Source organism: Helianthus annuus, chromosome 2 (genome assembly GCF_002127325.2).
Source record: "Helianthus annuus cultivar XRQ/B chromosome 2, HanXRQr2.0-SUNRISE, whole genome shotgun sequence".
Lineage (NCBI taxonomy): Eukaryota > Viridiplantae > Streptophyta > Magnoliopsida > Asterales > Asteraceae > Helianthus > Helianthus annuus.
Window position 1 is genome coordinate 74,688,101 of NC_035434.2, and position 144,179 is coordinate 74,832,279.

Sequence of the window (144,179 nt, forward strand, 5' to 3'; positions counted from 1 at the left end):
ATCCAGCCTTTTTGCATATGTTTTATCTTTTGCAGCATTTGAATAATATTTGCCAGATCGAGGAATTACTAGAAGAACATCATCGTGAACTATGTCTGTCACACCCCCAAAATCCACCCGCGGAGTATCACCGCTTGGGAGCGTGACTGACCAGGATCAAGCCACCAATCATATTGAACATGCAAATAATAAGTAAGAGTAAATGTATTTCAATCAAACCAATATGAAAGGTGTTCAAAACATAAGTGCAATATCAATGTTTAGCGGAAGCATGAAAATAAACCCAACAAAGTATGAATATGTAATGTCAAAATGCTTAATCAAAGCATTCACGATCCTTGTCCACAACGACCGCGCCTCCCAGTGCAAGCTCCATGTATACCTAACGACCTGCAAGGCATGTAACAGAGAGTCAACAACTAGTTGAGCGAGTTCACAGTGGATTGTTTAGTAACAGCGTTCATTTCGTGAAACGTTTGTTTGTTTAGAAATCCATATATCGTATATAATTTCATTGCGGCCCTCCAGGCATGTTTGCGAAGATTAGTGGGGGTTTCCCATGTATTGTAGACTAGTTTTATTTATATCGTGGCCCTCCAGGCATGTGTGTGAAGTTTAGTATCAGTATCGCGGCCATTCCAGGCATGTGTGCGAAGATCAGTATCAGTATCGCGGCCATTACAGGCATGTGTGCGAAGAGTAGTGGGGGCTTCCCCATGTATCACTAGTCTAGCAGTATCTATAAGTGACCTTTCCCAACCGAGGTCAATATTTCATAATTCCCAACAACATCGTAAATACAGATAATCATCCAATCCCATTCCCTACCCCGGGAATCCCATGCCTTGGTAAGAGTGTGAACTCACCTTGGTTTGCTCGGTTTGTTATTGTGCTTCTAGTGTTAATTAATGGTTAGGTCCGTTACACACGACCTAAGTTACATTGCACATAAACTCAATGTAAGTGTTTACGTTCAAATAAGGTTTATGATTCCATGGTGTCCAAACAACTGTGTTCCGTGTGATAATTGTTTACAGATTGACATGACTTAGATTGCACATACATCCAGTAACATACAGTAACATATACAGTAACATATAGTAACATGCAAGGTGTTCTTCATATAGGGTTTTGAACTTAGCATTATAAGTAAACTCAGATCCCTAGTGTTAACATTAAGTCTAATACTGGTGTTTACAATAAACTCGGACCTTTCAAGCATTAACAAAACTCGGATCATTCAAGCATTACAAAACTCGGATCATTCAATCATTACAAAACTCGGATCATGCAAGCATCACTAAAATTCGGACCCTACAACAATCAAAAGCTCGGACCTGAACACCCCCCATAAAACTCGGACCAACATCACCTCTTAAAACTCGGACCAAATACCACTAAATGAGATTCGGACCATGTAAGCATTAATAAAAACTCAGACCATGCATCTCATATAAAATTCGGACCTTGTGCATTAATAAAACTCGGACTCTAGGAGTCCTTGTAAAATTCGGACTTTAGTTTCCTTAATCAAAAATTCAGACTATATGCACTTTAATAAAAACTCGGACTTGTGACTTCACAAAGCCCTGACACAATCTACGGACTAACAATCAATCATACGAAATATTCAAAACCTAATCACAGTTTCCAATGGAACAGTTACATTGCAAATCATGATCAAAACCCTAACTTTCATACATTGGCATGCTGTAATCTAATCAACAATCAAACATCTCTATCATATCAGGCATCTTAGTGTCAGGCAAGTGATTACACAACTAAACATAAACCATTTCACAATAATCAGAATGATCAATAAACACAGAACCATTGTTTGGAGAACTAGGGTTTGCATGAATCAAATAACCAATGATTAACAACAAATAATCATTAAACGTTTACCTTAGATTGATTCTAGATGAAGAGAGAGATCAAAAGTGATGATTGAGAGCTTGTGCTACCAAGAATGATGAAAAGATGATTGCAGGAGATGATTGTAGAGAAAGATTGAAAGTACGTATAATGATTTGTGAGAGAGGTTAGGGTTAGGGGTTATTAAGGTTTCACTAACTACTCTACTCACCCCCAAGTATCATCTTTTACATGAAACACACACACCACATATAATTTACAGTTAAGGCACAAAGTTCTCATGTAAGTCAAATAATGCATAAAGTAGTACATAGTTCCATGAAATGCTAAAGATTGTGTGACCAACTTAATTGTGTTAAGTTAAAGCATTAACCTGAAGTTACGGGTTGTCACATTATCCCCAACTTGAAAGAAATTTCATCCCGAAATTTAGCATGCGGTTACTGAGGAAGCTAGTTGAGTTGTATTGTTTACTGGTTTCCCTGGGGTGTCACATCATCCCCCCGTTGATTTGGAATTTCGTCCCGAAATTCTGTAGTAGCTTCAGCCTCAGTAGTGGTTGCATGGTTTCCGAATAACTGGGATACTTGAGTTTCATTTGGTCTTCTCGTTCCCAGGTGAACTCTGGGCCACGACGAGAGTTCCAACGAACTCGGACAAGAGGTATTCTAGTGTGCTTGAGGACCTTAACATCCCGGTCCGTGATTTCAACAGGTTCCTTGACGAAATGCAACTGTTCGTCGATAGTGAGTTCCTTCAAAGGAACTATGAGGGTCTCATCTGACAGACACTTCTTCAGATTCGACACGTGGAAAACGTTATGAACTGCACCGAGTTCTGCTGGTAGGTTTAGTCTGTAGGCTACTTTGCCTATTCTTTCAGTGATTTCGAACGGTCCAACATACCACGGATTGAGCTTACCTCATTTACCAAAACGAACCACACCCTTCCAGGGTGAGACTTTGAGTAGCACTCGATCCCCAACTTGGAACTCGAGCGGTTTTCTGCGTTTATCAGCGTAGCTTTTCTGACGGTCACGAGCTGCCGCCATGCGTTGTCGTATCTGTGCAATCCGTTCAGTAGCATCAACTACCATTTCTGGACCTGTGATCTGACTATCACCCACCTCTGCCCAACAAAGAGGTGATCGGCATTTACGTCCGTATAAAGCCTCGAATGGGGCAGCTTGTATGCTGGTGTGGTAACTGTTGTTGTACGAAAACTCCACTAACGGGAGATGTTTTTCCCAGCTGTTGCTGAAATCGATAACACATGCACGAAGCATGTCTTCTAGAGTCTGGATAGTGCGCTCCGACTGCCCATCTGTCTGAGGGTGGTAAGCTGTGCTCATGTCTAACCGAGAGCCAAAAGATTTGTGCATTGCTTGCCATAGTTCTGAAGTAAATCGTGTATCACGATCTGAGATAATAGAGGTTGGCACTCCATGCCTCGAAACAACTTCTTTCAAGTAAATGTCTGCTAATGTAGAAAACTTATCCGTTTCTTTGATGGCCAAGAAGTGTGCAGACTTTGTGAGTCGATCCACGATCAGCCAAATAGTATCGTTCCCACGCTGGGATCTAGGCAGGCCAGTAACAAAATCCATGGAAATTTCCTCCCATTTCCATTGTGGTATCTTTGGTTGCTGAAGTAGGCCTGATGGTTTCTGGTGTTCCGTCTTAACCCTTGCACAGGTCAAACACTTGCCGAGGTAAGTTGCTATGTGGGCCTTCATGCTAGGCCACCAGTACGTAGTTCTAAGATCGTGGTACATTTTATCCGAACCTGGATGTGCCGAATAGCGGGACTTATGAGCTTCATCCATTACCAGCTCGTGTAAGTTACCATAATGTGGAACCCAAATGCGTCCTGTTACATAGTAGGCGCCGTCTTCCCTTTGTTCTAACCGTTGCCTTGAGCCGCGTAGGGCTTCAGCCCTGACGTTTTCTGGTTTCAATGCTTCTACCTGAGCATCTCATATCTGTGCAGGAAGACTAGACTGAATAGTAAGCTGCAATGCTCGTACGCATCTAGGTGTCGTATCCTTTCGACTAAGAGCGTCAGCCACAACGTTGGCTTTGCCTGGATGGTACTTGATGGCACATTCGTAATCATTCAGTAATTCGACCCATCGACGTTGACACATGTTCAATTCCTTCTGGTTGAAGATATTCTCGAGACTCCTGTGACCGGTGTAGATAGTGCACTTGGTACCATACAGGTAGTGTCGCCATATCTTAAGCGCGAAAACAACAGCTCCAAGTTCTAAATCATGTGTAGTGTAGTTCCACTCGTGAACTTTAAGTTCCCGTGAAGCGTAAGCAATGACTTTATCCCTTTGCATCAAAACACAACCAAGACCCTGAATCGACGCGTCGCAGTAGACCACAAAATCGTCTGTGCCCTCTGGCAATGAGAGAATAGGTGCGCTGCATAGCCTATCCTTTAGGTGTTGAAAAGCTGTTTCTTGTGTATTACCCCAACGATAGGTAACACCTTTCTGTGTCAGTAATGTAAGCGGTTGTGCGATCTTTGAGAAGTCTTTGATGAATCGTCTGTAATAACCCGCCAAACCCAAGAATTGGCGTATTTCCGTTGGTGTACGTGGTGCAGGCCAATTCCTGATCGAGTCTACCTTGGATGGATCAACATGAATCCCATCCTTGTTTACTACATGGCCTAGAAAATGGACTTCACGAAGCCAGAAGTGGCATTTTGAAAACTTGGCGTACAGTTGTTCCTTTCGAAGAAGTTCCAAGATAAGTCGTAGATGCTGCTCATGTTCCTCCTGACTCTTGGAGTAGATCAAGATGTCGTCGATGAAAACAATCACAAACTTGTCTAAATAAGGCTTGCACACCCTGTTCATTAAATCCATGAAAACTGCAGTCGCGTTCGTTAGCCCGAATGGCATGACTAGAAACTCGTAGTGGCCGTAGCGAGTTTTGAATGCTGTTTTGGAGACGTCCTCATCCCGGACTCTCAGTTGATGGTATCCTGACCTTAGATCAATCTTCGAGTAGTAGCTCGACCCTTGCAGCTGGTCGAATAAGTCATCAATACGTGGCAGAGGATAGCGGTTCTTCACTGTCACCTTGTTTAGTTCGCGGTAATCTATGCACATCGTGAAAGTTCCATCTTTCTTCTTCACAAACAGTACTGGAGCTCCCCAGGGCGAAGAGCTAGGACGAATAAAACCCTTATCCAAGAGCTCTTGTAGTTGCTTAGACAGTTCTTCCAGTTCGGTTGGAGCTAATCGATACAGTGCGCGAGCTATTGGTGCTGCTCCAGGAGCTAATTCGATTTGAAATTTGACCTAGCGGTGCGGCGTTAGCCCAGGTAAATCTTCAGGAAATGTTGGTGCAGTCATCTGTCGTCTTCGTCTTATGTCGAGTCTCGGGTTCGAGTCTCGGGTTCGTTGCTGATCTGATCAGGCATGACATCACAAGTGACATCACATAGGTGACATCACAAGTGACATCACCCAGGTGACATCACAAGTGATGTCATGAAATATGTAAAGTATGTTGGCCGTTTGAAGTAGAGTGAGTTTATGGCTTCCGTTTGAGCATGTAACCGTTTGAAGGCCCAATCATTTTAAGGCCCAACTGTTTGAGAAAGGAGCCCGTTTGAAGATTCCTTTCGTTTGAGTAGTGGTCGTTTGAAATAAGCTTGTAACCGTTTGAGCATGTTCAAACGATAGTGTCTTGTAGTATAAATAGGTTTCATACGTTGTCATTTGTAACGAACAGGAAAAGTGATACCGAAGTGTTGCCGGTATTTCCTCTGATTGTAAACACTGTTATTTCAATATACAAGAGGATTAAAGTGTATTTCAAGCTGTTTTCACATCCGTTTCTTTGTTTCCGCCTCTGAAACGGACTAGAGCTCTTCCAACCGACTCATTCAGGTCGAAATCGGTCCTACAAGTGGTATCAGAGTTCAGGAGGAGGATTTCTTGCCATATTCAGCTTGAAAATCTATCTTCTACACCTTTTTTTCAAAACCGATCAATTTTTCACGGTTAAAATCGGTTGAAACATTCACAATGTGTGCATAATGGTGTTATAACAAACCCTTGAAGATATCAGTTCATAATTCGACGTAAAAGTGATAAAAATGGCCTGAAAACTTATGTCTGTTTGAACGAGATCTGGTGTTCCGTTTGAAAACTAGTCCCTTCTGTTTGAAAATCATGACTTCCGTTTGAAAACATGCATTTCGTTTGAAAGATCGTTTGAAATTGCCATACCGTTTGAAGCACACAGTTTGAAACCAACACACCGTTTGAATTGTACATTGAGTAGTGTGAACCTATTGAAAGTGCATCGAGTGTGTGAAATATTAAACGAGGGTGTCAGTGCATGTGATTTTATCATTTCGGTAAAAATTGTCGAACATTGAGTATTTTCTAATATTGAATCATTAATTGTGCTGCCGAAGTGCATGTTATCGAGATATTGAAGGTGCACCGATTCAATCAATTGTGTTGAATATCAAACTTGTCGGCCACATTTAATATCATATCATAAGTTCAATCGATTCCTTGTGAATATTAAGTGTTGGCAGCACACTTTAAAGACAATCGGTCCAATCAATTGTGTTGAACATGTAAACGGTTGTCGGTGTCACACCCCCAAAATCCACCTGCGGAGTATCACCGCTTGGAAGCGTGACTGACCAGGATCAAGCCACCAATCATATTGAACATGTAAATAAATAATAATAATTATCCAACAATACGATAGGTGTTTATCAAACCCACATAATTAAGTGTAGCGGAAGCATTAATGTAAAAACCCAATCATAAGTATTAATGTATGTAATGACATAAGTAATCACGATCCATATGCCCACAACGACCTGCTCCTCCCTGTGCAAGCTCCCAGAATGTACCTAAGGTCCTGCAAGGCATGCAGCAGATAATCAACAACTAGTTGAGCGAGTTCACAGAAAGTAAGTTCATAACAGTAATGCGTAAGTTCATCTAATGGGGCTTCCCAAGCCTCGTATATATATTACTAGTGGGGGATTCCCACATTTATCTTTACTAACGGGGACTTCCCATTATGGTACTTACTAGACTATTTGCAACCATGTGTTCTTCTTAAACCGAGAACAGGAATACGTACAAGGTCACGCAGGATTTACGTGAGTGCCCTTCCCCGAGGATAGTGGTACGTGTGGGGTTTACGCAGGATTTACGTAAGTGTCCTTCCGACCCGGAAGACAGTAGTGGGTATTAGGTTACGCAGGATTTACGTAAGTGTCCTCCCGACCCGGGAGACAATGGCAGATACTAGTTTACGCAGGATTTACGTAAGTGTCCTGACTATCCTGAGGACGATGGTCTATAGTCTAGTGATTGCGTAAGTACGAGTAATCATTCCATAACAAACATTCCAACCCAATTCCCAACCCAGGAATCCCATGCCTTGGCTGTGTGAACTCACCTTGGTTTGCTCGGCAGATACACAAAAGAGGGTTCTTGAACTAACAGTGATCAATCACGTCCTAACAGGGTTATCACACTAGTCAGGTTCGGTTGAAGTAGTGTATGTATACATCATAACAAACACGTATGCACGTAAACAGTCAACACATTAAATACACCACTTGTGCGATTCGGATGGTTGGGCCAAAGAGCTTGTGCGAGCCTAACCATCTTGTGCGATCTCATGACTGAGCCCAATCCATACCCGGCCCATCAAACAAACAAACAGTTTAAACATTCACGGCCCAATAATTATCATACAAATGGCATTGTGCGATCCAGTTCGTGTTGTGCGACAGTTGGGTTGTGCGATCAGGGAAATGAGCTTGTGCGTCTGAACCTTTGGGCTGTCTGGCCCAACAATCTTAACAACATCTAACATGTGTGTGGCCCAACACCTTGTGCGATCCACACCAGCTTGTGCGATCCACTCGGTGTTGTGCGATCAGGCGGTTTGGGCTTGTGCGCTTGGGTCCTGGGCTTCTAAGGCCCAACCGTTAAACGACATTCCCCTTGTTCGACTGGGTAATGCCTTGTGCGACTGGATCAGCTTGTGTGATCGGACCAGTTTGTGCGAGTGGGCTTGTGTGATTCAGCCTAGTTGTGCGATTGGTTTTACATATCCGGATAACAAGCAATCGGTTACAACTAATTTAAATGGTTTCCATACTTATCCTTTCAATCAACAGTTTCTTTATACAACAATTATCAATTAACAAAATACCCATTATTCGGTTAACCCATTATCGATCAAACAGAACAATTGCAACACCAAAACCCATGAACCCTAATCTAATCATAGTATAAACAACATCTTAACAATACATAACATTCTGACATGGATCTCGATTACCAACTACATCCGATTATGACAATACATAACAGCCGATTACATCCTTTCCATCCTAATCATGATGCAATAACATAATCAATCATAGTAACCATACATGTGAGCCGATTAACAACCACTATTAACTATTAACATAAGCAACATGTTAACAAGAATCCTTCGGGTATCAAGCAAACATCTCCGGTAACAACATACAAACAATAACATACAACCAACAACATAAATCACTAACCGGATTAGGGAAGGAGAAGAGGGTGATCCGAATAGGGGATGCTCTTGCCGTCGGGTTCCAAGCAACCGAGAGAGAAAGAGTCTAGGGTTTTTTTTGTGTGTGTTATGTTTTGTAACGAATGAGGTGAAATCCCCTCATGTGTGTATGTTTGTACGTGCAAAAGAAAAGCAATGGGCCGGCCCCTTCTTGGGCAGCCCTTGAAGTCCGAACACAAGTAAAACGGCCCAAAGGCTTAGGCTTATGCGAGTGTGAGTGTTGTGCGATCGGGTTTGATTTGTGGTTCGGGTTATTGACATATATACAATATACACAATGCACATAACACATCATTCATTCAATTATACAATCAAGTCCACATAAGTACGTAACATCGTAACATTCATTAACTCAAAGTGTCATATAGGTACGTAACGTTACATCAAGGTGAGTCTAAAGTTCGAGTTGTCACAGTCGGCCACTAATTTTAGTGCAAACAAAATTCAAATGTTGTCAGCCATATTAAGATTTGAGGTCCAATTAGAGTAAATTGCATCTTGGTCCAATCAAAGTTGTCAAATAAATGAATTTGAGGCCCAATCAATGATATTTGAATTTTTTTTCAATCATGAGAACTGGATAACAACCTTTGTGATTTTATCTTTTAGCGGCCCAATAGTTTTTGTATAACAATCATATTGGTCGGCCATTTATTATCAACTCGGAAGTGGTGCCCATTTATCAATATAAGATTTGGTCAAATCACATTCCATATCTAATCTGTTGTTGTCAAATCAACATATGTTTTGTATGTGGTCCAATCATTATAAGGTGAAACATTAAATGTTTTCGGAAAATTGATTATAATAGAATTGTAATTGTCAAAATTGTTGGTTCAGTGATTTTAGAGGTCGAATCAGATCGCATATATTTTGTCGTTTAAGGTTGCTTGAGTTGAGCATGTGATTCAAAATTCTTGGTCTAATCAACAAGTTTGTGTGATCTCAAAAAATTACTCAGTTCACATCAAAAGTTCAAGTGTAAGATCGTTCACAAGAGAGGTGGTTCAGTCCATTTGAATTCAAACTCATTCAAGGTCTTGTGGTTTAGCCAGGTCATTGAAAAAGTCGTTTGAATTTGTTCCGGGTCATAGCAGTCCGCACAGTGTGTCAATCTTCAGTCCACACAGAATATTCACCAGTTCGAATACCAGTTTGTTTCCATTAATTGATAAGTCTTTAAAATAATTGTGTTTTGTTTGTGTGTTGTCAGGTATTTCCCGAAGTATCATCTGAGTTTTGAAACATGGCTGAAGAATTTTACAATGCTTTCGCAACACCGGTTGCCCCTGTAACAGCTGCTGAAGCTTTGTATAATGAGAATGAGACTGGAACTCATCAGAAACCACCAATACTCATGTTCATTGAAGATTTTCAAGGTTGGAAGAACCAATTCGAGAACTGGGTTCAAGCTTACAGATTCGATGCATGGTGTTCACTGCTAAAAGATTATGAGAAACCAAAGAATGAACGTGGATTAGATAAGGGTTTTAATGATTTTACAGAAGCTGACAAGTTGAAATACACAAGTGAGAAAATGATGATCAGCATTCTTCAGCAAGCTGTTAAAAAAGATATTTTTGTGTTACTTCAACATAACGGAACAGCTAGATCCATCTGGGAGGCTTTGATTCAGAAATTCAGAGGGAGTGCTGATTTGATCAAAAACAAGAAGGCATTATTGAAGAAATCATTCGATATGTTTACAGCTTTCGATCATGAAACTACGAAACAAACCATTGATAGGTATTGTCATCTGGTATTGGAAATGGGTAGATTGGACATCAAGAAAGAGGACGATGAGTGGGTCGACAAACTAGCTGAGGCATTACCACAGCATAAGTGAGGAACATATTTGATGGTTGTGAAACTTGTGAGAAAGTCCGAGAGCATGAATTTGGCTCAGTTTATTTAGAAAATCAAAGAGTAGGAACTGGATATTCAAAAGACAGCTATCATGATAAATCCAAATGCAAAGCAAGATGTCAGTTTGTACTATCGAGGGAACAAGTTTGAGGCCACTCCCAGTCAAAGTCCAAAGATTAGTACTGCATTCAGTGCTGATGGTTCTGCAAGTCCAAATGCAAGTACTACAACTCAAAGTGGTGGATCTACTTCATCATTCTCAAGCTTTCATCCAAACTGCAACACACCTAGCCCTCAAAAGCAAAATTCGAATAATCTGCAGTGCAATCTTACTCTAACTATTCAGAATGGTCAGAATCTGTCTCCTGAAGTGGCTAAACAACACATGGCATCTCTTGTAACCATGTTAGAGTCGTATGAAAGTCTGATTGCCGGAAGGATTGGTTAGCCGATGCTCACAAAGGAAGATTACGACCAAATTGATGCAGAAGAGCTTGAGCTGATGGATGTGAAGTGGTGCTTAGCTAGTGCCTGCAGGAGAGCTGAAAAATTTCAACAAATTACTGGCAGAGACGAGTTTCAAGGAATGGCTACCTCTCCACTTGGTTTTGACAAGTCAAAGGTTACTTGTTTCTGATGTAAAGGAAAAGGTCACTTTAAACGGGAGTGTAAAAACCAAGAGTCAACTGGAAGTCAAGAAAAGAGCAATTATTATCAGAAATCAATCTTTCATCAAATCGATCAAAAACCTCAACAAAAGGAACCACAAACTGCTCATGGGAAATTGATTGAAGAAGCCAATAGGAAAGCTTATTATGGGATAATAGATCAAAGTGGTGAGGTTGTTGCACAGGGGTTTAGCTGGGACAAGTATATACCTAGTGGAACTAAACCTGATGTGGCACTTGTTACCAGGATTCTGGATCAACATGAGGATTGTCAGAAAAGGATTCCGATATTTCCAGATCTAAGTGATGTTGATACAGATGATGAGGAAGAGTATCTTAACAAATGTAGAAAAAGCATAGATCCTGACAGTTTTAATTTTTTCTATGCAGATAAAGTTGAGATGCTGAATCAGAAAAAGATTGCTCGATTGTAGAGAGAGCTAGAAGCAGCAAAGCTACTCGCTGATGAAAAGGCGAAGACTGAAGCTGTAGAAACAAAAGATGAAGCAACTGCTGAGATTGCAATAGAGAAGATTGTTGAAGTCGAGAAACTTGTGGAAGTTGAGAAAATAGTTGCAATTGAAAAGATTGTCGAAAAGATTGTTGAGATCGAGAGGCTTGTAGAAGTTGAAAAGACTGTCGAAGTCGAAAAGATAGTTGAAAAGGTGGTTGAAGTTATTAAGCCTTGTGAGAAATGTTCAGAATCTTGCAAAGAGTGTGTTGAGAAAGACAAAAAGATTGTCGACTTAGAAAAGATTAAGGAAGTTCTACTGTATGATGTGAAGTATGTGAAAGAGTCATACGACGTATTGAACAAGACAGTTGACAGTCTGAAAAGAACAAATGCAGAAATTGAAAAAGCAAATGACAAAATGAGTGTAACTTTGATGACAAAGCAGAGTGTTATAAATGATTACATTGAAGATTGTGCTAATTTGAAGAAGGAGTTGGAACTTGAGAGAATCGAGAGTGAAAGGATCAACCGATTACTTTTGAGTTATACTACTTGTGATTATCTGATTGATCGTGTTTATCCTACTATCGCAGGTCTTGAAGCTTTCAAGAAGAAAGGAAAAGAAGAGGATACTGGTAAGAAACCAAGTGTCAAGTACAACAGATGTCCGCCTCCTATCTTTGAGAGTTATTCCCCCAGGAAACCAAATGAGGAACGGGTAGATAAGGCTCTAAACATCAAATTAAAGTCTAAAATCACTGATGAATTACCAGACAATATTGATGTTACATTCACAGCGTCTGACACTGATCATGAGTCTGAGTTAGTAAAAAGAGTTGTTGATCAGGTGTTGGATATGGATGAAGAGTCAAAGTCGGAGTTTTAGTCAGATAGTTCGAGTTCGTCTGAGAAGAGTCCGAGTTCACTGGTTAAGAGGATTTACAATAAAGAATTTCTGTTATCAAAATCTAATTTGAATGACGAATCAATCAAAATAGCATATACATTGAATGATTCAGACAAATTATATTCTGATGAGGAATTCCCAATAAGAAGTGTTAAAGCTGAAAAGATCAAGAAGGTTTTCAAATTAACAGAAATTAATATTTCTGAAATAAAAGATTTAAATCTTTCTACAAAACCTAAACCTTACACTTCACGGATTCAACAAAGAGTAAATAAGAAAAAGGGTTATGGTTGTGGCTATAGTTTCTAAAAGAAACCAAACCATAATGGTAATCTCAAAAAGAAAGGTCTTGGTTTTATTTCACAAGAAAATTATAAAAATCAGAAAACTTATAAACCAAAAACAAAATTTGTTTCAGGTGGGAGTTCTGAAGATAAGCAGAAGAAACCTTTCTGGAAACAGTCAAATCAAGAGTTTCTTGCTGAAGTGAAGAAGAATGTGAGAAAATCTGCTCAAAGAGTTGACATAAGAGCCTGTTTCAAATGCCAAGAAGTTGGACACATAGCGTGGAATTGCCCCAAGACCAACTACCAAAAACAGGGAGTTTCTTCTAACTCTGTTTTGAGAAAAACTTGTGTTGATAAGAAAGATCAATCTGTAAAAATTGTTAAAAAGTTTGAAAATGCTACTTCTGAGGAAGGAGAAAGTTCAAAATGGTTTTACAAAAGAAGAGGTGATTTAAGTAAACAAAAATGGGTTGTTAAATCTGAGAGTAATTCTGACAATGAATCTGATTCCATAAAATCAGAGGAGTCATTGGTTGATAAAAATTCCAGTAATGAACGATGAGAATTTTCCGTCATTGTCAAAGGAAAATTTGATGAAGAAAGTTGGAAAGGTTGAGATCTCAAATCAATTCTTCGCTGATAAAGGAGAATTTGATGTTGAGAAGGCTTTCAACGGGAAAGTCAAACACATTTTTGGGAAGATGGTTGATAAGAAGGTAAAAGGTGCTAAAGAATTTTATAAATCAAAATGTTGGTGGGACAGATGTGTTCCAAAGTCACCCAAGGCTGGTGAGGCTTGGGTGGACATTATGTTTGAGTAAAATACCAGACTTGCCGGAGATCCCAAGTTGGTAATCGTGGATCAGGAATCGGCATTTTTCATGTTTAATTAGGATGATTTGAAAGTGTTTGAAATTGTTAAAATTTTACAGGATGAAGGACTATGCCGGAGCTTCCAGGTTGGTAAGCGAGGAGCAGGTATCAGCATCTTTCTTGAGGAATTTACTATGGTAATGTCAATCATGTAAACGGTAAAAAGGTTTGTTTGTGTTTGTTTACAAGTGGTTAGAAGAATTGATTGTGCATAACTTGTGCATATGGTAAATCAAGGACATTAATTTGTACTTGCATTTTCCTACTAGTGTTTGAAAGACAAGATGATGAACCACATCCCCGAACTTAGTATTGATATACTTACAAGTGGTAAAATCAACCAAACTTATTTTCCAAGAAAAATCATTTTGATTAAAACAAACTTAAGTGTTTTGAAATCTAAATGAGAAAATAGTTTGTTGATAGGGGGAGTTCTGATTGTTTATGCCAAGTGAATGACGAATTGATGCGATTTGATATTGGTTGTCATGTTTCTGTACAGTTTGTTTTCAATTTTCGTTAATGTGTTTGCATTTTAGGGGGAGTAGAAAATTTCATAAAATCCAAAAACATTAGAAAATTTGAAAAAGACAAAAACATGATAAAAACCAAAAATGAGTTTGTTGTGAAAAAAAGGAAATGATAGTACATCAGCGGACTATCACAACATGCTAAAGAATTGGAAAGTTTAAAAGTGATAAACAATCTTACTATGGATGTGTTAGTAGATTTTTGCACATTTAATAAACTGTGACGAGATATAAACCTAAATTTCAAACTTGCTTATTCTGTGGGTAACAACTTCTTGGATATATAGGTAACCCCTGAAATCTTGTTTGAAAGATCCCTTATTCTGAGATACTAGGTCTTTATGCTCAATGATATCTGGGGTATTATCCCGGGACTTCTGTTGTATGGAAGTACTGACCTAGTCCCCGGATAATACTTTCTGCAAATGCTTGAAAAAGCGCCGCCCTCAGCAAATCGATGAAACAATAAAATTGATAGTCATTGCTGTTGTAAAAAAGATCCTCTAAAGGGGACCCACCAAAAGTCGAGCCGTCATCTCTCTGCTGAACGGAAGTTCTGACCTGAGCTCTCACGGTTTCGCACCTAACCCCTTACAGATATCATCTAGGTATACTCACCTGTAAGACTGAATATTGGGATCTGGATACGGGAGTATATTCAAGTAGTGGGACACATGGATAAGTTTAAGTGCTTAAAACATTAATATAGTATCTCGGATCAGTTGAACTTTGTGTGAAAATTTAAGTAGACCAGTATACAGACAATCTAGGTAAATTGTTTAGAACTTAAAATGAAATCAAGCTTAACGGTGTTGGTGATTTGTCTCATAAGCTGATATGATCCTCTTACACAAACTCACAAAAATAATTTTTATATATATTTCTTTACTGCATTTTATTTCTCTTATGTCAAAAATCCAAAAAGATTTTCAGTGTGTTTTAGCATATATTTTTGAAAAATACAAAAAGATTTTCGACAACTGGTGTTGGAGAGCTAATTTTCAAAATTCCGAGTGCTAAACATGATGAACAAATGGTTTGGGAGAATGTGTTGTTTTGAAAATAAAAATGATAGATCTTCAAGTGGTTCATCAAAGTTTAACATTGTAACATTATTTTTGATTGTATAATTTCTGCATGTGATTCATTAGATGATGAGATTATTTTTACATGTTATTATCAGAAAATTTATTGTGAGGTAGAGGATGTGCAGGTTTCTAAGTGATAGAGAACCAGGTTCCGATACCTGAAGACTTTGTGATTTCAACATGCCAAACTGCGATCCAAGCATATCGAAAGGGGGAGTCTGAAGACATCCGAGTAGAGATTGTTCGTGAGGAGTCTGTTGATGATAATGATAAGAGAAGAGAAGAGAAGAGAAAGATTTGAGGATGCTTACACTGTGAGATATTTCAGAGCGTGTTCAGACAGATAAAGACTGAAGACATTGAAGACTCGACACTTAAGACTCGTCAACATCTGAGGGGGAGTCTGTTGGTGCAGTCATCTGTCGTCTTCGTCTTATGTCGAGTCTCGGGTTCGAGTCTTGGGTTCGTTGCTGATCTGATCAGGCATGACATCACAAGTGATGTCATGAAATATGTAAAGTATGTTGGTCGTTTGAAGTAGAGTGAGTTTATGGCTTCCGTTTGAGCATGTAACCGTTTGAAGGCCCAATCATTTTAAGGCCCAACCGTTTGAGAAAGGAGCCCGTTTGAAGATTCCTTTGGTTTGAGTAGTGGCCGTTTGAAATAAGCTTGTAACCGTTTGAGCATGTTCAAACGATGGTGTCTTGTAGTATAAATAGGTTTCATACGTTGTCATTTGTAACGAACAGGAAAAGTGATACCGAAGTGCTGTCGGTATTTCCTCTGATTGTAAACACTGTTATTTCAATATACAAGAGGATTAAAGTGTATTTCAAGCTGTTTTCACACCCGTTTCTTTGTTTCCGCCTCTGAAACGGACTAGAGCTCTTCCGACCGACTCATTCAGGTCGAAATCGGTCCTACAGGAAACACTTGAGGAAAATCGCGTACAACAGGGATATCCTCTAATCTCTTCTCTTTCGTTGACGCATCTGTAACGAGTGCTAGAATGGCAGTGTGACCCTTTCGTAAACATTTCTGAGCCTTTAGGAAAGAGATGATGCCAACCACGGCACCACTCTTGTCACCTTGAACTTCGAGAGGTTCTTTACTAGAACGGGGAATATGAACAATCTTCTCCTTGCATAAGATCTCTGCTTGCTGCTGGGATAACCAATCCATACCAATGACGATGTCAAAACTACCCAGAACTATAGGAATGAGGTCGATGGAGAAAGTCTGACCGGCTAAGACAATGTACAACCCTTGACTACGTGTGTGGCCTCTAAACTTTTACCGTTGGCTAACTCTACGACATGTTTGGTGTTTAAGGGTGTTGGTGTACGTTTTAACATTTGACTAGGTTTTAGAGACACATAACTGGTATCCGCACCCGAATCAAACAATACAGTAACATAAAAGTCGTCGAGAAGAAACTTACCCATAACTACGTTAGGATCATTCCTTGCATCACCCTGCCCCAACACTAACACACGACCCCTAGCATCATTGCCATTATTGTTTCCCCCGTTGTTGTTGCCATTGCCCTGATTGTTGTTATTGTTGTTGTTCTGGTTCTGGTTTAACTGGGAGCAATCACGTTTGAAGTGGCCTTCAGCACCACATTGATAGCATCCTCTGTTGCCTCGCTGCTGTTGCTGCTGCTGGTTTCGTGGAGCAGGTGGTTGTTGTTGCTGATTCTGGTTCGCAGGTCGTGAGCGTCTGCAATCTTTAGCCTCATGACCCATCTTGAGGCACCGCTGACAACGACCCTTGTTGCACTGGCCGTTGTGGTGCTTGTTGCAAGTATTGCACCTTGGGAGATTTCCCTGATATCCACCCTGTCTTTGATTACCCGAAGCTTGCTGACCAGGGCTCTGGTAGTTATCAGTCTTCCGCTGCTAAACCTGAGACTGAGTTGTAGCTGAACCTTTGCTGGAATCCCCATCCTATTTCCGCTTGTTATCACTGGGAGTAGCGGAAGTAGTAGCATCGGTAGCACTGATACGTTTAGGCAGCCTGTTCTGTTCCACTGCCTGATCTGTGAGGCGATGAGCAAGACGCTGAATATCCTGGATGTTAGCAAGGTTGGCCGATGTCACGTGGCTTTGAATTTCTGGTGCCAACCCCTTGAGATACAACTCAATACTTCTGATAGGAGGGTCCACCATAGTTGGACACAGAACGGCCAGCTCGTTTGACCTTTTAGTATATGCCTCAATTTCCGACCCAGTCATCTTCAAATGAAAGAACTCCACTTCTAACTTGTGGATATCGTCACGTGTGCAGTATTCCCGTTTAATCAGCTCCTTGAAATCATTCCAAGGAGTGGCGTTAGCAGCTGCCAATCCTAAAAGTTGAACTTGCGCATTCCACCAAGTCAGCGCAATTCCAGCCAGTGTGCCAGTGGCGTACTTCACCCTGCGAGCCTCAGGGCATTCACACATCTCAAACACCGACTCGAGCTTTTCAAACCAATGGAGGAGTCCCACTGCTCCCTCCGTGCCACTGAACGTGCTGGGATGACAGTCCATGAAATTTTTAAAAGTACAAACAGGTGGCTGAGCGTGTTGGCCTGTTGTGTATATAAGAACAGGACAAGGTTAAACACAAGAGTTGGTTTAGGAGGGTAGGATCTAAAGATCCCAGTGTGAGTTACGAATGCAGGGTATACCTCCTGCTTGTGCAGCTGCAAGTGCCGCAGCAACTTGTTCGTTAATGAGAGCCGTCAACTGGGCTTGTGTCAAGTTAATGCGTCCAGCCATGATCTTCATAGCAAAGGTAACATAAGTGAGAGAGTGTTCGCGAATAGTGCGATGACAGAAGAGAGTAAGCACACAAGTGTTCTCAAGCAATAACGAATAGTAGGCAATGTAATCTAAGCATACCACGAGCAAAGTTCTATGTAATTCTAGCAAGTAGGCAAAGTAAACATGAATAGTAGTACCTATGATGTTGAGCCTTGCACGTGGAGCGAAGCGTCGTTGTGGATCGTTGATCAATGTACTGGTTATAGTCTGGTTTTAATAAAAACGTTTTCCCCATATTAAGACCAAGTTCTCTATAACCAATGGCTCTGATACCAATCTGTCACACCCCCAAAATCCACCCGCGGAGTATCACCGCTTGGGAGCGTGACTGACTAGGATCAAGCCACTAATCATATTGAACATGTAAATAATAAGTAAGAGTAAATGTATTTCAATCAAACCAATATGAAAGGTGTTCAAAACATAAGTGCAATATCAGTGTTTAGCGGAAGCATGAAAATAAACCCAACAAAGTATGAATATGTAATGTCAAAATGTTTAATCAAAGCATTCACGATCCTTGTGCACAACGACCGCGCCTCCCTGTGCAAGCTCCATGTATACCTAACGACCTGCAAGGCATGTAACAGAGAGTCAACAACTAGTTGAGCGAGTTCACAGAGGATTGTTTAGTAACAACGTTCATTTCGTAAAACGTTTGTTTGTTTAGAAATCCATGTATCGTATATAATTTCATCGCGGCCCTCCAGGCATGTTTGCGAAGATTAGTGGGGGTTTCCCATGTATTGTAGACTAGTTTTATTTGTATCGCGGCCCTCCAGGCATGTGTGCGAAGTTTAGTATCAGTATCGCGACCATTCCAGGCATGTGTGAGAAGATCAGTATCAGTATCGCGACCATTACAGGCATGTGTGCGAAGAGTAGTGGGGGCTTCCCCATGTATCACTAGTCTAGCAGTATCTATAAGTGACCTTTCCCAACCGAGGTCAATATTTCATAATTCCCAACAACATCGTAAATACAGATAATCATCCAATCCCATTCCCTACCCCGGGAATCCCATGCCTTGGTAAGAGTGTGAACTCACCTTGGTTTGCTCGGTTTGTTATTGTGCTTCTAGTGTTAATTAATGGTTAGGTCCGTTACACATGACCTAAGGTACGTTGCACATAAACTCAATGTAAGTGTTTACGTTCAAATAAGGTTCACGATTCCTTGGTGTCCAAACAACTGTGTTCCGTGTGATAATTGTTTACAGATTGACATGACTTAGATTGCACATACATACAGTAACATACAGTAACATATACAGTAACATGCAAGGTGTTCTTCATACAGGGTTTTGAACTTAGCATTATAAGTAAACTCAGATCCCTAGTGTTAACATTAAGTCTAATACTGGTGTTTACAATAAACTCGGACCTTTCAAGCATTAACAAAACTCGGATCATTCAAGCATTACAAAACTCGGATCATTCAATCATTACAAAACTCGGATCATGCAAGCATCACTAAAATTCGGACCCTACAACAATCAAAAGCTCGGACCCGAACACCCCCCCATAAAACTCGGACCAACATCACCTCTTAAAACTCGGACCAAATACCACTAGATGAAATTCGGACCATGTAAGCATTAATAAAAACAAAGACCATGCATCTCATATAAAATTCGGACCTTGTGCATTAATAAAACTCGGACTCTAGGAGTCCTTGTAAAATTCGGACTTTAGTTTCCTTAATCAAAAATTCGGACTATGTGCACTTTAATAAAAACTCGGACTTGTGACTTCACAAAGCCCTGACACAATCTCCGGACTAACAATCAATCATACGAAATATTCAAAACCTAATCACAGTTTCCAATGGAACAGTTACATTGCAGATCACGATCAAAACCCTAATTTTCATACATTGGCAATGCTGTAATCTAATCAACAATCAAATATCTCTATCATATCAGGCATCTTAGTGTCAGGCAAGTGATTACACAACTAAACATAAACCATTTCACAATAATCAGAATGATCAATAAACATAGAACCATTGTTTGGAGAACTAGGGTTTGCATGAATCAAATAACCAATGATTAACAACAAATAATCATTAAACGTTTACCTTAGATTGATTCTAGATGAAGAGAGAGATCAAAAGTGATGATTGAGAGCTTGTGCCACCAAGAATGATGAAAAGATGATTGCAGGAGATGATTGTAGAGAAAGATTGAAAGTACGTATAATGATTTGTGAGAGAGGTTAGGGTTAGGGGTTATTAAGGTTTCACTAACTACTCTACTCACCCACAAGTATCATCTTTTACATAAAACACACACACCACATATAATTTACAGTTAAGGCACAAAGTTCTCATGTAAGTCAAATAATGCATAAAGTAGTACATAGTTCCATGAAATGCTAAAGATTGTGTGACCAACTTAATAGTGTTAAGTTAAAGCATTAACCTGAAGTTACGGGTTGTCACAATGTCACTCTTGGGAACAACTGGTTCACCTTCTTTGTTGACATAACATTCTTGATTCTTATCCCATCTTTTGTTTCTAACAACATTTTCATATTCTTCTTGCATCTTCTCCATTTTGCATCCAACAATAAATATTTCTCTATCAATTCTCTCTCTCAAAATCTCTTCTCGAGTTTTCTCTTTTATCTCAGCAACAAAGTCATGATGTTTGCTTTTAGCCAATGATTTACCATGAGCTGTAACAACCCGATCTTCTTCTGGAAGTATCTGACTCCAATCAAAACCTTCGTCATCATGAATTACTGCATAAGCTCTGGTCTTCTCTTTGGAAACATTTTCAATCATTTTTGGTTCTTCTTTACTGCTGTGGTAAATCGCCTTTCGATAATAGTCATCATTGAAAGGTTTTTCAGTTTCATCAACTTCAGCATTTCTACATTCTCTTTTGAAATGACCTTTTTGCTTACATCCGAAGCAAGTCACTTTAGATTTGTCAAATCCAAGCTTTGTTGACGTACCACCTAATGATTGCTTCCCAGTAATCTCCATATACCTCTGTGCTCTTCGGATGCAACTTGCTAAACACCAACGTATATCAATGAGTTCCATTTGTGCTGGATCGATCTGGTCGTAGTCTTCTTTGGTCATTTCGGAGTTTCCAATTCCGCCTGCAACTAGACCTTCATACGATTCCAGAACTGATGCAAGGAAACTCATTTGCTGTTTAGCTGCATTGATGCTCATAGCCGGAGAATTCTTCAACCTGAGCAATGTTGCACAATATCTCCTCTGATTCTACAGAACTTGCTTTTGAAGATGAATGATATCCAGAATTGTAGCTTGATGAGTTTGTTTGTGGTTCTTTCATCTTTTCAACACTGAATCCGGTCTTTGGTGATTCACCTACTTTCACCGAAGGTATGTTACCTTTGTAATAAAGACCAACATTCTGATGATGTGACGAACTGCTCATCTTGCTTTGCTTTTGCAACTCAAGATCACGGCTTTCAATTTTTTCTAACAAAGCATCAGAGAAATTGAATCATACAAAACATCATTTTTCAAAATAAACACAAACGTTTGCCACTGATCAGCTCGTGGTAACGCTTCAATTATTTTGTCAATTATTTCTTCTCTTGTTTTCACAATTTCAAACCTTTCAAGTTCAATTTTTAGGTGACAAAAACGTTCAATCATTTGCCTAACAGATTCACCTTTCAAATTATCAAATAAATCAAATTCCTTTTTTAATAACGCAATTTTATTTTTCTTGATTTGTTTACCCCCCTCAGCTTTCACCCGTAAAGCTTCCCACACAGATTTTGAAGACCCATCATGAATTAACAACGGAAAAATATCATCTCGAATCGATTGTTGAATCAAGGCGATCATTTTCTGCTCATATGAAAATCTTCGTTTGTCTTCTTCTGTAAAACTTTTAAGCGGAATTTCTTCTTCTTCCTCCTCTTCCGGCTCTTCATCAGACCCTTCCGCCTCTGGTTCGGGAGGTGCCGGGACTGGGGCTGGCTCGGGTTCAGGTGCGAAGCGGGCTTCCTCCAACTGATGGACCCTCCAATCCATCATACCTATCCTTTCGGCATGCGAGTTAAGCCTTTCATGATCCACTCGAGCGTCTCTCAGTATCAGACCTTGTACCTCATGCCCTTTTAGGGCTTCTGCCTTCAAGTCAGTAGTTCTCCTAGTAAGTTCTTGTATCTGCTTCTCTTGAGCTTCCAATCGCCCTCCTTGGGTATCAACCTTTCTTAGTAATTTCTGATTTTGCTCCATTAAGACTTGGTTTTGTTCTATTAGCATCTGGTTATAATCTCGGAGGGCCTTACTCACAGCCGACTCGGCCTGAGCGCTGAGGGAGTTAACTGGTAGTGCATGCGTAGGTCGGGAGGACGACTCCCCGCCCTGTGCGAGTCTCTTCCTATAAGCAGCACGCGTCTCCATCTGACGCGGGGGTGAGTGAGTAGCAGCGGGTGCCTTCCCTGGCGCCCGGGATTGGTCGAAAGATGCGGACGGTGTAGACATGCCTGTCGAGTTGATGACGTAACGCAAGTTAAACGAAAGAATGCACACTCACAACGTTCCAAAAGAGGGTATTAACGCAGAAAGGAAAAAAAATGACAGAAAGAGTAAGCACACAAGGTTTCAATCAATAGTTGCTACGTTCGTTTCCTCGTCCACTCATGTTTCTATATATGGAAATGAACTAATTTAGGGGTCGAAAACGAGGAAAGTGTTCAGGTTTATCACGTTAAGAACGATTAACAACCATGTTCATACACAAACAGGGAAGAACCCCTCTTACACTCGTTAAGCCTCATTGGGATTTGCATGCACCACGCGTTATTATTATGTGTGCACCCATGATAATAAGGCGGTTTGCATGCTCCTCTCAATGCTTCTTAACTTATGGTTTGAAGTTTCTCCCACCCCAACCAACAAAAAAAAATGAGCACTACCAACAAGATTAGAATTTACTAGGTGCAAGTGTTATGTTACACTATCAATGTGTCATGACGCCTACCATGTCGTATCGTGCATGCTATAAATCATAGTTACATTTACTAGGCATTTAAAGCATAAGCTAACGAGGAACGAACCTTGCAGTCTGAAGCTGAGTGTCATGGTCATCGTTTGGATCAATTCGGTTATAGTCTGGTTTTATGAAAACATTTTTAAAACCGAGTTCTCTATAACCAGTGGCTCTGATACCAAACTGTCACACCCCCAAATTACCACCTAGGGTATGTCCCTATTGGAGGTGCAACGATCCAACAAAGAGCCACCAATCATATCAAACACAAGTTATAATGTATTAAAATACCCCAATTGAAATAAATGTAACGTTTAAAAAGTTTAACCAAAACCAAAGTATTGAGCGGAAGCATAAAAGTATAAATGTATAAATGTGTCGAAACCCAATCAATATAAATGTTTATCATGACCATAACCACTCCAGCAGCATCAGACAGCAAGTTCCCAAGTTCCTTCTGTAATTACCTACAAGCATGTAAACAAGTGTGTCAGACTACGCTGGTGATTTCAAGGTTTGTGTTTGTTTACCAAGTAGTGTTACCGATCATGTTAGTAAAACAGTTTACAAGACGATATGTTATTCGTTGTTATGATGTTTGATGTTTCGATGTTGTTATTACTCGATTACCGAATGGCCAGATGATATGTGATTGCCAACCCCAATGCCTCTATCAAAGCATTGGTCATGTTTTAAGGTAATTAGTTCACGCCCGTTCTCCTCGAACGTCGTGAGGGTGCCAAACCTAATAGCGCTATCAACTAATAACCCCCGTTGCCCTACAAGCAACAACCCGGTAGATGTAGTGGTCTTACAATGATAGAAAACTGAGTACAATAACCAACATCCCATTACCCATGCATTCCCCATCGGAACGTTACCCGTTATCCCTCCCCTGGGATCCATGCTTGAGAAAAGAGCAATGAACTCACCTTTGGTTTGCTCGGTAAGATTAATTATTCGTTTAACAGAAATGATCAATCGAATCCTACGATGGTTTTTACATAACAGTTAGTTCACATACAAGCTTAGCGCATATTGTTTCACATGTATTCATAAGACAGTACATTAACATTAAACAGGTTGTGCAAGTTGTATCAGTCAATCAACAGTGTCCATGTCTCACATAGGCATTTATTAACTCATGTCATCTACGTTGTTACACGCGTAAATCACCAACACTACTCAACACATTGCAACTACTCGCATCCTGTTCATATTACCATTTCCCTAGCCAACGTGATTTAGCTTATCATGCATAACATAACCTTCTGACTACCATTGCGAGCTCACAAGAACTACATGATACTTGCAATTACATACATGCGTGTGAGTAGCCCATAGGGCCCAAGTTCAGTTTATTCACAACAATATATTAATTCTAGTTCCACACTTTGAGTTATAACAGTCAACTATGCTTCGACCCACAACAGCCCACTAGTACCTCCCAGGCTCCCGACTCGCCATGGTACGGTCCAAACAACATTGAAGTGGGCCTGTTGTTTGTCGAGCCCAAGTGCTCCTGTGAAGCCCGATTGTTTTGCTTACTATTATTACTAAACTAATGTTTATTCAATATATAGGAGAATAGTAATTATTATATCTTTTTCATGTTTTTACACTGATCAAATCATTTGATTTTTAAAAGTTATTGATCACACAAGCCCCCCCCCATTGGACCTTTGCTCGGTCCACTAAGCAATCAACACATGGGCCACTCTACTCAACTCATCAAGATGTCACATGCATATTATAAACACACTGGCCGCCAATTTCGAAACAGCACACACACACACACATGGCCGAAACTGTTAATGCCTATTCATACCCATTAGACCGTTTACTTCATGGACCACCCCATTGGGCCGCTCACTGACAAACAACAACACAAGCACATGCTAACCTGACCTAAGTGACAAACACAAGCATGATTTGACCGATTTATTTAATGACCTGCAAGTTTACTCATGATCATAACTAACACATCACATGCAAGGATTTACACTACTACATGAGACGCATTAGCAATTGTTTCTTGATCTTTATTGGACCACCCAAAATAGAGTCACACAAATCTTATATAATTCGGCCACTATACATGGGATCACATCAATAAAAAAAAACACATACATCATCATCAACTATATTATTATATCTAATACGTTTATAAAATATGCAACCAACTTTGCCGATCAAGATTATACACAATACAATTACCAATTAGCAATTATCAGTTAGCGGACACATGAAATTACTAACCAGAACTCGATTATAGAGGATGAATGCTCGCGAATAATGAGAGATCCTTCTGCCGTGTTCGAGATGTGATTTGAGAGAGATATAGGGTAGAGTTTGTTATGCTTTTAAACTAACCACAATTTGATTTAGAGTACATTACGTATGCCCATACCTATAAGGATATCACAATTGGGCCGATTACCTTTTCTAAACCAACCGATAGAATGTTGGGCTAAATAATGAAATTATATAAATATGAAGGTGTTGGGCTGATTAGCCCATCTAGATAAGCAATAAGGAAGCTGGGCCGGCCTATTCTCTTTTCTAAACAACCAATTAAAGAAGTCGGCCTACTGATATTAACAAGATGTACGGCCCATTTAATAACATCAGGCCCATTTGTGACATATTTTCTAATGTTAACAAGATGTAGGTTATCCAAATCTAACCGAGTTAGTTAAGTTTAACTGAGTTAAGAAAACGATACTAACCGTGAAGGTTCGGGTTGTCACACATAGGTAGATCTCAAATCTTGATCCTTATCATTTAATCATTTCAAGCGCTACATTATATACAAAATTATAATGACGTCGATTTTTGTTTCGATTCCATACATATCTTAGACATAATACCAACTTATCGAGATCTCTTTATTTTCAGGTACCTGAGGTTCTTCTTGAACCATCATGTCTATTACTATAACCTCGACTTGACCATCTTAATTACTTGCTCCAATTTTCGAGCAATTTTATTATTGGAATCAACTAGTCTACCACGCTTTAGGCATGCAATAGACTCATTACAAGAATATGTGGTTGTCCTCTTGGGACACAAATATAACTGGAGCATAAGCAGTTGATTATGTGACTTACTTACTCACTCTATTTAGGTCAGTGAACTTGTCTGGTAATTTCTTCTTTAATATTGGTAAATGAATTATACTTTATACTTCTAGTTCATAGTTTATAGTCTGAGGATCAAGATGACATGATAATTCATTTCACTTTTCACTTTCCAACTGCTTGTTATCTCCCCTGATTGTTGGGAACATTCATTCACTAAAGTGAAAACCAATGAGCCATAAACAAATTTCTCACTAATGGCTTTAAGTATTCAATCATAGACGATTATTTATACCCAGCATATTCTCAAACTTTTTAGAAGTCCCATCTTTGTGCGGTGTGGTGGATGAGTTTCAATATATTTCGCACAACCAAAATCTTTAATAAGACATCTTTGGTTCCTGACCAAAAACCAACTGTATGGGGAGAACTATAACTTATTGGCTTGATGTGAATTAATGGTACTTTATATAAAATTACATGTACCTAAATGAACTTTTGCTCCTCTCATGATCATTGGGTTTGTAACCAATAGTAGACGTTTAGTAATCATCTCAACAATAACACTTATTCCAATGATCGTTAATAACTTGGGAATCAAATTCACTATTATCAAATAAATATACTAATCTAGATTAATATGCTTGCTATCGCATTAGCTAAGCCACAATCACACAAGCTTCATGTTGTGGATTTGATAACCATTTAGACGATGCATCGATTTAAAACACTAAATGGTATCATGTTGGGATATGCATATCCTTTAATCGCTTCCAGAATATTTAGGTATACACACCCTCCTTATTTTGCAAATATATAATTTCCCTTGAGAGCAAACATTACATGCTAATTATTATCTTGAAGAATCTTCAAGTTCCTTCCAGTTCTTCAATATGTTTCACATCATCAATGACTCGGGATGGTCTGACCGGTCATGCCATTGAATTAAATAATCACGATCCATAAACTTCTGGTTTATGATCGTATATGTTTTAGTTGCAATCGTCTTTGTTCAATACACGATAGGAAGTATGAGAGAATAATGTAATATTATTTCAACATTCATGGTATAACATGTTTCCCATGTTTTATGTTCCTATAATCACTCCCTAAGTGTGCCACTTTTTGTTGTCGATTTCAATATTAAAATGGTTGTCAACATGAGGATTATTACAATTTCCTCAGTATCATGAAACGATCATTGTATAGTCATTGCACTATTAAGATGGTTGATCTTATTACATGATCATCATAACAATTTCCTCAATTAGCATCATCACGAACTTTACACCAATTATTATATCATCACATTCTATTCAAGGAATAGATTATACCCATACGATATTCATGGTGGCATCATTACAATTTTCTTAGTTATGTATATGATCATAACCTTTGAATTGATCATTATATCATCACATTCACAACAGGGAATGGATTAGAAGCACAGAACTTTCATGCATGTTGTTTCAAACTTTATATATATTCTTTAACAATCTTGGTACTTCAATAGCATATATGATATTTGACGATGAAAATTGTTTTGCTCAGTGGATTATGATATATATTTTTCTCGTCGGATGATATAAATCGGTTTAAAATCTTACAAGCTTCGATAAACTCATAATAAGTTTTGAGAAGTTAGACACTCCATGTGTATTTTTATATAAACCTTGACCACAATTCAATCATTTTTATAGCTTGTGATCATATACCACAACTATGGTCACTTTGATATTCCCTTCCAAACATATAACATATGGAATACACTGTATACATAAACATAGATTATACGACGCATGACTATATAACATGTCACCTAATAAATATGACTTCTAAAAAAATATACATAATTTATGTAATAGTTTATTACGATATGACCAATCACAAATATATATTACATAAAAATATATCTATCTTAAAACATAAGCAAATATATATGAACTTGGTACAAATATTATATTGATAAAGACCATAGTAAGAAACCAACTTAAAATTAAATAAACACTATCAAAATATAAGAGCACATAAGAACCAATTAAATACTACCTTGATTTACTAATTACAAACGGTTATTCATACGTTGATATTTGATAAAACTGGTTAAACATCTTAATAGTTTTGGTAATAACATGTTGTAAATAATTAACTTTGATGACACCAAAATATATGAAAATACAAAGTTGGAGATATAAAAGTTCAGATGTAACAAGACGGCCATGAGGAATAAATTTAAATACACATGTTAACCACGAAAATTCTTATTTTTTGTTTTGTTTTGGAATAAACATAATCGTATTGCGTTGATGTGAGTGTCATAGTGAATTAACTTACCAGGAACTCCAAAATGTTTTTCATAGTCTTAATCACAAAAATAGCCATGTCCATTGCCTTTTTTTTTACTTTCGGTTTCACAGCGACCGGACCAACCAACCGTTTAGTTGGTTGATTCTACACTCTCACATGACGGCCCAATGCCAGTAATGGAGTCTTGCAATCATGGCCCATTTTTCTTGATTTACGTTGAACATAGTATATTCATGAGGAATTAGAATTCCATGCATATTCAAAATCCATGTAAGATTAAAATACATGATCTATGAGTTTACATCAAAAGTCCTTCCAATAGATTCATTGGTTGCTATCTTTTATCTAAAAATCAATAATGATTTTCAGCAATATCAAAGTTCCAATAAATTCAGTATAATGAATTGTGAATGCAGCAACGAAACTGAATGTTAAAATGTTTGATTTTTTTTCTCAATAATCCAAGGTGCAATCCAGATTATACGATGATATTGGAATTTCTGACCAACTACTGTTTATCCAAGAGTAATTTCAGCAATATGCGTTGAATGTTGCTTTTAAAACCAATTGAAATTATAAAATCTGCCGTCTTAACTCAAAGTTTGATTCTTTACATCCTATAACTATAAAATCTTTTGTCTTGCAAAACCTTCTGTCCTTTTTCATATCTATTTCTCAAAATTTAAAAATAATAATTTTGATTCTGTTATTAAACACAACCTAATATCAACTAAATCCCAGTTCTTTGGGAGTAACCATCTCGAGACTTTTGACCATCGGTTTTCGTAAAAGAATTGAAACAAATCTCTAACGACACAACCCAACTACTGTATGAATTATAGTGTTGTTTATGCTTCATAGAATAATAAAAATTGAGACGATAAATTAATTAGATAATACCAACTGACCTTATGATAATGCAATCTGACTTCAAAAGTGATTCGTGCTGATAATGTGTTGTGAAACAACGACCTACTAGCAACTAACAGACAGATAAGAAAAATGATTATATGTATTGTAGAGAGAAATATGGAATATAGAATTCGTATTCATTGAGATGTTAACATGCAATACAAAGAACCTCTATATAGTGTTCTTACATTAATACAAAGGATACGAAGAGACGAGAGTTAGAATGTGGATAGTCACCATAATATAGTTTATTTATAATATTGTTATTTCACAACATCCACTAGTATTTCCAGCTTGTTTACGTTACAAAACATATGGTTTAAACTTAATTAGTTAAATAGTCGTATATAAACTAAAAAAACTAAAAAGTATGAGTCAATGACCAAGAATTAGCTTAATTACACTGGATATAAGATTAAGATATAGCAATTCTTGTAATTAGGACGAATTAGCTTACATTACCTGATCCTACTCATCACTTAGTAACAACTCAACCATAACTAGTGCTCTAGTGGTGGCCACGGGTATTTAAGTTTCACCTATAATGGGTCCGGGTGAGTTTTCCCCTCCAGGTATCAAGTTCGAGTATGGGTGATAGGGGTTTCTCATTGAGGGGTTTAAATTGGGGATCTATTGTGCGAGTGGGCTCTCTAGCGCAGACCCGTTTAAGACAAGGTATGCTAGACCTCACGACATTCGCGAATAATTTACACCTTTCGAAAAAAACTTAGTAACAGCCCATTGATGGAGTCATACGTAAGAAGAAACCACCAAATAGTAATGTATTTTGTTTTGATATAACAATTGAATTGCCAACAAATTCTTTATACGACCTATGTTATGAGTATCAGGGCCGTTTCTATATTTTTGGAAACCCTAAGTAAACTACAAAGTGCAGGCCCTTTTGCAAAATTATCCTTCTCAACATATTTAGTAACATAACCCCTTTTTTGATTCAATTTAAGTTTTTTGTTTACGTTTGTTTTTGCCTTTTTGCATAACTAGATTCATAAGTTTGAAATCGATTTGACATTCGCAAGCTATCAAATTCCCTAAGCGGCTAAGCAAATACAAGTATCAAAGTGTCATATCTCAATCATTGTGAGTATCAACAACCGTGAGTATCAAAGATCCAAAGGCAATACAAAATACAAGTAGCAGTAGTCGCACAATAAACCATGAGTGTCAGAGATTCAACATTCGTGAGTATCGAAGATTCAAAGACAAAATAAGCAGGATTCCCACAATAACCGTGAGTATCAATTAGAATTTGTAGACAGAATACAGGTATACAATAACCTTTTATACAACTTACAATCTAATATGAAAAGGAGCCGTTAAAAATTAAAACGTACATGATCTCTCATACATGGACTCAATTAATCCTAGTAAAATAAGCAAACTAAAATATATATAAAAAAACACATGCCTAAATAAAATAATGGAATAAACATGGACGAGTATAATCCACATACCACATATAAATATTCTCTAAACAATTGAAGTATCTTATTTCTGTTGGTCATAGGCCCGTGCCTAGTCTTAGAGTCCATTGTGCGGGCCTTAATGAGTATAAAACCGATTTGATAGTAATAAATTATGTTGGTAAAAATTAAGATCCAAACTGTTTAATACTAAACTCAAGTAACAAAAAAAAAATATATTACTTTAACACGTACTACAAATTACAAACTTGATAAATTTATAAAAAGTACCCATACATAGTAGCCAATATGAGGGATGAAAACATACCAACTGGCTCATTTCCATATCCTTGAACTTAAAAATCATCAAAATGGAAAGCGTTGGTGGTGGTTTGATTTGTACCTTCAGAATGAGTTGCACTCTGTGGGACGGCTGAGACAGATAAGGTGATGGCGGCCGCAGCATATAGAATTTGGTAGTGATAGAAAGAGAGAATCGATAGGGTTGTGGTGTATAGGGTTTGGGAGTAATCAGGGGCTGGCCCAATTCTTTAGCAGCCGTAGCACGGGCTACGGCTTAAGTGCGTATTCGTAGTGTATTTTTTTCCGGTTTTGTATCAAGGATACCCCTAAAATAATACAAGGATACCCCTAACCAACAACTTGTAAAATAAGGGAGCCCGATTGAAACAGTGGCAGACAATTGCCTAAATTATTAATAATATGATTGAAATTGTGGCCCAATTAGTTAGGTATTTGTTTTAATTTATTTATTTATTGTCTTTCTTTTATATTGTATGATTGCACGGTATATCTCTTTTGTTTTAGATACCCCTGATTTAATGGCTAGTTCCGCCACTGGAGTGATAGAGAGGGAAATGATGGGGAGGGAGACGGCCGAGGGTTTTGGCAGATGTTGATTAGGGTTTGTAGAGAAATTGAATGTGCAATTAAAATCGGGTATGGATCGGATAGGTGGGTTAGATTCGTGGGGGAGAAGAGTTGATGTATTAGAAAAATGCCACGTGTCTTTTTGTGGAGTCTTTTATTAAATTTAGATTTATGAACTTCTTAGCTACAGTGATTTTTGTAATTTTTTAATTTTTGTCTTTTATGATTTTTTTAATCTTTCCTTTTTCTTTTCTATTTTTTGGGTTTTTCATTTTTTTTAAGTTTCAATCAAACCTAGTGGTATACATGCAACAAAATGAACGGTCTAATACTGACCAAACAACGTCAGTATCGAAATTGATTTTCGTTTTTATTGTTTCGATTGATGTGAACACATCTCGGTATTCTTTTGGTCGTATCATGACTTTTTTTGTTTTTCTTTCGGCAAGTGTCGGTGTCTTAATGAACCGTACCAATATCTAACAAATTCCTGCTATTAACGTTATTTTTTCTGTTGCGTCTACATTTCCATTAAAAATTGGGTCGCCTCGCCGTATAGCGCGGATTTAACCCACTAATTTAATATAATAAGTAAATAAGCACGAAATAATGTTACTATATATAGAGCTGAGATTTAGAACAAACATCTTTTAACCTGCAAATGATACAACTCTCATTGACCTTAAGCTTGACATTCGATCTTGCAAGTTTATTAATGAGCCTACCTGGTCCTCAGCATAGAAAACCTGAAATAATATAGGCTCAAGCTCTATCAAAATAAACACGTTGTGGTTTCATACATAGGTGATTATAGACATAGGTGAAATATTTTGAAAATTAGTTTCCTTATGACCTAAGTAAATAAATTAAAAAAAGTTTGGTGAATGCATTCTCATTGGCTATATGATGTGGGTTCATAGTCCTTGCCAAATCACCCTAACAGCGCCGCAACACCGATTCCAGGAAGTTGTGGTGGTGGGGTGGGGTGGGGGGGGGGGTATGGGTGGCTTTGCCAGCCAAATAACGAGCGCTAAAGGTATGACATGGGGAGGTGGCATATATCCATCAACAATCAGATTTCTTTTATTTTAATTTCTTTTTTATATAGTAAAAGGATGCTTTATTACACATCGTCAGTGTTAAAGAGGGGGCGGGGGCACCATTGTTCTAAACGTCCTTGTAAAAACATGTTCCAAATTTTATGTATCTGTTTAATTACATGTTCTATTTTTTAAACTCCCATTTATTAGGGGCATCCATTCATTAAGACTGTCTGTAATGGTTAATGCCTCCTTAAGGCATTTTTCACCACATCAGCATCATAACGCTCATTTAAAAATGTGTAATGTCCAATGCCCTTTCAGTCATTACTTTCTACTTTGTTTTATCTTCATTTGTCGTTATCCTAGAAATGTCAATCCTCTTCATGCCCCCATAATGCCTAGGGGTTGGTTTTAAGGGCTCTATCAAGCCACTTCACGCTGTATAATGTCATATTATGCATGTCTTAATATCATAGACGGGATATGTTCAGGACTAGGGGTGCAAACGAGCCGAGCGGCTCGCGAGCGACTCGAGATTGGCTCGAGAAAAAACTCGAAAAGAGCCGAGCCTTATCGAGCCCGAGGCGAGCTTGAGCCTAAGACAAAGCTCGTTTGTTTATGGAGCCCGAGCTCAAGCCTCGCATGTGAAGCTCGTTAGGCTCGTCGAGCCTTAGTGTAAACGACTCAAGCTTATTTAAACTTGTTTACAAGACGATCTCGAACCTAAAAATAAGTTTATTTAGTAAACGAACCCGAACCCGAGCTTCACTTATCGAGCTCGCGAGCTTAAAAAGTCTACTATTTATATTATTTTTATTTAATATACTAATTAATAGATAATAAACGAGCCGAGCCCGAGCTTGAGAAAATACAAACGGGCCAAGCTCGAGCTTTGAAAACAAAGCTCGAATCGAGCCGAGCTCGAGCCCAAACTCTGATAAGTTAATCGAGCTCGAGCCTTGTCGAGCTCGGGCTTGGCTCGACTCGTTTAAACCCCTATTCAGGACAACCTGAAAAATAATATAAATAAAAATATAATTAAACTAAACATATATGATGCAAGGAAAGTAATTAAAGAATAAATGCTCCAACAAAATAATATAAAAATAGTATTCCTTCAACTCTCAAGTCTCCACCAGCAGAAGTAGCAGCAGAAATCTTCTGACTAAATTCAGAATCCCCTTTCTTGTTCCAAATTCATTTTCACAGATCATCCCATTCTCTCTCTGAAATCCAGTTACTACTCTCTCTGACAAAAAATGGATCATCATCTAATCCACATTGTTTTTTGACTGCAAGTTGGTGAGTTCACGCAAAAACCCTTCTTCAATTTCGCTCTTTATGTCCTCCGATCCTTCGATCATATGTGAACACTAGTTTTGATCATTCATATGTTCTAGTTTGCATAATTTGTTGTTTATTTTTTTTTTTGTTCTAAGCGATACGGATCCTTTGAATTTTTGGATTTTATGTGGACAATAGTTTGCTGCTTGTAGAACTTGCGATTGATTTTTTCGATCGGATTAAAGTTACGGGTTTGATCGATCGTGTTGATTGAACTTTTTTTTGGTTTTTGATGGATCGTACATCTGCATGTATGAATTTTGCTTGATTGAGATGAATTTGCTGTTTCTGTTGCATAGATTTTGGGTACGATCGATCTTCAATTAATCGATCTGAATTTTAAAAGCAGTTTTATGAATTATTTTCCCTAATTTTATGTTTATAAATCAAGTAATTATGAACTTGTGTGCATTAATGTTTGAATTCTGATGAATTACATTAGGAAAATCATGAATTAGTAAAATTACAGTAAAATTATCATTAATACATGTGATTAAAAGTTCTTCACTTATTGGTTTGAAATAGATTTTTTTATACAAACTAGTATCCCTAATTTTGAATCATTTTACGTTTATAAATCAAGTAATAATAACTTTGTATGTGTGTGGATTTTTTTTTTTTTTTTTTTTTTTGTATAATGATGAATCAAATTATGAAATCATGATCAGTTGTGCTTAATTACTGTAAAATTATCATTGATGCATTTTATTAAAAGTTCTTCACTTGTTGGTTTGAATTTTTTTTTTTTTTTTATACAAAGTAATGCACCATGTAATTTATATTTTGCAATGATGCATATTTGATTTTGTACTTGGATTCTGAATTTAAATCTTTTACATATGATGCATTATTTCATGTTTTATTGAAATACTCCATTTTCAAAGATCAGAACATTTTACACATTATGTAAAATTCATAGTTTGGAAAAAAATTCTAAAGACAAAAGGGTGTTCATATTATTGATGCGAATCTGCGGAATATTATCGATTCGGCTGCCACATGCATCATGGTTATGCAATAACAGACGTGGCAATGCGCTCGTCATACTAGTTTATAATATCATTATAAAGTAAAGATACACATAAATTTCATAGAGTTGATAAATAATTGCATTATGAGCACTAGGGATTTTTGGATACTTTACAAGATTATGTGTTGTGATTTTTCTCTATTCCGATAAAGGATAAACGAACCTTGATTTCTATAACTGGATTGTAATTGTAAATCTTTTACATGTATGATGTGATTTTTCATGTTTCATATAATAATCTGTTTTCAATGATCAAAACATATTATAAACTATGTGAACTTCATAGTTTCTTGAAAAGATTTGCATTCAAATTATGTTTGTGTTCATGGCTGCAAATCTGCAATATTTAAATACTGTCGATTCAACTTCCACATGCATTCAAGTTCATTCTGTAATGACGGACAAACCAATACATTTGTTATGCTAGTTGAAAAATATCACTATTGTGTAATTTTACATATCATTTGCACATAGTGAACAAATAATCGCCTTACGGGCACTATGCATTTTTGGATACTTTATTTGATCATGTCTCGTGATTTAACTATTCAATAAAGGACAACGGAAACTTGATTTCTATACTTATTGTATATCTTTTACATATATGATGCATTATTTCATATTTGATAGAACCCTCCATTTTCAATGATCAAAACAGATTATAAACTAATTTAATTAACTTCATAGTTTCTTGAAAATTATAAAGTAAGTTAATTTACTTCGTAGTTTCTTGAAAAGATTTGCATTCAAATTATGTTCATATTCAAGGCTGCAAATCTGCAGTATTCAGTTATTGTCGATTCGACTTCTACATACATCCAGTTGTATAATTACGGACGTGCCAATATATTCATTATTCTAGTTTATAAATATCACTATTAAGTAAATTTACATCTAACTTGCACATAGTACTGAACAACTAATCGCCTTACGAGCATCATGTCTCGGGATTTTTTTGGATAATGAGCAAAAGAAGCTCACCCGGAGAGTTTCCAAAGGAGGGGACAAGAGGCAGCCAAAAGAAGAAATATTAGAATCCAACACCAGGAATCTAAACACTGTGATTTTTTGGTATATATGTCAACTTAAAAGCTGGATTACATGGAATGCGCGCTGCACACCTGAATCGTTAATATTAAGTCATGGTAACATACATTAATACGTATTCGTGTGCAATATATCATGTTTAGGTTATGTTATGTCAGGTTTGATTAATGCTTATTTGATACAACTTAGTTATTTACAGGTGTATTTTTTTTATCTTGGTTGTACTTGAAATGTGTTTATACATGTTTTCTTGGAGGAGTAGCTCATAAACAAACCATAATTCCAGGAACTTTAGCTTACTTTCTGCTTGAAGATCTTTGAAGGGGGCATATTATCAGCAAAGATGACTGCTGCGAGTGACCCTCCAACATCACGTGGTGTGCACTGGTCAGTGAAATCGTGTAAGGAATCAACAAGATTGATCTTGGTCAAAAATGAGTCTGAGTTCAAGCATCAGGTATCACCCACCACCATAAACTAGCAAGACATACACTTTTTTACTTGTTTTTTATTTTTCAAACAGTTAAAACCGAAGGATATCTACATTCTTAAACGTAGATAAAATTATATTTTTTCAAATTCGGATTATGTATTAGCTTGGTAATTTATGCACTTCAAGACCGAAGTAGAAAAACCCCGTGTGATATTAGTAATATGGCAAATTTTTGAACTGTCTAATAGGTTCATTAACTAAAATGTTCAGGTTAGCGGGGATATAGATGAACCAGCCGTGGTTCCTGAAACCATGAGCCAGTCCAAGGCTAAAGGAGACCAAGCAGATCAAGTCATGTCAGCAGCTCATGTGTTGATTTCCATGTCATCACCGTATTCACCACCACTAGTTTGGTATTCATCACCACTAGTTTGGTTTGCCAACAAAGTAACCTATGTCAAACATGATTATGACTTGGAATTTCTCCTAAAAAAGGGACAGGCAGGGGGGAAGCTACATGCATCTGACTGGGCATACCGACAACAAAAAGCTCAGCGGATGCAGATGCCAGGTCAGCGTGGCAGTCGCGTGAATGCATTAAAGGGGAAATACGCATCTCTGGAAACTAAAAAAATCATTGTCAATTGGGGGAAGATAACAAAAGGTAAAAGAAGCAAAAGGGTTCGTAACAGGAATCCTATGTCTGCTTTCCTCTGAGGGAGACTTCTGTGTAAATGGAGGTAAATACATCTGCGGATAAAGTTACATGCTTATATATATACACACAATAACTTTAACTGCTTATATATATGCTGATCGATGGGCAAAATTCCTATTTGAGATGTTATCGCTACTTGCTAGATGGATGAAATATATTGTCGTGTTTCCAAATAAAGATTGTAACTCATAGTGATCAGCAGTTTCTATGAATAGTTACAATACAGTTGTTGCAATAGGTTGCATATGTGTTGTGTGTATGTAAATATATTATGTATGAAGTTGCTATGTTACAATATCTTTGTTGTCTGGTTCATGGAGGTAACCCTGAATCAGTTCAAATGAGAAATGGGACCGATGAAATAAGGTCCGGCTAAAGGTTGAAGTCATGGGGTTAGTACTAAGTAAACCAAAAGAGCTCAATAGATAAAGATGGGTGAAATCATTGGGTGAGCCGATAAAACTAAAGAAAAGGATAAAACTTGGTGAATTACAGGGGCGGACCTAGCATAGAACAACCGTTGCCCCTTGACGCTCCGGCGGTAGTTTAAAATTAGTGTAAATTTTGGAAAAAATTGACGTTTTTTCGATTTCACTGCCCCTTTGTATAGAAACGTTGCCCCTTTAGGTTTTTTCTAGATTCGCCGCTGGTGAATTATATATGTTGGAGCTAGAATTACGTTTAGGCTTATTATTAGGAGTTTGAGATAGTTTTGAAACGAAGGTTTGTTTAGTATAAATAGGGTTATATAATACATTCTATCGTACGGTTTTGATGCACGGTTTTGATGCAGGGGCATATCATCATATCTTATATTTTTATTTAAAATTTGAATTTCCTATTTTATCTTTATCATAGTTATAAATTAGGGTCTAGAGTTAATTGTTTATTCAGTTTTTGGTTTATTATTGAAGAGAAAGAACTATGTTCTTGAACCTTTGGTTCGTTTATCAGTCTTTGATTAGTCAATTGTTCTTGAGCCATTTGATCGCACGCGAAACTGCATTAGGTGGTATCAGAGCTTTGGTTTTCAAATGGCTCTACGTGAAGACAAATGTTTTTTTGTTCGAAGAGTCGCCGACCGAGGCATCGAAAAAAACATTGGTGATTCACGTGTTCGTGGAGATCGATTAAACTGTGATCGTAGATCCGCCAGCCGAGGCAACGAGATCAGAAACCGTGATCCACGTGATATTATTAAGATCAAAAGACTCCGACAACGAGTCCAAGATCTTGAAGAGATCAAACGGCTCCGACAACGAGTCCGAGATCTTATAGAGATCAGACGACTCCATCAACGAGTCCGAGATCTCGAGTTGCAACGGGAGATGGGCAAGACGGAAACCGAGTCGAGCACCGTCGTCGGGGACGAAGGTGGCGATGGAGAGGAGCATCCGTTTGGTTGTCACCCACCCCGGTTCTACGAACCGATGTATCAAGAGTTTTTATCGGAAGACAAACCTGTTTTCGATGATGATGGGATTGAACCCAATGAGAAAGAAAGTTCGTTTGTACGAGAAGTTTTAAGAGAGAAAATGGACATTAGTTGTGGTCCGTCAATGAGTACGGTGGTTATTGGTAGCGCTGAGGCAGTCGGTGGTGTGGAAACTCCATTAATGCTGGCAAAATTTGTGGAAGGAATGATTGTCGCACAAGATAAGGTAGGTTTGAAATTTGAAAACTCTATTAATTTAGAAATCTCATACGAAAGAAACAATATTTGTTCCTCAAATATGGGGTATCACGATTTTAAGGGGTATGAAAATTCCATACACTTATTGGATGGATTAGTTTGGGATTATACCACAATTGATGGAAATACTTATGATGTAATGCCACATCATGCGTTGAAGGGCTCAAATATTGGGATCATATTTGACACAAGAAACGTGGCAACCTTAAGTGAAAAGAATAATGCTGATGTGCTAAGTTCTCTTGATACACAACTTTTATTAAATATAATTACTGGTGTGGGCTTTGGAGAACAATCTGCTCTTGGGTTGCAAATCAAACCCAACTCAATCAAAACTTTTAAATTGGATTATTTTAATGGATCATATTTGAAGCTCAAGTGTAGTGATCAACATTCTAAGCCTAGTGAGGAGGCAAGGGAAAAGGAGGCTTGGAGAGCCTTCGACCCAGGTGGTACATGTCCCGAGTTGGGCGAGATGAACTGTAAAGTTAAGTTGTATAGGTGGTTCGTGATGCTAATAATAAAAAGCAATAGGGTTGATTTTCCATTTGATCCGGGCGGCTTTGGTCCGAAGGCAAAACTCGAGGACGAGTTTTTTTTGAAGACGGGGAGTATGATGCAGGGGCATATAATCATATCTTATATTTTTATTTAAAATTTGAATTTCCTATTTTATCTTTTTCATAGTTATAAATTAGGGTCTAGAGTTAATTGTTTATTCAGTTTTTGGTTTATTATTGAATAGAAAGAACTATGTTTTTGAACCTTTTGGTTCGTTTATCAGTCTTTGATTAGTCAATTGTTCTTGAGCCGTTTGATCGCACGCGAAACTGCATCAGGTTTTCATTTTTTTATACAATCAGAAAGAATTGTGGTTGGAGTTTTATTCACAAAACCGTGGTGTTCATGTGTTGTTTGATCCAAATATATCTAACAGTTCAATCGCTCTTTTGGGGATGACTTGAGGATGTTAAAAGCGATTATCTTAAATAGAGAAAATTTGGCTAGACTGATGATCAACAGACCCGAAACTAATTTCTCTAGTGGCTAAGTTCATAGTTTTCAAATGATAAATAAAACTATCAAACTTGTTTAACTGGACGGATGGCTGAACGAAGTTATTGAATGATGCTATATTAGTATTGGGCTAGATTAGTATATATGTCCTAGTATCTGATCAATCGAGTGGCATATAACACAAGTTGTAACCGGTTGGTCTCAAGCCAACATGGCGAAAAATGATAAAAAAATCCCAAAGATTAGGCCTATGATCCTTTGAATTTTCTCTTGGTTAAGTAATAAAATTTTCTATATGAAAATAGTGCTAGCTGAAAAAGTGGATGGATTAACTAGTTATATACCAGCTTACTTAAGCATTATCAAAGATATAATTATACTGTCCAGTTTTTTTATTCATTAATAAATGTTCTTCATATGTATATTAGGTATCATATAACTGCAATATTGTTTGATGGTAAGTTTTAAAAGTTAGACAAAGAGTTAAATGACTTGTTGATCTCTGTGGTTTGTAAATATTGTAGACTTGGTCCCAGTAGTTCAATAATTACACACATGATCCTCGTGGTTGTAATTTCTGCACTCGGGTGATTCTTATTAACGTGGCCTCTCTCTCTCTCTCCTCCCCCCCTCTCTCTCTCTCTCTCAAATCCACCACCACCTGCACCTTAAACCCACCACCACCTCCACATCCAGTTCCACCGTCAACCCACAACCACCACCTCCACCATCACCTTCAAACAGTCACACCCCAGCGGATGGCGGAAACATCAGAGTGAGACGAAATAGATTGCTCATTGCACACAACACTACTACAACAACAACAACAACCATACCCAGTAAATCCCACAAATAGCAAAGCTACTTATAGGGTCTGGGGAGTTTGGGATGTAGACAGACCTTGCCTCTATCACTAGGGATAGAGTGGCTGCTTCCAGAGAGACCATAGGCTCCAAAACGAAGAGCATACCCACACGCCAAGTCAAAGAATATAGAAACAAGAAGTCACCCATACCAAGAAAGTGATCAGATTGACACAATATAATGTAAATCATGCATAATAGCATACAACATCATTTGGGCATAAACACAAGAAGGTAATCACCGGAAAAGTCACTTAAAGAATAAGAAAAACCTACGTCCCTAAAATACACCTAATACCTTATTGCAATATCCTCTAGAAGTCCTTAAACTTAATCCTACACATCCACGAATCCTTATCTTGGACCATGTCCTCAGAAAGATGCAACTCTAGTAAATCATGTCTAATCTGATCATCCCATGTTAGTTTTGGTCTCCCTATGCCTCTACTCCCCTCCACAGTAAGAGTTTCCACTACTCTAACTGGTGCCGTCGTTTGCCTCCACTTCACATGACCAAACCATCTCAATCTCCCTTCCTTAATCTTATCCGATATACTAGCCACTCCTAATTTTCCCCTAAAAACCTCATTTCTTATCCGATCTAACCTCGTGTGTCCACACATCCACCTCAACATCCTCATCTCTGCTACATCCATCTTGCGCGCTTGTGTCTTCTTGATAGCCCAACATTCTGTTCCATATAGCATAGCGGGCCTAACTGCTACCTTGTAAAATTTCCCCTTTAGTTAAGTTGGGAACCTCCTATCGCACAATACCTCACTGGCTGCCCTCCATCTACACCAGCCAGCCTGTATGCGATGGGTTACATCACTATCTATGTCACCATCTCTTTGTACAAATGACACCAAATACTTAAATCTAGTTGCCCGCGGGACCAGTTAATCCTCAACAGTGATTTAGGTGTCATCGTCATCGGCTACACCACTGAAATCACAGTGTAGGTACTCAGTCTTAGATCGACTAATCCTTAGGCCCTTGCCCTCGAGAACTACTCGCCACTCCTCTACCCTTACGTTCAGGCACTGTTTAGTCTCCACAATCAACACAATATCGTCTGCAAAAAGCATGCACCACGGAACTGTCTCCTGAATCAACTTGGACAACTCGTCCAAGACAACCGCAAGAAGAAAAGGGCTCAACGCAGACCACTCGTGGAGTCCTACCTCCACAGGAAAGAAGTTTATATCTCCTACAGGCGCGCGGACACCAGTTTCCGTTATATCGTATGTATCCTTAATTATGTCTACTTCCCATGTAGTCCTCGACCCTCCAAACTATCCCAAATCAGTTGGCGTGCGACAACGTCATATGCGTTTTCTAGGTCAATAAACACCATATGTAGATCTTGCTTCTTCACTCTATATTTTTTCATCAACCTCCTTAGAATATGTATCGCTTCTGTAGTTGACCTCTGTATGGCCCTTTCGACAATTTAATAATTTTTATAATGTATATAGTGCATTCACGTGTCGATTTCAAAAACATTAATATAACAACATTTACATAAGTTCCATAACCTTCAAACCAAGTTTACAAAATTTTAGAACATTTTATTTTACTAATACATACTTAACTTGCAAAGCATTCGTTCAATATTTATAAGGTTGGACAAAACAACTCAAAAGAGTTTAGTAACAAAAGTCGTGATTTAGTTGCGGAAGCTTCAATTATGTGTGTATTCGGTTCTTTCATTTGCTTGATCGCCATCCATCTATTTAATATAGTTACATACAATCAAAACACCCAAAATGGTATCAAAACACCCAAAATGGTTAGTTTATGATAGTTACGACATGGTTGGATGAATTCATGTGGCCAAAACACACAACAGCAACTATTTCAGCGAATTTATTCTCGTCGCGAGCCGCGACTGGAGGGACTGTTTGGTGTCGTGCGACACGACAAGGGTCGCGGGCCGGGATGACGATACCGGTATGTGTCACGTGACACGAGCAAGCAGTTTCGACAGAAAGATTGTTTCAAAAACCTACACATTCCCAGCTCAACTAAACTTTACGAAAACCATCATAACTTGTCCGTTATTGATCCGAATTAGGTCTCGTGTCTTCCTACGTGATAGTAATTCGATCCTCTACAACATAGAATCAAAATCCAATATCATGATTTACAAGTTCTTAACTTTATGCAATCGTAAATCATAATTATTCACAATTTGTTTGACCCGTTCAGAACTATGAACCATAACTTGATTCATGACTTCAAAACTTCTATAAAAACAATACACATCATCATATTTATATTTACGATACATTATATGTAAGTTTATTTGTCGTTATCAAAGTGCATATCACCTATTTGAAACATTTAACGTATTTAGCAACATCCATCGCCTCAACTCGCCAAAAGTTCATTACTTTGATGATTTTGACCCATTTGGTTTCGTTAACGAAATCCATCACCTTATTACAACCAAACATGTATTATTCGAGTCCTTTCACCCGTTCAACATTTAAGTGGAATCCACCACTTTTACACTAGTACTTTATCGCAAATTTCTAGTTATTCTTGTTCGGCTAATACAAACAAAATCCTCCATTTTAGTAATAACCGAACATCATAACGATGTAAATATTATTCAAGAAACTAAACTTAAAATACTACGAGATTTTACGAAGCGTATAGTCGCGTACCTTTCAAAGCTTTCCTTTTAAGCGGTTATCCGTTCCGCCTTGCCCACTCGATGATCCACCCAAATTGCCTACAACAGTTAATTCGAATATATCGCTTAGAACTCATGTTTCAATATTAGACATACCATACTTTTAGTTAATCAATTAAGTGATTACTTCATATTTTTCAAATATTCCGATTCACTTAGACATTTTCTCGAACACCTTAAAGGCAAGATTATAATACTAACATGATTATGTTCATGCTTAAAAAGTTACCCATATGAAATCATCATTTTCATAATCATATGTCAAGTATGAATGAAACAACACCAAAATTTGCATCATAATATTCATTTAACATCAAGTATCACAAAGATTAAGTATTTATCACAAAACCCATATAACACCTATCTGATAAACATTGAAACTAATAGGTTATGACATGAATTGATCAAATTATTGTCAAAGACTTGTTCCTAGACTTGTATTCATACTAATTTAACCATAACATCGATCAATTCTCCATTAATTTGTGTTATAAGAAATCATTCACGTCAATTCAAAAAATCACCAAATATAAGAATTTAACGTACCTTGTGATCTATTAACTTGTGTGATCACAATTCTAGCTTGTAATTGATTTCAAATTCGATTCCTCCTTTGATTTTGAGAGAAATTTATGATTCTAGGCTTTTCAAGAGAAGCTCTTTTGGTTCCTATGGTTTTGATCGACTGAACACACACACGTAGGTGTGTTTTTTGTGTTTATTTCATGTTTTAAAAACATGAGTTTCAATTAAGTACATTTTAGTCCCTCTAGTTTCTAATTTTTATAAAATGGATAAAATCCTTTGATTCCCCATCTTTTATAACATCATTTTAACTAGGTTAGTTATTCCTAGTTTTAAATCTTACTATTTTATTTTCGATATATATATTTATACATGTATTCCCGCATATATAATTTAGTATTTTGAGGGGTGTTACAAGTCAACCCCCCTTAAAAAGGATTTCGTCCTCGAAATCATAATACGTACCAAATAAGGAAGGGTATAAGTGTCTCATTTCTTCTTCGGACTCCCAAGTGGTGTCTGATCCCTTCCGATATTCCCATTTGACTTTAACTTGATTGATTTCTTTGTTTCTTAAGCTTTTAACCTTTCGATCAAGAATTGTGATAGGCTTTACGACATAATTAAGTTAATCATCAACTTCAATGTCGACATAGCTTATATAAGTTGTTTCATCAGCTAAGCACTTTCGCAAATGTGAAACATGAAAAGCGCTGTGTATACTACTCAACTCTTCTGGTAGTTCAAGTCGGTATGCGACATTACCTACACGTTCCAAAATTTTGAATGGGCCAATAAATCTTGGACTCAATTTCTCACTTTTTCAGAATCGGATGACCCCTTTCCATGGAGATACTTTGAGCATAACCATATCACCAACCTGAAACTCGATTGGTCTTCGTCTTTTATCCGCGTAAGACTTTTGTCGATCTTGGGTAGCTTTTAAATGAGCCCGGATCACTTCAATCTTTTCATTGGTGATTCTGACTACGTCTTTGTGGGCTAATTCTCGTGGACCCACTTCATTCCAACGCACCAGGGTTGGGCATTTTCTGCCATAAAGCATTTCGTATGGAGCCATTCCATTACTTGAATGATAGCTGTTGTTATATGAAAACTCAACTAGTGGTAGATAGTTATCTAGCTACCGCCAGAATCGATAATACATGCTTGTAGCATATCTTCGAGCGTTCGAATAGTTCATTCGCTCTGCCCATCAGTCTGCGGGTGATATGCGGTACTAATGAACAACTTAGTACCCATCTGCTCTTGGAAATTGCGCCAAAAGTTTGAAGTGAACCTTGTATCTCTATCCGATACGATAGACACCGGCACTCCATGGCGAGATATAATTTCATTCGTATATACTTCCGACATCTTCTCAGAAGTGTATGTCTCGCGAATAGGAATAAAATGAGCATTCTTGGTCAATCTATCAACTACTACCCATATGGCATCAAATCCACGTGTTGTTCTTGGTAGTTTAGTTAACAAATCCATAGTGATGTGCTCCCATTTCCATACCGGAATGTCTAACGACTGAAGTTTACCGTAAGGCTTCTAGTGCTCTTCTTTTCTTGTAAACAAGTTAAGCATTTTTCTACATGCTTAATGGTATCTCGCTTCATTCCGGGCCAACAATAATTTTGTTTCAAATCTTGGTACATTTTGGTAGCTCCCGGATGAATAGAATAGCGGGACTTGTGAGCTTCATCAAGAAGAAGAGTTTTAACATTACACGTGTTTGGAACCCAGATTCGATCGAAACGGGTTTTCAATCCATTACTACTATCTTTCAAGTCTTTAGCTGGCCCATAATTCTTTCCTTTTTCAGTTTCTCTTCTTTTACAGCTTCAATTTGTGCCTCTTTGATTCATTCAAGTAAACGCGAGGTCACTATTAACTGCATCAACTACACCCGAATGGGTGAATATTCTTCTTTCCTACTTAGTGCATTTGCAACTATGTTGGCTTTTCCGGAATGATAATGAATTTCACAATCATAATCTTTCACCGTCTCTAACCAACGTCTTTGTCTCATATTCAACTTTTTTTTTAACAAAGAAGTACTTGAGACTTTTATGGTCATTGAAAATAGTAAATTTCACACCATATAGGTAATGCCTCAAAATCTTTAAGGCAAAGACCACTGCCGCCAATTCAAGATCATGTGTCAGATACATCTTTTCATGAATCTTTAATTCTCTTGAGGCATACGCAATCACTTTTCCTGGTTGCATAAGTACACACTCGAGACCAAGCTGGGATGCGTCAAAATAAATGACCATGTCTTCAGTCCCATCTGTTAATACAAATTTCTCATCTTTACGGGTCAACTTGGTTAATGGCGTTGCGATTTTGGAGAAATCTTGTATAAATCTCCGGTAATAACCCGCAAGACCTAGGAAACCCCTAGTCCCTGATGGATTCTTCGGAGGTTTCCAGTTAGACACAACGTATATTTTGGACAGGTCTACCGACACTCCATCAGCACTAATAACATGACCCAGAAACTGTACCTCACGTAGCCAAATGGCATATTTCGAAAACTTCGCGTAAAGTCTTACACGCTTAAGCGTTTCAAGTACTTCACACAAATGACACTCGTGATCCGTTTCACTCTTCGAATACACGAGAATATCGTCAATGAATACTATCATTGACTTATCTAACATCGGTTTACAGAAGCGATTCATGAGGTCCATGAAAGCCGCAGGTGCATTTGTTAATCCGAAAGACATTACTAAGAATTCGTAATGTCCATAACGTGTTCTGAACGCGGTTTTCAGTATGTCGTCTTCTTTTACCTTCAACTGGTGATAACCCGACCTTAAGTCGATCTTTGAAAACCAACTCGTGCCTTGCAGCTGATCGAACAAGTCGTCGATCCTAGGAAGCGAGTATCGATTCTTTACCATGAGTTAGTTTAACCCCCGGTAATCAATACACATTCACATGCTTCCGTCTTTCTTCTTTACAAATAATACCGACGCTCCCCACGGAGAAAGGCTCGACCGAATAAATCCCTTGTCGTGAAGATCTTGCAACTGCGACAATAATTCTTGTAATTCTAATAGAGCTAATCGATAAGGAGCCTTGGCTACCGTTTTCGCGCCCGGAACTAATTCGATGCCAAACTCCACCTCGCATTCAGGTGGTATCCCCGGTAGGTGTTCCGGGAAAACATCTTCAAAATCCCGTACAATTGGTACGTCTTTAATTTCTGGAGACTCTTCAGTCGAATCATGTATGTAAGCCAGATATGCCTTACATCCATGTTGGACAAGCTTATAAGCTTCAATGAACGAGCAGATTATGGGGCTGCAACTTTTCTCCCCATAGATAGTAACACGTTTTCCGCTTGGAGACATTAGTTGTATCTCCTTACGGTTGTATATTACTTTCACGTGATATCGAGCTAACCAATCCATCCCGACTACCACTTGAAACTCTCCCATTGACATGGGAATTAGATCGACGAAGTAATCTTCATCGTCAATACTCAATTTGCTGTTTCAGCACATATCACAAAAAATAAAACTTTTATTATTACCTATTTCTACTTCTAGAGGCCTAAGTAATTTCGTTAACGTGAATGTACGGTGTTAAATAAATCGATGTGAAACAAAAGATCTATTTTCACCCGTATCAAATAAAATTCGTGCTGGAATTGAATTCACAAGAAATATACCTGAAACAACATCAGGTGTCATGTGGAAAGACCTTACCCTCGCTTTCTGGGCCTCAGACTTTGTGTCAGCTGTGTCTTTGGTTCCAACCAGCTCCGGACATTCAGACTTCTTATATCCCGGTTTATAAAATTTATAACACACCGTCACCTTTCCCGGGCAATTAGCAACCACATGTCCCACTTTTCCGCAAGTAGGACATGTTTTTTTTTTTTAAATAACATTCAACCTTGTGAGTCTTTCCACATATCTTACATTGAGATATCCCCCCTTTTGCAACTCCTTTCTTAGGAGCTTCATTCGGCTTTGGTTTCTTTGCAGGGCTTGGGTTTACATCAAACATCCTCCTTTGACCCCTTTCTATCTGTTTCTTCAGCTCGATCTCTTTTTCACGTGTGGCATTTACTATTTCTGTAAGATGTCCGTATTTCGAAAGAGTCATAAACTCCCGGTTCTCCGCACTTAGCATGTTGTGGTAATAGTATATCTTTTGTTCTTTATATTGAACCAGCTCGTCACAAAACCCGAGCTTGTCAAGGAACACTCCCGTGATCTTCTCTATCAACTCACCACTATGCCTTAGCTGAATAAACTCTTCTTTAATACTGTTGATCACAGCTTTCGGGCTATGGTGTCTAAGGAACGGTGTCTTGAATACTTCCCACGTCGTAGTTTCATGGCCTCAATCCCCTGTTCCTTCTTCAGATTATCCCACCAATCCTTGGCTTGGCCTCTTAACTGACCGGTTTCGTATGCCACGAAATCAGTCTCATCACAATGGGTTCTTTCGAATACCCCTTCCATGTCGCTAATCCGTCGTTGACAAACGATCAGATCAACTTCACCATTATAGATCGGGGGTTTGCATGCCATAAATTTATTATATGGACATGCTTGCTATATACCCGTATGTCTTTCTTTCATTTCGTTCATCTTATCATCTATTACCGATAAGAGTGTGGTTTGTAGTCTATCGACAAACTGCGGTAGACTAGCTTCTAATTCCTTTCCGACTTCTTCGGAAATTGTCGCTTTCATCTCTCCAGTTATGTGAGATGCTAAATCTTCTCCGGTTGCACTGGACATTTCTTTAACTGAAAACTTCACAATAGTTAATCAATAACAATTCAGTTCATTTCCATTTCATTACATTGAAATTTATATCTGTTGGGATTGAACCCTACCAAGGAACAAATAATGTAAAGCCAAAACCGGATCACATCAGTGGACTAACAATAAAAAGCAGCCTACACTTTGCTTTCCCCTTGACAGTGGTATTCTAACAGCTGATGGATCCTAAGTACTGCTCACTACAACAACTGATGAATCAAACACTGATGAAACTCTAAAGAACTGCTGAAGACAAACACTGTTGCTCTATCTACTGCTGTTTCCTAAGTACTGCTGAAAGACACAAGCACTGCCCACTCAAAGACTGATCACCTTTGAAGAAAGCACTGAAGTTCAACATCAGTGCTCAGGCTACAACAGTGGAACGTGAAGCAGTTGTTATCTCTTGGTTTGTATTGTACTAATAATCAGATGTTGAATATCAGTAGTTTGTTTAGAACAGTGTATATAGTTGTTAGTTTGTTAGATGTCAATTTCATGGTGACGTCAGCTGAGATGCTTCAGTGGTTTGGTTTGCCTATAAATGGAGCAGTACCCTGTACTGTTAGATTTGATTGACTGAGTGGATTCTTCTTCTTCAGTCCAATCCTTTCATCTTGTGCAACCAACCTTGGGGTATTAGGCTGAGGGGGAGCTTAGTTCTGTAAACATGCTGTAATTATTTGCTTTGTATTTCAATCATTCAACATAATGAAAAGAATTTGTTTATCAAACTATTTTCCTCTTTGATTGTGTTTACAAAGTTTGTATCCATTTCCGCTACACTTTATATCATTTCATATATTCTGACTGTTCAATTTATACAAACAAACACAATCATGAGAGCCTCCGATCCTAACAATATCACACATACTTAATCATAAGTAATGTGTTATTCCTTTTCGGTTTGGTCAAGTATATAACTTGCCTCACCTTTCATACTTAGTGTATTTCCCGGGTTCGAGCGTATTTATACACTCCTCCAATACACTTTTCACATATTTTACATCATTTAAATCTATATATCTAGACTCTTTTATAAGTAACTCTTACCAGATGTCTTGATCAAGCTTTGAACCGAACACACTTTATCTTAACGAGGCTCTGATTACCAACTTATAAGGCCCTTTCGACAATTTAATAAATTTTATAATGTATATAGTGCATTCACATGCCGTTTTCAAAAACATTAATATAACGACATTTACATAAGTTCCATAACCTTAAAACCAAGTTTACAAAATTTTAGAACATTCTATTTTACTAATACATACTTAACTTGCAAAGCATTAGTTCAATATTTACAAGGTTGGACAAAACAACTCCAAAGATTTTAGTAACAAAAGTCGTGATTTAGTTGCGAAAGCTTCAATTATGTGTGTATTCGGTTCTTTCATTTGCTTGATCGCCATCTGTCTATTTAATATAGTTACATACCATCCAAACACCCAAAATTGTTAGTTTATGATAGTTAAGACTTGGTTGGATGAATTCATGTGGTCAAAACACACAACAACAACAATTTCAGCGAAGTTAATCCCGTCGCATGCAGCGACGGGAAGGGCTGTTTGGTGTCGCGCGACGCGACATGGGTCGTGGGACGCGACGACGATACCGGTATGTGTCGCGTGACGCGAGCAAGCAGTTTTGGTAGAAAGATTGTTTCAAAACCCTTCACATTCCCAGCTTAACTAAACTTTACGAAAAGCATCATAACTTGTCTGTTATTGATCCGAATTAGGTCCCGTTTCTTCCTACATGATAGGTAATTCGATCCTCTACAACATAGAATCAAAATCCAACATCATGATTTACAAGTTCTTATCTTTATGCAATCAGAAATCATAAATATTCACAATTTGTTTGACCCATTTAGAACTATGAACAATAACTTGATTCATGACTTCAAAACTTCTATAAAAAACAATATACGTCATCATATTTGCTGATTCCAGGATCCGGCGAGTTTGACGGAGCTTCGGTCCCGAAACGACGTGTTCGGTGCGTTTGTTATGACTAAGAAAGGAGTAGAAGATAGATCCGACACCGAGCAATCACTTACAATCTGGTTTCTATTGATTATTCAAATTTACAAACCACGACACCAGTTGGACAACATTTCCCCTTTGGGAACCAAAAGCTTGTCCAAATGGGAACCCCATGTCCCTATTTATAGACAACTACATATGTGTCCATCCGATCGGATTGCCATCCGGCCGGATGGTCATCCGTCCGGATGGACCTTTATATTATCAAAACCGTGTCCAACTAATCCTATTCTATACAATACTCAACACACGCTCTATCTAACTATTCGCACAGTGGCGGACGTATGAAATATGCACCAGCAATATTTATATTACGGCACATTATATGTAAGTTTATGTGTCGTTATCAAAGTGCATATCACCTATTTGAAACATTTAACGTATTTAGCGACATCCATCGCCTCAACCCGCCAAAGTTCATTACTTTGATGATTTTGACCCATTTGGTTACATTAGCGAAATCCATCGCCTTATTACAACCAAACATGTATTATTCAAGTCATTTTGATTCGTTCAACTGGGATCCACCACTTTTACACTTGTACTTTATCGCAAATTTCTAATTATTCTTGTTCGGCTAATACAAATGAAATCCTCCATTTATTAATAACCGAACATCATAACGATGTAAATATTATTCAAGCAACTAAACATAAAATACTAGACTTGTATTCATTCTAATTTAACCATAACATCAATCAATTCTCAACTAATTTCCGCTACAAGAAACCATGTCAATTCAAAACAACACCAAATATAAGAATTTAACATACCTTCTGATATATTAACTTATGTGATCACAATTCTAGATTGGAGTCGATTTCAAATTCGATTCCTCCTTTGATTTTGAGAGAAATTGATGATTCTAGGGTTTTTGTGAGAAGCTCTTTTGGTTCCTATGGTTTTGATCGAATGAACACGCACACGTAGGTGTGTTTTTTTTGTTTATCTCATGTTTTAAAAACATAAGTTTCAATTAAGTATATTTCAGTCCCTCTAGTTTCTAATTTTTATAAAATGGTTAAAATCCTTTGATTCCCCATCTGTTATAACATGATTTAACTAGGTTAGTTATTCTTAATTTTAAATCTTACTATTTTATTTTCGATATATATATTTATACATGTATTCCTGTATATATAATTTAATATTTTTAGGGGTGTTACAACCTCCCTTTCACGAATCCAAATTGGTTTACTAAAACCTGAGTTTCTCTTCTAATTTTAGTTTAGATTACCCTTTCCCAGAGCTTCATAGTGTGACTTAGCAGTTTGATTCCTTTATAGTTCCCACAACATTATGTGTCTCCTTTATTCTTGTATAAAGTCACCACGACGCTACTCCTCCACTGATCTGGCATTTTTCCAGTCTTGGAAATACGATTGAACAAAAGTGTTGACCATCTGACTCCTTCTTCCCCTAAACACTTCCACACGTCAATCGGTATGTTGTCCAAACCCACTGCCTTGCCTCTACTCATTTTCCTAAGTGCCATCCTCACCTCTTCATGTGTGGTCCTCCTGCAGTAGCAATTATTTTGTTATCGCTTTTGAGTCCTGGGATTGTTGATATCTTGTTGGTATGCCCTACCGTCGTTTAAAAGATTATGGGAGTAGGTTTTCCATCTCAACTTAATGTCATGTGCCTTGACTAAAACACGTCCATCATCTCCTTTGATAAACTTTACTACTCCTAGATCTTATCTTCTTCGCTCCCTAGCTTTGGAAATCTTAAACATATCATGCTCCCCCTCTTTCGTTTCCAAACGTTCATACATTTGTTTATAGGTTGTGTTTTTTGCCTCGGTCCCGCCTTTTTCGCTTCCCCTTTTGCCTTCTTGTATATCTCCCTTACCCTCAGCCACTCCTCCTCTTCTGTGCACCTCAAAGGTCTCTAAAACTTTGTTGCTTATCCTTTATTTTGGTATGCACGTCTTCATTCCACCACAAGGACTCCTGATGCCCACTAGTCTTTCCTGTTGTGACCCCTAGCGTCTCATTCGCTACTGTAGTGATCGTAGTCAGCATAGCCTCCCACATACGGTTTGTGTCGTCACCTAGTTGCATCGATGTTATCGAGTTCTAAAAGTGACAATAGAATTAAGATAAACTGATTTCATTTCATAGATTATTCATGCCGTGTGGCTTTTTATGGAGTCTTTTATTAGATTTAGATATATGAACTTCTTACCTATAGTGATTTTTGTTGTTTTTTAATTTTTGTCTTCTGTGAATTTTTTTTAATCTTTCCTTTTTCTTTTCTATTTTTGGTTTTTCATTTTCTTTTTTAAGTTTAAATCAAACCTGGTGTTATACATGTAACAAAATGAACCGTCTAATACTAACCAAACAATATCAGTACCGAAATTGATATTCGTTTTTATGGCTTCGATTGATGTAAACACATTTGATATTTTTTTGGTCGTATCATTACTTTTTTTTTGTTTTCCTTTCGGTAAGTGTCGGTATCTTAATGAATCGGACCAATATCAAACAAATTCCTGCTATTAACAGTATTTTACTGTTGCGTCTACATTTCCATTAAAGATTCGGTCGCCTCGCCGCAGAGCACGAATTTAACCCACTAATTTAATATAATAAGTAAATAAGCACGAAATAATGTTACTATATATGGAGCTGAGATCTAGAACAAACATCTTTTAACATTCAAATGGTACAACTCCCATTGACCATAAGCTTGACATTAGAACACAGTCGAATCTTGGAAGTTTATTAATGAGCCTACCTCAGCATAGAAAACCTGAAATGATATAGGCTCAAGCTCTATCAATATAAACAAGTTGCGGTTTCATACATAGGTGATTATTAGACATAGGTGAAATATTTTGAAAATTAGTTTCGTTATGACGTAAGTAAATAAATAAAAAAAGTTGGGTGAATGCATTCTCATTGGCTATATGATGTGGGTTCACGGTCCTTGCCACATCACCCTAACAGCGCCGCAACACCGATTCCAGGACGTTGTGGTGGTGGTGGTGGTGGGGGGGTGGTATGGGTGGGTTTGCCAGCCAAATAACGAGCGCTAAAGGTATGACATGGGGGAGGTGGCATATACCCATCACCAATCAGATTTCTTTTATATTACTTTCCTTTTTATATAGTTAAAGGATGCTTTATTACACATCGTCAATGTTAGGGGGGAGGGGCACCACTGTTGTCCTAAAACATACATAGTGCTAAGGTGCCATGATAAAGCCCCTAGATCATATAGCCTTATTCCTAGTCATACACTGAGTATTTGGTTTGATTGATTTTATCTCTAAATGTCCTTGTAAAAACATGTTCCAAGTTTTATGCACCTGTTTAAGTACATGTTCTTTTTTTAAACTCCCATTTATTTAAGGCAACCATTCATTTATACCGTCTGTAATGGTTAATGCCTCCTTAAGGTATTTTTCACCACATCAGCATCATAACGTTCATTTAAAAATGTGTAATGTCTAATGCGCTTTCAATCATTACTTTCTATTTTGTTTTCTCTTCATTTGTCGTTAACCTAGAAGTGTCAATTCTCTTTATGCCCTTATAATGCCCACGGGTTGGTTTTAACGGTGTTATCAAGACACTTCACACTTTATAATGCCCTATTATGCATGTCTTAATATCATAGACGGGATATGTTCAGGAGTAGGGGTGCAAATGAGCCGAGCGGCTCGCGAGCGACTTGAGATCGGATCGAGAAAAAACTCGAAACGAGCCGAGCCTTCTCGAACCCAAGCCAAGCCGTATCGAACCCGAGCCGAGCTTGAGCGTAAGACAAAGCTCGTTTGTTATCGAGCCAGAGCTCAAACCTCACATGTGAAGCTTGTTAGGCTCGTCGAGCCTTATCGAGCCTTAGTGTAGATGACCCAAGCTTATTTAAACTTGTTTACAAACCGACCTCGAACCTAAAAATAAGCTTATTTAGTAAAGGAGACCAAGCCCGAGTTTCACTTATCGAGCTCGCGAGCCTAAAAGTCTATTATTTATATTATTTTTATTTAATATACTAATTAATAGATAATAAACGAGCCGAGCTCTCATAAGTTAATCGAGCTCGAGCCTGGTCGAGCTCGGGCTCGACTCGACTCGTTTGCACCCTATTCTGGACAACCTAAAAAATTGTATAAATAAAAATATAATTAAACTAAACATACATGAGGCAAGAAAAGTAATTTAAAATTAATGGACATAAGAATAAATGCTCCAACAAAATAATATAAAAATGGAAAGCGTTGGTGGTGGTTTGACTTGTACCTTCATAATCAGTTGCACTCTGTGGCGGCGGCTGAGACAGATAAGGTGACGGAAACCGTGGCATATAGGATTTGGTAGTGATAGAAAGGGAGAGTCGATAAGGTTGTGGTGGATTGGGTTTGGGAGTAATCAGTGGCTGACCCAATTCTTTAGTAGTCGTAGCCTGTGCTACGGCTCAAATGCGTATTTGTGGTGTATTTTTTTTTGTTTTATATCAAGGATACCCCTAACCAACCCAAACTTGTAGAATAAGGGAGCCCGATTGAAACAGTGGCCCGAGCAATTGCCCAAAATATTAATAATATGATTGAAATTGTGGCCCAATTAATTAGGTATTTGTTTTACTTTATTTATTTATTGTCATTCTTTTATATTGTATGATTGCACGGTAAACCTCTTTTTTATTACATACCTTTGATTTAATGGCTAGTTCCACCACTGGAGTGATAGAGAGGGAAAATGGCGGGGAGGGAGATGGCCGAGGGTTTTGGCAGATGTTGATTAGGGTTTGTAGAGAAAATTGAATGTTAAATTAAAATCGGGTATGGATCGGATGGGTGGGTTAGATTCGTGGGGGAGAAGAGTTGATGTATTAGAAAAATGCCACGTGGCTTTTTGTGTAGTCTTTTATTAGATTTAGATCTATGAACTTCTTAGCTATAGTGATTTTTGTCGTTTTTTTTTAATTTTTATCCTTTGTGAATTTTTTTTAATCTTTCCTTTTTCTTTTCTATTTTTGGTTTTGTATTTTCTTTTTTAAGTTTCAATCAAACCTGGTGTTATACATGTAACAAAATAAACGGTCTAATACTGACCGAACAACGTTAGTACCGGAATTGGTATTCGTTTTTATTGTTTCGATTGATGTGAACACATCGCGGTACTTTTTTGGTCGTATCATGACTTTTTTTTTTGTTTTTCTTTCAGCATGTGTCGGTATCTTAATGAACCGGACCCATATCAAACAAATTCCTGCTATTAACGTTATTTTTTCTGTTGCGTCTACATTTCCATTAAAAACTGGGTCGCCTCGCTGCATGGCGCGGATTTAACCCACTAATTTAATATAATAAGTAAATAAGCATGAAATAATGTTACTATATATAGAGCAGAGATCTAGAACAAGCATCTTTCAACATGCAAATGGTACAGCTCCCATTGACCATAAGCTTGACATTTGAACACTGTCGATCTTGCAAGTTTATTAATGAGCGTACCTTAGCATATAAAACCTGAAATAATATAGGCTCAAGCTCTATCAAAATAAACAAGTTGCGGTTTCATACATAGGTGATTATTAGACATAGGTGAAATATTTTGAAAATTAGTTTGTTATGACCTAAGTAAATAAATAAAAAAAAGTTGGGTGAATGCATTCTCATTGGCTATATGATATGGGTTCACGGTCCTTGCTACATCACCCTAACAACGCCACAACACCGATTCCAGTACGTTGTGATGGTGGTGGTAGGGGGGGTATGGGTGGCTTTGCCAGCCAAATAACTAAAAGTTTAGGTTCTGGGAAATTCTCTGATGATAATTATTGATGAAGAGAACCCCTTTTTATAGGGAACAATACAAGCTAACCGTAATATGTAAATACGGAAAAGATACACTTAAATAATACAAAGGCTATCTCTAACAAATATACAATATTCATCTAAATAATAATAATAATATCTGCTAAGACTCCCCCGCAGTTTGAACGGGTGAAGGTCCAACGCTCAAACTGGATCTGAATGACTGAAACAACTGCTTAGAGAGCCCCTTTATGAAGATATCCGCATACTGAAGAGCAGATGGAACATGCAGTACCCGAATGTGTCTGATTCGAACCTTCTCACGACGAAATGAATGTCAATCTCGACATGTTTTGTAGGTTGATGTTGCACAGGATTATCCGAGAGATAGACAGCCGAAACATTGCCACAATATACGATGGAGGCCTTTCGTAAGGGTGTATGCAGCTCAAGCAATAAGTTGCGTAGCCAAGTGGCTTCCGCAACTGCGTTAGCAACCCCACGGTACTCAGCTTCAGCACTCGAACGTGAAACAGTAGGTTGTCGTTTCGAAGACCAAGACAATAAATTATTACCCTAAAACACACAATAGCCACTAGTAGAACGTCTCGAATCAGGACAACCCCCCCCCCCAATCAGCATCTGAGTAAGCAACTAAGTCATGACTCCTTGATTTAACAATACGAATCCCGTAATCAAGCGTACCCTGTATATACCGTATAATGCGCTTCATGAAAGCATAATGGGGTTCCCGTGGGTCATGCATGAATAAGCAAACCTGTTGGACAGCGTAGGAAATATCTGGACGAGTAAAACTCAGGTACTGTAAGGCCCCCACAAGGCTGCGATACAAAGTGGGATCTGCTACAGGGGGACCGTCAGAGGCACTGAGATTGGACGAGAGGTCCACAGGTGTGTGACAGGGTTTGCAAGCAGTCATGTTGGCACGCCCAATGATTTCCTTTGCATACTGATGCTATGATAAAAAGAGACCGGTAGGCAGTTGATCAACTTTGATGCCAAGAAAATGATGAAGACGTCCTAAGTCGGTTATAGCAAACTCTTGTGAGAGAGTGCCAATGATATCTTGAAGCAAAGTGTCTTTAGAAGCTGTTAACACAATATCGTCGACATATAGCAATAAACAAGCAATATTGGCGGGATCCCGCTGATAAACAAATAAAGAGTGGTCACATGCTTTGCTTTTAAACCCCTGCGAAGTGATAAAAGTTGAAAACCGTGTATACCATGCTCGTGGCGCCTGTTTAAGACCATACAAGGACTTTTTAAGGCGACATACAAACTCGGGATGCTGTTGATCAACGAAGCCTGGGGGCTGGTGCATGTAGACTGTTTCATTCAGATGTCCGTGTAAGAAAGCATTTTTGACATCCAGCTGATGAATCGGCCAATTCCTGGTGACTGCAAGATAAAACAATCCTGATAGTTGCTGGTTTAACAGCCGGACTAAACGTGTCCTCACAATCAATCCCGACAGTCTGAGAATTCCCGTTGACACCCAAACGGGCCTTATAGCGTTCCAAGGAACCATCAGACCGAAATTTATGTCGAAATAGCCACATGCAACGTATTACGGGGCGGTCAGTCGGTCTGGGAACGAGTTCCCAAGTATGATTATCCTGTAAAGCAGTAAATTCGGTCCTCATAGCACTCAACCAATTAAAATCATCAAAGGCCTTGGCATAGGTTTTGGGGACCGGTGAGATGGTATTGGGAGTGAGATGGATAGAAGTGGATGTGGAACGTGATTTGGAACGGGTAATCATTGGATGTTGATTAATAGGAGGTGGGTCGGATTGGTGTGAGGCTGTGGGTTGTGTGGGTGGAATATGGGCCGTGGTGGGTGGGGGAAGAGGTAGGAGGAGGCCGAGGGCGACGACTGTAAGTGATGAGATAGGGAGTGGTAGGTGAAGGCCGAGTGGTAGGTGAAGCAGGGATGAATGAGAAACCGGGAGGGGGTGAGTCATCGAGAAAATGATAAGTCGTAGGCGTTTGTGGGATGGTATAGGGAAAGGTAGTTTCGTCAAAAGTAACAGGACGGGAAATATGGACTTTACCAGTGGTAGGGTCGAAGCACCGGTATCCTCAGAAGTCCGGAGGATAACCAAGGAAAATGCAACGGATGGCTCTAGGGTAAAGCTTATGGGGTTGGGTGGCGGAAGTGTTGTGGTAGCAAGCACACCCAAAAACGCGTAAATGCTCGTAATCGGGGTGACGAAGATAGAAGGCGAAGGTCGGTGTGTAGAAATTTAATCTTTTGGTGGGTAATATGTTATGGAGGTATGCGGCGGTGTGAAGGGCTTCGACCCAAAAAATGGGGGGTAGGTTTGCGTGGATTAGGAGGGCGCGTATGATGTCGTTTAGACGACGAAGCATACGTTCGGCCCTTCCATTTTGAGAAGAGGTTTGGGGGCAAGAGAAGCGAAATAATTGTCTACGGTGGGTGGCAAAGCTTTTAAAGGCATGATTATCGAATTCACCCCCAAGGTCACTTTGAAAAGTTTTTATTTTACATTGAAATTGTGTAAGAATTAGTGTATGAAATTTAGCAAAGGTAGGAAAGGCCTCGGATTTAAATTTAAGTGGGTAGACCCAAACGAAGTGGGAGAAATTGTCAACAAGCACCATGTAATATTTGTAACCGGTTTTGCTCGTGACTGGGGAGGTCCATAAATCACAGTGTACTATGTCAAAAGGTGCAAAAGTAAAAGAATTTGATACTGAGAAGGGTAAACTTTTACTATTTGAAAGTTGACGTGAATTACAAACATTAGACAAATTATTTTTATTACACGAAAAATTGAAAGTACGACGTAATAAATCTAAAACTTGATTCCCGGGGTGGCCGAGACGCTCGTGCCAATGTAGTGTTGGAGTTGAAAGAAAGCATGCTTGCGGAGGTAGTTGAGGTGGAGTGAAAGGATAGAGGTCCCCGGTACTTTTGTTTCTTGAAAGAGTCCGTTTATTGTAGAGATCCTTCAAAGAAAAACCAAACGGGTTAAATTCAATAGACACATTATTATCACGAGTGACACGTCGTACAGAAATAAGATTTCTAATGATATGAGGGCTGTGAAGGATATCGGGTAAAATGTATGTTCGATTTGGTAAAGAGCGGAAGCCAGTGCCCGTGCTTTTAATTGGAATACAAGTACCATTACCGACCATTATTGACCTGCGTACAGGACATGAACTGGGAATAATTATTTTACCTGGATTACGTGCCGAATGGGAGCCTGCTCCGGTATCCATTATGTCATTAGTCCAGGAGTTGTTCAGGTTCATTTGCATATTGGAAAAGGCTGCACTTAGATCTGATGGGCTCAGGGCATCATACCCATATTGTTGCGGCCTAAACTGAGGGGAAGAGTACTGGCCTGGAGCAGCAAAGTGGGCTGGAGAATTAGTAGGGGCTGACTGATTAAAGGCAGAACCATTAGTGGGCCGCCAATTGTTTTGGGTTGGGTAGGGGCAGGGGGTGTAGTCCACCAGGCCCAATTGGGGTACGGTGAGTTGTATGCTGAAGGATTCCCTGCTGTCTAGAATGAGCGGCCATAGCCAGCCCCACCACCCCGGTTGTCGCGGCGACCACCGCCGCGTCTGCCACGTCCGCGACCTCTTCCCCTTGATTGGTTGCTGGTAGTAGACTCGTTGGGGTGATCAGAAGTGGTTGTGAGAGCCGGCTGTGGTGAGGAGTTGCTGCTGGAGTTCGCTGCTACCATAACAGAGGAAATGTTGCCTTTTTGTGATTCAATGCAAATGGCCTCATCTTGAAGGAGAGAAATAGCAAGATCCCAGTCGGCTTCCTTGTTATTGATAAAGGAGGAGGTGGTGTTGTACTAAGCAGGAAGACCGCGAACCACTTGTAAGACTAATTGTGCATCGGTGACGGGGTGATCGACATCTGGAAGTTGAGTGGCGAGGTTCTGCAGTTGTTGACAGTAATCATCCAGGGATGCGCAAGCTAAGAGGGACAGATTGCAGAATCGAGTTTCGAGTGCCGCTGCTCGTGTCACACCCCGACTACGTAAAACAACAAAACGTGGCGGAAACGTCGGGGAGTGTTGTAACAGAATCATTGTTTCACAACCATGGATTAAACAAATTTCATTTTATTGAATTAAATGAGTTACAATGTCTTAACAATAAAGAAACATAACAAAATTAACTAGTCTTGCATCTTTTAATGTCACTAAGGCCTCGTCCAATCCTATGTGAGCATGCATCAATATCATCATCAAATATCATCAACTATTGTACCTGAAACACATGTGAAAATACGTCAGCATAAAAATGCCGGCGAGTACATTGGTTTTATGAAAAACAGGATTCATGACTTAGGTTTAAGAAAATGTTTAACCAAAAACTTGTCATAAATCCAGTTTAAGTGTTTGCTTTTATAAAACGTTTGAAAATCGATGATAGATAGGTATAGTTAAAAAGAATGATGTAAGGTTAAGTGAATAACCAAGTAAAAAAGGAGTTTGTATAAAACAAACTGTTTTGTAAAACAATGTCTTGTGAAAAATATGTTATTTGTGTAAAAATGTATAAGTCCAAATGAATGATTTAAATAACGCTACCCCATGTAATATAATACAAGCACTTATATATAGAAAGTACCAGCGGCGTATCCACCATGCTTGTATCACATTACACACGTCTCGTTACTCAAATCACTTACCCACATAAACCATCAATGTAAATTGCCTATGTCTAAACCGTTGTTAAATGTCAATCAAGTAATGTGTAAACAAAATGTCATATATGGTAAGTGAAATATGTAATAACCAAACCATAGGTAAGAATGCACAAACAATGTACTAAGTATGCGACGGATGGACATACATAGCATGATACAAAGTATAAGATGTCTTGTAAAACGATGTACTAAGTATGCACACAATGGGCATACATAGCATGTGATGTGAAATGTACTAAGTATGATTAACATACATAGCATGTGATGTAAAATGTACTAAGTATGATGAACATACATAGCATGATATGTAAAATGTACTAAGTATGATGAACACACATAGGATGATATGTAAAATGTACTATGTAGGATGAACATACATAGCATGAAATGTTATGTAAAACGATGTACTAAGTATGCACACATTGGGCATACATAGCTAAAACATAATAAAATCATGTACTAATAGTGTACTAGTGAACATAGCAAATATATGATATAAAAGCATGAAATCATGAAAGTAACAAGTAGGCACTGTTTCACCCCAAAATGTTTGGAAAACAGTAAAAGAGGGGTCTATGTACTTACTTGAGATTGCTTAGAAGTCCTAGGATAACCGCCAAGCAAAGCTAGAAGATCACGGAATCAAACGACACCTATATAGGTATCTACATTAATAAACGGACCTATCGGAGGATCGGGTAGTACGAGGGTTTGTAAACCAAATAAGTATGGGAACTTATGTAATATGGTTTAACAAAGCCTACATACTAAAACGAAACCTATCGTAGGTGCTTTTGACCCATTACGACCCGTTTAGGTAGCTTATGCCACTTTAACGCGTCGTTTGCGTAAAACGCATTCGGAAAGCCTAACTAGTCCTATGACAAGTATTATATGCCTTATCATGTCTAATATTGTTGCTAAATCAGTTTAGATGTCAAAAATTAAGTTACATATGCTTAAAATGAATTTATGCGTAAAAAGGGCATTTTGGTAATTTACCTAAGGCATATAAACTACCTATCATACAACTACTTAAACGACGTGACCATAAGGTATAACCTCGGAAGGTTATTCCCTATACAACTATGGTCACCTAAAACGTTTGGTCGGATCCTAATGATCGACCAAATGGGTCGGGTTCGAAAGTATAAGCGATTGATTAGATCGCTTACCTTTACGACCCTAAACAAGCACAACTCTAAAAGTGACGAGCTAAACATGCTAGAACATGTTTAGTAAGGTTAGAAAATAGGTTTGGTATTAAAACAAACGGTTTTAATACCCTAGAGTAGTTTGGTTACAAAATACGCGAGAAAACGTATTTTGGCCAAAACTACGACTCGTCACTGAGCCTAGATAACGTGGTAATCAGTAGGTATAGTTACTAGGGACTATAACCATCGTGATTACGCTCACGTTATGAAGTTCAAACGAACTTCGCGTTGACCATAAACTGGTCAAAGCAGGAAGTCAAACACAGTTTGACTTAAACGCTAAAACGAACGAAAAACGCGAAAGAATACTTACAGAAGGTCCCCGCAAGGTTTGATTCCAAGTAATCTCAGGTAGGAAGTGCACAAACATAACCACTTAGAGAAAACTCAGATCAAATGTGAGGAAGATGGGCAAATGGGTTGGGTATTTATAGGAAAGGCACAACCGTTAGGATCATTTCTCGATAATCGAGCTTCAATCTTGGCCCTCCACTTGTGCCCATTGTTTTACAATACAAGGGGTGACTAAAAACCATCAAAATCAGCCCCTAGATTGATCAAAAATATGTCCAAGTTCAACGAATACAAGCTGCTGTTTTGAAAAATGGTTTTCTTTTACTGGGCATCTCAGGCGGCCCGCGTCAGCATTCAGACAAAACTCAGGCGGGCCGCCTGGCCTTGTCTGATCTGCACAACTATTCAGAAATGGCAGTTTTAGTACCTGTTGCATATTTAAGCCATTTTCAACACTTCTAAGGCCCGTAAAGCCAACTTTAAGGCCCTAAAATGATGCCTAAACATTGTGGACCTAAAAAATGCTCAAGAATATCTCGGATGTCGGTTCGTTTGGTCGTACGATTGCGTTATTCGCTTAATTACGACGGGAGTCGTAACGAACGCAAAAACGATCCAAATTAAGCGACGAATGAAATTTTATCATGCCAAACACTAAAATAAAATATTTTAATGCTTACATAATTTTTTGGAAGTCCGGAAGTATTCAGAACGTAAAATATGCGCGAAAATGCAAACTTATGCACTTTTTGATGCTTTTAGTCCCTGAATGAGCATAAAGTTTATTTTAGCGCACCGAACATCTCAAAACCTAATTCTAAGCTATGTAAAGGATGTTTAGTGTGTTTTTAACATATGGCCATGTTCCGGAATGTTCATTACAGTTTAAATTGACATACTTCCGGAGTTTGTCGAATTTAGTCCCTGTAAGCGAATAAACTTGATTTCGGCATACCAAACCATCCAAAACTTATTTCTAAGTTATGTAAGGGTTATTTAAGGTATGTTAAGCCTATGTCACTATTTCGGAGTGTTTGTTGCATTAAACTGGTTATATTTACGCATCAGATCGCGTATAACCTTCCAGAAAGCGATTTAAAGCCTGAAATCGAACAAGAATCAATATGTGCAAACGATACACATATTTATACAAATCCCAAGTATGAGATACAATATTTCATTAGCTTGGTATTTGTGTGATGGTGGTGGTGACACAGGTGTCACAGTCTCCCCTACTTTAGGAAATTTCGTCCCGAAATTTATTCGTCGGAGTCTATTTTGTGACTTTGTGTCAAATAGCCACCAAAGATATGCAAGGCAATATCCTGTCATTTCCTTAACGGAGAGTCTTCAAAAATGGAAATGAAGGAAAAATCAGGGATATTCATTTCCCTTCGATGGAAAATTTTCAGAAACGAAAATGCACAGAATGAGTCATTTTCCTTAGTGGGTATCCTTTAGAAACGAAAATGCACGGAATGAGTCATTTTCCTTAATGGGTATCCTTTAGAAACGAAAAATGCACGGAATGAGTCATTTTCCTTAATGGGTATCCTTTAGAAACGAAAATGCACAGAATGAGTCATTTTCCTTAATGGGTATCCTTTAGAAACGAAAATGCACGGAATGAGTCATTTTCCTTAATTTCTTCAGATACGAAAATGAACGGAATGAGTCATTTTCCACAATTTCTTCAGAAACGAAAATGAACGGAATGAGTCATTTTCCACAATTTCTTCAGATACGAAAATGAACGGAATGAGTCATTTTCCACAATTTCTTCAGAAACGAAAATGAACAGAATGAGTCATTTTTCCACAATTTCTTCAGATACGAAAATGAACAGGGTTAACTCTAGATACACGACAAAACTTGCTGTGGTTTCTGTGCACTAAATTCCATAATTATGTATGCATCCATAATTACGTAATTCCTTGCACAGTCCGCACAGTTTGTTTTGTAATGTTTTGGGGAAGAATATCAAACTTGTGATGACGGTGACTAGACTACCATAGGGTCCTTTTAATTAGATCAATAAATGATCTCTTTAATTAGACCACCTATGGAGTCCTTTCAGCTATATCATCACATGATATTCCTAACTAGATTTTTAGATCAATCTGTTTAACTAGACCACTCAAGGGGTCTAATTATGGAATAGTACAATATAATTCAAGGGTCCTTACTATCACGTAAAAGCCCATTGAGGATTTAATATAGTACCTTTGGATATCCTACTATGAATCCCTTATACAAAGATATGGAAGATTCTACGAGGATTTGGATAACAAAAATTGGATCACAAAAACATAAAAAGGAACACATAATCACATAGTTGTTTAACTTGGTTATTAATTTGTTATTAACTTGTTATTGATTGAAAATGGATATGGAAACCAGTAGATGGACTTCAATGTCCTCTGGAATTTATCTGAAAAGATAGGAAGATCTTCCAAAAATTCGATTCTTGATTACAAGGAATCACCACATTCGAATTAAGGTATACAACAATTAAGGACTTACAGAAATACCCTTAGGTATCCCATCAAGGATTGGGTATTCATCCAGAGTTGTAACTTGCGCTTTGTACTTCGTTTTCTTTGGAGAAAACGGGTACTTATGATTTTCGTGGAAAAATGCAAGAGATCATAAAATGGAAGAAATTTTGGGGTAGTATGTTCTTTAAGGAATACGATTCCTTGATTGTCGGTATTGTAAGGGATATGTTCTTTATACATACAACCTCATAAATACATTGCAATGTAAATAAAAGATTTATTTATAAACAATGATAATAATTGTTTCATGGACCTTGACAACAAAAGAAAATAACACACAAGACATGATTATTTCTAAAGGGTGTTGTCTTCTAGTCGGTCAGATGCTCATCACTGTGCTGGATTAGCATTAGCAAGCTTTGGGCAATGTGACAACTGTGCTCTGTAATCTCTGTACGATGAAAAACAATGTTGATTATTGATAAAACAATGTGCTTTGGTGTTATTATATGTGTTTTGGTGTTATTTTGTGTGTATTTGTGTTTGGTGATTTTATAATTCGATTCGATTCCAATTTCAAGCTCTGAATCGCTTTCTGGAAGGTTATACGCGCACTAATGCGTAAATATAACCAGTTTAATGCAACAAACACTCCGGAATAGTGAAATAGGCTTAACATACCTTAAATAACCTCCAAATAAATTAGAAATAAGTTTTGGATGGTTCGGTGTATTAAAATCAACCTTGTTCGATCGCAAGGACTATTTATGTCAAACTGCGAAACTATACCGATTTGTATAGTAACGAACACTCCGGAGCTTGATCATAAGTTAAACATACCCCAAATAACCTTTACATAGCTTAGAAATAGGCTTTGAAGGGTTTGGTATGCTAAAATAAACTTATTTGATCAATAGGGACAAAAAGCGTCAAAAAGTGCATAAGTTTGCATTTTCGCGCATATCTTATGTTCTGAATATATCCGGACTTCCAAAAAAAATTATGAAATCATTAAAATATTTTATTTCAGTGATTGGCATGATAAAATCCCATTCGTCGCGTAATTTGGATCGTTTTTGCGTTCGTTACGACTTCCGTCGTAATTAACCAAATAACGCAACCGTACGGCCAAACGAACCCACATCCTTGATGTCTTTGAGCATATTTTAAGTTCTCTATACTTTAATATCATTTTAGAGCCTTGAAATAAGGTTAAAGGGGTTTAAAAGTGCCAAAAAAAATCAAGTTTTACAAGTGCATGGACCATTTTTGAAAATTCTGGCAGATACATTGAACTTGGTCCATTTTTTTTAGGCATCCATGGTATTTCAAAACAATATGCCACACATGGATGGTTTTGATCCTTTTTTGTAATACCATTTGATGGTTTTAAGTATTCCCATGGTTTTGAAAACCATGTGCCCACATGTAAGGTCTAGATCAAAGCACGTTTTTCGACGAACGATCTTAACGGTTCTAGAAATCCTATATATACCCCATCCATTTCACTTCAAAACCCACAATTTGAAATCTGATTTATACTCTCTAAGTGGAAGTATGTGCTTCCTACCTGAGAGAAAAATCGGAATCAAATCTTGCGGGGACCTTCTGTAAGCGTTCTTTCATTCTTTTCATTCGTTTTAGCATTAAAGTCAAACTGCGTTTGACTTTCTGCATTGACCACTTTATGGTCAATGTGAAGTTCGTTTGAACTTTATAACGTGAGTGTAATCATGATGGTTATATTCCCTAGTGACTATACCTACTGATTTCCACGTTATCTAGGCTCAGTGGCGAGTCGTAGTTTCGGCCAAAATGCGTTTTCTCGCGTATTTTGTAACCAAACTACTCTAGGATGTCAAAACCGTTTGTTTTGATATCAAAACCTGTTTTCTAACTTAACTAAACATGTTTCGACATGTTTAGCTCGTCACTTGTTAGTTTAGTGCTTGCGTAGAGTCGTAAGTCAAGCGGACTAAACACCCGCTTAGACTTTCGAACACGACCCGTTTGGTCGATCATTAGGATCTGACCAAACACGTTTAGTGACCATAGTAGCATAAGGAATAACCTTCCGGGGTTATACCTTATGGTCACTTAGGTTTGATTAGTCGCATGATAAGTAGTTTATGTGCCCTTGGTAAATTACCAAAATACCCTTTTCATACATAATTGGTAATTAAGCATATGTAACTTAAACTTTTGACACGTAACTGATTATGTAATATAATTAAACATGTATGGCCATATAATACATGTCATAGGACCAGTTAGACGTCTCGAACGCACTTTCGCGTGCACGACGCGTTAAAGTAGCGTAAGCTACCTTAATGGGTAGCGATGGGTCGAAAGCACTTAGGTTAGGTTTCGATTTAGGATGTAGGCTTTGTTAAACCATATCACATGAGTTCCAACACTCATTTGGTTTACAAGACCTCATTCTGTCCGATCTTCCGATTTAGGCGTATAAGGTTTGACTAGTGGTTCGATTACTAGGTGCTACTTGATTCCTTTGGTTTGCTTGAGGTTGTTTGAAGTTCTATTGATTGAGGATACTTTGCACTTCATGTGAGTACATAGTTCCCCTATTTTACTGTTTTTAAATGTTTTGGGGTGATTCATATGTACGAAATGTTTTCAAAGTTTAAACGAGGATTTCAAAAACGATTAAAACGATTTTTACTAAACTAAGAACGATTTCGATAAAGTAAACGAACTTGTTGGTTGTAGTTACATAACGAATGACATTCATTAGCATTGATCAAGCCGGCCAGTATTAGGTTATGGTACCATAGGATCTGACAAATCCCGTTACTTTACTACACCCATGGTTATGTGTAGGGGTTGTGGGTAGCGACTTAATCTGATGTTTGTTAACTTACCCTTTGGTGGTTTGTTAATACGAGAACGAGTTGAACGATGGACGAGTCACAAAGGTTTGAATGTTGTTAACGAGACGACCATATATAAGTTTTCACAATTAAAACGATGACGATTTAAACGATTTGGAAACGAGTAAACGATTGGGAACGATTGGAAACGATTTGGGAACGAGTAAACGATTTGGGAACGATGTTAAACGATTTCGATAAACGATTGGTTTTTGGTTAAGTGTTTAGATAATGAGACGGGTGTAATATGGTGAAAACATGGTAGATACGCCGTTGGTACTTCTTATATATAAGTGTTTTCATAATATTACATATCGTGGCATTATTTAGTTCACTTGGGTAAACGATTTTGAAACGATGTCACACAACGATGTTTTTCTAAGAGATATAAACTATATGAGTTTTTAACGAGTTTTTACAAGATGTTTTACAAGTTGGTTTTCTAAAGCAAATGTTTTTGGGTTAAGAATCATGGCTACGAGGTTTTATAAACTATAACCCGCTTGATTTGAGTTGGTTAATTAAGTTGCAATATTATACTCTTTTCAAAACAAAGTTTTTAATAAAGTGTTGCAACACTTAAACTAGCCATGAATTCGACACTCCTATAAAACCTATGTACTCGCCAGCATTTCTTTGCTGACTAAGTTTTTACATATGTTTCAGGTGTTGATGCTTGAATGACTACTAGGATGCATGCGTCACATAGGATCTGGACGAGGCCTTAGTGACATAATAATAGTGATAGACGATGTAAAACTTGTTTATTCTATGTTAAGACAATGCAATGTTTAATATTATCAATAAAACAAAACTATTTTGTATCCATGGTTATGAAACAATAGCTTCTGTTGCAACACTCCCCGATGTTTCCGCCACGGTTTGTTGTCCTACGTGGTCGGGGTGTGACAGGCAATTTCTTCGGAAATGACCCATCTCGCCACAATTGTAGCAAGAACCTGGTGGAAAGCGAGCTTGAGCAGGATTGTTGTCAGCTTCATTTGGTGCAACTGCAGCTCGGCAAACCTTTGCTGTGTGACCTTTAAGTCCACAAATTTGGCATTCGTGGCACTTCACCCTAGCATGATGATGAAGGTTACATTGGTTGCACAAGGGTGAATTTCCATTGTATGGCTTCCTAGCAGGGGGTTGAGCTGGTTGGTTGGGGACGACTTGATCATTGTGAGTAACCATGGCGAAGTTCTGAGAAGCCTTTCGCTTCTTTGACTTCTTAGGGGATCCAGTCTGTTCATCCATGGTCTTTGATTCCTCGATTGGTTTCGATTCATCGACCGGTTTCTTGTCACCCTTTCGGAAAAGCTTACGTTTCCTGATCTGAGATTCGGTTAGGGTAGCAGATAATTCAATGGCCTGTCTAACTGTGGTAGGATTACTACCAGTAACAATGTCCTGAACTGAGTCAGGGAGACCATCAATGTATTTCTCGATCACCTTATCCAAAGGCGTAACCATGGAAGGACACAACAGGCTCAGCTCCTCATATTGATCGGTGTAGGCTCGATGTTCACCGCTGTCTTGCTTAAGATCGTCGAATTCCCTTTTCCAGGGCCCTGATCTCATGACGAGGACAGAATTCCTTCATCATCAGAGCTCGAAGCTCTTCCCATGTTTGAGCTAGTGCCACATCGGCACCCCTATCTCTCATTACACCATTCCACCATGTTAAAGCCCGCTTTTCAAAGACACTAGATGCGAAATCTACCTTTCGCTCGTTTGGGCATTGAACATGCCTGAAGGTGCTCTCTAGACTCTCGAACCATTGCAGAAGTGCAGTCGCTCCTTGAGACCCAGAAAACTTTGATGGCTTAGCCGAGTTGAACGTCTTGAAGCTGCAGGGGGCATTATTGTTGTTGAGAGCTTGGTTGCATTGAGCAACGATGTTCGGGATTGCAGCAGTCATTTGCTGCGTAATGATAGCTGCCAGTTCTTCATTAGGTATCTGATTGTCGCGTCGTGGAGGCATTCTAAAAGGGAAACAAGAGAGAAACAAGTGAAATGGCATTGGGTAAGAATCGGAAATTACCGACCAAAAGCATGGGTGATGGTCATTTGTTTGAACCACGAAGCAAACAAACGACACGCAAAGGCTGAATCAAAGTAAATAGGTCCCCATAATGTATTGCGAACACATGCTTGCCTATAAGTGGACACTCACCCCAAGAGTTCCCAGGTAAGAGTGACTGGTCCGATACTGCGGATTTGTACGAACACTCTAGCCTTAGACAGAAAACTCAGGGTACAGGCACCCACTCTTCCAGTTTGCACGTGTTCACATTATTTAGACCCAAACTTTGACGGAATTTTGAAAACTTAAAGGGTTCGAAACCTTATAACAAAGGGTTCAAAACCTAGTAATCAATCATCCTAGAACAGATGATTAGTTTTCAAAGCAGATCAAATTTATGTTCTTGTTGTGGTTGTCACCTAAGGATAAGTGACGGTATTGTTTTATGACTAAACGCAAGTAAACTCGCGTTAGGGTCCTAGGAAGGTTATAGTCTAGGTCAAAGCATTACTAATAACCTAATTCTCTATAACCATTGGCTCTGATACCAACTTTTTTGTCACACCCCGACCACGTAAAACAAGAAAACGTGGCGGAAACGTCGGGGAGTGTTGTAACAGAATCATTGTTTCACAACCATGGATTAAACAAATTTCGTTTAATTGAATTAAATGAGTTACAATGTCTTAACAATAAAGAAACATAACAAAATTAACTAGTCTTGCATCTTTTAATGTCACTAAGGCCTCGTCCAATCCTATGTGAGCATGCATCAATATCATCATCAAATATCATCAACTATTGTACCTGAAACACATGTGAAAATACGTCAGCATAAAAATGCCGGTGAGTACATAGGTTTTATGAAAAACAGGATTCATGACTTAGGTTTAAGAAAATGTTTAACCAAAAACATGTCATAAATCCAGTTTAAGTGTTTGCTTTTATAAAACGTTTGAAAATCGATGATAGATAGGTATAGTTAAAAAGAATGATGTAAGGTTAAGTGAATAACCAAGTAAAAAAGGAGTTTGTATAAAACAAACTGTTTTGTAAAACAATGTCTTGTGAAAAATATGTTATTTGTGTAAGAATGTATAAGTCCAAATGAATGATTTAAATAACCCTACGCCATGTAATATAATACAAGTACTTATATATAGGAAGTACCAGTGGCGTATCCACCATGCTTGTATCACATTACACACGTCTCGTTACTCAAATCACTTACCCACATAAACCATCAATGTAAATTGCCCATGTCTAAACCGTTGTCAAATGTCAATCAAGTAATGTGTAAACAAAATGTCATGTATGGTAAGTGAAATATGTAATAACCAAACCATAGGTAAGAATGCACAAAGAATGTACTAAGTATGCGACGGATGGACATACATAGCATGATACAAAGTATAAGATGTCTTGTAAAACGATGTACTAAGTATGCACACAATGGCCATACATAGCATGTGATGTGAAATGTACTAAGTATGATTAACATACATAGCATGTGATGTAAAATGTACTAAGTATGATGAACATACATAGCATGTGATGTAAAATGTACTAAGTATGATGAACATACATAGCATGATATGTAAAATGTGCTAAGTATGATGAACATACATAGCATGATATGTAAAATGTACTAAGTATGATGAACATACATAGCATGAAATGTTATGTAAAACGATGTAATAAGTATGCACACATTGGGCATACATAGCTAAAACATAATAAAATCATGTACTAATAGTGTACTAGTGAACATAGCAAGTATATGATATAAAAGCATGAAAGCATGAAAGTAACAAGTAGGCACATGTGTTTCACCCCAAAATGTTTGGAAAACAGTAAAAGAGGGGTCTATGTACTCACTTGAGATTGCTTAGAAGTCCTAGGATAACCACCAAGCAAAGCTAGAAGATCACGGAATCAAACGGCACCTATATAGGTATCTACATTAATAAACGGACCTATCGGAGGATCGGGTAGTACGAGGGTTCGTAAACCAAATAAGTATGGGAACTTATGTAATATGGTTTAACAAAGCCTACATACTAAAAAGAAACCTATCCTAGGTGCTTTTGACCCATTACGACCCGTTTAGGTAGCTTATGCCACTTTAACGCGTCGTTTGCGTAAAACGCATTCGGAAAGCCTAACTAGTCCTATGACAAGTATTATATGCCTATCATGTCTAATATTGTTGCTAAATCAGTTTAGATGTCAAATATTAAGTTACATATGCTTAAAATGAATTTATGCGTAAAAAGGGCATTTTGGTAATTTACCTAAGGCATATAAACTACCTATCATACAACTTAAACGACGTGACCATAAGGTATAACCTCGGAAGGTTATTCCCTATACAACTATGGTCACCTAAAACATTTGGTCAGATCCTAATGATCGACCAAATGGGTCGGGTTCGAAAGTATAAGCGATTGATTAGATCGCTTACCTTTACGACCCTAAACAAGCACAAATCTAAAAGTGACGAGCTAAACATGCTAGAACATGTTTAGTAAAGTTAGAAAACAGGTTTGGTATTAAAACAAACAGTTTTAATACCCTAGAGTAGTTTGGTTACAAAATACGCGAGAAAACGTATTTTGGCCAAAACTACGACTCGTCACTGAGCCTAGATAACGTGGTAATCAGTAGGTATAGTTACTAGGGACTATAACCATCCTGATTACGCTCACGTTATGAAGTTCAAACGAACTTCGAGTTGACCATAAACTGGTCAAAGCAGGAAGTCAAACACAGTTTGACTTAAACGCTAAAATGAACGAAAAACGCGAAAGAATACTTACAGAAGGTCCCCGCAAGGTTTGATTCCAAGTAATCTCAGGTAGGAAGTGCACAAACACAACCACTTAGAGAAAACTTAGATCAAATGTGAGGAAGATGGGCAAATGGGTTGGGTATTTATAGGAAAAGCACAACCGTTAGGATCGTTTCTCGATAATCGAGCTTCAATCTTGGCCCTCCACTTGTGCCCATTGTTTTACAATACAAGGGGTGACTAAAAACCATCAAAATCAGCCCCTAGATTGATCAAAAATATGTCCAAGTTCAACGAATACAAGCTGCTGTTTTGAAAAATGGTTTTTCTGTTACTGAGCATCTCAGGCAGCCCGCATCAGCATTCAGACAAAACTCAGGCGGGCCGCCTGGCCTTGTCTGATCTGCACAACTATTCAGAACTGGCAGTTTTAGTCCCTGTTGCATATTTAAGCCATTTTCAACACTTCTAAGGCCCGTAAATCCAACTTTAAGGCCCTAAAATGATGCCTAAACATTGTGGACCTAAAACATGCTCAAAAATATCTCGGATGTCGGTTCGTTTGGTCGTACGGTTGCGTTATTCGCTTAATTACGACGGGAATCGTAACGAACGCAAAAACGATCCAAATTAAGCGACGAATGAAATTTTATCATGCCAAACACTAAAATAAAATATTTTAATGCTTACATAATTTTTTGGAAGTCCGGAAGTATTCAGAACGTAAAATATGCACGAAAATGCAAACTTACGCACTTTTTGACGCTTTAAGTCCCTGAATGAGCATAAAGTTTATTTTAGCACACCGAACACCTCAAAGCCTATTTCTAAGCTATGTAAAGGATGTTTAGGGTGTTTTTAACTTATGGCCATGTTCCGGAATGTTCATTACAGTTTAAATTGACATACTTTCGCAGTTTGTCGAATTTAGTCCCTGTAAGCGAATAAACTTGATTTCGGCATACCAAACCATCCAAAACTTATTTCTAAGTTATGTAAGGGTTATTTAAGGTATGTTAAGCCTATGTCACTATTCCGGAGTGTTTGTTGCATTAAACTGGTTATATTTACGCATCAGATCGCGTATAACCTTCCAGAAAGCGATTTAATGCCTGAAATCGAACAAGAATCAATATGTGCAAATGATACACATATTTATACAAATCCCAAGTATGAGATACAATATTTCATTAGCTTGATATTTGTGTGATGGTGGTGGTGACACAGGTGTCACAGCTCGGGCTTTCTTACTGCTGAGGTAAATCTTTTCAAGTTTATCCCAAGCCTGTTTAGCTGAAGTTGTATTGGGCAGGATCCGAGGCAGGATGTTGTCCGAAACAGTGCTTAGTATCCACTGCAGGACAAGGGCATCAAGTTCTTTCCATTGAGCGTAAGAAGGCTTGGCCTTAGGTGGAGAATCAGTGCCGTCAATGTGATCGGCAACCATGTACGCAACAACGTGAAGCTGGAACAACTGTACCCACGAGGAGTAAGTCACCGTGGTCCCGTCCAAGGTGCGAATCTTGGACTGGATATTTGTGACTGAGTAAGCTGGGTGTAGGGCGTTTGGTTTGGTGGCGGCAGCAGAGGAATCAAGTTTATCACCCATGGCTGAGAAGAAAACATGTGATCAGGGTTAAGGCTGTAAGAAGAGGGGCTGCTGACAGGGTTAAGGCTGTGGGAAGAGAGTCGAAACCCTAGGATCAAGAGAAAAAAAATGGTTAAGGCTGTGATACCATAAAAGTTTAGGTTCTGGGAAATTACACACTTGATCCCCGTGGTTGTAATTTCTGCACTCGGTGATTCTTATAAAGATGCGTGGCCCTTCTCCCTTTCTCTCTCTCTCTCTCTCTCTCTCTCTCTCTCTCTCTCTCAAATCCACCACCACCTGCACCTTAAACCCACCACCACCTCCACCTCCAGTTCCACCGTCAACCCACAACCACCACCTCCACCATCAACTTCAAACAGTCACACCCCAACGGATGGCGGAAACATCAGAGTGAGACGAAATAGATTGCTCATTGCACACAACACTACAACAACAACGACAACCATACCCAGTAAATCCCACAATTAGCAAAGCTACTTATAGGGTCTGGGGAGTGTGGGATGTAGACAGACCTTGCCTCTATCACTAGGGATAGAGTGATTGCTTCCAGAGAGACCATAGGCTCCAAAACGAACAACATACCTACACACCAAGTCAAAGAATATAGAAACAAGAAGTCACCCATACCAAGAAAGTGATCAGAGTGACACAATATAATGTAAATCATGCATAATAGCATACAACATCATTTGGACATAAACACAAGAAGGTAATCACTGGAAAAGTCACTTAAAGAATAAGAAAAACCTACGTCCCTAAAATACACCTAATACCGTATTGCAATATCCTCTAGAAGTCCTTAAACTTAATCCTACACATCCACGAATCCTTAACTTGGACCATGTCCTCAGAAAGATGCAACTCTAGTAAATCATGTCTAATCTGATCATCCCATGTCAGTTTGGGTCTCCCTGTGCCTCTACTCCCCTCCACGGTAAGAGTTTCCACTACTCTAACTGGTGCCGTCGTTTGCCTCCACTTCACATGCCCAAACCATCTCAATCTCCCTTCCTTAATCTTATCCGATATACTAGCCACTCCTAATTTTCCCCTAAAAACCTCATCTCTTATCCGATCTAACCTCGTGTGTCCACACATCCACCTCAACATCCTCATCTCTTCTACATCCATCTTGCGCGCTTGTGTCTTCTTGATAGCCCAACATTTTGTTCCATATAGCATAGCGGGCCTAACTGCTACCTTGTAAAATTTCCCGTTTAGTTAAGTTGGGAACCTCCTATCGCACAATACCCCACTGGCTGCCCTCCATCTACACCAGCCAGCCTGTATGCGATGGGTTACATCACTATCTATCTCACCATCTCTTTGTACAAACGACACCAAATACTTAAATCTAGTTGCCCGCGGGACCAATTGATCTTCAACGGTGATTTAGGTGTCATCGTCATCGGCTACACCACTGAAATCACAGTGTAGATACTCAGTCTTAGATTGACTAATCCTTAGGCCCTTGCCCTCGAGAGCTACTCGCCACTCCTCTACCCTTACGTTCAGGCACTGTTTAGTCTCCACAATCAACACAATATCGTCTACAAAAAGCACGCACCACGGAACTGTCTCCTGAATCAACTTGGACAACTCGTCCAAGACAACCACAAGAAGAAAAGGGCTCAACGTAGACCACTGGTGGAGTCCCACCTCCACAGGAAAGAAGTTTGTATCCCCTACAGGCGCGCGGACACCAGTTTCCGTTCTATCATATGTATCCTTAATTATGTCTACATACTTCCCATGTAGCCCTCGACCCTCCAAACTATCCCAAATCAGTTGGCGTGCGACAACGTCATATGCGTTTTCCAGGTCAATAAACACCATATGTAGATCATGCTTCTTCACTCTATATTTTTTCATCAACCTCCTTAGAATATGTATCGCTTCTGTAGTTGACCTCTGTATGGCCCTTTCGATAATTTAATAATTTTTATAATGTATATAGTGCATTCACGTGTCGATTTCAAATACATTAATATAACGACATTTACATAAGTTCCATAACCTTCAAACCAGGTTTACAAAATTTTAGAACATTTTATTTTACTAACACATACTTAACTTGCAAAGCATTAGTTCAATATTTACAAGGTTGGACAAAACAACTCCAAAGAGTTTAGTAACAAAAGTCGTGATTTAGTTGCGGAAGCTTCAATTATGTGTGTATTCGATTCTTTCATTTGCTTGATCGCCATCCATCTATTTAATATAGATACATACAATCAAAACACCCAAAATGTTTAGTTTATGATAGTTAAGACATGGTTGGATGAATTCATATGGTCAAAACACACAACCGCAACTATTTAAGCGAATTTATTCTCGTCGCGTGCCGCGACGGGAGGGACTGTTTGGTGTCGTGCGACAAGACAAGGGTCGCGGGCCGGGATGATGATACCGGTATGTGTCGCGTGACACGAGCAAGCAGTTTCGACAGAAAGATTGTTTCAAAAACCTGCACATTCCCAGCTCAACTAAACTTTTCGAAAACCATCATAACTTGTCCATTATTGATCCGAATTAGGTCTCGTGTCTTCCTACGTGATAGTAATTCGATCCTCTACAACATAGAATCAAAATCCCATATCATGACTTACAAGTTCTTAACTTTATGCAATCGTAAATCATAATTATTCACAATTTGTTTGACCTGTTCAGAACTATGAACCATAACTTGATTCATGACTTCAAAACTTCTATAAAAACAATACACATCATCATATTTATATTTACGGCATATTATATGTAAGTTTATGTGTCGTTATCAAAGTGCATGTCACCTATTTGAAACATTTAACGTATTTAGCGACATCCATCGCCTCAACTCGCCAAAAGTTCATTACTTTGATGATTTTGACCCATTTGGTTTCGTTAACGAAATCCATCGCCTTATTACAACCAAACATGTATTATTCGAGTCATTTTCACCCGTTCAACATTTAAGTGGAATCCACCACTTTTACACTAGTATTTTATCGCAAATTTCTAGTTATTCTTGTTTGGCTAATACCAACAAAATCCTCCATTTTAGTAATAACCGAACATCATAACGATGTAAATATTATTCAAGCAACTAAACTTAAAATACTAACGAGATTTTACGAAGCGTATAGTCGCGTACCTTTCAAAGCTTTCCTTTTAAGCAGTTATCCGTTCCGCCTTGCCCACTCGATGATCCACCCAAATTGCCTACAAAATTTAATTCGAATATATCGCTTAAAACTCATGTTTCAATATTAGACATACCATACTTTTAGTTAATCAATTAAGTGATTACTTCATATTTTTCAAATATTTCGATTCACTTAGACATTTTGTCAAACACCTTAAAGGCAATATTATAATACTAACATGATTATGTTCATGCTTAAAAAGTTAACCATATGAAATCATCATTTGCATAATCATATGTTAAGTATGAATGAAACAACACCAAAATTTGCATCATAATATTCAATTAACATCAAGTATCACAAAGATTCAAGTATTTATCACAAAACCCATATAACACCTATATGATAAACATTGAAACTAATAGGTTATGACATGAATTGATCAAATTATTGTCAAAGACTTGTTCCTAGACTTGTATTCATCCTAATTTAACCATAACATCGATCAATTCTCCATTAATTTCTGTTATAAGAATCATTCATGACAATTCAAAACATCACCAAATATAAGAATTTAACATACCTTGTGATCTATTAACTTGTGTGATCACAATTCTAGCTTGTAATTGATTTCAAATTCGATTCCTCCTTTGATTTCGAGAGAAATTTATGATTCTAGGGTTTTCAAGAGAATCTCTTTTGGTTCCTGTGGTTTTGATCGACTGAACACACACGTAGGTGTGTTTTTTATGTTTATTTCATGTTTTAAAAACATGAGTTTCGATTAAGTACATTTTAGTCCCTCTAGTTTCTAATTTTTATAAAATGGTTAAAATCCTTTGATTCCCCATCTTTTATAACATGATTTTAACTAGGTTAGTTATTCCTAGTTTTAAATCTTACTATTTTATTTTCGATATATATATTTATACATGTATTCCCGCATATATAATTTAGTATTTTAGGGGTGTTACAAGTCAACCCCCCTTAAAGAGGATTTCGTCCTCGTAATCATAATACGTACCAAATAAGGAAGGGTATAAGCGTCTCATTTCTTCTTCGGACTCCCAAGTGGTGTCTGATCCCTTCCGATATTCCCATTTGACTTTAACTTGATTGATTTCTTTGTTTTTTAAGCTTTTAACCTTTCGATCAAGAATTGCGATAGGCTTTACCACATAATTAAGTTTATCGTCAACTTTAATGTCGCCATAGCTTATATAAGCTGTTTCATCAGCTAAGCACTTTCGCAAATGTGAAACATGAAAAGTGATGTGTATACTACTCAACTCTTCTGGTAGTTCAAGTCGGTATGCGACCTTACCCACACGTTCCAAAATTTTGAATGGGCCAATAAATCTTGGACTCAATTTCCCCCTTTTTCAGAATCAGATGACCCCTTTCCATGGAGATACTTTGAGCATAACCATATCACCAACCTGAAACTCGATTGGTCTTCGTCTTTTATCCGCGTAAGATTTTTGTCGATCTTGGGTAGCTTTTAAATGAGCCCGGATCACTTCAATCTTTTCATTGGTGATTCTGACTACGTCTTTGTGGGCTAATTCGCATGGACCCACTTCGGTTCGGCATTTTCTGCCAAAAGCATTTCGTATGGAGCCATTCCATTACTGGAATGATAGCTGTTGTTATATGAAAACTCAACTAGTGGTAGATAGTCATCCAGTTACCGCCAGAATCGATAATACATGCTTGTAGCATATCTTCGAGCGTTCGAATAGTTCTTTCGCTCTGCCCATCAGTCTGCAGATGATATGCGGTACTTATGAACAACTTAGTACCCATCTGCTCTTGGAAATCGCGCCAAAATTTTGAAGTGAGCCTTATATCTCTATCCGATACGATAGACACCGGCACTCCATGGCGAGATATAATTTCATTCGTATATACTTCCGACATCTTCTCGGAAGTGTATGTCTCGCGAATAGGAATAAAATGAGCATTCTTGGTCAATCTATTAACTACTACCCATATGGCATCAAATCCACGTGTTGTTCTTGGTAGTTTAGTTAACAAATCCATAGTGATCCCATTTCCATACCAGAATGTCTAACGACTGAAGTTTACCGTAAGGCTTCTGGTGCTCTGCTTTTCTTGTAAACAAGTTAAGCATTTTTCTACATACTTAATGGTATCTCGCTTCATTCCGGGCCACCAATAATTTTTTTTGAAATCTTGGTACATTTTGGTAGCTCCCGGATGAATAGAATAGTGGGACTAGTGGGCTTCATCAAGAAGAAGAGTTTTAACATTACACGTGTTTGGAACCCAGATTCGATCGAAACGGGTTTTCAATCCATTACTACTATCTTTCATGTCTTTTAGCTTGCCCACAATTCTTTCCTTTTTCAGTTTCTCTTCTTTTACAGCTTCAATTTGTGACTCTTTGATTCATTCAAGTAAACCCGAGGTCACTATTAACTGCATTAACTACACCCGAATGGGTGAATATTCTTCTTTCCTACTTAGTGCATTTGCAACTATGTTGGCTTTTCCGGGATGATAATGAATTTCACAATCATAATCTTTCACCGTCTATAACCAACGTCTTTGTCTCATATTCAACTTTTTTTTTAACAAAGAAGTACTTGAGACTTTTATGGACAGTGAAAATACCAACTTGTAAGGCCCTTTCGACAATTTAATAATTTTTATAATGTATATAGTGCATTCACATGCCGTTTTCAAAAACATTAATATAACGACATTTACATAAGTTCCATAACCTTAAAACCAAGTTTACAAAATTTTAGAACATTATATTTTACTAATACATACTTAACTTGCAAAGCATTAGTTCAATATTTACAAGGTTGGACAAAACAACTCCAAAGAGTTTAGTAACAAAAGTCGTGATTTAGTTGCGAAAGCTTCAATTATGTGTGTATTCGGTTCTTTCATTTGCTTGATCGTCATCCGTCTATTTAATATAGTTACATACAATCCAACCACCCAAAATGGTTAGTTTATGATAGTTAAGACTTGGTTGGATGAATTCATGTGGTCAAAACACACAACAACAACAATTTCAGCAAAGTTAATCCCATCGCATTCCGCGACGAGAAGGGCTGTTTGGTGTCGCGCGACGCGACATGGGTCGTGGGACGCGACGGCGATACCGGTATGTGTCGCGTGACGCGAGCAAGCAGTTTCGGCAGAAAGATTGTTTCAAAACCCCTCACATTCCCAGCTCAACTAAACTTTACGAAAAGCATCATAACTTGTCTGTTATTGATCCGAATTAGGTCCCGTTTCTTCCTACGTGATAGGTAATTCGATCCTCTACAACATAGAATCAAAATCCAACATCATGATTTACAAGTTTTTAACTTTATGCAATCGGAAATCATAAATATTCACAATTTGTTTGACCCGTTTAGAACTATGAACCATAACTTGATTCATGACTTCAAAACTTCTATAAAAACAATATACGTCATCATATTTGCTAATTCCAGGATCCGGCGAGTTTGACAGAGCTTCGGTCCCGAAACGACGTGTTCGGTGCGTTTGTTACGACTAAGAAAGGAGTAGAAGATAGATCCGACACCGAGCAATCACTTACAATTTAGTCTCTATTGATTATTCAACTTTACAACACCACGACACCAGTTGGACAGCATTTCCCCTCTGGGAACCAAAAGGTTGTCCAAATGGGAACCCCATGTCCCTATTTATAGACAACTACATATGTGTCCATCCGATCGGATTGCCATCCGGCCGGATGGTCATTCATCCGGATGGACCTTTACATTATCAAAACCGTGTCCAACTAATCCTACTCTATACAATATTCAACACACGCTCTCTCTAACTATTCGCACAGTGGCAAACGTACGAAATATGCACCAACAATATTTATATTTACGGCACATTATATGTAAGTTTATGTGTCGTTATCAAAGTGCATATCACCTATTTGAAACATTTAACGTATTTAGCGACATCCATCGCCTCAACTCGCCAAAGTTCATTACTTTGATGATTTTGACCCATTTGGTTTCATTAACGAAATCCATCGCCTTATTACAACCAAACATGTATTATTCAAGTCATTTTGATTCGTTCAACTTTTAAGTGGGATCCACCACTTTTACACTAGTACTTTATCGCAAATTTCTAATTATTCTTGTTCGGCTAATACAAATGAAATCCTCCATTTATTAATAACCGAACATCATAACGATGTAAATATTATTCAAGCAACTAAACATAAAATACTAGACTTGTATTCATTCTAATTTAACCATAACATCAATCAATTCTCAACTAATTTCCGTTACAAGAAACCATGTCAAATCAAAACATCACCAAATATAAGAATTTAACATACCTTCTGATATATTAACTTATGTGATCACAATTCTACATTGGAATCGATTTCAAATTCGATTCCTCCTTTGATTTTGAGAGAAATTGATGATTCTAGGGTTTTTGTGAGAAGCTCTTTTGGTTCCTGTGGTTTTGATCGACTGAACACGCACACGTAGGTGTGTTTTTTTTTGTGTTTATCTCATGTTTTAAAAACATGAGTTTCAATTAAGTATATTTCAGTCCCTTTAGTTTCTAATTTTTATAAAATGGTAAAAATCCTTTGATTCCCCATCTGTTATAACATGATTTAACTAGGTTAGTTATTCTTAGTTTTAAATCTTACTATTTTATTTTCGATATATATATTTATACATGTATTCCCGTATATATAATTTAATATTTTTAGGGGTGTTACAACCTCCCTTTCAAGAATACAAATTGGTTTACTAAAACCTGAGTTTCTCTTCTAATTCTAGTTTCGATTACCCTTTCCCAGAGCTTCATAGTGTGACTTAGCAGTTTGATTCCTCTGTAGTTCCCACAACATTATGCGTCTCCTTTATTCTTGTATAAAGTCACCACGACGCTACTCCTCCACTGATCTGGTATTTTTCCAGTCTTGGAAATACGATTTAACAAAAGTGTTGACCATCTGACTCCTTCTTCCCCTAAACACTTCCACACGTCAATCGGTATGTTGTCCAAACCCACTGCCTTGCCTCTTCTCATTTTCCTAAGTGCCATCCTCACCTCTTCATGTGTGGTCCTCCTGCAGTAGCAATTATTTTGTTGTCGCTTTTGAGTCCTGGGATTGTTGATATCTTGTTGGTATGCCCTACCATCGTTGAAAAGATTATGGAAGTAGGTTTGTCATCTCAACTTAATGTCATGTGCCTTGACTAAAACACGTCCATCATCTCCTTTGATAAACTTTACTACTCCTAGATCTTGTCTTCTTCGCTCCCTAGCTTTGGAAATCTTAAACATATCATGCTCCCCCTCTTTCCTTTCCAAATGTTCATACATTTGTTTATAGGTTGTGTTTTTTGCCTCGGTCCCGCCTTTTTCGCTTCCCCTTTTGCCTTCTTGTATATCTCCCTTACCCTCAGCCACTCCTCCCCTTCTGTGCACCTCAAAGGTCTCTAAAACTTTGTTGCTTATCCTTTATTTTGGTATGCACGTCTTCATTCCACCACCAGGACTCCTGATGCCCACTAGTCTTTCCTGTTGTGACCCCTAGCGTCTCATTCGCTACTGTAGTGATCGTAGTCGCCATAGCCTCCCACATACGGTTTGCGTCGTCACCTAGTTGCATCGATGTTATCGAGTTCTAAAAGTGACAATAGAATTAAGATAAACTGATTTCATTTCATAGATTATTCATGCCGCGTGGCTTTTTGTGGAGTCTTTTATTAGATTTAGATATATGAACTTCTTAGCTATAGTGATTTTTGTTGTTTTTTAATTTTTGTCTTCTGTGAATTTTATTTAATCTTTCCTTTTTCTTTTCTATTTTTGGTTTTTCATTTTTAAGTTTAAATCAAACCTCGTGTTATACATGTAACAAAATGAACCGTCTAATACTAACCAAACAACATGAGTACCGAAATTGATATTCGTTTTTATGGTTTCGATTGATGTAAACACATTTGATATTTTTTTCGTCGTATCATTATTTTTTTTTTGTTTTCCTTTCGGTAAGTGTCGGTATCTTAATAATCGGACTAATATCAAACAAATTCCTGCTATTAATGGTATTTTTCTGTTGCGTCTACATTTCCATTAAAGATTGGGTCGCCTCGCCGCAGAGCATGGATTTAACCCACTAATTTAATATAATAAGTAAATAAGCACGAAATAATGTTACTGTATATAGAGCTGAGATCTAGAACAAACATCTTTTAACATTCAAATGGCACAACTCCCATTGACCATAAGCTTGACATTAGAACACAGTCGAATCTTGCAAGTTTATTAATGAGCCTACCTCAGCATAGAAAACCTGAAATGATATAGGCTCAAGCTCTATCAATATAAACAAGTTGCGGTTTCATACATAGGTGATTATTAGACATAGGTGAAATATTTTGAAAATTAGTTTGGTTATGACGTAAGTAAATAAATAAAAAAAAAGTTGGGTGAATGCATTCTCATTGGCTATATGATGTGGGTTCACGGTCCTTGCCACATCACCCTAACAGCGCCGCAACACCGATTCCAGGACGTTGTGGTGGTGGTGGTGGGGGGGGGGGTATGGGTGGGTTTGCCAGCCAAATAACGAGCGCTAAAGGTACGACATACGGGAGGTGGCATATACCCATCACCAATCAGATTTCTTTTATATTACTTTCTTTTTTATATAGTTAAAGGATGCTTTATTACACATCGTCAATGTTAGGGGGGAGGGGCACCACTGTTGTCCTAAAACTTACATAGTGCTAAGGTGCCATGATAAAGCCCCCTAGATCATATAGCCTTATTCCTAGTCATACACTGAGTATTTGGTTTGATTGATTTTATCTCTAAATGTCTTTGTAAAAACATGTTCCAAGTTTTATGCACCTGTTTAAGTACATGTTCTTTTTTTTAAACTCCCATTTATTTGAGGCATCCATTCATTTAGACCGTCTGTAATGGTTAATGCCTCCTTAAGGCATTTTTCACCACATCAGCATCATAACGTTCATTTAAAAATGTGTAATGTCTAATGCGCTTTCAATCACTACTTTCTATTTTGTTTTCTCTTCATTTGTCGTTAACCTAGAAATGTCAGTTCTCTTTATGCCCTTATAATGCCCAGGGGTTGGTTTTAACGGTGTTATCAAGCCACTTCACACTGTATAATGCCCTATTATGCATGTTTTAATATCATAGATGGGATATGTTCATGAGTAGGGGTGCAAACGAGTCGAGCGGCTTGCGAGCGACTTGAGATCGGATCGAGAAAAAACTCGAAACGAGCCGAGCCTTCTCGAACCCAAGCCAAGCCGTATCGAACCCGAGCCGAGCTTGAGCGTAAGACAAAGCTCGTTTGTTATCGAGCCAGAGCTCAAGCCTCACATGTGAAGCTTGTTAGGCTCGTCGAGCCTTATCTAGCCTTAGTGTAGACGACCCAAGCTTATTTAAACTTGTTTACCAACCGACCTCGAACCTAAAAATAAGCTTATTTAGTAATGGAGCCCGAGCCCGAGTTTCACTTATCGAGCTCGCGAGCCTAAAAGTCTATTATTTATATTATTTTTATTTAATATACTAATTAATAGATAATAAACGAGCCGAGCTCTCATAAGTTAATCGAGCTCGAGCCTGGTCGAGCTCGGGCTCGGCCGACTCGTTTGCACCCTATTCAGGACAACCTAAAAAATTGTATAAATAAAAATATAATTAAACTAAACATACATGAGGCAAGAAAAGTAATTTAAAATTAATGGACTTAAGAATAAATGCTCCAACAAAATAATATAAAAATGGAAAGCGTTGGTGGTGGTTTGACTTGTACCTTGATAATCAGTTGCACTTTGTGGCGGCGGCTGAGACAGATAAGGTGACGGAAACGGCGGCATATAGGATTTGGTAGTGATAGAAAGGGAGAATCGATAGGGGTGTGGTGGATTGGGTTTAGGAGTAATCAGGGGCTGACCCAATTCTTTAGCAGCCATTGCACAACGACTCAAGTGCGTATTTGTGGTGTATTTTGTTTTTTTTTGGTTTTATATCAAGGATACCCCTAACCAACCCAAACTTGTAGAATAAGGGAGCCCGATTGAAACAGTGGCCCGAGCAGTTGCCCAAAATATTAATAATGTGATTGAAATTGTGGCCCAATTAGTTAGGTATTTGTTTTACTTTATTTATTTATTGTTATTCTTTTATATTGTATGATTGCACGGTAAACCTCTTTTTTTTACATACCCTTGATTTAGTGGCTAGTTCCGCCACTGGAGTGATAGAGAGGGAAAATGGCGGGGAGGGAGATGGCCGAGGGTTTTGGCAGATGTTGATTAGGGTTTGTAGAGAAAATAGAATGTTAAATTAAAATCGGGTATGGATCGGATGGGTGGGTTAGATTCGTGGGGGAGAAGAGTTGATGTATTAGAAAAATGCCACGTGGATTTTTGTGGAGTCTTTTATTAGATTTAGATTTATGAACTTCTTAGCTATAGTGATTTTTGTCGTTTTTTTTAATTTTTGTCCTTTGTGAATTTTTTAATCTTTCCTTTTTCTTTTCTATTTTTGGTTTTTTATTTTCTTTTTTAAGTTTCAATCAAACTTGGGGTTATACATGTAACAAAATAAATGGTCTAATACTGACCAAACAACGTTAGTACTGAAATTGATATTGGTTTTTATTGTTTCGATTCATGTGAACACATCGCGGTATTTTTAGGTCGTATCATGACTTTTTTTTTGTTTTTCTTTCAGCATGTGTCGGTATCTTAATGAACCAGACCCATATCAAACAAATTCCTACTATTAACGTTATTTTTTCTGTTGCGTCTACATTTCCATTAAAAACTGGGTCGCCTCGTTGCATAGCGCGGATTTAACCCACTAATTTAATATAATAAGTAAATAAGCATGAAATAATGTTACTATATATAGAGCAGAGATCTAGAACAAGCATCTTTCAACATGCAAATGGTACAACTCCCATTGACCATAAGCTTGACATTTGAACACTGTCGGTCTTGCAAGTTTATTAATGAGCGTACCTCAGCATAGAAAACCTGAAATAATATAGGCTCAAGCTCTATCAAAATCAACAAGTTGCGGTTTCATACATAGGTGATTATTAGACATAGGTGAAATATTTTCAAAATTAGTTTCGTTATGACCTAAGTAAATAAATAAAAAAAGTTGCGTGAATGCATTCTCATTGGCTATATGATGTGGGTTCTCGGTCCTTGCCACATCACCCTAACAACGCCGCAACACCGATTCTAGTACGTTGTGGTGGTGGTGGGGGGGGGGGTATGGGTGGCTTTGCCAGCCAAATAACTAAAAGTTTAGGTTCTGGGAAATTCTCTGATGATAATTATTGATGAAGAGAACCCCTTTTTATAGGGAACAATACAAGCTAACCCTAATATGTAAATACGGAAAAGATACACCTAAATAATACAAAGGCTATCTCTAACAAATATACAATATTCATCTAAATAATAATAATAATAATAATAATAATAATAATAATAATAATAATAATAATAATAATAATAATAATAATAATAATAATATATCCGCTAAGACTCCCCCGCAGTTTGAACGGGTGAAGGTCCAACGCTCAAACTGGATCTGAATGACTGAACAACTGCTTAGCGAGCCCCTTTGTGAAGATATCCGCATACTGAAGAGCAGATGGAACATGCAGTACCCGAATGTGTCCGATTCGAACCTTCTCACGGACGAAATGAATGTCAATCTCGACATGTTTTGTACGTTGATGTTGCACAGGATTATCCGAGAGATAGACAGCCGACACATTGTCATAATATACGATGGAGGCCTTTCGTAAGGGTGTATGCAGCTCAAGCAATAAGTTGCATAGCCAAGTGGCTTCCGCAACTGCGTTAGCAACCCCACGGTACTCAGCTTCAGCACTCGAACGTGAAACAATAGGTTGCCGTTTCGAAGACCAAGATAATAAATTATTGCCCAAAAACACACAATAGCCACTAGTAGAACGTCTCGAATCAGGACAACCCCCCCAATCAGCATCTAAGTAAGCAACTAAGTCATGTCTCCTTGATTTAACAATACGAATCCCGTAGGCAAGCGTACCCTGTATATACCGTATAATGTGCTTCATGAAAGCATAATGGGGTTCCCGTGGGTCATGCATGAAAAAGCAAACCTGTTGGACAGCGTAGGAAATATCTGGACGACTCAGGTACTGTAAGGCCCCCACAAGGCTGCGATACAAAGTGGGATCTGCTACAGGGGGACCGTCAGAGGCACTGAGTTTGGACGAGAGGTCCACAGGTGTGTGACAGGGTTTGCAAGCAGTCATATTGGCACGCCCAATGATTTCCTTTGCATACTGATGCTATGATAAAAAGAGACCGGTAGGCAGTTGATCAACTTTGATGCCAAGAAAATGATGAAGACGTCCTAAGTCGGTCATAGCAAACTCTCGTGAGAGAGTGCCAATGATATCTTGAAGCAAAGTGTCATTAGAAGCTGTTAACACAATATCGTCAACATATAGCAATAAATAAGCAATATTGGCAGGATCCCGCTGATAAACAAATAAAGAGTGGTCACATGCACTGCTTTTAAACCCTTGTGAAGTGATAAAAGTTGAAAACCGTGTATACCATGCTCGTGACGCCTGTTTAAGACCATACAAGGACTTTTTAAGGCGACATGCAAACTGGGGATGCTGTTGATCAACGAAGCCCGGGGGCTGGTGCATGTAGACTGTTTCATTCAGATGTCCGTGTAAGAAAGCATTTTTGACATCCAGCTGATGAATCGGCCAATTCCTGGTGACTGCTAAAGATAAAACAATCCTGATAGTCGCTGGTTTAACAGCCGGACTAAACGTGTCCTCACAATCAATCCCCACAGTCTGAGAATTCTCGTTGACACCCAAATGGGCCTTATAGCATTCCAAAGAACCATCAGACCGAAATTTATGTCGAAATAGCCACATGCAACGTATTACGGGGCGGTCAGTCGGTCTGGGAATGAGTTCCCAAGTATCATTATCTTGTAAAGCAGTAAATTCGGTCCTCATAGCACTCAACCAATTAAAATCACCAAAGGCCTTGGCATAGGTTTTGGGGACCAGTGAGATGGTATTGGGAGTGAGATGGATAGAAATGGATGTGGAACGTGATTTGGACCGGGTAGTCATTGGATGTTGATTAATAGGAGGTGGGTCGGATTGGTGTGAGGCTGTGGGTTGTGTGGGTGGAATTTGGGCCGTGGTGGGTGGGATGGAAGAAGTAGGAGGAGGCCGAGGGCGACGACTGTAAGTGATGAGATAGGGAGTGGTAGGTGAAGGCCGAGTGGTAGGTGAAGAAGGGATGAATGAGAAACCGGGAGGGGGTGAGTCATCGAGAAAATGATAAGTGGCAGGCGTTTGTGGGATGGTATAGGGAAAGGTAGTTTCGTCAAAAGTAACATGACGGGAAATATAGACTTTACCAGTGGTAGGGTCGAAGCACCGGTATCCTCAGAAGTCCGGAAGTTAACCAAGGAAAATGCAACGGATGGCTCTAGGGTAAAGCTTATGGGGTTGGGTGGCGGAAGTGTTGGGGTAGCAAGCACACCCAAAAACGCGTAAATGCTCGTAATCGGGGTGACGAAGATAGAAGGCGAAGGTAGGTGTGTAGAAATTTAATCTTTTGGTGGGTAATATGTTATGGAGGTATGCGGCGGTGTGAAGGGCTTCGACCCAAAAAATGGGGGGTAGGCTTGCGTGGATTAGGAGGGCGCGTATGATGTCGTTTAGATGACGAAGCATACGTTTGGCCCTTCCATTTTGAGAAGAGGTTTGGGGGCAAGTGAAGCGAAATAATTGGCCACGGTGGGTGGCAAAGCTTTTAAAGGCATGATTATCGAATTCACCCCCAAGGTCACTTTGAAAAGTTTTTATTTTACATTGAAATTGTGTAAGAATTAGCGTATGAAATTTAGCAAAGGTAGTAAAGGCCTCGGATTTAAATTTAAGTGGGTAGACCCAAACGAAGTGGGAGAAATTGTCAACGAGCACCATGTAATATTTGTAACCGGTTTTGCTCGTGACTGGGGAGGTCCATAAATCACAGTGTACTATGTCAAAAGGTGCAAAAGTAAAGAATTTGATACTGAGAAGGGTAACGGTTTACTATTTAAAAGTTGACATGAATTGCAAACATTAGACAAATTATTTTTATTACACGAAAAATTGAAAGTACGACGTAATAAATCTAAAACTTGATTCCCGGGGTGGCCGAGACGCTCGTGCCAAGGTAGTGTTGGAGTTGAAAGAAAGCATGCTTGCGGAGGTAGTTGAGGTGGAGTGAAAGGATAGAGGTCCCCGGTACTGTTGTGTCTTGAAAGTGTCCATTTATTGTAGAGATCCTTCAAAGAAAAACCAAACGGGTCAAATTCAATAGACACATTATTATCACGAGTGAAACGTCGTACAGAAATAAGATTTCTAATGATATGAGGGCTGTGAAGGATATCGGGTAAAATGTATGTTCGATTGAGTAAAGAGCGGAAGCCAGTGCCCGTGCTTTTAATTGGAATACAAGTACCATTACCGACCATTATTGACCTGCGTACAGGACATGAACTGGGAAGAATTATTTTACCTGGATCACGTGCCGAATGGGAGCCTGCTCCAGTATCCATTAAGTATCCATTATGACTTTAGTCCAGGAGTTGTTCGGGTTCATTTGCATATTGGAAAAGGCTGCACTTAGATCTGATGGGCTCAGGGCATCATACCTATATTGTTGCGGCCCAAACTGAGGGGAAGAGTACTGGCCCGGAGCAGCAAAGTGGGCTGGAGAATTAGTAGGGGCTGACTGATTAAAGGCAAAACCATTAGTGGGCCGCCAATTGTTTTGGGTTGGGTAGGGGCAGGGGGTGTAGTCCACCAGGCCCAATTGGGGTACTATGAGTTGTATGCTGAAGGATTCCCTGCTGTCCAGAATGAGCGGCCATAGCCAGCCCCACCACCCTGGTTGTCCCGGCGACCACCGCCGCATCTGCCACGTCCGCGACCTCTTCCCCTTGATTGGTTGCTGGTAGTAGACTCGTTGGGGTGATCAGAAGTGGTTGTGAGAGCCTGCTGTGGTGAGGAGTTGCTGCTGGAGTTCGCTGCTACCATAACAGAGGAAGTGTTGCCTTTTTGTGCTTCAATGCGAATGGCCTCATCTTGAAGGAGAGAAATAGCAAGATCCCAGTCGGCTTCCTTGTTATTGATAAAGGAGACGATGGTGTTGTACTCAGCAGGAAGACCGCGAACCAGTTGTAAGCCTAATCGTGCATTGGTGACGGGGTGATCGACATCTGCAAGTTGAGTGGCGAGGTTCTGCAGTTGTTGACAGTAATCATCCATGGATGCGCAAGCTGAGAGGGACAGATTGCAGAATCGAGTTTCGAGTGCCGCTGCTCGGGCTTTCTTATTGCTGAGGTAAATCTTTTCAAGTTTATCCCAAGCCTGTTTAGCTGAAGTTGTATTGGGCAGGATCCGAGGCAGGATGTTGTCCGAAACAGTGCTTAGTATCCACTGCAGGACAAGGGCATCAAGTTCTTTCCATTGAGCGTTAGAAGGGTCGGCCTTAGGTGGAGGATCAGTGTCGTCAATGTGATCGGCAACCTTGTACGCAACAACGTGAAGCTCGAACAACTGTACCCACGAGGAGTAAGTCACCGTGGTCCCGTCCAAGGTGCGAATCTTGGACTGGATATTTGTAACTGAGTAAGCTGGGTGTGGGGCGTTTGGTTTGGTGGCGGCAGCAGAGGAATCAAGTTTATCACCCATGGCTGAGAAGAAAACAGGTGATCAGGGTTAAGGCTGTAAGAAGAGGGGCTGCCGATAGGGTTAAGGCTGTGGGAAGAGAGTCGAAACCCTAGGATCAAGAGAAAAAAAATGGTTAAGGCTGTGATACCATAAAAGTTTAGGTTCTGGGAAATTTTCTGATGATAATTATTGATGAAGAGAACCCCTTTTTATAGGGAACAATACAAGCTAACCCTAAGATGTAAATACGGAAAAGATACACCTAAATAATACAAAGGCTATCTCTAACAAATATACAATATTCATCTAAATAATAATAATAATAATAATAATAATAATAATAATAATAATAATAATAATAATAATAATAATAATAATAAATATATCCGCTAAGAATAACGAGCGCTAAAGGTATAACATGAGGGAGGTGGCATATACCCATCACCAATCAGATTTCTTTTATTTTAATTTCTTTTTTATATAGTTAAAGGATGCTGTATTACACATCGTCAATTGTTGTCCTAAAACTTACATAGTGCTGATGTGCCGTGATAAAGCCCCTAAATCATATAGCTTTATTGCTAGTCATACACTTAGTATTTGGTTTGATTGATTTTGTCTCTAAACGTCCTTGTAAAAACATGTTCCAAATTTTATGCACCCGTTTAAGTACATGTTCTATTTTTAAAATCCCATTTATTAGGGGCATCCATTCATTAAGACCGTCTGTAATGGTTAATGCCTCTTTAAGACATTTTTCACCACATCAGCATCATAACGCTCATTTAAAAAAATGTGTAATGTGTAATGCCCTTTCAATCATTACTTTCTATTTTGTAGACAATCCCGAGCCCGAGTTTCACTTATCGAGCTCGCTCGCGAGCCTAAAAAGTGTATAATTTATATTATCTTTATTTGATATAATAATTAACAGATAATAAACGAGCCGATCTCGAGCCGGGCTCAAGCTTGATAAATTACAAACGGACCAAGCTCGAGCTTTGAAAACAAAGCTCGAATCGAGCCGAGCTCGAGCCCAGGCTCGACTCGACTCGTTTGCACCCCTATTCAGTGTTGGCCCGAGCTGGATCTTGATCTCTAAATTAGCGTGATTAACAAATGAACTTGAATAACTTGATAATAATCGAATGAATGTATACAAATCGAATTGAGAGTGTGTGTGAGTTACAAATGAATCTACATGTCCCTATTTATAGTTTTCTATGGGTACGAGTGAATGGTTGCGTCTCTTCGTGAAAGGACACGTCTCTTGGATATGTGGTTGTGATTGAATCATGAAGAGGTGTGATGAATCTAGTCCACTCGATCCAATAGTTGCGTATTTTCCTTCTTGTTGCCTTGTACCGATTCGAAGTGTTGAGAGGGGGGAGACACACCCTTTCGCAAAGGGTGGTAGTTTCCAACTTCCACTTTGTCAACTTTGGCCCTTGAAGTTTATAACCGCTATATGATATCTATTTTCTAACTATCTAACTATGTATGGGATGTTAAGAGATTAACCGGTTTCATTCACCCCCTTAATCTCGAACATCCATGAGTTGCTTCAAATCTTGAATTCCGAGCAGTTCCCTCATTGTAGCAAACTTGATCCTTGCTAGTGCCTTTGTTAGTATATCTGCTCGTTGTAGTTCTCCACTTGTGTGTTCCACTGAGATATCTTCGTTTTCCACACATTCTCGTATGAAGTGATAGCGTGTGTCAATGTGCTTGCTTCTTCCGTGAAAGACTGGATTTCTCATGAGTGCTATTGCTGAGACATTATCTACTCTGAGTGTTATCTTTTCTTCCTTCCAGCCTGTGATTTCACTTAACAATCTTTTAAGCCATAGTGCTTGACATGCTGCTGCAGTGGCTGCCATGAATTCTGATTCGCATGATGATAGTGCCACTGTTTGTTGCTTCTGTGTACACCAGGTTATAGGTGATTCTCCAAAGTAGAATACCAGACCAGTTGTTCCTTTTCCTTTGTCTGTATTAACTCCAAAACTATTGTCGCTATAACCTGTGATCTTACATCCTCCTTGTCGTTTGTAGATGATTCCATGCTCTTTAGTTCCTTTGATGTAACGTAGTATTTGTTTTACTGCTTTCAGGTATTGTTCCTTCGGTTCTTGCATGAATCTACTAAGTAGACTGACTGGGTAACAGAGATCTGGTCTTGTATGCAATAAGTACCTGAGAGAACCTATCAGGCTTCTGTAATGTGTTGCATCTACTAGATCTCCTTCTTCAGTCTTTGTTAATTGAGTTCCTGGAGTCATGGGAGTCTTTGTGTCATTGCAGGATAACATATCAGCGTCTTTGAGTATCTTATTGATATATCCTGTCTGCTTGATGCCTATCTCACCCCCTGCTTGAATTACTTCTATTCCCAGATAGTATGCTAGCAATCCTAGATCGCTCATATCGAATTTGTTCTTCATCTGAGATTTGAAGATGTCTATTTCTTTCTTTGATGTTCCAGTGACTATCAAGTCATCAACATAGACTCCAACTATTAGCGTAGAGGCTTCACTCGTCCTTGTATAGATTGCGTTTTCTAAAGTACACTTCTTGAAGTTAAGTGACTTTAGGGTGTGATCTAACTTCGTGTTCCAAGCTCTTGGTGCTTGTCTCAATCCATACAGTGCTTTTGATAGTCTGTAAACCTTTCCTTCATTTCCTGGCTTTACAAATCCTTCAGGTTGTGATACATAGACTTCCTCCTTGAGGTCTCCGTGCAAGAATGCTGATTTCACATCTAGATGATGTACCTCCCAACCTTGGTATGCTGCTAAAGCCAACATTAGTCGTACTGTTTCCATACGTGCTACTGGTGCAAAGACTTCGTCAAAGTCTATTCCGTGTTGCTGTACATATCCTTTTGCAACTAGCCTTGCTTTGTGTCTGACAATGTTTCCGTTTGCATCTTTCTTTGTCTTGACTACCCACTTTAAACCTATTGCCTTGTGACCACTTGGTAATTCCGTCAAATTCCAAGTGTTATTCTTGTTTATTGAATCTAACTCAGCCTTCATTGCTTCAACCCACTTTCTGTCACTAGATGCTTCCTTGTAATTCCTTGGTTCTTCTTCAGCGAGTAATAATTCATGTGGATCTAGTTGAATTTCTTCTGTTTCTTCATACAGTTCTTCGAGACTTTTCAGTCTTACTGGAGTGTCGCTAATACTCTCTGTTGTACTTTCAGAGGTAGATGGACCTCTACTTGATAAACTGCTTGAGCTTCCTGCTGAGTTCTGATTGTTTGATTGTGCTGGTGGGGTTACATAGGAGTCTGGTTCTTCTGTCTGATCTACTCCTGAATCATCATGTTGTGGCCCGCTACTGCCTGGACTACTTGGTTCATTTTCTTCTAACTCTGGTGGTATGTCATCTTCTTGAATGACAAAGTTTGTCCATTCGGGATTCCCTGAATCTACCGTTTCCATATAACTATTCCAGTTCCATGGTTGACCTTCCATGAACTTTACATCTCTACTGACACATATCTTGTTCTTTGCTGGATCATATAATCTGTATGCTTTTGATCCTTCTTCTATTCCAAGATAAACCATAGGTGCACTTCTATCATCTAACTTCTTTTGTTGAAGTGGTAGTACCTTGGCGTAAGCAGTGCAGCCAAAAACCTTTAAGTGTTCTAGATTTGGCTTCCTTCCTTTCAATGCTTCATATGGTGTCTTATTCACCAGGGCTTTTGTTGGAACCCTGTTTAGTACGTATATCGTGTGTCGTATTGCTTCACCCCAAAAGTTTTGTGGCATGCTCATTGCCCTTAGCATACTGCGAGTAGTTGATAACATCGTCCTGTTTGCCTTTCTACTACTCCATTTTGCTGTGGGGAATATGGTGCTGTAAGCTGTCTTGCTATGCCGTTGGTTTTGCAATACTTGTTGAATTCATCCGATGTGAATTCACCTCCTCTATCCGTTCTTAGCATCTTTAACTTGGTCTGCGCTTCCTTTTCCACCTTTTCTTTGAACTCTTTAAACGTTTTGAATGCTTGATCCTTGGAAGTTAGTAAATATGCCCACATGTAGCGAGTACAGTCGTCTACAAGAAAGAATATATACTTCCTCCCAGCATGTGTTGGTGGAGTTATAGGACCACACAAATCTCCATAAACTAAGTCCAGAGGTTTTAAAGATCTGAACTTTGCCTGATTTGGAAATGGTGCCCTACTATGTTTTCCTAATAAGCATGCGTCACAGACTTGACTAGCATGACTTATTTGGGGAACTCCATGTACCAAGTTCTTACGAGTCATTTCTTTAATAGCATCAAAGTGTAAATGGCCTAATCTTGCGTGCCATAACCATGATATGTCTTCGGTTTTTGATAGTTGGCAGATTGGTTTTCCAGTCTTCAGCTTGACTTTGTACAGCCTGTTCTTCAATCTCTTGGCTCGCATTAGTAGCTTTCTATTTCGATCTCGGATAGTAAGTAAATCTCCGTCCATAACCACTTTGCAACCGATTTCTGTAAGTTGTCCGAGGCTCAATATATTGCTTTTCAGACTTGGAATGTAGTATACTTGTGAAACGATCTTTTGTTCTTGGTTCAGACATTCCAGTAGTATTGAACCTTTGCCTTTAATTTCTACGTGTGACCCATCACCGAACCGTACTTGTCCTGTCACCGTTTCATCTAATTCTTTGAAGTGACTTCGCACTCCTGTCATGTGGTTGCTGGCCCCGTTGTGTAAGTACCATAGGTTTTCATTTTCTGAGGCGTAGCTTGTTGGTTTTATACGTTCCTAGTTTAGCAGAGCCCTTTCTTGAACATTTTCTTCTTGTATTGTCATTAGTAATACGGGTGCTTCGTCTTCCTCGACGAGGTTTGAATGTTCTTGTACTTCGTCTTTCTCAGAACAGTCCTTCTTGAAGTGTCCATACTTCTGACACCTAAAACATTGGATCATACTTAGGTCGGTTCTTGCAAACTTCCTCCAATTTCTAGAATTTCCGTTTCTAGGTCTAGATGTAGATCCTTCGTTTCTGGGACTTTGCCTGTTTCCGTTGTTTCGCCAATTTCCACGCGTCTGGTTAAATCTACCACGACCGAGGTTTCCAGATTGTCTTCCTCTGGTGTTATCCTGATGTGTGAACATAAGCCTATCTTGGCTTTCTCCTTGATTTCCTTTCTTTAACTTAATTCGCTTTTCATACGTCTTTAGTCTTCCGACTGCTTCTTCTAGCGTCATAGTTTCTAGATCGGAGTATTGTTCCATGGAGGCAACGATTTGAGTAAACTTATCCGGTACGCCATTTAGGAGTTTGCGTACTAGACTCGGTTGACTCAATGTCGTTCCTACTTCAGTTGCTCGGGTAACGATACTATTAATCTTTGCGGTAAATGAATCAACAGTGTCGTCATCCTTCATTTGCAACAATTCAAATTCTGACAGTAGCGTGTGCATACGCGCCTTTTGTACCCGATCAACACCAACGTGTCTAACCTTTAGATTATCCCAAATCTCTTTTGCAGTTTTACAACTTGCAACTTGCAATACAACGTCTTCTGGTATTGCTTGAAACAGATATGCAATTGCAGACTTATCTTTCTTAGTGTCTACCGTTGCATTCTCTGCCGGTTCAATCGTTTCCCACAAACCATTCGCTTCAAGAATCGTCTTGATACGAATAGCCCAAACCGTATAGTTTGTTGGTTTCAGAATCGGACACTGAAACTGGGAAAGAGAATTTCCTTCTTTCTGTATTATTATCGGACTTTGTCTGGATGTTCCTGACATATCTTCCTGCCGAATAATCTTCACTTCTAATAAACTTTCTTTTGGTTTCAATAGATTTCAACAACCCCGATTACCCGAATCGTGTAATAAACAACCGAAAATCAAACTAATTCGCACTAAAACCCCGGAATCAAAAACAAAACCTAGATTCCTAACCGTTCGGTTCGACCGACTTCCCTAGAACCGAAAATAAAAATTCCGAAATTGAACTTTGCGAATTTAAAACGAAAGTGAAACCTGATCGCGAATTCCCTGCGATGCCTTGCGATTCCCACGCCTAGAGCCTGATGCTCTGATACCAATTTGTTGGCCCGAACTGGATCTTGATCTCTAAATTAGCGTGAATAACAAATGAACTTGAATAACTTGATAATAATCGAATGAATGTATACAAATCGAATTGAGAGTGTGTGTGAGTTACAAATGAATCTACATGTCCCTATTTATAGTTTTCTATGGGTACGAGTGAATGGTTGCGTCTCTTCGTGAAAGGACACGTCTCTTGGATATGTGGTTGTGATTGAATCATGAAGAGGTGTGATGAATCTAGTCCACTCGATCCAATAGTTGCGTCTTTTCCTTCTTGTTGCCTTGTACCGATTCGAAGTGTTGAGAGGGAGGAGACACACCCTTTCGCAAAGGGTGGTAGTTTCCAACTTCCACTTTGTCAACTTTGACCCTTGAAGTTTATAACCGCTATATAATATCTACTAGGTTATAACCCGCGAACTTCGCGGGTAGAGAAATTTACTTTTTATTAATCGAACTATGTCAGAAACTTGTTTTATAATTATTTTGAATTGAAAGTTGTAGTTATTAGGGTTGCAAAGAAACTTGTTTTATAATTGTTTTAAGTTGAAAGTTGTAGTCATTAATTGAAAGTTGTGCACTAACGAACCAAACTAATAGTGACGGAATTCCCGTCAGGGAATCTCTTAATTATATACAATGAATGTGCTCTTTGACCAAAATTTTCATGAGCTTCTTGTCTTTTAACCATTTCGTCATGTATTGTTCTTCCGGCTTCCATCGTTTTTTTTTCTTTGCCAAATATCTCATATTGTTAACCATTTTAAGAATAAGAAATTTCAAGATCATCAAGCCTTTGGCGTGTTTCCTTTTTAGTCAAACTTTTTTTTTATTTTATCCATCTAACCGGTTACGTTGTAAGAGATAAAACACTACATCAATTGACAATTTCCGAAGTAAATAATTAGTCGAAGCTGAGACCAATATCATGGCCATCAACATGTCCATAAAAAAACCTATTTATAACATAGTGTAAACATGAGTGCCAAGAGTGTATATCCCATTTTGAATCCCTAGTATCAGAGCCTCCTAAATCATTTATTTAAGATCATTATTGTACAAAAAATTTGTTTGTAATAATAATAAATAACACATTAACTGTATTTAGAAAAAATAACTCAGTCATGGTTGTAGGTCAACCCAGGCAGATCCATTTCAACCCGCACTAATAAATAAGTGTTTTAACTTATTACCCAACCCGCATCGACCCACCAACTTGCTACGCTAGTATTTAGTTAAGTATTAAAAAAAATTAATGAATAAGTTCATCGCTTTAACTTTTAAAACAAAAAACTGAAAAAAACCCAAGCTTTCCTCAGACCATCGATTTAATTCTGAGCCGCAACCAACTACTCGCCTCAATCTTTCACTTTCTTCATGTGCTCTTTGCTCAGACCATGTATTAAAGCTTCTATATTATGGCCTTTATTAGAAGGTATAATTAAATATGTCTGCATTATCAATAGCACAGTAGAGTTGCTACATGAGTTTAAAAAGAAAACTATGCTGTTAATTTGAAAACTTTTATAATCATTAAAACTCAAATTAAGAACCTATAAATAGGCCACAATACAATAGTTGATACATTTATGAAGCTTGATAGAAGCCTTAGGAAACAACAACACTCGATTTCTCTATTGCTTAACAAAGGTGGTTTCGTATTGGTCAGAAGATAAACACGTTCGTTCGGACATGTCAACATTTCAGGTCAAAAAATTTAGTGTCTCGGAATGGTGTATTGTCTTCTCCGGCCCACCTATTCGGCACCCGTAAAACGATAAAACAATTGCCAACCACAAAAAAAACTTTTAAATAAAATTAATACTATTAATTACGGGAATTCCTATCAACTTTCATGCAACACGAAATAGTAAAGTACATGATACATCTCAGCATACAAACAATAATCCAAGTAGATAAATTACATCAGCGAAGCTCAGTAAAACCCTGAACCAAATGACATTGTCACATAACTTGTTTCCCCGACCTTCAAGAAAAAAACAATCTTCTTCCATTGTAGTTCTTATCTTTTGGCACAATCTAAGAGGAATCTATGAAATCAGATACGGACATTGATAACAATGAGTTACATTCAGATAAATTTAAGTGCCATATATTTCAGTTCAGGAAAATAGAAAGGAAAACATTTAAAAGTTGAGCAGCGCGTGCATAATCTTCCTTGTATCAGGTGAACTATATGTGAGAAGTTTATGAACGACATATGGGTATGAATCTTCAAAAGTATTCAAATTTGGATCTCTAGCCATTGACAATCCGATGAATTACAAAGATATATAAATATATTCTATACATGATTGGACATCCAGAAAATTATTAGATAAATGATTAGTATACCTTCAAAGGAAGCTAGAGATCGTATCAGAAAAGAATAATATGGTGGCATGAGGAAATTATACTTGAAGGCTATTGACCACACTTTACCCAGCACCTACAGAAGAAATTCTAAAGGTCAATAAATTTGTGAAGACCACCTAATTCATCTATAAGCTCAGAAGTCGGACGGAGTGCTAAATGATATGTATTTCCGAGTATAATTTGGCATCCAATATCCTCAAGTTGGTTGGTGGTCAAACCTTTTATTGTCCCTGTAGCCGTAAAAACATACTTCTGTTACAAATGATATATAAGATATGAACATGCAGTGTTTGTGTGTCTATGTGCCAGATTAATGATGCTCAAAATAGGAAACATATCACATGTACTGTAACTCAAAATTATGACCTTGTGTTCCAACGGGCATAAATAGTGGTGTCTCACAAACAAAGTGAGGGAGAGTTAGCCGGGCTGCACGAGCACGATTGAACCTCCCGAGAATCTAGCAAGAAAAATCAAAAACATGTTTTTAGTTAAAAAATTCCAACTGTAAAGTTATAATTGGCAAAAATACATGTGAAGTTTATAAATTGTTATGCAACCAATATCATTTGTTATCTTACATAAAAGTACAACCACCCTCATTTGTGACATTTTACAGTACCTGGCATGTGGTCTCTCCACCCTTCACAACCATAAATGAACAAAAAGAAAGAATTGCATCTAATTTTCGTTCTGTTTGGAAACAATCCAAAAACTTTTTGGCCTCAGATTCCGATTTAACATCCACCTGTCACAACGATGCCACAAAACTAAAATGTTTTCCGTAAAAAGTACTCATTTTTCTTCAACAATCCCACCCATAGCCAGGCTATTGATAGAGTCTGGGGAGGGTGGGATCTAGGCAAGTCGTACCTCTGTCACAGGGGATAAAGAGATTGCTTCCATTTAGACCCCTAGCTCCAAATCCATATTACAATAATCGTATTTCACCTTTAAAGAGCTGGTGAATGTCTGCAGTAAGTAGGTGCCTTGTAACGCTATATTTGAGCATATTATTGTTGAGTGTCCACCTTGCCATGTCTTCGTAATATCAACCATATTTAAAAAAGCTATGCATATTGAAAATAAATATTAGAACGGAAGTCATTTTTATCTCTACATATTTGACGGAATAAAAAAACATATTATGATTTGTACCAAGAAGCCAGTAGAATATGTTATCACCTGTTCTGGGGTGAGCTCAAAAGTTTTACCGCCAATAGTAAAGGCGATATTAGGCATGTTGGAAAGACTGTGGCAATCCACTGTAGATTCTCCCATAGCACTGGGTATTCGGTCACACAACTGCATTTAGATAAATGAAAACCTCAGACCCAATACTCCATATATATGCGTGTGTGTTCTGGTTTCTTTCTTTGATCACATATATTACTTCACCTCATTGACATAATTAATTATGCTATCTTCAGTCTGGTTTCGTTTAAGTTGGCTTTGCATCCAAACAACAACCATCTCACAGAATGTACAAATCCCGTCATTTAATCCAGCAGAAGACTTCCTATTATTCTTGTCAACCACACTCTCGATTATTGAACTGTTAAAAATAACTGTTAGTAACAAACGGGGATGACAAAAGTTTACGCAACTTGCAAGGTGAGACTGGCCTAACATCTCGCGAACCGTCAAAAGTGCATAAATTCATTTGAGAACAGATTTTATCAGGTTGTGCCTACAGAATATCACAACATATTCAGGTTGGATGTCAGAAGTTTTACGAAATAAACTATCAAGCATGCTTGTGTGTATAAACAACATTATGTTGGTACCTCAGATAAGAGCATTTCGATTATGGTCTTTCCGTACTGATCGGTGCCTTGTAAGTTTCCAAAATTGTAATGATTTCCCCTGCATCTACTTACAAATTATTTTTTTTATATTTATCCTCTTCCATTTGTTGTAATACAAATTTACTTACATCGGCATGTTTCAACCAAACCCACTTTAATCCACTACCCAACAAAACAAACCTGGGTTGTTTCGGCTCTTCCAAATACGAAAGGGCAAAGCTACTTCGAGCAAGTACCTACAAATAGATGAAGCTTATATAATTGTCATGAAACTGCATACACATATTTACTTATCTAGATTAACAAAATTCAATAAATGTGTTCTTTGCAAGTACTTGTAATTAATACCTCTATACGTTTATAACACCAAAACTCAAATTAATAGGAAGTGCCCTAGAAGCATCAGCCAAGCCTAATTACAAAAAAACATGAGTAGATGAATTGTCAGTACTCTTAGAGAAACTCAAACAGAATCCCACATTAACTTTAAATTTACTTATGAAATAAGAAACTTGGTACCGTGTGAAGTTGGGTCAGGTTGACTCACAAGGCTGCATATCCACAATACCCACCGTGGCTCGGCCAGGCTCTCTTTTTCTATCTCTCGTATTCTCTCTTTCAAAGTGATTCTACTTATTTTTTCTGCAAAGCTTCTAAGGGAAGCCATAGACCACAAAGCATTACACAACAATGCAAAGATCCATAAAAGTCCAATTAATATCTATAAGACATATATGCCCAAGAAATTTACTTGATGTATGAATAACCTTCATTCTTGGATAACAGAAATACAAAGGTACCTCGTATGGCTGACTTGAAGGAGGAATTGACACTACACTTCAACCTCTGCAATTATACATTGTGAACATTCAGTCACTTCCAAAATTACTAACCCTAAATACGATGTAGTTATCAACGTGGTGACTGAAATCAATAAATCCCAATGGGGATTTGATCTAAAAGGCGAAGCAAGCAGAGTAGCAGATGAAAAACCCAAAGAAGCAAACGAAAAGCCTAACACAAACCAAACAATAAACTATAAATTGTAGCCAACTTATGATTGAAATATTACTTCTTCTGTTGAGACGCTAATTACTATTAATAATAATTAATTTATAACTTTTAGACAAAAAGAACTTTCGGTAGGCCCAAGCTGTTACGATATGAGCCTCTGACTCTCCTAAAAGTTATGAGAAATTGCTAAATAACAAAGAACTTTTCATTCGCATATTCAACTGTTATACTATCGTAATATTTCCTTGGGCGTCAATATTTCCAGCCAAACATACAATAACTCACTCATAGATTGACGAAAACCTAAATCTAAAAACACGAATCTCATATTTCATATCATTCATTATGTAACATGATTCATGAAATCAACAACAAAATATATTTGTATATTTGATTTCTAAACAAAATACATATAATGAAACAAAAAAACATACGTGTGAAGCCGATTGAGGAATCGTTGTCAACTAAATTGGTGGATGAACAGATTTAGAATGTAGGGTTTTTGAAAAAAGAAACAAAATTCAAATACTTGTCACATAAATAAACCGAAAACATCAAAGATCAAGAAGAAACAACATACATGTGTTTACAATTGAAGAATCGCCTAAAAGACGAACAATAGGTAGAGATACAATATGTCGGGTTTGTGAAGTCCAAAACAACAAATCAAAGATTTATAACAATAATATATCAAAAACATCAAAATCAAAAAAGAACATCAGACCTGTGTTACCAATTGAAGAATAGCCATAAAAAAGAACCGTTTATAGACATTGAGTATGTAGTGTCTATCAGAGCAAAATTAAAACAAAAAAAAACCAATAATACGATTAACACTATTCGAATCAGAGAACAAAAACATCAAAGATCAAGAACGAAAAACATACTTGTAATTAATATTGATGAATCGCGAAGGAAGAACCAGATGCAGCAAGAGTTTGGTTTGGTGTTTGGAGAAAAAGGGACAGCGTGAAAGATATCAGTAATAGAGAAAAGAACATAAGGGATCCAATTCCATCTTTGTGGTTTATGCGAATCTGCAAAGAACAATGAAAGAAAGCTTTGGTATTTAGGGTTTGAAATATGAGATGATGTCGAGCAGTAGCGTCAATCGTTGGAGGAGGAAATTAGGGTTAGGATTGGCAAAGGAAAAGAGAATATATATGCGGGTGACTCAAATCCAGATTCCGACCCGAAAAAGAAACGGATCCCGCGTCCAATATTTGTTTTGGTATTAGAGATGGATTTCCCTCCTAAATCAGATTGCCACATCAGCCAAGATGGCCAAAGACAAATGCCACATTGCTCAAATCCATCTCATTTATATATATATATATATAGATTTTCTAACTATCTAACTATGTACAGGATGTTAAAAGATTAACCGGTTTCATTCAGAACAACTTAAAAAGTAGTATAAATAAAAATATAATTAAACTAAACATATATGAGCCAAGAAAAGTAATTTAAAATTAATGGACTTCAGACTAAATGCTCCAACGAAATAATATAAAAATAGATTTCCTTCAACACTCAAGTCTCGACCAGCAGATGTAGCAGCAGAAATCTTCTGACTAAATACAGAATCCTCTTTCTTGTTCCAAATCCATTTTCACAGATCATCCCCATTCTCTCTCTGCGATCCAGTCACTACTCTCTCTGACAAAAATTGATCATCATCTAATCCACATTGTTTTTTGACTGCAAATTGGTGAGTACCCTTCTTCAATTTCGCTCTTTATGTCCTCCAATCTTTCGATCATATGTCAACACTAGTTTTGATCATTCATATGTTCTATTTTGCGTAATTTGTTGTTTATTTTTTTTTTTTTTTGTTCTAAGGGATTCGGATCCTTTGAATTTTTTGATTTTATGTGGACAATAGTTTGCTGCTTGTAGAACTTGCGATTGATTTTTTCGATCGGATTAAAGTTACGGGTTTGTTCGATCGTGTTGATTGAACTTTTTTTTTTTGGTTTTTGATAGATCGTACATCTGCATGTACGAATTTTGCTTGATTGAGATGAATTTGCTGTTTCTGCTGCATATATTTTATGTACGATCGATCTTCAATTAATCGATCTGAATTTTAAAAGCAGTTTTATGAATTATTTTCCCTAATTTTGCATCATTTTATGTTTATAAATCAAGTAATTATGAACTTGTCTGCATTAATGTTTAGAATTCTGATGAATTACAGTAAAATTATCATTAATACATGTGATTAAAAGTTCTTCACTTATTGGTTTGAAATAGATTTTTTTTATAAAAACTACTATCCCTAATTTTTGCATCATTTTACGTTTATAAATCAAGTAATTATGAACTTGTATGTGTGTGGAATTGTTTTTTTTTTTTTTTTTTTTTTTTTTTTTTTTTTTTTTGTATAATGATGAATCAAATTATGAAAATCATGATCAGTTGTGCATAATTACTGTAAAATTATAGTTCTTCACTTGTTGGTTTGAAAAAGTCTTTTTTTTTTTTTTATACAAACTAATGCACCATGGAATTTATATTTTGCAATGATGCATATTTGATTTTGTACTTGGATTCTGAATTTAAATCTTTTACATATATGATGCATTATTTAATGTTTTAATGAAATACTCCATTTTCAAAGATCAGAACATTTTACACATCATGTAAACTTCATAGTTTGAAAAAAATTTCTAAAGACAAAAGGGTGTTCATATTATTGATGCGAATCTGCGGAATATTGTCGATTCGACAGCCACATGCATCATGGTTACGTAATAACAGACGTGCCAATGCGCTCGTCATGCTAGTTTATAATATCATTATAAAGTAAAGATACACATAAATTTCATAGAGTTGATAAATAATTGCATCATAAGTGTTGGCCCGAACTGGATCTTGATCTCTAAATGAGCGTGATAAACTTTGAATAACAATAACTTGTAATAATCGAATGAACGTATACAAATCGAATTGAGAATGTGTAAATTACAAATGAAAACAATCTATCCTATTTATAGTTTTCTACGGGTACGAGTGAATGGTTGCGTCTCTTCGTGAAAGGACACGTCTCTTGGATGTATGGTTGTGATAACTTGAAGAGGTGCGATGAATCTTGTCCACTCGATCCAACAGTCGCGTCTGTCCCTTTGTTGCCTTGTACTGGTTCGGTATTGATGTGTGTGTGTAGACACACATTTTCGAATATGATGGTAGTTACCATCTTACATGTTGACAACCTTGGTCCTTCAACTTCACAACCGCCATATGTAATATTAATTCTAATTGTCTAACTAAGTATGTGATGTTAAGAGATTAACCGGTTTCATTCACCCCCTTAATCTCGAACATCCATGAGTTGCTTCAAATCTTGAATTCCGAGCAGTTCCCTCATTGTAGCAAACTTGATCCTTGCTAGTGCTTTTGTTATATCTGCCCGTTGTAGTTCTCCACTTATGTGTTCCACAGTGATATCTTCATTTTCCACGCATTCTCTTATGAAGTGATAGCGTGTATCAATGTGCTTGCTTCTTCCATGAAAGACTGGATTTCTCATGAGTGCTATTGCTGAAATATTATCTACTCTGAGTGTTATCTTTTCTTCCTTCCAGCCTGTGATTTCACTTAACAATCTTTTAAGCCATAGTGCTTTACATGCTGCTGCAGTGGCTGCCATGAATTCCGATTCGCATGATGATAGTGCCACTGTTTGTTGCTTCTGTGTACACCAGGTTATAGGTGATTCTCCAAAGTAGAATACCAGACCAGTTGTTCCTTTTCCTTTGTCTGTATTAACTCCAAAACTACTGTCGCTATAACCTGTGATCTTACATCCTCCTTGTCTTTTGTAGATGATTCCATGCTCTTTAGTTCCTTTGATATAACGTAGTATTTGCTTTACTGCTTTCAGGTGTTGTTCTTTTGGTTCTTGCATGAATCTACTAAGTAGACTGACTGGGTAACACAGATCTGGTCTTGTATGCAGTAAGTACCTGAGAGAACCTATCAGGCTTCTGTAGTGTGTTGCATCTACTAGATCTCCTTCTTCAGTCTTCGTCAATTGAGTTCCTGGAGTCATGGGTGTCTTTGTGTCGTTGCAGGATAACATATCGGCGTCTTTGAGTATCTTGTTGATATATCCTGTCTGTTTGATGCCTATCTCACCCCCTGTTTGAATTACTTCTATTCCCAGATAGTATGCTAGCAATCCTAGATCGCTCATATCGAATTTGTTCTTCATCTGAGATTTGAAGATGTCTATCTCCTTCTTTGATGTTCCATTGACTATCAAGTCATCAACGTAGACTCCAACTATTAGCGTAGAAGCTTCACTCGTCCTTGTATAGATTGCGTTTTCTAAAGTACACTTCTTGAAGTTAAGTGAATTTAGGGTTTGATCTAACTTCGTATTCCAAGCTCTTGGTGCTTGTCTCAATCCATACAGTGCTTTTGATAGTCTGTAAACCTTTCCTTCATTTCCTGGCTTTATAAATCCTTCTGGTTGTGATACATAGACTTCCTCTTTGAGGTCTCCGTGCAGGAATGCAGATTTCACATCTAGATGATGTACCTCCCAACCTTGATATGCTGCTAAAGCCAACATTAGTCGTACTGTTTCCATACGTGCTACTGGTGCAAAAACTTCATCAAAGTCTATTCCGTGTTGCTGAACATATCCTTTTGCAACTAGCCTTGCTTTGTGTCTAACAATGTTTCCGTTTGCATCTTTCTTAGTCTTGAATACCCACTTTAAACCTATTGCCTTGTGATCTCTTGACAATTCCGTCAAACTCCAAGTGTTATTCTTGTTTATTGAGTCTAACTCAGCCTTCATTGCTTCAATCCATTTTCTGTCACTAGATGCTTCCTTGTAATTCCTTGGTTCTTCTTCAGCGAGTAATAATTCATGTGGATCTAGTTGAATTTCTTCTGTCTCTTCATACAGGTCTTCGAGACTTCTTAGTCTTACTGGAGTGTCACTAATACTTTCTGTTGTACTTTCAGAGGTGGATGGGCTTCCACTTGATAGACTGCTTGAACTTCCTGCTGAGTTCTGATTGTATGAATATGCTGGCGGGGTTACATAGGAGTCTGGTTCTTCTGTCTGATCTACTCCTGAATCGTCATGATGTGGCCCGCTACCGCCTGGACTACTTGGCTCATATTCTTCTAACTCTGGTGGTATGTCATCATCTTGAATGACAAAGTTTGTCCATTCGGGATTCCCTGAATCTACCGTTTCCATATAACTATTCCAGTTCCATGGTTGACCTTCCATGAACTTTACATCCCTACTGACGCATATCTTGTTCTTTGCTGGATCATATAATCTGTATGCTTTTGATCCTTCTTCTATTCCAAGGTAAACCATAGGTGCACTTCTATCATCTAACTTCTTTTGTTGAAGTGGTAGTACCTTAGCGTAAGCAGTGCAGCCAAAAACCTTCAAGTGTTCTAAATTTGGCTTCCTTCCTTTTAGTGCTTCATATGGTGTCTTGTTCACCAGGGCTTTTGTCGGAACCCTGTTTAGTACGTATATTGCGTGTCGTATTGCTTCACCCCAAAAGTTCTGTGGCATGTTCATTGCCTTTAGCATACTGCGAGTAGTGGATAACATCGTCCTGTTTCGCCTTTCTACTACTCCATTTTGCTATGGGGAATATGGCGCTGTAAGCTGTCTTGCTATGCCGTTGGTTTTGCAATACTTGTTGAATTCAGCCGATGTGAATTCACCTCCTCTATCCGTCCTTAGCATTTTTAACTTGGTTTGCGCTTCCTTTTCCACCTTTTCTTTGAACTCCTTAAATGTTTCGAATGCTTGATCCTTGGAAGTTAGTAAATATGCCCACATGTAGCGAGTACAGTCGTCTACAAGTAAGAATATATACTTCTTCCCAGCATGTGTTGGTGGAGTTATAGGACCACACAAATCTCCGTAGACTAAGTCCAGAGGTTTTAAAGATCTGAACTTTGCCTGATTTGGAAATGGTGCCCTACTATGCTTTCCTAATAAGCATGCGTCACAGACTTGACTAGCATGACTTATTTGGGGAACTCCATGTACCAAGTTCTTACGAGTCATTTCCTTAATAGCATCAAAGTGTAAATGGCCTAACCTCGCGTGCCATAACCATGCTGTGTCTTCGGTCTTTGATAGTAAGCAGATTGGTTTTCCCGTCTTCAGTTTGACTTTGTACAGCCTGTTCTTCATTCTCTTGACTCGCATTATTAGCTTTCTATTTCGATCTCGGATAGTAAGTAGATCTCCATCCATAACCACTTTGCAACCGATTTCTGTAAGTTGTCCAAGGCTCAATATATTGGTTTTCAGACTTGGAATGTAGTAGACATGTGAAACAATCTTTTGTTCTTGGTTCAGACATTCCAGTAGTATTGAACCTTTGCCTTTAATTTCTACGTGTGACCCATCACCGAAACGTACTTGCCCTGTCACTGTTTCATCTAACTCCTTGAAGTGACTTCGCACTCCTGTCATGTGGTTGCTGGCCCCGTTGTCTAAGTACCATAGATTTTCATTTTCTGAGACGTAGCTTGTTGGTTTTATACGTTCCTCGTTTAGCAGAGCCCTTTCTTGAACATTTTCTTCTTGTATTGCCATTAGCAATACGGGTGCTTCGTCTTCCTCGACGAGGTTTGAATGTTCTTGTACTTCGTCTTTCTCAGAACAGTCCTTCTTGTAGTGTCCAAACTTTTGACACTTAAAACATTGGATCTTACTTAGGTCGGTTCTTGCAAACTTCCTCCAATTTCTAGAACTTCCGTTCCTAGGTCTAGATGTAGATCCTTCGTTTCTGGGACTTTGCCTATTTCCGTTGTTTCGCCAATTTCCACGCGTCTGGTTAAATCTACCACGACCGCGGTTTCCAGATTTCCTTCCTCTGGTGTTATCATTATGTGTGAACATAAGCCTATCTTGGCTTTCTCCTTGATTTCCTTTCTTTAACTTGAGTCGTTCTTCATATGTCTTTAGTCTTCCGACCGCTTCTTCTAGCGTCATGGTTTCTAGATCGTAAGGCCGTCGTCATGCTAGAACTCTCAAACGCTTGTCAAGGATGGATGTAATTCAGGAAGCGCTTGTAATGTGAGTGAAGCGGATTGAATACACACTTGTCGGGGTGAACTATCGAAAAAGACCCCCAAATCGGCCTTGAAGAAAGGAACCTCACGTCAAATGGGTTTGGCTGATGCACTGCGTCCCAGCGATCGTTGGCTAACACTAGATTCCAGAAATGGCTTTGTTTTGTCATTCTGGTGTTGTCGAGGCAGAAGGCACACTTGGAGGACTCTTTGCCTTGGGGAAAGAACTTCCTTGGCTTACTAATGACCACTTCGAGAAGAACCTATTTGAAGTCTAATGCCACATCTGACTCAACAGCTCCTTCTTCCTCTGAGAACTCTACTTTGATTCCTGCCTCCACTACTGGTGTGTCTTCTGCCGTTCCCAGTGCTTCCCTAGTGGCATCTTCACTCATGACAGACTCAAGCATCGAGTCTTCATCGCTGTCACAGGCGAGATTAACTTTAGATATCGCGTTTCCGGTATAGCATTTACTTTTCGATATCCCGCTACTTCTGGTACAGCCTTTCCTGAAACAACCAAAACTGATTAAGAAACAGCAGTCGAAAGAGGCCTTCTTCTACTTATTTATGGAGTGTTGCTTAGTTTCTCTCATCATGGGGAATCCCAGTTGCTCATCATCTTCCCTACGTGGGTCAATTTCTCTATGAACTAGCATTTCCATCCTGTCCATTAGAGCATTCTCCATTCTCTCATACAAGTTGTTGGCATCACTGACTCAGGTGCTTTCATAGAAGCAGCCTCTAATGCCATTCCATTTGCATCTCCAGATAAGAAAAACTTATTTGATTATTCAAAAATAGTTGTTTTCGAATAAGCTCTTTGAAAGATAACTGAATGCGCTTAGTCCCTTGGGGGATTGGTCTGCATTCAGGGGCTCCTTTGAGTAAGTGAAGACGAATAGTCGACTTTGCCTGCTTGACTTACGGATAAGGAATTCCCGGAAAGACTTCTTGATTGACGACGCATCCAGCAGGAATCGAACCTACGAATTTGCCCGGTTGGGCGCTTTAACCATTCAGCCATGGATGCCAGCGAGTGAACTAGGTTTTGGTATTCCTTCAACGATTTGAGTAAACTTATCCGGTACGCCATTTAAGAGTTTGCGTACTAGAGTCGGTTGACTCAATGTCGTTCCTACTTCAGTTGCTCGGGTAACGATACTATTAATCTTTGCAGTAAACGAATCAATAGTGTCGTCATCCCTCATTTGTAATAATTCTGACAATAACGTGTGCATACGCGCCTTTTGTACCCGATCAACGCCAACGTGTCTAACCTTTAGATTATCCCAAATCTCTTTTGCAGTTTTACAACTTGCAACTTGCAATACAACGTCTTCTGGTATTGCTTGAAACAGATATGCAATTGCAGACTTATCTTTCTTAGTGTCTACCGTTGCATTTTCTGCCGGTTCAATCGTTTCCCACAAACCATTCGCTTCAAGAATCGTCTCGATACGAATAGCCCAAACCGTATAGTTTGTTGGTTTCAGAATCGGACCTTGAAACTGGGAAAGAGAATTTCCATCTTTCTGTATTATTATCGGACTTTGCCCGGTTGATCCTGACATATCTTCCTGCCTAATAATCTTCACTTCTAATAAACTTTCTTTTGGTTTCAATAGATCTCAACAACCCCGATTACCCAAATCGTGTAATAACCAAACAACCAAACCAATCTAATTCGCACTTAACCCCGGAATCAAAACGAACCCTAGATTCCTAACCCTTCGGTTCAACCGATCACCCTAGAACCGAAAATTAAAATTCTGAAATGAAACTTTTGCGAATTTAAAACGAAAGTGAAACCTGATCGCGAATTCCCTGCGATGCCTTGCGATTCCCACGCTTAGAGCCTGACGCTCTGATACCAATTTGTTGGCCTGAACTGGATCTTGATCTCTAAATGAGCGTGATAAACTTTGAATAACAATAACTTGTAATAATCGAATGAACGTATACAAATCGAATTGAGAATGTGTAAATTACAAATGAAAACAATCTATCCTATTTATAGTTTTCTACGGGTACGAGTGAATGGTTGCGTCTCTTCGTGAAAGGACACGTCTCTTGGATGTATGGTTGTGATTGAAACTTGAAGAGGTGCGATGAATCTTGTCCACTCGATCCAACAGTCGCGTCTGTCCCTTTGTTGCCTTGTACTGGTTCGGTATTGATGTGTGTGTGTAGACACACCTTTTCGAATATGATGGTAGTTACCATCTTACATGTTGACAACCTTGGTCCTTCAACTTCATAACCGCCATATGTAATATTAATTCTAATTGTCTAACTAAGTATGTGATGTTAAGAGATTAACCGGTTTCAATAAGCACTAGGGATTTTTGGATCCTTTAAAAGATTATGTGTTGCGAAATTTCTCTTTTCCGATACAGGATAAACGAACCTTGATTTCTATAACTGGATTGTTATTGATAATCTTTTACATGTATGATGTGATTTTTCATGTTTCATATAATAATCCGTTTTCAATGATCAAAACATATTATAAACTATGTGAACTTCATAGTTTCTTGAAAAGATTTGCATTCAAATTATGTTTGTGTTCATGGCTGCAAATCTGCAATATTTAAATACTGTCGATTCAACTTCCACATGCATTCAAGTTCAATCTATAATGACGGACAAACCCAATATATTTGTTATGCTAGTTTAAAAATATCACTATTGAGTAATTTTACATATCATTTGCACGTAGTGAACAAATAATCGCCTTACGGGCACTAGGGATTTTTGGATACTTTACAAGATCATGTCTCGGAATTTTTTTGGATAATGAGCAAAAGAAGCTCACCCGGAGAGTTTCCAAAGAAGGGGACAAAAGGCAGCCAAAACAAGAAATATTAGAATCCAACACCAGGAATCTATGTTGGTGCACTTGTGTCTGTACTTTGTCTGTATTCGGTCTGTATGTAAACGATGTCCTTGTCAGTCCTGTAAGTTGACAAAGTCAACCGTCCTCCTGGTTTGACTTAGTCAAACAGTTGAAAGATGTTCTGATCGAAGGATAGATCCTCGAAGGATGCTGTTGATCCTTCGAGGTGCACGAAAGATATGGTTCGACTGATTAGACCTCGAAGGATGATCCTTCGAGGTCAATGCTCATCTTTCGAACATGTTGTGATCGATAGATGATCCTTCGGACCATCTATCGAATCCTTCGAGCAGACCTGCTGAGTTGGGTATATATACCCATGCATGTGTTGAGTGTGATAGAGTTCTGAAGTTCTGCCATTTTACACATCCGAGAGATAGAGAGCTTTGAGAGCATTCTGTCCAGAACTCACACACACACTTTGAGAGTTTATAGAACACTTCTGTAAACATTGAGCTTGTAACCGAACCCTCATTGCATTAATACAAGTTGTGTTAATCGGTGAACTTGTGTGTTTGTTTCTCTACTTGCTACTAACTCGGTTTGCTTGCTAGCTTGGATTCCGCACTCGCTAGTAGGTTTGTATAACAAGGTTTAGGTTCGTTATCCTCCGCGAAAAAGGGACCTACAAGTGGTATCAGAGCCTCGCTCTTTACCTTGTTTAAAACCGGGTTTTTACAAGTTTTGGTGTGTTGAAACACTTGGTTTTGCACCTGTTTTTACTTAGTTTCTTGCATTTTCTTTGAGTAAAAACGTGTCTAAACTAACCGGGAGTGTTTAAAGTAGGGTTGGGTAACTTGAAAACTTGTTTTTGAGTAACTTTGTGTTTTCCGGCGAAAGCTCCGGTTAAACTTCCGGTGACTGGTTTGAAGATAAGATTATCCATTTTTGGCATAGTTTATTTCAAATCTTGGTTGGTAAGATTGTTGTCAGCCTGCCATACCCTTTTGCCGAAAGTTGACTTACCAACCAATCACCTTTTCACCAACCCGTCATATCTGTGTCAGTGTGTCAGTGCTCATTCGAAAGATATCCTTCGACATCGAAAGATATCCTTCGACATCGAAAGACAATCCTTCGATCAGTGACAGCTCGATAGATAAACATCTTTCGAGTAGTCCTTCGAAGTTCGAAACATATCTTTCGATCAGGGAATCTTTTCGAAAGATAGTTGTTTTATCTCGAAAGATAAGGATCTTTCAAGTGTGAATCTTTCGAGATTTTGAGTCTTTCGAAGCCAGTGCTCGAAAGTCAACAGTGATCCTTCGAACACTGTTGATCATTCGAACAAGTGTGATCCTTCGGAAGTTAGCTATTCGAAAGATAAGTGTCCGAAAGATAGGGATTTGACTCGAAAGATAAGGATCTTTCAAAAGGGAATCTTTCGAGTTCTTGAATCTTTCGAAATCATTGTTCGAGAGTCAACAGTAATCTTTCGAGTACTGTTGATCCTTCGAACAAGGTTATATCTTTCGATTGTGGTCTGTTTATAGTTAACAAGTTTCTGTGATTTCAGATCTTTCGACCAGGATCCTTCGGCTGTGTATCTTTCGGATCATTCTTACTTAGCATTTATTTTGCTCATCTATCATGAATCCAAGTTGGTGGGGAAGTCCGGCTCCAGACAGTGGAAAATACATGAATACCAGTCAATCTCCATCATGGGCCGAATCTCCGGTATCTACATCCTCACAAACAAATGCCACTCCAGCTGGTCAATGGGCGTTTGTTTCAAATCAAACTCCGAGTATTCAAAGTCTTCTACTAAGCGAAAGTGAAACCGGAAGTTTGAACAGGCCTCCAAAGTTGATGCATCTTAATGAATATCCGGGATGGGTTGATCGTTTCCATACATATATTCTTGGTCAAAATACAGAGTTGTGGTTGCGGTTCACTACGGAATTCGATCAAACTATCGAGGTTGCTGCTTCTTCGACAGCTACATTTGCCGATCTTCCTGAGGATCAAAAGAAGACGTATGACTTAGAAAAGAAAGCATACGCTATTCTCACTCAAGCACTGAGCAAGGATATTTATCATCAGTTCGTCAGTTTCAAGACTACGAAGAAGCTGTGGGATGCATTGAAGACAAGAGGAGTAGGTAATGAAGCCACACGTCAACTACGACGAGATCTACTGAAGAAAGAATTCGATGGCTTCACATGTATGGATAAGGAGTCCTTGGGAGATATGACAAGCCGTTTCTATCACCTACTTACTGAGCTGACCAATTTTGAAGTCACAACGACTCCAACAGAGGTGGTAAAGAAGTTTGCCGATGCATTGCCTCCTCAATGGAATAACTTCCTGGAAATCTTGAAGTACAACGGAACGTTGAAAACTACAAATATCAACGATTTCGTGCAGCTTCTGGAGAACAAGGATCAGGAAGAAACGTTGAAGGCAAAGAGAGTTGCAGTGCCACAGAATCCAGAGATGTATTTTGGCACGTCCACTACTTCATCTGCAAAAGCCGGTTCACATGCTCCACTTCAAACGGCGTTTGTCACAAGCACGGATATGTATGGCAATCCAGTGCAAGTTCCTGTAAAGCCGCCTCCAACCACAGATCTGTATGGAAATCCAATACAACCACCTCCTCCTCCTCCTGCTCAACAACCACAATATGCGTGTTATGGAGGAACATCATCTGCTGCAGGTCAACAATCAAAGTCAAATCCAGTACAGCTTGACACTTCAAGTTTTTCTAAAATCAGTGTAGAAGTAGCTAAGGAACACATGGAGCTGCTTAACACTGTAGTAAGCGCGTACTGTGGGTTGATAGAAGGTCAGATTGGAAACATTAATCTGACACAAGAAGATTACAGGCAGATTGATAAGGAAGAGATGGACTTGATGGATATCAAGTGGGCCTTTGCGAGTGCTGTGAGAAGAGCAAAGGATTGGATGGAAAGTACTGGCAGAACCAGCTTGGAAAGTAAGCGAGACACCAAGTATGGGTTCGATAAGCAGGCTGTTAAGTGCTTCAACTGTGGTGAACGGGGCCACTTTAAAAGGGAATGTACAAAGCCAGCACAGCACGGGAATCAAAATCCCTTCAGAAACCGAGGCAACCAGCAGAATCAGAACAGAAACACTGAGCGTTCATTGGTGCCTGCAAATAACCAAACCAACCGAGCACTTGCAGTTCAGGTGGATGAAGGTTGTGACTGGTCAATCCAGTTGGGTGGTGATGCTCCTGATGAAACAGCATGTTTTGCTCAAATTGTGAAAGAGTTGGTTCACACCAGTGGTAGAGAATCTTCTGCCAGTGGTGGTGAATCGTCTGAAGATGAAGACTCTTCTGGTTATAGCAGGAGTGCTGATGAAGAATCATCCAATTCTGGTGATGATTATGTGGGTGAGACATCGAATGCAGCAATCGATGCAGATATTGATGAACTCTTGGAGGAAGCTGCAGCAGAAACTCAAAGAAGATCTATTTTGGTGGATCAAGCTGCTTATACTTCGTCTTCTCTCCATTCAGCCTTTATGGCTAATGTCGACGGTTCATCAAGTCAGGTATGTGTCGATGAACCCACTGCTGTTAATTGTGATGAATGTGCTAGGTTACATGCTAGATGTGCTGAAATGGAGAAAAGTATGTCTGAGTTGCAAGGCAAACATGATGCTTTACAAGCTAGTTTGTTTGACTTGCAAGACAAACATACTACTGTGAATGAGAATTTGAGTGACTTGCAAAGTAAGCATGACGCTTTGCAAGAAAAATATGATGTGACATTCATCCACAATCAGAAGTTAACTGTGGACATCTCTAAATGCACAGAAGCCAACATGTTTTATGAAAACCATGAAAAAGAATTTAAATCAGTAATTGAAACATTAAAGAAGGATAAAACTGAACTGACTAAAATGGTTTCAAGAAAACAAACTGATATTAATTTGTATATATCTCGCCTTGAGAGTATGCAAAAAGAGATGGCTTGTGTGAAAACCGAAAGTGATGCGATCCAACTCAAGCTGGACAGTTATTTGAGTTCTAGCTATGTGTTAGATCACATCATTGACGTTCAGAAGGAAAAGAGAGATGTCACATGCATAGGCTACAAGAAGTGTCCACCACCAGTGAGACATAATTATGACGCCATGCCTGATGAAGAGGACAGGGTATTCTTTGAACCTTCTGTGCCTCTAGATGTTAAGGAGTTTGCTGCAGGACTCGGATACCAAAAGGAAGTATCCTCAGATTCAGATGTGTCAGCAGATACATTTGTGAGTGCTGAACAGAATCAAGATCCTCCAGTTGTGATTGAGGATGCTGATTCGTCTGATGATGAATCTGATGATACTGTCCCAGCAAAGTCTGATGCGGTAGTCAAAAATGAGGACATACCTCTTGAGAATCACATTCTATGTGATCCCCCTGTCAAACCCGCTAAGACTGTTGCAACTGAGTCCTCGTCTGAGAAGGAGTCGGAGAGTGTGAATTTGCTGTACACTCTAGTTGGTGATGATAAAATTTACTCAGACAAAGATTTTCCCATTAAGAATGTTAATCAATCCTTAATCTGCAAAGTCTTTGAGAATTCGACGAGTAAGTTCTTGGGAAAGGCAGGACCTAAAGTTACAGTCACACAGTGTCCTCCAATCCCAAAGGCTGAAGTTCGAAAGCAATTTGGCAACAAGAAATTGCAAACAGTGCCAACACAGCAAAATCACACCAAACCCAAAGGTAAAGCACCGGCTCCAGTGCAAAAGAAGCCGAATCAAAGGAAGAAGAAAACTGTTAACTTTGTGAAATCGACGGGAACAGACAAAATTGAAAAGTTTGAAAATCAATCTAACTTAGATTTTGTCAAGAAAGCTATTGTCGAGAAAAGAAATGAACCAAGCAGTTCAAAACCTAGTACCTCGGGTTCACAAAGTTCAACATCATCGGCTAGACGATCACATGATTCTTCGGGGTTTGTAGAACGAAGATCATGTTTTGAATGTGGAACCATTGGACATATTATTCGTAATTGTCCATATCTTCATAAACAAAAGGGAAAGGTTGATGATCCCCGTGGCAAAACTGACCATAAGCCATCTGTTTCCACAAAACAAGATCCCCGACTTGTAAAAGAAAGGGAAAAGAAACAGAAAAGGCAACAGGTCAAGAAAATTGAAAAGGCAATTAAAACTGATGTGGTTCAAAAACAATCTGTTGCTGTAAAACCAGAAAATTCTAAAACTTCAAACAATCAAGAAGTTAAAATATTAAAGAAAGACACTGGTAAAACAAAACAGACTTGGAAACCTAAATCGGTTACTGAATCAGGGGGACCATCACAATTCACCAACCATCAAAGACAAGAAGTGATTGTCATTGATGAAAATGGAAGACCCAAGACCACAATGGCTTGGGTCCCCATCTCCAACTAATTCATTTGAGTTCATGTGCAGGGTGCTTCAGGAGGAACTATCAGTAGTCACTGGATTGTTGATAGTGGGGCATCCAGGCACATGACAGGCGACATGAAGCTTCTCTACGACGTTAAATCTATTAGAGGAGGTTATGTTGCTTTTGCTGGAGATAAAGGTGGATACATTACGGGTGAAGGAATGATATCTAACGGGATTGTCAGCTTTGACAAGATCAATTTTGTGCAACAACTTGATCACAATCTTCTTAGTGTTTCTCAAATTTGTGACAAGAAATTTTCAGTACACTTTGATGCTAATGGATGTTATGTGCTGAAACCCGGCTTCAAAATTCCAAAAGAATGGATTCTCTTGTCGGCTCCAAGGATAAATGATCTGTACGTCCTTGACATGAGTCAGGCTATTACTACGTCTGCACAAGCAACTTGTTTCGTTTCTAAAGCCACAGAAAAAGACACTATCTCTTGGCACAGACGAATGGGTCACATTCACTTACGAAAAATGAATCATTTGTTTTCAAATGAATTGGTGAATGGTGTTCCCCTCAAAAATTTCCATCTTCAAGACGTCTGTGTTTCGTGCCAGAAAGGAAAGCAAACAAAGAAGAAGCACCCTACAAAGAAGATCAACACAGTGGCAGTTCCTCTTGAACGTTTGCACATGGATTTGTTCGGTCCTGTCAAACACAAGAGTATTCGGGGTGATCAATACTGCCTCGTAGTTACTGATGACTATTCAAGATTTTCTTGGGTTGCGTTCATGGCACACAAGAGTGAAACCTTTGGTATTATCAAAAACTTGATCATTCAGATTGAGAATTTGTATAAGCTGAAGGTTAGGCGGATACGTAGCGACAATGGTACTGAATTTAAGAATCATTCAATGGCGGAGTTCTGCACTTCAAAGGGTATTCTTCATGAGTTTAGTGCAGCCTATACTCCTCAACAGAATGGTGTTGCTGAACGTAAGAACCGCACATTGATCGAGACTGCTAGGACAATGTTGGTGGAGTCGCAGCTGCCCATTCCATTCTGGACTGAAGCTGTGGCCTCTGCATGCTATACATTGAACAGAGTCCTTACAGTCAAAAGACACAACAAGACCTGCTTTGAGCTTCTTCAAAAACGGAAACCAGATTTGTCTTATCTCGAACCGTTTGGAGCTCCATGCACAATCATCGATCCTAATGGAAAGTTTGGGGCAAGAGCAATTGATGGATACTTTCTTGGGTATGCCACCCCTAACTTACGAGTCTGGAATCTAGAGACTAAAAGGGTCGAGGAATGGTCTGAGGTCAGAGTACAAAGGCACACCCTGCCAGTCAAAAATCCGGGTCAACCTTGGATGTTTGAGTACGATGACTTTTTCAATTCGATCAATGTTGAAGCCGTTGAAGAAAATGCTGCGGCTAGGATGTTTTTCGAGAGTGACAATGCAACAGTTTCACCGGTGGTTCGTCCGATTCTTGTTAATCAAATGCAAGAAGATTGGTACCCGTTGGGTTTTCAAATGCAAAAAGGATGACCGCGGAGTTGTTATCCGAAACAAAGCTCGTTTAGTCGTTCAAGGTTTTCGTCAGATTGAAGGGATCGACTACAATGAAGTATATGCACCAGTGGCACGTCTCGAAGCAATTCGAATCTTTCTAGCCTATGCGTCCTTCAAAGGATTCAAGGTTTATCAGATGGACGTGAAAAGTGCATTTTTACATGGTGTGGTTGAAGAAGAGGTGTACGTCGAACAGCCTCCAGGTTTTGAAGATCCTATCCATCCCGATCGGGTTTGGTTGCTCAACAAAGCTCTCTATGGTCTTCATCAAGCACCACGAGCTTGGTATGCAACCTTATCACACTATCTGCTGGAGAACGGTTTTCGAAGAGGTCTTATTGACTGTACTCTTTTCATCAAAGAACAAGATGGAGATCTTCTTCTGGTACAGGTATACGTTGATGATATTATTTTTGGTTCTACTAATGATGTCTTGTGTAGGGAATTCGAGCGCATTATGCAGGATAAATTCGAGATGAGTGCTATGGGGGAAATGACTTTCTTCTTGGGCCTACAAGTGCAACAAACGGAGTCTGGGATATTCATCCATCAGACTAAATATGTTGGTGACATCTTGAGCCGGTTCCAGATGTCTGATGCAACGCCCATTGGTACCCCATTGCCAACTAATCACGGAATTACTCCTGACTTGAAGGGAGAAGCTGTTAGCCCTTCTATCTATCGCGCCATGATCGGATCTCTCATGTACCTCACAGCATCAAGGCCAGACATAATGTACCCAACGTGCCTGCTTGCCAGATATCAAGTTAATCCGAAGGCCTCACATCTTGCTGCTGTCAAAAGGATTTTTCGTTATTTGAAAGCGTACCCCGACACCGGTCTGTGGTACCCTAGGGATAATAACTTTGAATTGGTAGCTTTCAGTGATTCTGATTTTGGCGGATGCAAAATCGACGGCAAATCCACAACGGCTGGATGTCAGTTTTTAGGAAATCGCCTAGTCACATGGCAGTGCAAGAAGCAGACATGCGTCGCTACATCAACATGCGAAGCTGAATACATTGCTGCCTCCAGTTGTTGCTCCCAAGTTCTTTGGATCCAACAACAATTGCGGGACTACGGTTTTGAATTCCTAACTACTCCTATTTACGTTGATAATTCTGCTGCTTTAGATATCACTAGAAATCCTGTGCAGCACTCAAAGACCAAACACATCGAAATCAAATATCACTTCATACGTGATTGCTTTGAGAAAAGGCTAATCGATGTTGTTAAGGTCCACACCGATGACCAACGTGCCGACCTTTTTACCAAAGCTTTTGACAAATCAAGATTTGACTTTTTATTATTGGTAAACGGCATTAAGGTCAAACAAGAGTAAAACCAACATCGGAAAATCATTTTTGTAAATACCTTTGTGTTTTAAATTTATCTTAGTTTATTGATTTTAGGGGGAGTAAATCCAAAAATCTAAAAATCCAAAAACATCGAAAAATTTCAAAAACACAAAAACAATAGAAAAACAAAAATGAGTTTCCTGGCGAGCAAAAGAGAAAATGATAGTACATCAGTGGCCTATCCAAACCTCTTTAAACCTTAAATGCAAAACGATAAGCAGCTCTATATAAGATGTATCGGTAGGCTCACAATCATTTTAAAGTGAGCAGGGTGATATAAATCTTAATCGACTGAAGACCAGGTGGGAACCATTCATTGGCATATGGTCTTAGTACCGAAATTTCGTTTGATAGATTGCCGAGGTTCTGAGATATTCGGTCTTTATGCTGCTTATCATCTGGGTATCATGGTTGTATCTTTTACCGAAAAATAACGGGGACGCAAGTCTAGATCTTCCATGATACTATACATACGTGTACATATTGCATACTGCATTCGACCTCAATAAGTGATAAACAATCACATGTCCCTACAAATAAGTGATAAAATATCACAGTTATCCGGGTGTCAAGTTCGTCTCTCTGCTGTACGGAAGTACTGACCTGTTCACGGACTTGCACCTGTGCCCTCATGCATACGAAAATCAAGTTCCTCATCAATAAGTGATTACATCACATAGGGCTTGTTTTCAAATCAAAATAAGTGAGTATCTCACAATTTATACGGTCAAACAGATGATAATCGGTATACTCACCGGTAAGATGAACTCTCGTGCATACCTTGATACGGGAATGTGTCGTGATGTGGATGAACACCGGTCGGTAAGTATAAATCATACCTTAACGTATCCTCTAAACATGATTACATCTGATAAGTTGAGCTTAAGTGGACAACAATACCGATAATTGTTATAGGATGCTTATCTTAATGTTAACTAACTGAACAACAAGAGTGTTTTGGCATGACCGTACACTGATATGATTCTCTTACCCTCGAAACTCGCAAAAAGAATGTTTGTATATATTTATTTATTTACTGCTTAACCTTTATTATTTCTTTTAAACAGTTTCGTCGTTTGGTGCATATCAGCACGACAATAGCGGTGATGTCGTTTGATAACACTCAAAGGATTTTAAATTGTTGTCTTTTACTTTCAAAAATACCAAAAAGATTTTAGGCGTGTTTTAATATAAACTTTATAAAAGCCAAAAAGATTTTATTTCTGCTTTATTTTCGATCGTACGATGTTGGAGCTCGAGTCTTCGTTACCTGAAACCTGACTGAAAACCGAACTGACTAAATCTTCATAAACGGTCGAAATTTGCAAGTTTTGAAAGTTAAATCTAAAATTGACAAATTTATTAAACTTTCAAACTGTCGGACGGTGTTTGATTATGACATGGTCATTCGTGTGTCATTTGTTTATACTATATTCCAAGCAGTTGTTCTCATTACGCGTTTAGATTTCTTGCATGTGCAGATCCTAAAGGCTAGGAGAACATGGTCGATGACAAGCTTTGGAATGAAGACACGACGAGAAGGCGCTCAAGTGATGAAAATGATCGAGTTGCCGCTGGCCATCATCAACACCACAAGGATCTCACTTCATAAAGATAAAGTCTTTTCCGAGCATAACTCAAGGGGGAGCTTATGTTAAGGGGGAGTTTGTCAACACACTTCCTACATGATACGGGTAGTTTGTTGATACACTCTCTGCTTTCAAGACGTGAAGACTTTGAAGATCCTCCGACATTGAAGACTTGAAAGGACATCAGAGTTTTGGGAACTCGAAGACCAAAGATCGTCTAAGTTCGAGACGAGTCTACAACCATAGAAGATAAAGACAAAGCTACAGCCAAGGGGGAGTTTGTTGGTGCACTTGTGTCTGTACTTTGTCTGTATTCGGTCTGTATGTAAACGATGTCCTTGTCAGTCCTGTAAGTTGACAAAGTCAACCGTCCTCCTGGTTTGACTTAGTCAAACAGTTGAAAGATGTTCTGATCGAAGGATAGATCCTCGAAGGATGCTGTTGATCCTTCGAGGTGCACGAAAGATATGGTTCGACTGATTAGACCTCGAAGGATGATCCTTCGAGGTCAATGCTCATCTTTCGAACATGTTGTGATCGATAGATGATCCTTCGGACCATCTATCGAATCCTTCGAGCAGACCTGCTGAGTTGGGTATATATACCCATGCATGTGTTGAGTGTGATAGAGTTCTGAAGTTCTGCCATTTTACACATCCGAGAGATAGAGAGCTTTGAGAGCATTCTGTCCAGAACTCACACACACACTTTGAGAGTTTATAGAACACTTCTGTAAACATTGAGCTTGTAACCGAACCCTCATTGCATTAATACAAGTTGTGTTAATCGGTGAACTTGTGTGTTTGTTTCTCTACTTGCTACTAACTCGGTTTGCTTGCTAGCTTGGATTCCGCACTCGCTAGTAGGTTTGTATAACAAGGTTTAGGTTCGTTATCCTCCGCGAAAAAGGGACCTACAATCTAAACACTGTGATATTTTTTTTGGTATATATGTCAACTTTAAAGCTGGATTACATGGAATGCGCGCTGGACACCTGAATCGTTAATATTAAGTCATGGTAACATACATTAATACGTATTCGTGTGCAATATATCATGTTTAGGTTACGTTATGTCAGGTTTGTTATTTGATACAACTTAGTTATTTACAGGTTTATTTTTTTTTATCTTGGTTGTACTTGAAATGTGTTTATACATGTTTTCTTGGAGCTGTAGCTCATAAACAAACCATAATCTCAGGAACTTTAGCTTACTTTCTGCTTGAAGATCTTGTTTTTACAAAAATGATAAACTCCTAATTTTGAAGGTAGCATATTATCTGCAAAGATGACTGCTGCGAGTGACCCTCCTACATCACGTGGTGTGAACTGGTCACTGAAATCGTGTAAGGAATCAACAAGATTGATCTTTGTCAAAAATGAGTCTGAGTTCAAGCATCAGGTATCACCCACCACCATAAACTAGCAAGACATACACTTTTTTACTTGTTTTTTATTTTTCAAACAGTTAAAACCGAAGGATATCTACATTCTTAAACATAGATAAAATTATATTTTTTCAAGTTCCCATTATGTATTAGCTTGGTAATTTATGCACCTGGAGACCGAAGTAGAAATTAATAATATTGTTAACTACGAGATTAATAGGAAACAAATTAGGTAACTAATATAGCAAAAGAAATATGGCAAAGTTTTGAACCGTCTAATAGGCTCATTACCTAAAATGTTCAGGTTAGCGGGGATATAGATGAACCAGCCGTGGTTCCTGAAACCATGAGCCAGTCCAAGGCTAAAGGAGACCAAGCAGATCAAGTCATGTCAGCAGCTCATGTGTTGATTTCCATGTCATCAGCGTATTCACCACCACTAGTTTGGTATTCGTCACCACTAGTTTGGTTTGCCAACAAAGTAACCTATGTCAAACATGATTATGACTTGGAATTTCTCCTAAAAAAGGGACAGGCAGCGGGGAAGCTACATGCATCTGACTGGGCATACCGACAACAAAAAGCTCAGCGGATGCAGATGCCAGGTCAGCGTGGCAGTCGCGTGAATGCATTAAAGGGGAAATACGCATCTCTGGAAACTAAAAAAATCATTGTCAATTGGGGGAAGATAACAAAAGGTAAAAGAAGCAAAAGGGTTCGTAACAGGAATCCTATGTCTGCTTTCCTCTGAGGGGGACTTCTGTGTAAATGGAGGTAAATACATCTGCGGATAAAGTTACATGCTTATATATATACACACAATAACTTTAACTGCTTATATATATGCTGATCGATGGGCAAAATTCCTATTTGAGATGTTATCGCTACTTGCTAGATGGATGAAATATATTGTCGTGTTTCCAAATAAAGATTGTAACTCATAGTGATCAGCAGTTTCTATAAATAGTTACAATACAGTTGTTGCAATAGGTTGCATATGTGTTGTGTGTATGTAAATATATTATGTATGAAGTTGCTATGTTACAATATCTTTGTTGTCTGGTTCATGGAGGTAACCCTGAATCAGTTCAAATGAGAAATGGGACCGATGAAATAAGGTCCGGCTGAAGGTTGAAGTCATGGGGTTAGTACTAAGTAAACCAAAAGAGCTCAATAGATAAAGATGGGTGAAATCATTGGGTGAGCCGATAAAACTAAAGAAAAGGATAAAACTTGGTGAATTACAGGGGCGGACCTAGCATAGAACAACCGTTGCCCCTTGACGCTCCGGCGGTAGTGTAAAATTAGTGTAAATTTTGGAAAAAATTGACGTTTTTTCGATTTTAGTGCCCATTTGTATAGAAACGTTGCCCCCTTTAGGTTTTTTTCTAGATTCGCCACTGGTGAATTATATATGTTGGAGCTAGAATTATGTTTAGGCTTATTATTAGGAGTTTGAGATAGTTTTGAAACGAAGGTATGTTTAGTATAAATAGGGTTATATAATACATTCTATGGTACGGTTTTCATTTTTTTATACAATCAGAAAGACTTGTGGCTGGAGTTTTATTCACAAAACTGTGGTGTTCATGTGTTGTTTGATCCAAATATATCTAACAGTTCAATCGCTCTTTTGGGGATGACTTGAGGATGTTAAAAGCGATTATCTTAAATAGAGAAAATTTGGCTAGACTTACGATCAACAAACCCGAAACTAATTTCTCTAGTGGCTAAGTTCATAGTTTTCAAATGATAAATAAAACTGTCAAACTTGTTTAACTGGACGGATGGCTGAACGAAGTTATAGAATGATGCTATATTAGTATTGGGCTAGATTAGTATATATGGCCTAGTATCTGATCGAGTGGCATATAACACAAGTTGTAACCGGTTGGTCTCAAGCCAACATGGCGAAAAATGATAAAAAATCCCAAAGATTAGGCCTATGATCCTTTGAATTTTCTCTTGGTTAAGTAATAAAATTTTCTATTTGAAAATAGTGCTAGCTGAAAAAGATGATGGATTAACTATACCGGCTTATTTATCATTACTAAAGCATTATCTAAAGATATAATTATATTGTCCATGTAGTTTTTTTTTAACTGCAATATTGTTTGATGGTAAGTTTTAAAAGTTAGACAAAGAGTTAAATGACTGGTTGATCTCTGTGGTTTGTAAATATTGTAGACTTGGTCCAGTAGTTCAATAATTACACACATGATCCCCGTGGTTGTAATATCTGCACTCGGGTGATTCTTATAAAGATGCGTGGCCCCTCTCCCTTTCTCTCTCTCTCTCTCTCTCTCTCTCTCTCTCTCAAATCCACCACCACCTGCACCTTAAACCCACCACCACCTCCACCTCCAGTTCCACCGTCAACCCACAACCACCACCTCCACCGTCACCTTCAAACAGTCACACCCCAACGGATGGCGGAAATATCAGAGTGAGACGAAATAGATTGCTCATTGCACACAACACTACAACAACAACGACAACCATACCCAGTAAATCCCACAAATAGAAAAGCTACTTATAGGGTCTTGGGAGTGTGGGACGTAGACAGACCTTGCCTCTATCACTAGGGATAGAGAGGCTGCTTCCAGAGAGACTCTAGGCTCCAAAACGAACAGCATACCCACACACCAAGTCAAAGAATATAGAAGCAAGAAGTCACCCATACCAAGAAAGTGATTAAAGTGGCACAATTTAATGTAAATCATGCATAATAGCATACAACATCATTTGGGCATAAACACAAGAAGGCAATCACCGGAAAAGTCACTTAAAGAATAAGATAAACCTACGTCCCTAAAATACACCTAATTATACCTTACTGCAATATGCTCTAGAAGTCCTTAAACTTAATCCTACGCCTCCATGAATTTCTATCTTGGACCATGTCCTCAAAAAGACGTAACTCTAGTAAATCATGCCTAATCTGCTCATCCCATGTCAGTTTGGGTCTGCCTCGGCCTCTCCTCCCCTCCACAGTAAGAGTTTCCACTTCTCTAACTGGTGCCGTCATTTGCCTCCGCTTCACATGCCCAAACCATCTCAATCTTCCTTCCTTAATCTTATCCGATTTACTAGCCACTCCTAATCTTTACCTAAAAACCTCATTTCTTATCCGATCTAACCTCGTGTGTCCACACATCCACCTCAGCATCCTCATCTCTGCTACCTCCATCTTACGCGCTTGTGTGTTCTTGATAGCCCAACATTCTGTTTCATATATCATAGCGGGCCTAACTGCTACCCTGTAAATTTTACCCTTTAGTTTAGTTAGGATCCTTCTATCGCACAACACCCCACTGGCTGCCCTCAATCTACACCAGCCAGCCTGTATGCGATGGGTTACATCGCTATCTACGTCACCATCTCTTTGTACAAACGACCCCAAATACTTAAATCTAGTTGCCTGCGAGACCAATTGATCCTCAATGGTGATTTAGGTGTCATCGTCATCGGTTATGCCACTGAAATCACAGTGTAGATACTCAGTCTTAGATCGACTAATCCTTAGGCCCTTGCCCTCGAGAGCTACTCGCCACTCCTCTACCCTTACGTTCAGGCAATATTTAGTCTCTACAATCAACACAATATCGTCTGCAAAAGGCATGCACCATGGAACTGTCTCCTGAATTAACTTGGATAACTCGTCCAAGACAACCGCAAGAAGAAAAGGGCTCAACGCAGACCCCTGGTGGAGTCCTACCTCCACAGGAAAGAAGTTTGTATCCCCTACAAGCTTGCGGACACTAGTTTCCGTTCTATCGTATGTATCCTTAATTATGTCTATATACTTCCCCAGTAGCCCTCGACCCTCTAAATTATCCCAAATCAGTTGCCGTGGGACAACGTCATATGCCTTTTCCAGGTCGATAAACACCATATGTGGATCTTGCTTCTTCATTCTATATTTTTTCATCAATCTCCTTAGAATATGTATCGCTTCTGTAGTTGACCTCTATAAGGCCCTTTCGACAATTTAAAAATTTTTATAATGTATATAGTGCATTCACGTGCCGTTTTCAAAAACATAAATATAACGACATTTACATAAGTTCCATAACCTTCAAACCAAGTTTAAAAAATTTTAGGACATTCTATTTTACTAATACATACTTAACTTGCAAAGCATTAGTTCAATATTTACAAGGTTGGACAAAACAACTCCAAAGAGTTTAGTAACAAAAGTCGTGATTTAGTTGCGGAAGGTTCAATTATGTGTGTATTCGGTTCTTTCATTTTCTTGATCCCCATCCGTCTATTTAATATAGTTAATTACGATCAAAACACCCAAAATGGTTAGTTTATGATAGTTAAGACTTGGTTGGATGAATTCATGTGGTCAAAACACACAACAGCAACAATTTCAGGAAATTTAATCCCGTCGCGTGCCACGCCGGGGAGGGGGGGGGCAGTTTGGTGTCGCGCGACGCGACAAGGGTCATGGGCCACGACGGCGATGCCGGTATGTGTCGCGTGACGCGAGCAAGCAGTTTCGACAGAAAGATTGTTTCAAATTGCTGCACATCCCCAGCTCAACTAAACTTTACGAAAACCATCATAACTTGTCCATTATTGTGACACCTGTGTCACTTCAACCGTCAAACAAATACCAAACCAATGAAATATTGTATTTCATACTTGGGATTGGTATAAATATGTGTATCGTTTGCACATATTAATTCTTGTTCAATTTCGGGCTTTAAATCGCTTTCTGGAAGGTTATACGCAATCTGATGCGTAAATATAACCAGTTTAATGCAACAAACACTCCGGAATAGTGAAATAGGCTTAACATACCTTAAATAACCCTTACATAACTTAGAAATAAGTTTTGGATGGTTTGGTATGCCGAAATCAATTTTATTCACATACAAGGACTAAATTTGACAAACTGCGAAAGTATGTCAATTTGTACTGTAACAGACCTTCCAGAACTTGATCATAAGTTAAACACACCCTAAATATCCTTTACATAGCTTAGAGATAGGCTTTGAGGTGTTCGGTGTGCTAAAATAAACTTTATGCCATTCAGGAACTAAAAGCGTCAAAAAGTGCATAAGTTTGCATTTTCGCGCATATCTTACGTTCTGAATATATCCGGACATCCAAAAATTTATGTAATCATTAAAATATTTTATTTTAGTGATTGGCATGATAAAATTCCATTCGTCGCGTAATTTGGATCGTTTTTGCGTTCATTACGATTTCCGTCGTAATTAACCGAACAACGCAACCGTACGACCAAACGAACCGACATCCAAGATGTTTTGAGCATATTTTAAGATCCCTATACATTAACTTTATTTTAGAGCCTTGAAATGGGGTTAACGGGACTTAAAAGTGCAAAAAAAAAAATCAAGTTTTACAAGTGCAGTGGCCATTTTTGAAATTTCTGACTAGATTCAATGAACCTAGTCCAGTTTTGAAGGGTTGATGGTTTTAACCCATGGTTTTGCAAAACCATGGGCTGGTATTTAATAGTTTATAAAATACTATGGGCCATTCTAGGGGTGCCCATGGTATTACAAAACCATGGGCACATGTGTACGGTTAAGATTAAATCACGTTTTTCGACGAACGATCTTAACGGTTCAAGGAAATCTATAAATACCCACCCTCACTTTCTTCCCAAAGCACACTTGAATCTGATTTTGGCTCTCTAAGTTGAAGTTTATGCTTCATACCTGAGAGTAAATTGGATCAAGAGCTTGCGGGGACCTTTTGTAAGTATTCTTTCGTTCTTTTCATTCGTTTTTATCGTTAAAGTAAAACTGCGTTTGACTTTCTGCTTTGACCAGTTTATGGTCAACGCGAAGTTCATTTGAACTTCATAACGTGAGCGTAATCACGATGGTTATAGTCCCTAATGACTACACCTACTGATTTCCACGTTATCTAGGCTCAGTGACGAGTCGTAGTTTCGGCCAAAATGCGTTTTCTCGCGTATTTTGTAACCAAACTACTCTAGGGTATTAAAACTGTTTGTTTTAATACCAAACGTGTTTTCTAACTTTACTAAACATGTTCTAGCGTGTTTAGCTCGTCGCTTTTAGATTTATGCTTGTTTAGGGTCGTAAAGGTAAGCGATCTAATCAATCTCTTATACTTTCGAACCCGACCCATTTGGTCGATCATTAGGATCCGACCAAACACTTTAGGTGACCATAGTTGTATAAGGAATAACCTTTGGAGGTTATACCTATGGTCACCTCATTTAAGTAGTTGTATGATAAGTAATTCTTATGCCTTAGGAAAATTACCAAAATGCCCTTTTTACGCATAAATTCATTTTAAGCATATGTAACTTAAATTTTGACATCTAAACTGATTTAGCAACAATATTAGACATGTTAAGGCATATATTACTTGTCATAGGAGTAGTTAGGCGTTCCGAACGCGTTTTACGCGAACGACGCGTTAAAGTAGCGTAAGCTACCTAAACGGGTCGTAATGGGTCGTAAGCACTTAGGTTAGGTTTCGTTTTAGTATGTAGGCTTTGTTAAACCATATTACATAAGTTCCCACACTTATTTGGTTTACGAACCCTCATACTACCCGATCCTCCGTTAGGTCCGGTTATTAATGTAGTTACCTATATTAGGTGTCGTTTGCTTTCCGTGATCCCTCTAGCTTTGTTTGGTTGTTGTTCAAGACTTCCAAGCACTCTCAAGTGAGTACAAAGACCCCTCTTTTACTGTTTTCCAAACATTTTGGGGTGAAACATATGTGCCTACTTGTTACTTTCATGTTTTTCGTGCTTTCACATCATATACTTGCTATGTTCATTAGTACATTATTAGTACATGATTTCATTATGTTTTTGCTATGTATGTCCATTGTGTGCATACTTAGTACATCGTTTTACAAGACATTTTATGCTTTGTATCATGCTATGTATGTCCATCCGTCGCATACTTAGTACATTGTTTGTGCATTCTTACCTACGGTTTGGCTATTACATATTTCACTTGCCATACATGACATTTTGTTTACACATTACTTTATTGACATTTGACAACGGTTTAGACATGGGCAATTTACATTGGTGGTTTATGTGGGTAAGTGATTTGAGTAACGAGACGTGTGTAATGTGATACAAGCATGGTGGATACGCCGCTGGTACTTCCTATATATAAGTGCTTGTATTATATTACATGGCGTAGCGTTATTTAAATCATTCATTTGGATTTATACATTTTTACACAAATAACATATTTTTCACAAGACATTGTTTTACAAAACAATTTGTTTTATACAAACTCATTTTTTTTACTTGGTTATTCATTTAACCTTACTTCATTCTTTTTAACTATACATATCTATCATCGATTTTCAAACATTTTATAAAAGCAAACACTTAAACTGGATTCATGACAAGTTTTTGTTAAACATTTTCTTAAACCTAGGTCATGAATCCTATTTTTCATAAAACCTATGTACTCGCCGGCATTTTTATGCTGATGTATTTTCACATGTGTTTCAGGTACAATAGTTGATGATATTTGATGATGATATTGATGCATGCTCACATAGGATTGGACGAGGCCTTAGTGACATTAAAAGATGCAAGACTAGTTAATTTTTGTTATGTTTCTTTATTGTTAAGACATTGTAACTCATTTAATTCAATAAAACGAAATTTGTTTAATCCATGGTTGTGAAACAATGATTCTGTTACAACACTCCCGACGTTTCCGCCACGTTTTGTTGTTTTACGTGGTCGGGGTGTGACAGAAAAGTTGGTATCAGAGCCAATGGTTATAGATAATTAGGTTATTAGTAATGCTTTGACCTAGACTATAACCTTCCTAGGACCCTAACGCGAGTTTACTTGTGTTTAGTCATAAAACAATACCGTCACTTATCCTTAGGTGACAACCACAACAAGAACATAAATTTGATCTGCTTTGAAAACTAATCATCTGTTCTAGGATGATTGATTACTAGGTTTTGAACCCTTTGTTATAAGGTTTCGAACCCTTTAAGTTTTCTAAATTCCGTCAAAGTTTGGGTCTAAATAATGTGAACACGTGCAAACTGGAAGAGTGGGTGCCTGTACCCTGAGTTTTCTGTCTAAGGCTAGAGTGTTCGTACAAATCCGCAGTATCGGACCAGTCACTCTTACCTGGGAACTCTTGGGGTGAGTGTCCACTTATAGGCGAGCATGTCTTCGCGATACATTATGGGGACCTATTTACTTTGATTCAGCCTTTGTGTGTCATTTGTTTGCTTCGTGGTTCAAACAAATGACAATCACCCATGCTTTTGGTCGGTAATTTCCTATTCTTACCCAATACCATTTCACTTGTTTCTCTCTCTTGTTTCCCTTTTAGAATGCCTCCACGACGCGACAATCAGATACCTAATGAAGAACTGGCAGCTATTATTACGCAGCAAATGACTGCTGCAATCCCGAACATCGTTGCTCAATGCAACCAAGCTCTCAACAACAATAATGCCCCCTGCAACTTCAAGACGTTCAACTCAGCTAAGCCATCAAAGTTTTCTGGGTCTCAAGGAGCGACTGCACTTCTACAATGGTTCGAGAGTCAAGAGAGCACCTTCAGACATGTTCAATGCCCAAACGAGCGAAAGGTAGATTTCACATCTAGTGTCTTTGAAAAGCGGGCTTTGACATGGTGGAATGGTGTAATGAGAGATAGGGGTGCTGATGTGGCACTGGCTCAAACGTGGGAAGAGCTCCGAGCTCTGATGATGAAGGAATTCTGTCCTCGTCACGAGATCAGGGCCTTGGAAAGGGAATTCGACGATCTTAAGCAAGATAGCGGTGAGCATCGAGCCTACACGGATCGTTATGAGGAGCTGAGCCTGTTGTGTCCTTCCATGGTTACGCCTTTGGATAAGGCGATCGAGAAATACATTGATGGTCTCCCTGACTCAGTTCAGGACATTGTTACTGGTAGTAATCCTACCACAGTTAGACAGGCCATTGAATTATCTGCTACCCTAACCGAATCTCAGATCAGAAAGCGCAAACTTTTCCGAAAAGGTGACAAGAAACAAGCAGCTAATGATCAGGAGGAAACCAAGGAAAGCGAAACCGAACCTTCTAAGAAGCGTAAGACTTCGCAAAATTGGGCAATTGCTGCACAACCCAACCAAAATACCCTCAACCAACCAGCTCAACCTCCTGCAAGGAAACCTTATGCCGGTACTGCACCGATATGCAACAAATGTAATGCACACCACTTAGCTCACCTACAGTGTCGTTTGTGTGCATCATGTGGGCGACTCGGTCACCTGGCAAATGCTTGTGGATTTACCCCAAAACAAGGTGGTCCAAACCAACCTCAAGTAAATCCTGCTCAAGCTCGTTTCCCCCCCAGGTTCTTGCTTCAACTGTGGCGAAATGGGCCATTTCCGAAGAAATTGCCCAAAGATTGCTAATGCGAATCCAGCGCAAGGATGAGCATCAGACCGACTATAAGACAATATTGTATTGAAATAATCAAGCATTATGTATTATTTTCTTTTATTGTCAAGGTCCATGAAACAGTTGTTGTTGTTTATAAATAAAATCTTTTTATTTTACATTGCAATGTACAAATGTGATGGCATGTATAAACAACGTATCCCCTACAAATACCGACAATCAAGGAGCCCTATTCCTTGAAAAACATACTACCCCCAAAATCTTTCTGTTTTATAATCTCTTGCGTTTTCCCACAAAAATCCTAAGTACTCGTTCTCCCAAGGAAATGAAGTACAAGGCGCAAGTTACAACTCTGTACGAATACCCAAAGTACCACTATAAATTCTTAATAGGGTACCCAAGGGTATTCCGTATATCCTAAAATTATCGTACCTTAATTCGAATATTACGTTTTCTTGAAAACGAAATCGAATTTTTGGTAGATCATTCTATCTCTAAAGATAGATTCTTAAACATGATTAAAGTGCCAAATGAAATCCACGGATTGGATTCCTGGTGTACTTTAAGTATCCGCGTCCAAAGATAACAAATTAAAAGTCAAACTTAACAATTTTGTGATTATGTGCTTATGTTCTCCCTTTATGTTCTTGGTGTGATCCAAATTTTTGTTATTCAAATCCTCGTAGAATCTTCCATATCTTCGTATAAGGGATTCATAGTAGGATATCAAAAGGTACTACCTCAATCCTTAATGGGCTTCAACGTTATAGTTAAAACCCTTGGATTATAAAGTACTATTCCAAAGTTTAAAGACATCATGTGTTGATGTAATTAAAGATTCCTCTTGGGTGGTCTAGTTAAAGAGATCATTCGTTGATCTAATTAAAGAGATTGGTTCGGCAATCTAGTTAAAGATATCATGCATTGATATAGTTAAAGAGGCCCTCTGGTGGTCTAGTTAAAGAGATCATTTGTTGATCTAGTTAAAGAGATTGGTTCGACAATCTAGTTAAAGATATCATGCGTTGATATAGTTAAAGAGGCCCTCTGGTGGTCTAGTTAAAGAGATCATTTATTGATCTAGTTAAAGAGATTGGTTCGACAATCTAGTTAAAGATATCATGTGTTGATATAGTTATAAAAGCCCTCGGGTGGTCTAGTTCAAGAGATTATTTGTTAATCTAGTTAAAAAGATCCTTTGGTGACCTAGTTAAAGGGACTCTATTGAAGTCTAGTTAAATCACCACAGGATTACTCATTTGATCTATTCAACTTCATGTTTCAAGCCCTCACAAGTTTCCTCTAAATAAATTTCGGGACGAAATTTCCTGAAGTAGGGGAGACTGTGACACCTGTGTCACTTCAACCGTCAAACAAGTACCAAACCAATGAAATATTGTATTTCATACTTGGGATTGGTATAAATATGTGTATCGTTTGCACATATTAATTCTTGTTCAATTTCGGGCTTTAAATCGCTTTCTGGAAGGTTATACGCAATCTGATGCGTAAATATAACCAGTTTAATGCAACAAACACTCCAGAATAGTGAAATAGGCTTAACATACCTTAAATAACCCTTACATAACTTAGAAATAAGTTTTGGATGGTTTGGTATGCCGAAATCAATTTTATTCACTTACAAGGACTAAATTTGACAAACTGCGAAAGTATGTCAATTTGTACTGTAACAGACCTTCCGGAACTTGATCATAAGTTAAACACACCCTAAATATCCTTTACATAGCTTAGAGATAGGCTTTGAGGTGTTCGGTGTGCTAAAATAAACTTTATGCCATTCAGGAACTAAAAGCGTCAAAAAGTGCATAAGTTTGTATTTTCGCGCATATCTTGCGTTCTAAATATATCCGGACATCCAAAAATTTATGTAATCGTTAAAATATTTTATTTTAGTGATTGGCATGATAAAATTCCATTCGTCGCGTAATTTGGATCGTTTTTGCGTTCATTACGATTTCCGTCGTAATTAACCGAACAACGCAACCGTACGACCAAACGAACCGACATCCGAGATGTTTTGAGCATATTTTAAGATCCCTATACATTAACTTTATTTTAGAGCCTTGAAATGGGGTTAACGGGACTTAAAAGTGCAAAAAAAAATCAAGTTTTACAAGTGCAGGGGCCATTTTTGAAATTTCTGACTAGATAAAATGAACCTAGTCCAGCTTTGAAGGGTTGATGGTTTTAACCCATGGTTTTGCAAAACCATGGGCTGGTATTTAATAGTTTATAAAATACTATGGGCCATTCTAGGGGTGCCCATGGTATTACAAAACCATGGGCACATGTGTACGGTTGAGATTAAATCACGTTTTTCGACGAACGATCTTAACGGTTCAAGGAAATCTATAAATACCCACCCTCACTTTCTTTCCAAAGCACACTTGAATCTGATTTTGGCTCTCTAAGTTGAAGTTTATGCTTCATACCTGAGAGTAAATTGTATCAAGAGCTTGCGGGGACCTTTTGTAAGTATTCTTTCGTTCTTTTCATTCGTTTTTATCGTTAAAGTCAAACTGCGTTTGACTTTCTGCTTTGACCAGTTTATGGTCAACGAGAAGTTCACTTGAACTTCATAACGTGAGCGTAATCACGATGGTTATAGTCCCTAATGACTATACCTATTGATTTCCACGTTATCTAGGCTCAGTGACGAGTCGTAGTTTCGGCCAAAATGCGTTTCCTCGCGTATTTTGTAACCAAACTACTCTAGGGTATTAAAACCGTTTGTTTTAATACCAAACGTGTTTTCTAACTTTACTAAACATGTTCTAGCATGTTTAGCTCGTCGCTTTTAGATTTATGCTTGTTTAGGGTCGTAAAGGTAAGCGATCTAATCAATCGCTTATACTTTCGAACCTGACCCATTTGGTCGATCATTAGGATCCGACCAAACACTTTAGGTGACCATAGTTGTATAGGGAATAACCTTTGGAGGTTATACCTTATGGTCACCTCATTTAAGTAGTTGTATGATAAGTAATTCTTATGCCTTAGGAAAATTACCAAAATGCCCTTTATACGCATAAATTCATTTTAAGCATATGTAACTTAAATTTTGACATCTAAACTGATTTAGCAACAATATTAGACATGTTAAGGCATATATTACTCGTCATAGGACTAGTTAGGCGTTCCGAACGCGTTTTACGCGAACGACGCGTTAAAGTAGCGTAAGCTACCTAAACGGGTCGTAATGGGTCGTAAGCACTTAGGTTAGGTTTCGTTTTAGTATGTAGGCTTTGTTAAACCATATTACATAAGTTCCCACACTTATTTGGTTTACGAACCCTCATACTACCCGATCCTCCGTTAGGTCCGGTTATTAATGTAGTTACCTATATTAGGTGTCGTTTGCTTTCCGTGATCCCTCTAGCTTTGTTTGGTTGTTGTTCAAGACTTCCAAGCACCCTCAAGTGAGTACAAAGACCCCTCTTTTACTGTTTTCCAAACATTTTGGGGTGAAACACATGTGCCTACTTGTTACTTTCATGTTTTTCGTGCTTTCACATCATATACTTGCTATGTTCATTAGTACATTATTAGTACATGATTTCATTATGTTTTTGCTATGTATGTCCATTGTGTGCATACTTAGTACGTCGTTTTACAAGACATTTTATGCTTTGTATCATGCTATGTATGTCCATCCGTCGCATACTTAGTACATTGTTTGTGCATTCTTACCTACGGTTTGGCTATTACATATTTCACTTGCCATACATGACATTTTGTTTACACATTACTTGATTGACATTTGACAACGGTTTAGACATGGGCAATTTACATTGGTGGTTTATGTGGGTAAGTGATTTGAGTAACGAGATGTGTGTAATGTGATACAAGCATGGTGGATACGCCGCTGGTACTTCCTATATATAAGTGCTTGTATTATATTACATGGCGTAGCGTTATTTAAATCATTCATTTGGATTTATACATTTTTACACAAATAACATAGTTTTCACAAGACATTGTTTTACAAAACAATTTGTTTTATACAAACTCATTTTTTTTACTTGGTTATTCATTTAACCTTACTTCATTCTTTTTAACTATACATATCTATCATCGATTTTCAAACATTTTATAAAAGCAAACACTTAAACTGGATTCATGACAAGTTTTTGTTAAACATTTTCATAAACCTAGGTCATGAATCCTATTTTTCATAAAACCTATGTACTCGCCGGCATTTTTATGCTGATGTATTTTCACATGTGTTTCAGGTTCAATAGTTGATGATATTTGATGATGATATTGATGCATGCTCATATAGGATTGGAAGAGGCCTTAGTGACATTAAAAGATGCAAGACTAGTTAATTTTTGTTATGTTTCTTTATTGTTAAGACATTGTAACTCATTTAATTCAATAAAACGAAATTTGTTTAATCCATGGTTGTGAAACAATGATTCTGTTACAACACTCCCCGACGTTTCCGCCACGTTTTGTTGTTTTACGTGGTCGGGGTGTGACAATTATTAATCCGAATTAGGTCCCAGTTCTTCCTAGGTGATCGTAATTCGATCCTCTACAACACAGAATCAAAATCCAATATCATGATTTACGATTTCTTAGCTTTATGCAATCGGAAATCATAATTATTCACAATTTGTTTGACCCGTTCAGAACTATGAACCATAACTTGATTCATGACTTCAAAACTTCTATAAAAACAATACACGTCATCATATTTATATTTACGACACATTATATGTAAGTTTATATGTCGTTATCAAAGTGCATATCACCTATTTGAAACATTTAACGTATTTAGCGACATCCATCGCCTCAACTCGCCAAAGTTCGTTACTTTGATGATTTTGACCCATTAGGGTTTCGTTAACGAAATCCATCGCCTTATTATAACCAAACATGTATTATTCGAGTCATTTTGACCCGCTCGTTCAACATTTAAGTGGAATCCACCACATTTACACTAGTACTTTATCGCAAATTTCTAGTTATTCTTGTTCGGCTAATACAAACAAAATCCTCCATTTTAGTAATAATCGAACACCATAACGATGTAAATATTATTCAATTCAAGCAACTAAACATAAAATACTAACGACATTTTACGAAGTGTATAGCTGCGTACCTTTCAAAGCTTTCCTTTTAAGCGGTTATCTGTTCCGCCTTGCCCACTCGTTAATCCACCCAAATTGCCTATAGAATTTAATTCGAATATATCGCTTAGAACTCATACGATACTTTTAGTTAATCAATTAAGTGATTACTTCATATTTTTCAAATATTCCGATTCACTTAGACATTTTGTCGAACACCTTAAAGGCGAGATTATAATACTAACTTGATTATGTTCATGATTAAAAAGTTACCTATATGAAATCATCATTTTCATAATCATATGTCAAGTATGAATGAAACAACACCCAAATTTGCATCATAATATTCAATTAACATCAAGAATCACAAAGATTTAAGTATTTATCATAAAACCGATATAACACCTATATGATAAACTTTGAAACTAATAGGTTATGACAGGAATTGATCAAATTATTGTCTAAGACTTATTCCTAGACTTGTGTTCATCCTAATTTAACCGTAACATCAATCAATTCTCCACTAATTTCAGTTATAAGAAATCATGTCAATTCAAAACATCACCAAATATAAGAATTTAACATACTTAGTGATCTATTAACTTGTGTGATCACAATTCTTTCTTGGAATCGATTTCAAATTCGATTCCTCCTTTGATTTTGAGAGAAATTAATGATTCTAGGGTTTTTGAGAGAAGCTCTTTTGGTTTCCTGTGGTTTTGATCGACTGAACACACACATGTAGGTGTGTTTTTTTTGTGTTTATCTCATGTTTTAAAAACATGAGTTTCAATTAAGTACATTTTAGTCCCTCTAGTTTCTATTTTTTATAAAATGGTTAAAATCCTTTATATCCCCATCTTTTATAACATGATTTTAACTAGGTTAGTTATACCTAGTTTTAAATCTTACTATTTTATTTTCAATATATATATTTATACATGTATTCCCGCATATATAATTTAAATTTTTTAGGGGTGTTACAAGTTTACCCCCCCTTAAATAGGATTTCGTCCTCGAAATCATAATACGTACCAAATAAGGAAGGGTATAAGCCTCTCATCTCTTCTTCGGACTCCCAAGTGGTGTCTGATACCTTCCGATGTTCCCATTTGACTTTAACTTGATTGATTTCTTTGTTTCTGAAGCTTTTAACTTTTCGATCAAGAATTGCGATAGGCTTTACGACATAATTAAGTTTATCGTCAACTTCAATGTCGTCATACCTTATATAAGTTGTTTCATCAGCTAAGCACTTTCGCAAATGTGAAACATGAAAAGTGTTGTGTGTATTGCTCAACTCTTCTGGTAGTTCAAGTCGGTATGCGACCTTACCCACACGTTCCACAATTTTGAATGGCCCAATAAATCTTAGAGATACTTTGAGCATAACCATATCACCAACCTGAAACTCGATTGGTCTTCGTCTTTTATCCGCGTAAGACTTTGGTCGATCTTGGGCAGCTTTTAAATGGGCCCGGATCACTTCAATATTTTCATTAGTGATTTTGACTACGTCTTTGTGGGCGAATTCTCGTGGACCCACTTCATTCCAATACACCGGGGTTCGGCATTTTCTGCCATAAAGCATTTCGTATGGAGCCATTCCAATACTGGAATGATAGCTGTTGTTATATGAAAACTCAAGTAGTGGTAGATAGTCATCCAGCTACCGCCAAAATCGATAATACATGCTTGTAGCATATCTTCGAGCGTTCGAATAGTTCTTTCGGGTCGGCACATCAGTCTGCGGATGATATGTTGTACTAATGAACAACTTAGCACCCATCTGCTCTTGGAAATCGCGCCAAAAGTTTGAAGTGAACCGTGTATCTCTATCCGATACGATAGACACCGGCACTCCATGGCGAGATATAATTTCATTCGTGTATACTTCCGACATCTTCTCAGAAGTGTTTGTCTCGCGAATAGGAATAAAATGAGCACTCTTGGTCAATCTATCAACTACTACCCATACGGCATCAAATCCACGTGTTGTTCTTGGTAGTTTAGTTAACAAAACCATAGTGATGTGCTCCCTTTTCCATACCGGAATGTCTAACGACTGAAGTTTACCGTAAGGCTTCTGGTGCTCTGCTTTTCTTGTAAACAAGTAAAGCATTTTTCTACATACTTAATGATGTCTCGCTTCATTCCGGGCCACGAATAATTTTGTTTCAAATCTTGGTACATTTTGGTAGCTCCTGGATGAATAGAATAGCGGAACTTGTTGGCTTCGTCAAGAAGAAGAGTTTTAACATTACACGTGTTTGGAAACCAGATTCGATCGAAACGGGTTTTCAATCCATTACTACTATCTTTCAAGTCTTTTAGCTGGCCCACAATTCTTTCCTTTTTCAGTTTCTCTTCTTTTACAGCTTCAATTTGTGCCTCTTTGATTCATTCAAGTAAACCCGAGGTCACTACTAACTGCATCAACTGCACCCGAATGGGTGAACATTCTTCTTTCCTGATTAGTGCATTTGCAACTATGTTGGCTTTTCCGGGATGATAATGAATTTCACAATCATTATCTTATACCGTCTCTAGCCAACGTCTTTGTCTCATATTCAACTTTTTTTAACAAAGAAGTACTTGAGACTTTTATGATCAGTGAAAATAGTAAATTTCACACCATATAGGTAATGCCTCCAAATCTTTAAGGCAAAGACCACTGCCGCCAATTCAAGATCACGTGTCAGATACTTCTTTTCATGAATCTTTAATTGTCTTGAAGCATACGTAATCACTTTTCCTCGTTGCATAAGTACACACTCGAGACCAAGCTGGGATGCGTCAAAATAAATGAGCATGTCTTCAGTCCCATCTGCTAATGTTAATACCGGAGCACTGGCCAACTTTTCTTTAATCAATACACATTCACATGCTTCCGTGAGTTAGTTTAACCCCCGGTAATCAATACACATTCACATGCTTCCGTCTTTCTTCTTTACAAATAATACCGACGCTCCCCACGGAGAAACGCTCGATCGAATAAATCCCTTGTTGTGAAGATCTTGCAACTGCGACAATAATTCTTGTAATTCCGATGGAGCTAATCGATAAGGAGCCTTGGCTACCGTTTTCGCGTCCGGAACTAATTCGATGCCAAACTCCACCTCGCGTTCAGGTGGTATCCCCGGTAGGTCTTCTGGAAAAACATTTTCAATATCCCGTATAATTGGTACGTCTTTAATTTCTCGAGACTCTTTAATCGAATCATGTATGTAAGCCAGATATGCCTTACATCCATGTTGGACAAGCTTATAAGCTTCAATGAACGAGCAGATTATGGGGCTGCAACTTTTCTCCCCATAGATAGTAACATGTTTTCCGCTTGGAGACATTAGTTGTATCTCCTTACGGTTGCATATTACTTTCGCATGATATCGAGCTAACCAATCCATCTCGACTACCACTTGAAACTCTCCCATTGACATGGGAATTAGATCGACGAAGTAATCTTCATCGTGAATACTCAATTTGCTGTTTCAGCACATATCACAAACAATAAAACTTTTTTTATTACCTATTTCTACTTCTAGAGGCATAGGTAATTTCGTTAACGTGAATGTAGGGTGTTGAATAAATCGATGTGAAACAAAAGATCTATTTGCACCCGTATCAAATAAAATTCTTGCTAGAATTGAATTTATAAGAAATATACCTGAAACGACATCGGCTGTCATGTGGAAAGACCTTGCCCTCGCTTTCTGGGCCTCAGACTTTGTGTCAGCTGTGTCTTTGGTTCCAACCAGCTCCGGACATTCAGACTTCTTATGTCCCGGTTTATAAAATTAATAACACATCGTCACCTTTCCCGAGAAATTAGCAACCACATGTCCCACTTTTCCGCAAGTAGGACATGGTTTGTTTTTAAAATAGCATTCAACATTGTCAGTCTTTCCACATATCTTGCATTGAGGTATCCCCCTTTTGCAACTCCTTTCTTAGGAGCTTCATTCGGCTTTAGTTTCTTTGCAGGGCTTGGGTTTACATCAAACATTGATGTGATGTCGTGGTCACAATCAAATTTAATCCCAATAACAACTATATAGATAGTGGCAAGTGGGTATCGAACACAGGGAGTTTGTGGAAAATGTGCTATTTGAAGTTTTTATCTAAATCAACTAAATTAGCCTAATTTGCAAATAAAGTAAAATTCAAGAGTTGGTTTGATTGGATTGGTTTTTAAAACTAAGAAAACTAAGTAATTTGTGAAATGAAAGTTGAGTTTGTAAACAATTTGAAGACGAATGACCATCCTAAGTTTCCGGTTTGCTTCAACAATTGTGCTATCATCCACTAGAAAGAACTACATAGACATAGTTCATGCATAATTACTTATTGTGATGAAAGGGAACTAAGTACTCAGATTCCTAGAACGTGAGGTTGTTACCCGATGACCAATCAACCCTTACGCAATCCTAATTTTACCCATGATATCTCGATTGCCAACGGCACCAAGAACTTATGGTTTCAAACTAGAATATCATAAGAATTAACACTTTACAAATAAGCACTCACACACCATGATAAAACAAGACATAGATAGAGTTTACCATTCTAGAAATTATGGAATCAAAACATAATTGTCTCAGGCAAACCTTTAACCTAGGATGACCATAAAGAACCTAGCCACTCATGGCTTGGACAAACATTGTAGCAAAATAGAAGGAAATTATTGTTTACAAGAATCACCAACACAAACTAATGAAAAATACATGATTAGATAATGTTTTCTTCACTCCAAGTCCCCAAATTATAGTCCCCATTCGTTCCTAGCAGGTTGTAACCGAAGAAGACATGATTAGACACCTTAATTCTCCATAAAATGGCCATTAAATGCAAGAGTTACAAGTTGGGATCAGTCGGAGCCGTAACCTACGGCTCCCAGCCGTAGGTTACGGCGGTCAGCAAGTCAATATATCAACATAGGGCCGTAACCTACGACTGCCTGCCGTAGGTTACGGCAATCAATGAAGTCTTACGGCCAATTGCTCCTGTTTTACGGCTGTTCACTTGGACAAACACATGGGAGCCGTAACCTACGGCTAGGGGCCGTAGGTTACGGTGCTGACTTGAGTCCTTCCTTGTTTTCTTGTTACTTCTAAAAGAAATCCAAACTTGTTTCCGCCACTTGCACTTTCCATCCAATCATCATAAAATCCACATCTTGAGCACTTTAACACCTGCATCATCACACATATAGTGATTACCAAGTTCAAGCAATTAACCGAAATAAGTATAGAATGTGTGTTGTATTAAACCTTTTAAGGGTTGTCTTACGGACCGCCCGTCACATCCCCACACTTACCCGTTGCTTGTCCCAAGCAACCCATTCAAAACTATTCAACAAACACAAGCGATCAATCCTGCAAATCAAGCTAAAATATGCCGTCCTTTTACTAACCTTCAATCATATCATAAGACACACCCCTCGCCAAACTCTCGGTGACAAAAATTACTAGCATGTAATGCAAAACCACTCAATGCGTGTATGTGTGTGTGCGACAATAAGCTTGTATAAGAATCAAGTTTCCTCTTAACGAATATCTAGCATGCTTATGAAT

General features: G+C 38.3%; 5 protein-coding genes and 1 long non-coding RNA gene across 11 annotated transcripts; 1 reads left to right on the forward strand and 5 right to left on the reverse strand.

Annotated features, from left to right (window-relative positions):
• Positions 1–36,329: 36,329 nt before the first annotated feature.
• Positions 36,330–37,354, forward strand: LOC110904149. The gene is made up of 2 exons (XM_022149978.1): positions 36,330–36,491; positions 36,738–37,354. Exons 1-2 carry the CDS (start codon positions 36,378–36,380, stop codon positions 37,182–37,184), a joined length of 561 nt encoding a protein of 186 aa, XP_022005670.1. The 5' UTR covers positions 36,330–36,377; the 3' UTR covers positions 37,185–37,354.
• Positions 37,355–45,984: 8,630 nt separating this feature from the next.
• Positions 45,985–48,477, reverse strand: LOC110892326. The gene is made up of 6 exons (XM_022139498.1): positions 48,332–48,477; positions 47,929–48,278; positions 47,708–47,855; positions 46,972–47,494; positions 46,377–46,605; positions 45,985–46,286 (listed from the first exon to the last, which is right to left on the reverse strand). The coding sequence occupies exons 1-6, from the start codon at positions 48,475–48,477 to the stop codon at positions 45,985–45,987; spliced, it is 1,698 nt and encodes a 565-aa protein (XP_021995190.1).
• Positions 48,478–48,570: 93 nt separating this feature from the next.
• LOC110892332 lies at positions 48,571–74,656 on the reverse strand. The gene is made up of 2 exons (XM_022139503.1): positions 74,299–74,656; positions 48,571–48,767 (listed from the first exon to the last, which is right to left on the reverse strand). The coding sequence occupies exons 1-2, from the start codon at positions 74,654–74,656 to the stop codon at positions 48,571–48,573; spliced, it is 555 nt and encodes a 184-aa protein (XP_021995195.1).
• A 1,395-nt stretch (positions 74,657–76,051) lies between these two features.
• Positions 76,052–76,495, reverse strand: LOC110892339. The gene has a single exon (XM_022139509.1). It carries the CDS (start codon positions 76,493–76,495, stop codon positions 76,052–76,054), a length of 444 nt encoding a protein of 147 aa, XP_021995201.1.
• A 23,006-nt stretch (positions 76,496–99,501) lies between these two features.
• LOC110904157 (queuine tRNA-ribosyltransferase catalytic subunit 1-like) lies at positions 99,502–101,103 on the reverse strand. 4 transcript variants are annotated; one of them, XR_004872779.1, is made up of 5 exons: positions 100,911–101,103; positions 100,660–100,785; positions 100,404–100,497; positions 100,017–100,267; positions 99,502–99,712 (listed from the first exon to the last, which is right to left on the reverse strand). XR_004872779.1 is itself a non-coding variant. In XM_035980041.1 (5 exons), the coding sequence occupies exons 1-5, from the start codon at positions 100,941–100,943 to the stop codon at positions 100,100–100,102; spliced, it is 276 nt and encodes a 91-aa protein (XP_035835934.1). In that variant the 5' UTR covers positions 100,944–101,103; the 3' UTR covers positions 99,934–100,099. The 4 variants fall into 4 exon arrangements, 3 of the variants coding, with proteins under 3 accessions (XP_035835934.1, XP_022005681.1, XP_035835933.1); XM_035980041.1 differs by lacking the exon at positions 99,502–99,712 and having other exon boundaries at positions 99,934–100,110; positions 100,256–100,267; XM_022149989.2 differs by lacking the exon at positions 99,502–99,712 and having other exon boundaries at positions 99,934–100,267.
• A 348-nt stretch (positions 101,104–101,451) lies between these two features.
• LOC118484127 lies at positions 101,452–103,977 on the reverse strand. Of its 3 annotated transcripts, none has more exons than XR_004872780.1 (7): positions 103,747–103,977; positions 102,646–102,691; positions 102,365–102,498; positions 102,194–102,257; positions 101,825–102,081; positions 101,645–101,727; positions 101,452–101,556 (listed from the first exon to the last, which is right to left on the reverse strand). It is a non-coding gene; the product is annotated as an uncharacterized LOC118484127 (long non-coding RNA). The 3 variants fall into 3 exon arrangements; XR_004872783.1 differs by having other exon boundaries at positions 102,597–102,691; XR_004872781.1 differs by having other exon boundaries at positions 101,502–101,564.
• Positions 103,978–144,179: the final 40,202 nt, after the last annotated feature.

Bases quoted from the DNA above. Each gene is read 5' to 3' on its own strand.
- LOC110892339 (XM_022139509.1), bottom strand. From the start codon at position 76,495: ATGGTGTTTATTGACCTGGAAAACGCATATGACGTTGTCGCACGCCAA.
- LOC110892326 (XM_022139498.1), bottom strand. From the start codon at position 48,477: ATGGAAGGGGTATTCGAAAGAACCCATTGTGATGAGACTGATTTCGTG. The intron at 47,856-47,928 runs GTAAGATATGTG...CTTGCGGAAAAG, and splicing joins AAAAGGGGGGATATCTCAAT to TGGGACATGTGGTTGCTAAT. The intron at 46,287-46,376 runs GTTATTACCGGA...TTGTATTAACAG, and splicing joins GGGTTTCCTAGGTCTTGCGG to ATGGGACTGAAGACATGGTC.
- LOC110904157 (XM_022149989.2), bottom strand. From the start codon at position 100,943: ATGGAAGCAATCTCTTTATCCCCTGTGACAGAG. The intron at 100,786-100,910 runs GTACGACTTGCC...TCGTTGTGACAG, and splicing joins CTTTATCCCCTGTGACAGAG to GTGGATGTTAAATCGGAATC. The intron at 100,498-100,659 runs GTACTGTAAAAT...TTTTCTTGCTAG, and splicing joins GTGGAGAGACCACATGCCAG to ATTCTCGGGAGGTTCAATCG.
- LOC110892332 (XM_022139503.1), bottom strand. From the start codon at position 74,656: ATGGGTGATAAACTTGATTCCTCTGCTGCCGCCACCAAACCAAACGCC. The intron at 48,768-74,298 runs GTAAGAAAGCCC...TGAAGTTTTCAG, and splicing joins TGAAAAGATTTACCTCAGCA to TTAAAGAAATGTCCAGTGCA.
- LOC110904149 (XM_022149978.1), top strand. From the start codon at position 36,378: ATGACTGCTGCGAGTGACCCTCCAACATCACGTGGTGTGCACTGGTCA. The intron at 36,492-36,737 runs GTATCACCCACC...TAAAATGTTCAG, and splicing joins AGTCTGAGTTCAAGCATCAG to GTTAGCGGGGATATAGATGA.